Source organism: Salmo trutta, chromosome 21 (assembly GCF_901001165.1).
Source record: "Salmo trutta chromosome 21, fSalTru1.1, whole genome shotgun sequence".
NCBI lineage: Eukaryota > Metazoa > Chordata > Actinopteri > Salmoniformes > Salmonidae > Salmo > Salmo trutta.
In genome coordinates this window covers 8135731-8279909 of record NC_042977.1, presented here as the reverse complement: position 1 = coordinate 8279909, position 144179 = coordinate 8135731, and the positions used below count along the sequence as shown (strand labels likewise).

Below are 144179 nucleotides of genomic sequence, written 5' to 3'. Positions count from 1 at the left end.
CTTTGAGGCAAGCAACACTGAAGCATGTGTAACAGTTTAGCTTCCGTCCCTCTCCTCGCCTTGAACCAGGGACCCTCTGCACACAGACAACAGTCACCCTCGAAGCATCGTTACCCATCGCGCTACAAAAGCCACGGCCCTTGCCGAGCAAGGGGAACAACTACTTCAGGTCTCAGAGTGAGTGATGTTACCCGATTGAAACGCTATTAGCGCGCACCACCGCTAACTAACTAGCCATTTCACATCGGTTACACATGTACGAGAGCACCAGCTGTTCTGGATAACTGTGTGATAACGGTCTCGGTAGCCGATGTGAGCAAGACCTTTAACAGGTCAACATTCACAAAGCCGTGGGGCCAGACCGATTACCAGACGTGTACTCAAAGCATGCGTGGACCAACTGGGGCAAGTGTCTTCACTGACTTTTTCAACCTCTCCCTGACTGAGTCTGTAATATCTACAATGTTTCAAGCAGACCACCCTGTGCAATAGGAAGCGAATGTAACCTGCATAAATGATTACCACCCCGTAGCACTCACGTCGGTAGCCATGAAGTGCTTTGAAGGCTGGTCATGGCTCCCGTCAACAGCATCTGCTACCCTAGACCCACTCCAATTTGCATACCGCCCCAACAGATCTTACAGATGACGCAATCTCAATCGCACTCCACACTGCCCTTTCCCACCTGGACAAAAGGAACACCTATGTGAGAATGCTGTTCATTGACTACAGCTCAGCATTCAACACTAGAGTGCCCATGAAGCTCATCACTAAGCTAAGGAACCTGGGACTAAACACCTCCCTCTGCAACTGGATCCTGGACTTCCTGACAGGCCGCCCCCAGGTGGTAAGGGTAGGCAACAACACATCTGCCACGCTGATCCTCAACACTGGGGCCCCTCAGGGGTGTGTACTTTGTCCCCTCCTGTCCTCCCTGTTCACCCAGCTAAACACAACTCCAACATGATCATTAAGTTTGCTGTTGACACAACAGTGGAAGGTCTGATCATCGACAACAATGAGACAGCCTATAGGCGGAGGTCAGAGAACTGAAAGTGTGGTGCCAGGATAACACCCTCTCACCTCAATGTGAGCAAGACAAAGGAGCTGATCGTAGACGGGCCGAACAGGCCCCCATTAACATCAACGGGGCTGTAGTGGAGCGGGTCGAGAGTTTTAATTTCCTTGGTGGCCACATCACAAACTATCATGGTCCAAACACACCAAGACAGTCGTGAAGAAGGCATGACAAAACATTTTCCCCCTCAGGTGACTGAAAAGATTTGGCATGGGTCCTGAGATCCTCAAAAGGTTCTACAGCTGCACCATCGAGAGCATCCTGACCAGTTGCATCACCGCCTGGTATGGCAACTGCTCAGCATCTGACAGTAAGGCGCTACAGAGGGTAGTGCATACAGCCCAGTACATCACTGGGGCCAAGCTTCCTGCCATCCAAGACCTAAATAATATGCGGTGTCAGAGGAAATCCCATAAAATTGTCAGGGACTCCAGTCACCCAAGTCATAGACTGTTCTCTCTGCTACCTCGCGGCAAGCGTAACCTCCTGTATATAGCCTCGTTATTTATTGTGTTACTTTTTATTATTTTTTACTTTAGTTTATTTGGTAAATATTTTCTTAACTCTTCTTGAACTGCACTGTTGGTTAAGGGCTTGTAAGTAAACATTTTACTGTAAGGTCTACACTTGTTGTATTCGGCGCATGTGACAAATAATGTTTGATTTGAACTTAATAATTTTGACACACCCCTCACTATTGTCATTGATTGCACTAATTGCATTGTTTGTCTATATAACCTGGTTCAAGCATTCATGACATTACCCTGAAGAATGCACAATGATGCCAAAACGTTGGCGATTTACTCAATAAGTTACTGGGAGTTATATATGGAGTGTGTGACTCTCTTTATTTTATAGCTTATAGCTTGCTTGGTCATGACATAAAATATTTAGAGAGACCTACGATTTTTTGCTATGTACTGTACTTTGTCTATGTAAATTAGGATAGCGTTCATCTAAAAGCCAGAGACTCAGTAAATCTAACTGTGCATATTACTGTGTGTCTCAACATTAGACAAACTTTTGACAAACTTTTAAGGTCTGAGAACATCTGACAAACTAACTTCAATCTCAGTATCTGAGAATAACAAGTATGGAAAGTATATGTTTAAGCTATTGTAATGTCAGTTATATAATTAACAAAGTTACCACATAAAGCAGAATTTGCTGAAATATTCAATGTGTATGTTGTGTATTTGCCACTATACAGGTTTGGTTTACCTGAAGCATAATCTTGAAACAATGACAGAGGACGAGACAGAACAAGAGACGCAATATTCATCTGATAAAGTCATCACTGATGCCCAAAAGGTCACAAGGTAAAGGGGAGCTGGATGGGTACCTTGCCTGTGTGTCAGACAAGATAGACTTGCTTCATTCCTTTCCATCCATAAAGAAGCTGTCTCTCAAACTGAACACAGGCCTGCCTGCCTCTGCCACCTGTGAGAATCTTTTTAGCTGTGCTGGACAGCTCAGAAAGTATTCATACCCCTTGACTTATTCCACATTTACAGCCTCAATTCAAAATGGATAAACATTTATTTATCTTCTGACCCATTTACACACAATATCCCATAATGACAAACATTTATTTATCTTCTGACCCATTTACACACAATATCCCATAATGACAAAATGAAAATGTGTTCTTAGAAATTTTAGCAAATTTATTGAAAATGAAATACAGAAATATCTAATGTATATAAGTATTGACACCCCTGAGTCAATACTTTATCAAATCAAATCAAATCAAATTTTATTGGTCACATACACATGGTTAGCAGATGTTAATGCGAGTGTAGCGAAATGCTTGTGCTTCTAGTTCCGACCATTCAGTAATATCTAACAAGTAATCTAACTATTTCACAACAACTACCTTTTACACACAAGTGTAAAGGAATGAATAAGAATATGTACATATAAATATATGGACAAGCAATGGCTGAACGGCATAGGCAAGATGCTGTATACGGTATAGAGTACAGTATATACATATGAGATGAGTATTGTAGGGTATGACAACATTATATGAAGTGGCATTGTTTAAAGTGACTAGTGATACATTTATTACATCCACATTTTTATTATTGAAGTGGCTAGAGATTTGAATCAGTATGTTGGCAGCAGCCACTCAATGTTAGTAATGGCTGTTTAACAGTCTGATGGCCTTGAGATAGAAGCTGTTTTTCAGTCTCTCAGTCCTAGTTTTGATGCACCTGTACTGACCTCGCCTTCTGGATATTAGCGGGGTGAACAGGCAGTGGCTCAGGTGGTTGTTGTCCCTTGATGATCTTTTTGGCCTTCCTGTGACATCGGGTAGTGTAGGTGTCCTGGAGGGTAGACCTCATTACCCTCTGGAGAGCCTTACGGTTGTGGACGGAGCAGTTGCCGTACAAGGCGGTGATACAGCCCGACAGGATGCTCTCGATTGTGCATCTGTAAAAGTTTGTGAGTGTTTTTGGTGACAAGCCAAATTTCTTCAGCCTCCTGAGGTTGAAGAGGTGCTGTTGCACCTTCTTCACCACACTGTCTGTGTGGGTGGACCATTTCAGTTTGTCCGTGATGTGTACACCGAGGAACTTAAAGCTTTCCACCTTCTCCACTACTGTCCCGTCGATGTGGATAGGGGGGTGCTCCCTCTGCTGTTTCCTGAAGTCGTTGTTTTGTTGACGTTGAGTGTGAGGTTATTTTCCTGACACCACACTCCGAGGGCCCTCACCTCCTCCCTGTAGGCCATCTCGTCGTTGTTGGTAATCAAGCCTACCAATGTAGTGTTGTCTGCAAACTTGATGATTGAGTTGGAGGCGTGCATGGCCACGCAGTCGTAGGTGAACAGGGAGTACAGGACAGGGCTGAGAACGCACCCTTGTGGGGCCCCAGTGTTGAGGATCAGCGGGGGTGGAGATGTTGTTTCCTCCCCTCACCACCTGGGGGCGTCCCGTAAGAAAGTCCAGGACCCAGTTGCACAGGTCAGGGTTGAGACCCAGGGTCTCGAGCTTAATGACGAGATTGGAGGGTACTATGGTGTTAAATGCTGAGCTGTAGTTGATAAATATTTAACTTTCATGAATCACAAGTGTAATACATCAAAATAAGCTTAACTTGTTTTTAATCCAGCCGCCGTGTCAGATTTCAAAAAGGCTTCCATCCATGTAGATTAGTCACGAAAGTCAGAAATAGCAATACAATTAATCACTTACCTTTGATGATCTTCATATGGTTGCACTCACAAGATTCCATGTTACACCATAAATGTTCGTTTTGTTTGATAAAGTCCCTCTTTATGTCCAAAAACCTCCGTTATGTTGGCACGTTTTGTTCAGTAATCCATTGGCTCAAATGCGGTCAAAACAGGCAGACGAAAAAATCCAAATTGTACCAGTAAAGTTGGTAGAAACATGTCAAACGATGTTTATAATCAATCCTCAGGTTGTTTTAGCCTAAATAATTGATAATATTTCAACCGGACAATAGCGTTGTCAATATAAAAGAAAAGAGGTTGTTTAGTTTGTCTGGGAGCAAGACATCGGGGTCCGCGACGGGGCTGGTTTTCTTTTTGTAGTCCATGATTGACTGTAGACCCACATACCTCTCGTGTCTGAGCCGTTGAATTGCGACTCTACTTTGTCTCTATACTGACGCTTAGCTTGTTTGATTGCCTTGCGGAGGGAATAGCTACACTGTTTGTATTCGGTCATGTTTCCGGTCGCCTTGCCCTGATTAAAAGCAGTGGTTCACGCTTTCAGTTTTGCACGAATGCTGCCATCAATCCACGGTTTCTGGTTGGGGAAGGTTTTAATTGTCGCCGTGGGTACAACATCACCAATGCACTTGCTAATAAACTCGCTCACCGAATCAGCGTATACATCAATGTTGTTGTTCGACTCTATCCGGAACATATCCCAGTCCACGTGATCGAAGGAATCTTGAAGCATGGAATCAGATTAGTCGGACCAGTGTTGAACAGACCTGAGCATGGGCGTTTCCTGTTTTAGTTTCTGTCTATAGGCAGGGAGCACAAAATGGAGTCGTGGTCAGATTTGCCGAAAGGAGGGGCGAGGGAGGGGCTTTGTATATGTCGCGGAAGTTAGAGTAACAATAATCCAGAATTTTGCCAGCCCGGGTCGTGCATTCGATATGCTGATAAAATTTAGGGAGCCTTGTTTTCAGATTAGCCTTGTTAAAATCCCCAGCTACAATAAATGCAGCCTCAGGATATGTGGTTTCCAGTTTACATAGAGTCCAATGAAGTTCTTTCAGGGCCGTCAAGGTGTGTGCTTGGGGGAGGATATACACAACTGTGATTATAATCAAAGAGAATTCTCTTGGTAGATAATGCGGTCGGCATTTGATTGTAAGGAATTCTAGGTCAGGTGAACAAAAGGACTTGAGTTCCTGTATGTTGTTATGATCACACCACGTCTCGTTAATCATAAGGCATACACCCCCGCCCTTCTTCTTACCAGAGAGATGAATTTGAGCCAATCAGTTGTATTGTGACAAGGTAGGGGTGGTATACAGAAGATAGCCCTATTTGACCAAGTCCATATTATGGCAAGAACAGCTCAAATAAGCAAAGAGAAATGTCAGTCCATCATTTCTTCAAGCGCAGTCGCAAAAAAATCAAGTGCTATGATGAAACTGGCTCTCATGAGGACCACCACAGGAAAGGAAGACCTAGAGTTACCTCTGCTGCAGAGGATAAGTTCATTAGAGATAACTAGACATCAGATTGCAGCCCAAATAAATGCTTCACAGAGTTCAAGTAACTGACACATCTCAACATCAACTGTTCAGAGGAGTCTGCGTGAATCAGGCCTTCATGGTGGATATCTGTCCTTTGGTCTAATGAGTCCAAATTTTAGATTTTTCGTTCCAACCGCTGTGTCTTTGTGAGATGTAGAGTAGGTGAACGGATGATCTCTGCATGTGTGGTTCCTACCATGAAGCATGGAGGAGGTGTGATGGTGTGGAGGTGCTTTGCTGGTGACACTGTCTGTGATTTATTTAGAATTCAAGGCACCCTTAACCAGCATGGCTACCACAGCATTCTGCAGTGATCCGTCATCCCATCTGGTTTGCGCTTAGTGGGACTATGATTTGTTTTTCATCAGGACAATGACCCAAAACACACCTCCAGGCTGTGTAAGGGCTATTTGACCAAGAAGGAGAGCAATGGAGTGCTGCATCAGATGACCTGGCCTCCACAACCCAATTGAGATGGTTTGGGATGAGATGGACCGAAGAGTGAAGGAAAAGCAGCCATCAAGTGCTCAGCATATGTGGGAACTCCTTCAAGACCATTGGAAAAGCATTCCTCATGAAGCTGGTTGAGAGAATGCCAAGAGTGTGCAAAGCTGCCATCAAGGCAAAGGGTGGCTAATATAAAATATAAAATGTATTTTGCTTTGTTAAACACTTTTTTGGTTACTACATTATTCCATATGTGTTATTTCATAGTTTTGATGTCTTCACTATTATTCAACAAAGTAGAAAATAGTAAAAACAAAGAAAATGAATGAGTGAGTAGATGTGTCCAAACTTTTGACTGGCACTGTAGCTCAGACCATGCATGGACATTTTTATGACATGGTGCATAGAGCTAAGATATTGAAGGTACCAGCTGAAGAAATCGTTTACCTATTGCCAGAGGCACGGCTGCATCAGATGCTGGAATGTGGCAGGGGCATTACACAGAGCGACGGGCATCCGTTCGATCTTATAGAGATCAAGAGGCGTGGTGAAGGCTGTCTTCTCTTGGTCTCTCAGATCCACCCGGACCTACCAATATCCACTGGCCAAGTCCAGCGTCGAGTTCCGCAGGGATTCTTTCAGGCAGGGCAAGGGCTCCTCTATCCTGGGTAGAGGGAAGGCATTCTTGTGAGTCAAAGCATTCAGTTTGCGATAGTCTTTCTTACCAGGGCTGCCCAGGGGCTGGCACTTTCCTTCACCACCTGTCCAGCATACCTTGTACTGTAGTAGAGCACGGAGCTCCGCATAGAGGCTGGGAGTAATGGGTCTGTACCGTTCTCGTACTGGCGGGGCATCACCAGTCGGGATCTGGTGCAACACTTTTTGCAACCGCCAATTCCAACCATTAGCCTGTGCAATTGACGCGGGGCTGAACTACAGCAGTTTTTGTGAGACAAGGGCGGATCCCGAAAACGGTTCTTCTCACAAAAACGTCTGTAAAGTCGGAACGGTTTGAGCTACAAACTAGTCGCACAAAAATAGTTAGGAGGTAAGGGGATCTTCTACATAGAAGATCATAGGAAATCCCAGGACATGGTGTCTATAATACTGTAATAAGCTCACATAGTTGCTGTCACAAACTCCAATCTCCACACAGTTGTCACTGACTAGTTGGATATTCATTTCACACTTAGAAAACAATTTCTGTACCTACAGCATTCTTATAAATGCTTGTTTTGCTGTTGGAAGCCTCGAGGGCATTTTCATCACATCAGTGTCTAGGTGTCAAAGACAGACACTGTTTTAATTATAAAGCTTACTTTGTTAATTGATAAGTTATAGGGCTGTCAACACATCACACAGCTAGCTTTTAAAGCAAATGAGACGTCATACTGAACATGATGTGCATCTACATGATCACGTCTTGGAGATGTTACCCCACATCTAGTTTATAGCTATATCGTAATTACAATCAACATACATCTTTTTTTAATTCCTTTTTGATATTCATCGACACAGCAGTGAAGAATAAAGAAGATCTGATACTTAAGTTGACAATTGGTTAATCAGCCATATTAAGGTTAATCAGCCATAATCATGCCCTATTAAGTAATTGTTTGTTAGCTGTGCTTTTATGGGGACATGATTATGATTTGATTACTTTATGATTTTATTTCAATATTAGGTTCAATATTCATGTCTGCCATTTTTATTTTACCAGGCAAGTCAGGCAAGTCAGTTAAGAACAAATTCTTATTTATAATGACGGCCTAGGAACAGTGGGTTAACCGCCTTGTTCAGGGGTAGAATGACAGATTTTTACCTTGTCAGCTCGGGGATTTTATCTAGCAACCTTTCGGTTACTGGCCCAACGCTCTAACCACTAGCCTACCTGCCGCCCCATTTTAAATCTAGTCTAATTTCTTATTTAATCAACTGTTCAGAATACATAAGCATTTCACAGTTTAACAGTAGGAAGGCAGATACACAAATAGGGATATTTTGTTCAAAGTAGTAAACATTCTCACACATTAATTTTGGTGGGTTCAAGGCAGGCCCCCAAAGTGATCAATCACAATGCCACACTGGTAAATGTCACCTTTCTCCCCGATAGTCCAGCTGCAGGGGCTTGATTAAAAGAGCTGCCGATATTGCAGGGGCTTGACTAAAAGTGTGTGTGCCGATATTATTTACTGACAGAAATGTCTATAGAGTGGGTATCAACAAACCTTTCCATCGGTTATTTAGACAAGAGATCAAGAATAGTTTTTTTTTTTGGACCAACTTTTTATTTACTTTTTTTCAGAAGACTGTTATAGATATAGATATAACATTAAGTCATATTAATTCAGATATATTCAAATATTCAGTTATCATATTTGCATTTCATATTTTGACATATATTCTTGTACCTGTGGTAAAAATAAAATATCAGAGAAATGCATACTAAACATTATAAGGGACACCTTCCTATTACTGAGTTGTAGCTAGGGCTGGGGTGAACATGACATTTTGTCAGCCGGTGATTGTCAAATAAATAACTGCTGGTCTCTTGGTAATTGACCATTAATTAACATAAACACATTTATCATCTCCTGGCTTCCACACATAGCCTACAAGCCACTGATGCATACCTTTGGAACATTACATTTTAAAAAGTCTATTAAATCCATTTAATATAGCCTACACCATCACAATGAATCCATTTTTTTTTGACAGGTCTAAAGAAACATGATATGAAGAAAAATGTAGTCTATTTCAGAAGAACAGAATAGCATACTCTGAGTTGTCCTTATGTTAGGCCCTGATCTGGCTATGCCATATGCCTGTGGGCTACACTAGTTCATTTAGCAGACATAATTTGCTTAGAATTCCATGGCATTATTTATATTATTTATAGTATGAAGAATACAATTGAAAATAGCTGAACAAAATAAGAATGATATATTATCCAAAATATTTGATATGCGGCTCTTCTGTGTTGAGTGGTTAACAAAGAAACAAGTACTCCTATACAGTATGCTTAATTTACAGTTATTTATGTAACTGTCGTTGTGATACAAATGTTGGGCTATATGTTTAGATTTTCAATACATTCTAAGTCTCCATGATGCGACTCTAATGACGATTTGAAAAAAGTTGCATGAAAGGCATGAGCTCTGCTTAGTTTTTTTTGCACAGGCTGTACACACTTCATCAGTCTCTCATTCACAATTTGACAAGCACTTGATAATGCCTTGAATTTTCCGGCTACATCCCCTTTGTGTGGCCGTAATGCCACCTAAAAAAAATCCATGCCTTTTGCAGCCATTGTGCCCTTAAGTTGAATATAATAATTTTAATTCCTTTCTCCTGGCTGTGTGCCGAAGCACCTCTCACTCACATGGCTCTCAGTCACGTGATCGGGTATTTCTCACAGGCTACAAGTTACGAGGAGCATATTCCGAGGAGCATATTGATGATATTGGAATAACTGTCCACATTTACTTTTGTCAGCCAACAAGATAAGTAGGCCTAACGAACGGCAAAAGCACTAGCCTATGTCAATCTACTATCCCCCATAGTACAAAAGTTTACCTATTCTGTGCGAGAAATACATTTTCCAAACATAGTCTGGGACAGTTGTGGGATGCGATAGATCCCAGATGAATACAACCACTAGCATCAAAAAACATGTTTTAAGCGATGAACCTGATGCAACAGATGTGAACGTTTAGCTTAAAATGTTGATAAACTATTAGGCTATTTCTTCACATTATAAGCACAACAATGCCCACACGGCAGTAGGCTATACGCGCAAATGTTCCATTAGCAGGAAAACACCATTCTCAAAAGGGACCACAAATGCGATTATTATAAAAAATAATTTTTATGGTGAAAATTATCTTCCCCAAACTTGAAACTCACAAGCCGCGTATGCATGCCAATTAGCCTCTACACCCGTTGTAAAGCGGATTAATGTTATTTACCACTTTAGTTGATACAAACCTTATCAAAATATATCGGCGTTTTGTTCGATAAAGTCGCAAAAAACAGCATGTGAAGTTTGCCTTAAACTGGGCATCATTCACAAGTGATAATATATAATTCATAAGTGATAGGCTAATATCACACTATTATTGATTTTATCTTGTCTTTACATATACTGTGGGAGAGTTAAAAAGGTTATTCCATCAAACTTCAAGTTATTAGAATAGTACACAACGCAGAACAGAACAACCAGGTTAAGGGTCAGTGGCCAAAGCCCGCGAACAGGAATATTCCAAGTTCAGACAGAAGGGGGAGTCAGATCGCTATGATCGCCAGGAACTTTACTTTTGGTGTCTATTTTTAATTGTCGCGCTACTGGTGCTGCCTGTTGATGTTAGGTAGGCAGCTACAGTAGCTGAATGATGTTAACATCTTCGGGTTTTGTTTCATTAAATGCATTTTATTTCATCTGGGTGCTTGCGTTACCTACTAACACCCTGGTACCCGTAGCTCCCGTTCTCCTCAGTCCGAGAAAACACTGAGCGAAAGGTATGTGTTGCAGATTACTCCTTTGTAGAAGTCCATAACGTGAAATAAATAAAACATCCCAAGATTAATGCTGTATATATTGTTATAAGGGAGTGTGAGACTATTGAAACAGATGCAGATGGTTAGCTGAACTGTCGACTGGTGCTTGCGTTGTATTGTGGGAGATGTAGTTTTGGCCCTCTAAGGTCTGAATGGGAAAGAGACGATTTCACGTTTTACTTGTTTGTGTTGCAGTGTTTTTGTACATGAGTTGTTGTATTTTGGTACTGTATTTTGGTACTGTCAACACTGAAAGCACCTAGCAATGTATTGGGGATGTGTTTTACCTTTCTTCATGCTCCTGTATAGAACAACTTGTCAGACGGTGCATTGGAGACTGATGTGTTCCTGTCCTGTCTTTTCACAATACTATTGCTGGTATGGTTCCATTGTCTAAGAATTAAGATTATACATTCGTTGTATTAAGGACTGGTTATTATTTTATACTATACATTATGGCTTTATGTATGAATGTGATTTGTGTGAGTCCGAGAAAACACTGAGAGAGAATGAACAACTTGTCAGATGGTGCACTGATGTGTTCCTGTCCTGTCTTTTCACAATACTATTGCAGATTGACATAAAAGCCAAAAAGACAGCCGTGGTGTTGCTCTTCATTTCTTGGTTCTCCTGTGGTACATATAAGACCCGCTACAATACTAAATAATATATGTGTGAAATTTCTTATGATTTAAAATGGACCATTATCATGCACCTGTCTCGAAACAGGGGCAGCGGAAAAAATACATGTCATCTATGCACTTAATTAAATAGCAAATTGGAGGACGCTTTTCCCGTGGCTCATTTTCATGCCAGCCAGGTAGGCTATACTCCTGTTGTAAAGAGAAGCAATGTGCTTAATATTAGGAAAGTTGAGAAATAAATATAGTAGTCCTAGCCTATAGAAAGCTGACGGCCTATAGAAATGTTGCGCAACATGAGCTCATGGGCTCTCATGAAGTGTTTGATTAGATTTTCAATTACATTTGCATTGATGTCAGAGTGATTAGAGGGACAATAGAGTGCGGAATACCAGTCAGTTAGCAAGTTTGGTAGGCTACATATGACCATCAGCAGCATTAGAGCTTGGATAAGCCTAATTACTGTTACTAAACCGTGGAATTTGACCTGTGGAATTTGTGTGGCGGTAATATGGTCTTAACAGCCATAGTTGCACCCCCTTTATGCCCTCAGAACAGCCTCAGTTTGCGGCATGGACTCTATAAGGTCTCGAAAGCGTTCCATAGGGATGCTTGCCCATGTTGACTCCAACTCTGTAACTGTTTTAAAATCACCATTTGCCTCATGGTGAAATCCCTGAGGTTTCCTTCCTCTCCGCAACTGAGTTAGGAAGGACGCCTGTATCTTTGTAGTTACTGGGTTTATTGAGAAACCATCCAAAGTGTAATTAATAACTTCATGCTCAAAGGGATATTCAGTGTCTGCTTTTTTTGATTTTTACCCATCTACGAGGTGTATGACTTCTTTGCGAGGCATTGGAAAACCTCCCTGGTCTTTGTGGTTGAATCTGTGCTTGAAATTCACTACTCGACTGAGGGACCTTACAGATAATTGTATGTGTGTGGTACAGAGATGGGGTTATCGTTCAAAAAATAATGTTAACCACAATTATTGCACACAGAGTCCGTGCAACTTATTAAGCAAATGTTTACTCCTGAACGTATTTAGGCTATCCATAACAAAGGGGTTGAATACTTATTGACTCAAGACATTTAAATGTGACATTTTTTTAATTAATTTGTAAAAATGAATATTAAAAAAATCCACTTTACGTTGTGGGGTATTGTGTATAGATCAGTGGCACAAAATCTTGATTCAATCAATTTTAAATTCAGGCTGTAACACAACAAAATGTGGGAAAAGTCAAGGGGTGTGACTACTTTATGAAGGTGCTGTAACATAATGGTTGAAGACCATTGAATATTTAAATGTATGCTCTTTAAAATGTATTTTGTAACTTTGTCCCAAAAGCATTTAACTGCAGGGAGTCATGTAAAAATCTTCCCAGCTTGAAATAGTTTCCAATCGTTCTGATTGTGTTGTGATTGTGACGTCATGTTGTAAAACATATCACAGCTTAAAAATGCTCCCAGTCAATAATTACAAGCGCGTCTCTTTGTGTCTCAGCCACTGTGTTCTTGGGGACCTGCAATCCTGCAGAAATGTTTTGGTACCCTTCCCCAGATCTGTGCCTCGCCACAATCCTCTCTCGGAGCTCTACGTACAATTCCGTTGATCTCACTGCTTGGTTTTTGCTCTGACATGCACCGTCAACTGTGGGACCTTATGTAGACAAGTGTGTGCCTTTCCAAATCATGTTCTATCAATTGAATTTACCACAGGTGAACTCCAATCAAGTTGTAGAAACATCTCAAGGATGACCAATGGAAACAGGATGCACCTGAGCTCAATTTCAAGTCTCATAGCAAAGGGTCTGAACAAGGTACTTCAGGTTTTTTTTTTTTGCCAACATTTCTAAAAACCTGTTTTCGTTTTGTCATTATGGGGTATTATGTGTAAATTGATGAGGATTTAGTTTTATTTAAACAATTTTAGAATAAGGCTGTAATGTAACAAAATGTGGGAAAAGTCAAGGGGTCTGAATACTTTCCGAATGCACTGTGTCATACTCTGCTTCCACCGGGCATTCCACTGATTTTAAAACTCTGTCCTTCAGCAACACTTATGCAGTTCTTCGTAATTTGTTTCAAAATAGCATAGTTAGAAAGGATTACCTACACATCCTGAGCAGCTCATGTTATAGACAGAAGCCTGCTACATGGGTTCCTTTCTTCCTGTCTTTTTCAGTGTCTAAACCAACTAGGCTCGTATTAACAATTTTATTAGTATTTACAGATGGCATACACGTTTGTTGTTGAGGCACATGAAAGTTCACATTTTCCAGAAGGCATTTCTGCCAAAAAATGCATTATGCAAAATAAAATATTGTTTACATTCAAATGCCTCTCCTGTAGAGTAGCGACGCAAGACATACGCTTAGTTTCCTGAAATGAGTAACAGTTGGCAAAAGTACAGAGATGTGATCAATGTATTCGTTCATACAAGCACAAATGACTCCATCAGGTCAGATCTAATCATGCTTGCCCAGTTCTGGGCAAGGGGGAAATTTGCCAGGAGTCCATGGTTTGGAGGGATGGAGTCACACGTCACACATTCTGTGGCATGTCACAGATCACATCAGGCCCCATTAATTGTTAGTCTTTTCTCAACATCCTATATACAATTGTAGGTTAATGATTTCTTAACAGATTATTTGGGCCTGACATTTATAGCATGCTAAATGGGGTTTAGTATATGACTAACAATCAAATGTAAAGACACAGATATGCAATTTGGTTGTATTATCCCTGTATCATTGTTGAGAACAGAGCATTTATTTATTAATGTGATCAGCAGATTCTTTTAACTCTTCTGCAAGCTGCTCTGTGGATGTTGTTGGTTCATCAGATTCTGATGACACTGTTACTCTGACACAAAGTCCTAGCAGAAACAGGAGAGCAGAGGAAGATAGTGCAGCCAAAGTAAGCCTTTCATTATTTGCTTTGATTGTCTTTTTTATCATTCAAAACTGTATTGATCTTCCTGAGGTTCCATCTTTGTGATGTTGGGTTGGCCTACTCCCGGTGAGTTACTTAGTATGTAGGCTTTTTTCAGTCCTGCTCTTATCGACTTAAATCATCTTGAAAGATCCTAATGTGCAGCTTAGTGATATAGCCACGTGTTGGAGCAGGGCTGAAACCAATGCTTGCACAGTAGCTCTCCAGGAGGATGGCTGGCTAACACTGAGCTCTTTCTCAATTTGTCTATCCTTGTCTCCTTGTGTCCTTGTCTCATCCTTCTGAAAACCAACTACGGAACAATGAATTAGGAGATGAACATTGGGTCTTATTATCAAATGTGATTTGAGAAGCAGGCGAGGAATCACAAAAACATATTTTGAGAAAGAACCCTGGTGTACTAGGATCTGTTTCTGTTGTGCCTTTTGTTAGATGATTGAGGACATTCTCCAGTGAAAAGCTGGAGGGGAAAGTATCATGAACGAGTGTGTTCGGACAAAAAGCTTGACTGACCGCACCAGACGTAATACGATCAATCTAGTCATTATTATTATTTTTGGTTCATAGCAAGTCCCGCACGACATGTGAAGGAAGCATATGCAAGAGGAATAGTTTCCTTCTTTCCGTACCTGGCCGACCCCAAAAGCAAGACTGACTATGTGAGTACAAAATAAATCTGGGTCCCAATTCACTCCCTACCACAGGGAGAAGAATTGTAGGATTGTGGTTGAAAGGGAAGTGGGTTAAATGTTAACCCACAACAGCACTGGCAGACATGTTCTGAAAGTTTTCTAATGTCAGAATTAAAATGTGTGTTTCTAGGCTGTGACAGTGACATGTCGTCCATTCTTCTTATGATCCATCTTCTGCCTCCCTCCTCTCAAGGCCGCAACAAGCCTGGAAAGATGTCAGCAAGACACGCAGCTGAACATCTTGTGAAGTTCATGAAGGTCAGGCTACAATTCAACACAAATTTGCTGTAGACAAACTGTGTTGCGCTATACTGATCCCCGACCCCCCCCCCCTTTCCTTCACCCTCTTCCCCTTCACCCCTCTCTCCCTATAATACCTATGTGGCATTATAACACCGTAATACATATTAGAATCACTACTGTCTGGCTTGGGAGACTATTAGTCGATGTTGTGGCATGCATAAATTGGGTTCAATTGACTTTACTTTAAGAACTGTCTCTCCAAATTGGAATTTCTCTGCTCAATATTCACCTGGTTTCTCTATTTCATGCTCAAGACATAAAAACCTATGGGTTTCACTCACTACTTGACCCAATTGTACGAGATATAAACATTTTGGAAAGTGAGTTACTGTAAGGTTCCCTTGTACGATCACCAAATTCATGGTGTATCACAACCGGGTTTGGCCGGTGTAGGCCGTCATTTTCTATAAGAATTTGTTCTTAATGTGCACTGTCCCTGTAAAAACAAACTCAAATTCAGGTAGATAAATAGACTGTAATACTATCTGAGAACACTGGAGAAAATACAATGTTAACTATTTGAAGCAACAAAAGCAGCAAATGCCAGTGTTGATCATTTGGAGACACCAAGTCACCAAAAGTAAATGGTAGATTGCATAGTAGACGCCAAGACTGAATGGCATTTAAGCCCAAATCATTGGAACCCTCAAGTAACTTCACTGCAGGAGGTCTGTTGTTTCTTTCCATATAACCATAGTTGAAGCTCTAAATTCTCATGTAAATTTCTTTTGAGGTTAAATGCTCATTTTGCATGTGTTGTAGTAGCAATTTCACCTCATATTGCCCAACATCCTCCTTGATGTCATGCATGATATCAACTGAAAAATTCTCACTTATATGAAAGTACTGTAATGAATTTAGCAGGCAAGATTATTTTATCACCCATCCCATAGGGCAGAGTGGGATTTCTCTCCATTGTTTGGCACTGTTCCACATGCATCTCTTTAGTTTGCAACACTATCTTGGGACTGTCGTCACTAAACTCTGTCTGAAAGTCGTCTTTCTCAGCAAGACAGAAATGGAAGCAATATCTTGCACTAAAATATTACACAAAACCAAATAAACCATGAATACCAAGGTTGTCACCTGTTACTTGGACAATTTTTATTTTATTTAACCTTTATTTAACTAGGCAAGACAGTTAATCAACGTTTCAATAAAAGTGACCGTTTTAACCAGCCGGCTAATTTTCAACCGCAGTCCCTGTGCAGGTTATTAAAAACCATTACAAAAACAATACAAACAAACAATGAGCAGTGAGCACATGCAGAGCAACATAGGACAAGCTGCATGCAGACAGAGCAACAACACAAAATCCATAACAGCAACAAAGTGTTTCCACACCTCATGTGCTACAGTACAGACAACAGAGTTTATTTCTGTTTAACTTTTATTTAGCTAGGCAAGTCAATTAAGAACAAATTGTTATTTACAATGACAGCCTGTCCCGGCCAAACCCTGACGACGCTGGGCCAATTGTGTGCCGCCCTATGGGGCTCCCAATCCTGGCTAGTTGTGATACAGCCTGGAAGCTGTAGCGATGCCTCTAGCACTGAGATGCAGTGCCTTAGACCGCTGCATCACTCGGGAGCCCCAATAACATGGCGCAGATAACATGGAGAGCAGCAATACACAGCTAGGGATTATTTTCACAAGTCTGATTGGCCTTTAGCCATGTCTTTATGTTTTTGTGAAAGTGTGATAGGTGGTGCAGTTGTGTGTGTCTGATGGTAATGTGTTCCAGACATGGGAAGCTCTCACAGAGAATGCAGATTTAACTATACAGTCACCTCTCATGGCAGACCTTTTGGATCTGCTGCCATGGGTTTGGGTTCTCTCTTTTAGTAAAAGTACTAAGTGGAGGGGAAGCCAGGCCATTTAGGATCTTGAACACAAGACATGTGACGGTGTCAGTGGCGATCTGTGCCGTTTATGATGAGGAAGGACAATTTATTTTTCATAAGCATGGCCTTATTTCTATTACAGCATGTTGGATGACTGTCATTCATATTCCATTCACACAGTTCAATGTAACATTGATAGGTTTAGGCCCCTACATGATACTCACATTTTCCCTATACACATCATGAGGTTGCTACAACCTAGCCTTTGAATGAAAGTTTACAACGTAGGTGCACACAGGTCGAGAGAAACATTTGAGATGACAGACAGTGACACATGGACAGACAGTGACACATTCAATACCGCTTGGCACACTCTTTCCTGCATCTAGCTTATCTAGGGTGCAAACGAGAGTTTCTATTGGACAAATTCAGGTATTTTTATCCCCGTTTCGCTTGCTTCCGTTTAAGAAACATTTTTCAACAGAATCAGCGGAACAGAGTTCACTTTCATAGCAGCCACGTTGTATTAATTCTAGCCTCTATGCACTCTCCCCCTCTTCCCTTCGTTTGTGGACTTGAACAACACATCAGCTGTATGTGACCAGACAAAAAACCTTTCGAAGCCCAACCATGTCATAACCACTACACACAGCCTACATCATTGTGCCCATATTAGCTAAAATAACGTCCTAGTCAACATAGCTAATATAACTAATGCGTTAGTAAACCCGCTACAATCATGCAGTAACGTTAGTGTATAGTCAGTAAGCAGTTAGACAGGCGGGCCCCGGTGGTAATAACTTAATAAAACCAAAAGCTTACCTTGACATGGAAGAGTTCCAGCTAGCTAAATTAGCATCCCTATGTTTGAGCCATGTTGTTTGAGTAACTAAACTAGCCAGCTGCATTTTCTAGCTATGTAGGTGAAACTGGGGAAAAAAATTACGAAATGTCTCTCTCTCTAGCTCTCTCTCTCTCTTGCTTCTCCAACTTGACAGAGCTTAAATCATTTAAAAAAGAATAATGGGCAAATATTGTACCGTCCAGGTGTGCAAAGCTCTGAGATTTACCCAGAGAGATTCTAACATGTATTGACTCGGGGGTGTGAATACTTTTATAAATGAGAAACAATCAATTTAATAAACTATGAATTCAGGCTGTAACACAACAAAATGTGGAATGAGTCAAGGAGTATGACTTTTTTCTGAAGGCACTGTATATCAATCACAGTGGTGTATTAACTAATTGGTTATAGAGCAAACAATGCAATTATCACAATACGTAGGTTGTAATGTGCCTTTTTTTCCAGGCTTGGCTTCCCCAGTCATTTTACCCACACACCGCTACTTTTTTACAGTCTATGAACTAAGTAGACCGGACCGAGCTGCTACCGCATTGGCGTCTATGGAAAAGACACCATGTTAAGAAGACCAGAACTGACAATTATTTTCAGTGGTTAACCTGTCTGGGCTAGGGGGCAGTATTTTCACGGCCGGATGAAAAACGTACCCAATTTAAACAGGTTACTACTCTGGCCCAGAAACTACAATATGCATATTATTAGTAGATTTGGATAGAAAACGCTCTGAAGTTTCTAAAACTGTTTGAATGGTGTCTGTGAGTATAACAGAACTCATATGATAGGCAAAAACCTGAGACAATTCCAAGCAGGAAGTGGAAAGTCTGAGAATTGTAGTTCTTCTTTTGATTCTCTATCGAAGCTACAGTGTCTGTGGGGGATGTTGCACTTCCTAAGGCTTCCATTGGCTGTCTAAGGCCTTCAGAAAGTGGTTTGAGCATTTTCCTGTCACTGGGCAGATAATAGGAGCTCAGTTACTGAGTGGTCTGCCTGGCAACAAAGGGATCGGATATGCTCGGACCCGCGAGCGCGCCCCTCCTTCTTTTTCTTCTTGAATGAATATGCTATTGTCCGGTTGGAATATTATCGCAATTCTACGTTAAAAATACCATAAAGATTGATTTTAAACAGCGTTTGACATGCTTCTAAGTACAGTAATGGAACATTTTGACTTTTCGTCTCTCGTTCCGCGCTCGCGCGTTATGCCATTGGATAAGTGATCTGTACGCACGAACAAAACGGAGGTATTTGTACATAAATATGGATTATTTCGAACAAAAACAACATTTCTTGTGGAAGTAGCAGTCCTGGGAGTGGATTCTGACGAAGATCAGCAAAGGTAAGAGAATATTTCTAATACTAATTCTGAGTTTAGGTTGTCCCGAACTTGGCAGGTGTCTGAATAGCTCACCGTGATGGCTGAGCTATGTACTCAGAATATTGAAAAATGTGCTTTCTCCGTAAAGCTATTTTTAAAATCTGACACAGCGGTTGCATCCAGGAGTAGTCTATCTATAATTCTTAAAATAATTGTTATATATTTTGTCAACGTTTATGATGAGTATTTTTGTAAATTGATGTGCACATTCACTGGACATTTTGGTGGGAATACATTTTCTGAACATCATGCGCCAATGTAAAATGCTGCTTTTGGATATAAATATGAACTTTATCGAACAAAACATACATGTATTGTGTAACATAATGTCCTAGGAGTGTCATCTGATGAAGATCATCAAAGGTTAGTGCTTCATTTAGCTGTGTTTTGGGTTTTATTGAGACATGTCCTTGCTTGGAAAATGGCTGTGTGATTATTTTTGTCTATGTACTCTCCTAACATAATCTAATGTTTTGCTTTCGCTGTAAAGCCTTTTTGAAATCGAACAATGTGGTTAGATTAACGAGAAGTTTATCTTTAAAGTGGTGTAAAATAGTTGTATGTTTGAGAAAGTTGAATTATGACATTTTGTTGTTTTTGAATTTGCCACCCTGATATTTTACTGGCTGTGTCCCGCAGGTGGGTAATGTTCAGAAATGTTTTCCCTCCAAACCGTCCGGTGAATGAGCACAATGAGCACACATATTACAGAAATACTCATCATAAACTTTGATCAATATACAAGTGTTATGCACAGAATTATAGATACCCTTCTCCTAAATGCAACCGCTTTGTCAGATTTCAAAAAAGGTTCACGGCGAAAGCACAATTTGCAATAATCTGATTACAGCCCAGAAGACACCAACAACAAGCAAACAGAAACCCGCCATCTTGGCGTCAATAAAACTAAGAAATTACAGTATAAATATTCACTTACCTTTGATTATCTTCATCAGAATTCACTCCCAGGAATCCCAGCTCCACAATAAATGTTCGATAAAGTTTATCTTTATGTCCAAATACATCCATTTTGTTTGCGCGTTAGGTTCACTATCCAAATCCACAATGCGCGTGCTTACTTAGTCCAGACGAAAAGTCAAAAAAGTTATACTACAGTTTGTAGAAACATGTCAAACGATGTATAGAATCAATCTTTAGGTTGTTTTTAACATATATCTTCAATGAAATTCCAACCGGACCTATCCGTTCTCTTTAGGAATGACTATGAACTCAGCTCACTCCCAAAGGCGACGTGCGTGACTGAACCCATGCCATATAATGGGACAGCTACTTCCTTGGGCTGTTTTCCCCTTCAAATTAACCATAGAATCCTCAAACAAGGTTCTAAAGACTGTTGACGTCTATTGGAAGCTTTAGGAAGTGCAATATGACCCCTAAGTCACTGTAAAGGCAATCACTTGAAAAAACTACAACCTCAGATTTCCCACTTCCTGGTTGGATTTTCCCAGGTTTTTGCCTGCCATATGAGTTCTGTTATACTCACAGACATCATTCAAACAGTTTTAGAAACTTCAGAGTGTTTTCTATCCAAATCTACTAATAATATGCATATCCTACCCCCTGGGCCCAAGTAGCAGGCAGTTTAATTTGGGTACATTTTTCATCCGGCCGTGAAAATACTGCCCCCTATCCCTATTAATGCCCTGAGTGAACTATCTTCCTTCATTCACCATCTTTGGAGGCACCTCCACCACAGTACAAATGCATGCAAACACACAGTACGTACAAACGTACCCATTTGCACACACACAAACACACAGTCCGCATGGTCCAGGAACACCTTTCTTAATTAAGCCCTTCTATATCACTGTCAATCAAATTACTCAAAGAATGTGTTACTTTTGTGAGGAGTATAACAGGAAAAATACCAGTCAGTTAAGCATAGCGGCCAGTCTTCCCACAGATGGGCTGAAATGTGTGATGGAGTGTTGAGAGGTGTGGTAGTGAAGTGAGCAGTCTGGCTCGACTAAAGTGTGAACTTGGAGGTGTTAACACAACAGCACAACCCACCCGCTTCCACAGCTGTGACAGAGCACCTGCACACAAACACACACAGACAAACAGACAGACAAAGACGCACACACTCACTCTCTCATATGTTGTAGGTTTAAATAGGATTTGCCAGTGTCATATACCTCCACAACCTGTATAGTAACAGCCAAGCATTTGCTGCTCTCTAGTGGTGGTTCAGTCTCCACTATGAAGGTCAATGTGTTTCCATTTGAAAGGTATCTTATGAAATACCTTTATTTAACTGATTATATTTTGGACCATGGAATTTGTCAATATAAAATCATTGTAATGATGTGTTGTTAAGCATTAACATCACAAGGGAGGATGCCAACAGGTTGAACAAAATCATAAAGAAAGCTGGTTCTTCCATCAACACCCACATGTACAATCTAGAGCCCATTCGGAATAAGCCAATCCTCAAGCAGCTCAAGAGCATAGAGACCAACACTAGCCACCCCCTCCACAGTATCTGTTTGGACCATTGCAGTGTAATGGTAGACAGATTTATTTTACCTAGGAGCCAAACAGAATGTTTCCACAGATCTTTTTTACCTTATCCTATGAGGGTTTTTAACATGAACACTTACAGTACCGGCCAAAAGTTTGGACACACCTACTCTTTCCAAGGTTTTTCTTTATTTTTTACTATTTTCTACATTGTAGAATAATAGTGAAGACATCAAAACTATGAAATGACACAAGGAATCATGTAGTAACCAAAAAAGTGTAAAACAAATCAAAATATATTTTCTTTTTGATATTCTTCAAAGTAGCAAACCTTTGCCTTGATGGCAGCTTTGCACACTCTTGGCCTTCTCTCAACCAGCTTCATGAGGTAGTCGCCTGGAATGCATTTCAATTAACATGTGTGCCTTGTTAAAAGTTAATTTGTGGAATTTCTTTCCTTAATGCGTTTGAGCCAATCAGTTGTGTTGTGACAAGGTAGGGGTGGTATACAGAAGATAGACATATTTGGTAAAAAACCAAGTCCATATTATGGCAAGAACATCTCAAGTCAGCAAAGAGAAACGGCAGTCTATCATTACTTTAAGACATGAAGGTCAGTCTGAAAAAACCAACAAGCGTTATGATGAAACTGGCTCTCATGAGGACCGCCATAGGAAAGGAAGACCCAGAGTTACTTCTGCTGCAGAGGATAAATTCATTAGAGTTAACTGCATCTCAGATTGCAGCCCAAATAAATGCTTTACAGAGTTCTGGTAACAGACACATCTCAACATCAACTGTTCAGAGGAGACTGCGTGAATCAGGCCTTCATGGTCGAATCGCTGCAAACAAACCACTACTAAAGGACACCAATAAGAAGAATAGACTTGCTTGGGCCAAGAAACACGAGCAATGGACATTAGACCAGTGGGCATCTGTCCTTTGGTCGGATGACTCCAAATTTTTGATTTTTGGTTCCAACCGCCGTGTCTTTGTGAGACACAGAGTAGGTAAACGGATTATCTCTGCATGTGTGGCTCCCACAGTGAAGCATGGAGGAGAAGGTATTATGGTGTGGGGATGCTTGCTGGTGACAGTGTCAGTGATTTATTTAGAGTTCAAGGCACACTTAACCAACATAGCTACCACAGCATTCTGCAGCGATCCGCCATCCCATCTGATTTGCGCTTAGTGGGACTATGATTTGTTTTTCAATAGGACAATGACCCAAAACACACCTCCAGGATGTGTAAGGGCTATTTGACCAAGAAGGAGAGTGATGCAGTGCTGCATCAGATGACCTGGCCTATATATAACACTTTTTCTGTTACTACATGATTCCATGTGTTATTTTATAGTTTGTAAAAATAGTAAAAATAAAGAAAAATCCTTGAATGAGTAGGTGTGTCCAAACTTTTGACTGGTACTGTATGTGCTGCTTTTAGTGTGTTTTTAGTTGTGTTTTATTGTGTATTTATTGGCGTTCTCTGTATTGGCTGGTGCAATCAAAATTTCCCTTCTGGGGGATTAATAAAGTACTATCTTATCTGTAATGACCCTATAGGTGCCTTACGATCTCTCATCATACAATAAAGTATCTACAGCAACAATGGTTAATCACCCAACAACAATATTCTTATAATACATGTTTTGTTTCCCTTGTAACACAAGATTTGGTCAAGTAATCATGGATTTTGCGAACTGATGTTTTTATTTTTAACACTATCTTATGTGATGAAACAAAGCACTTGCACTCCTTTACATTCATACCCAAAGTCAGAGCAAACATTTTGTCTTTTAACAGGAAGTGAACTTCAAGATTATAGGCCTATGGCAGACGATTTGCCTCAGTAACTACAATCTACATTTAATACATCTTACTATCTGATTCCATTTAATATAGTAAAACCATATGCAATAAAATTAAGAATGGTAATGAGAAGAGAATCCAAGGTATTAGTTTTTTCTGCTCAATGAACAACTTTCAAATAGATAACAAACGTGGATGCTATAGTATTATTCTATCACATATTGCAATAGTCAGTCCGCAGGATACTGTAGAGAGAGAGAGATACAGTTTGGCCCCTCAAAGGGGGGGAAGGGCTGTTTTAGGGCAAATTGCCATGCAGCCCCAGGTGACAGAGAGCACATAAGTTTGAGGCAGGGCCTACACTACCACTCTGCTGAAGTCATCTGTCCCTTCATCTGGACGTTCAATAGAAGACAGGAGGTTGAGCATGCCTCTATTTCTGGTGTCATTTTCTGCATGGTCCATTTCTGGCCACTTCAAATGCTCTGTCCAAGTCACTGTCCTCAGCAGCATCTTTAAGCGACTGCATCACAAGGGCATTTCTCCTCCTTGTATCCTCCATTCTCACTGGGTTAGCTTCAGGGAAATGTTTAATTAATTCCTTCTTCCTTTCTTTTCCTGGGGAAATCACTGAAAACATTGCATATCCAACACCTAGTGCACCGACCAGCGCTGTGGATGCCAGGATAGTGACTCTGCTCATAGTGTTACTTGGTCCGCTCGGTTTTGCATATAACACAACTACTTAGATTTTTTTTCTTCTATGTTTTGTTTTCTATGTTATCAATCACTGTTGTGTTTTTCCTTCAGCAGTGCACAATGTCCACCCAGAGGTTTTGTAAGTGGTTTTATTTTGGTCTGTTGACAGTTACAATGCATTCTGGGACGGGAACAGAACGGAAGCTGCCTGGCACAAAAAGCATCCACTGTCAGCTGTGTGATCCAAGCAAGAGTAAGAAGAACTAGCAAGAACAAGAATGTGATCGCTGTGATTCCCTATCAAAATAAAAGTCCTGCGATGAAACTGGTACAAAATGTTACAAATTGTCAAAATTCGTACCAAAGATGTAGTAGTAAATTACATATGCTTAACAGAGTTGTAATATTCTTATTCAACAAAGTAATTATTTAATTAATTTTACAATTATTATTATGGTATTGGTTCTCCATGTTCCATATGCATATCAGTGAGTAATAAACATAATAGGATCTAAAATATGTAGATGTTTTTCAATCTGTAGAGAGGTTAAATGCCGGTAATGTAATTAAAGAGATTCTCCAGTACTTTTGCATACTTTTTAGCCAGTAGTTCTGAAAGTAGTGCTCACGAGCCAAAAGTGGCCCCCGAAAATCGCGTACTATGTCACATGCAGATATGTGCACCATGTCATTGGTCTCTCTCACTCTGCTGTGTGTGCATCTTGCTAGCTGTCGCTCTAATGTTGAGGAGCTAAGCTCATTGGCTATGAACACGAATTGCTAGTGGGGGAAGAATGTTTGGAAAATGGCGCAGCACTGCTTCCAGAAAAATAGTCGCTTTCAAAAGAGAGATTCTGTGGCTAATTGAGGTAATACAATAATTCTGCTCATAGATTATGCATATATGAACTGCACATTGACACATCCAGCCCAAAGCGGAACTGAACCAGCTCTTTCCATGACATAGACTGACCAGGTGAAAGCTTTGATCCCTGTTAAATCCACTTCAATCAGTGTAGGTGAAGGGGAGGAGACGGGTTAAAGAAGGATTTTTAAGCCTTGAGACAATTGAGACATGGATTGTGTATGTGTGCCATTCAAAGGGTGAATAGGCAAGACAAAAGATTTAAGTGCCTTTGAACGGGGTATGGTAGTAGGTGCCAGGCGCACAAGTTTGAGTGAATCAAGAACTGCAACACTGCAGGGTTTTTCGTGCTCAACAATTTCCCGTGTGTATCAAGAATGGTCCACCACCCGAAGGACATCCAGCCAACTTGACACAGCTGTGGGAAGCATTTGCGTCAACATTAGGCCAGTATCCCTGTGGAATGCGTTCAACACCTTGTAGAGTCCATGCCCCGACGAATTGAAGCTGTTCAGAGCACAAAAGGTGCAACTCAATATTAGGAATTGCTAATGTTTTGTACACTTAGTGTACATAGAGTATACAACACATAAGATGTAAATGATACATCTGATGAGTCTGTGGACTGTAGAAAGAAGTTCAAGGTATGCTTGATCTATACTTTTCTGGCACATTGTTTCAGGGGAAAAACATATTTTTTAAATTGTGATTATTTTTCTCTGGTGAGAAATCATTGGATTGGTGAGCCTTAAAGAGTGGTTCTGGCAGCCGTCCTTGAGCGTTATTCCTGTTTAATTTTAGGCTGGGTTTCTGTACAGCACTTTGTGACATCAGCTGATGTAAAAAGGGCTTTATAAATACATTTGATTGATTGATTGATTGATTGATTGATTGATTGATTTAATGGGTGTAGACAAAGAGAGCTCTCCAGTAGGTACCAAAACTTTCAAAGGCCCTTTTCTCAAAAGTGAGTTCACAAGTTTATCAACTTTCAAAGCAGAATTACTTTCCCATTGTTCCTAAAAAAATGTAGTGTATGATATACCATTTTGTAGCTCTGAGTCTCTACTTTTATCCAATGTAAAAAACCCAATTTCAAATTTTGCTACATAAGACCGATTTGAGCTGGTCAATCACATATTGTCACGGGTGTTGTTAGGCCTGGTCAATAGTCGACTGTGCCAATATACCCTCCAGACACTGGCTTCGAGGGCATTATCACTTGGATTTCATGGATTTCACCATGAGACCAATGGTGACTTTAAAACAGAGTTTAATGGCTGTTATAGGAAAAATCTGAGGATGGATCAACAACATTGTTACTCCACACTACTAACCTAAATGAAAGAGTGAAAAGAAGCAAGCCTTTAGAATGACAATATTCCAAAACATGCATCCTGTTTGCAACAAGGCACTAAAGTAAAACTTTATGTCCTCAATACAAAGTGTTATGTTTGGGCCAATTCCAACACAAAACATCACTTAGTACCACTCCTCATATTTTCAATCATGGTGGTGGTTGCATCATGTTATGGGTATGCTTGTCATCGGCAAGGACTAGGGAGTTTTTTAGGATAAAAAGAAAAGGAATATAGCTAAGTACAGGCAAAATCCTAGAGGAAAACCTGTTCATCTACTTTCCAACAGACACTGGGAGACAAATTCACCTTTCAGCAGGACAATAACCTAAAACACAAGGCCAAATATTCACTGTTATTGCTTACCAAGACGACAATGAATGTTCATGAGTGGCCTAGTTATAGTTTTGACTTAAATCGGCTTGAAAATTTATGGCCAGACTTGAAAATGGCTGTCTAGCAATGATCAACAACCAACTTGACAGAGCTTGAAGAAGACATGAAATAGTTGATCAATAGTGCTGTAGCAGTGTTGTTTAATAATGTGCTATTGAAATCATCAAGAGTGATGGAGTGCTGCATCAGATGACTTGGCCTCCACAATCCCCCGACCTCAACCAAATTAAGATGGTTTGGGATGAGTCGAACCGCAGAGTGAAGGAAAAGTAGCCAACAAGTGCTCAGCATATGTGGGAACTCCTTCAAGACTGTTGGAAAAACATTGTAAAGCTGGTTGAGAGAATGCCAAGAGTGTGCAAAGCTGTCATCAATGTAAAAGGTTTTCTAATTGAAGAATCTCAAATATAACATATTTTGACTTGTTTAACACTTTTTTGGTTACTACATGATTCCATATGTGTTATTTCATAGTTTTGATGTCTTCACTATTATTCTACAATGTAGAAAATAGTAAAAATAAAGAAAAACCCTTGAATTAGTAGGTGTTCTAAAACTTTTGACCGGTAGTGTATGTCCACAAGCCTACCTCAACATTCAAGACGGAGAACACACTTCTCAAGATGTCACCAAAGCAGGTTCCCGCCTTTCTAGGGAGTTTTTCCTAGACGCCGTCATTCTACATCTGCATTGCTTGCTGTTTGGGGTTTTAGGCTGGGTTTCTGTATAGCACTTTGTAACATCGACTGATGTAAAAAGGGCTTTATAAATACATTTGATTGATTGATTGATTGAGAAAGGGACCAGTGGAAAATACTACTAAGCTATGTTTTAGGGAATCGCCTCAGAGCCCAATGTATGATTATGTGCTTATGTTCAGTGTCAGGAGAATTTTCCCAAATAGAACACGATAAGTCCACTCTGTCAGATGTCAAAGGCTTCCCATGTCCTTCATCCAGCCAATACTAGCAGATGTTATAATATTGTGCAGCCTTAAAACTCATTCTATAAGACCAAGACACAAGTGGTTTCTGAGCAAAGAACAAAATGCATGTTTCATCATTTTTTGTGACGTATAGTAGGAAAGGATTAACAAGAGTTAAGTTAAGTATTTATTCAAATAGCTGCAGTTCATTCAAAGTATTTCCACCTCTACGTTGTGATAATAATTTTGCCTCAGATACAAATCCAGTCTCCTAAAGTTAATATAAATTAAGTCATTGAGAAAAATAGTAAATGGTTATACAGTATAAACAATATATAGTGAAAAATATAGTTCTCATGTAATCAAACAAATATCATGGTTACAATAGAAAAATACACACATTGACCCAAAAAATGTCACCATCTACCAGCTGATAGAAATACTGACTCAGAGGAATACTGTTAGGCATAGCGTGGTTAATGGAAAGAACTATGATCTTTTTGGCAGGTTAAATATATGTTTTCTTGTAGGCTTCATGTAGGTTATCTTGAAGGTTTCTGGTTTCTGGAGGAATAATCCCTAGCCAGCAGCATTCTAAAGAAACAAGAATCAACACTGTGTCTACTGCACTTTTAATCAGATTTAAAGCTATCTGGTTACTTGGACATTGTTTACTGCGAGAAACTAAGCAAAACAGTGTTACCCAGACCATGAGGTGAGTCTACCAAAGGATAGGTTTCCAAAACGGGTATTTAGTGTTATAAAATCCTCAGTTCAGTTTTTACTCTGAAATGTGTTGCTATATTCTTTCATGATTTCAATAACACATTATTATGCATTAATCCTACAGCACTATTGATCTAATATTTACATTTACATCATGGTAACCATTTGTCCTTTCTGATTTTTCTTTCACAACAATATCGAAAGTGGTAAATCAACTCTAAAATTATTAAAATTAACACTGTCTATTGCCCCACAATACATGTTTATACCTTCGAAAGTGTAAGCTTTTTAAAACTGCAATATGTAACTTTTTGGGCGACTCAACCTAATTCACATAAAAATGGGAGTTACTGTATCTGTAATTTCATTGAAAGCAAGTCTAAGAAGCAGTATATCTGTTGTATATGCACTATTTCTATGCTTCCGGTTAAGTTTAGCTTTTGCATCTTTTACTTTCAGTTTTGTACAAACTTCAAACATCTGAAAATACAATATTTTTGGATATGGAAAATATATTTCACAGCGGTTTAGTTGGTACAATGATTCAATATACTATAATTGCTTGTTTTGTCACAAACTGAAATTAGGTGAAGTATTAGAATGTTAACAACCAGAAAATGGCATAGTGCTCTTTTAACATTTTCACAGAGTTTATGTAACTCTGTAAAGTTGGCCAACACTGGTTATTATTGCCTTCACTCTACATTGGTGTTAAGTGTTAAATCGATTCCATCTTAGTAATTTTTTTTTTTTACTTACAACCATTTAACATTAGGGTGTAAACACTTCTTATATAAATTATATGTAATTCAAGGGACCAGAGTGGCCCTGGTCCAGACGGTGAAGGGTAAAGTTGTCCCTAGACGCTGATCTTGGGTCAGTTTTGCGTTTTCCCCACTAATGGTTAAGGTTATGATTGGCGGAGGGGAAGCCTAGATCAAGAGAAACTTCACCCCGGAGTGATCTAGACATTGTTTGGCAGGGACACTTTGACAGTCTTTATTTCTGAGATATGGGAGGACTTTTGGATGATGCAGCTGGTGGTGGTAGTCCATGTGGTGCAGCACTGCCCCTGGGCCAGTTTAGTCAGAGCCATGGCAGCATGGATCTCTCGCCACTCTGCCTCCTCCCTCCTCTGGCCTCTCTCACTTTTCACCTCACTGCGAACAACATAAAGGAGAGATTTAGAGCCTTGACCGTATCATTAATGCAAACTCCCCAAGATGAAATCATCATTCACAACAGGGAGACTTCCTACTAACAGACAACAGCATGTATCAATAGAAATGCATCTGCCTAGACTGCCATTATTTGCTCATCCCAATGTGGGTGTGCCACAACGAAATGTTGCATTATTACATGTTTATGAATAATACTAAATCTTTATGCTGGACTGTGAAGTGAATATGTGTTCTTTCTTATGCATCTAGACCACTTATATTCGATATAAAGAATGGTATGCTGTATAGAAGGGGTCCATAAACAGACAAATAAACATACTCTTACCTGTCACATCTAGTTGATGCATAGTTCACTGTGTCTGAAAACATGGATAGAAAAAAGCCAGAATTACATTTATTGTACAGGAAAGGCCCAAAATAATTTAAGTATGGAGTTTTCTGGAATCTATATTTATTTACATACAGTACCAGTCAAAGGTTTGCACACATTGTAGAATAATGAAGACATCATAACTATGAAATAACACATATTGAATGATGTAGTAACCAATGAGTAGGTGTGTCCAAATGTTTGACTGGCACTGTATGTATGAGTGTTTGTTGGCATTGTGTTTTCTATTGGCATTGTGTTTTCAGTTTCTGTGTGCATTACAGTATTTGTGTGTGTGTGTGTGTGTGTGTGTGTGTGTGTGTGTGTGTGTGTGTGTGTGTGTGTGTGTGTGTGTGCGCACATGTGCACATGTGCACTTTAACTGTGCCAGAGGGCCTTAACTCACTGAAGTACTCCAGTCGGGCTGCTCATAAGCACTCCGGCCAAAACAAATGCAATTATATTTCTCCTGTGCCTTTTCAGATGGAAAAATACAATATCTGTGCAGTGTCATGAACGCAGACACTCTGTTTCCAGGTCTCCAGAACTCGTTTGCATCCATAAAGTTATTTCACTGTTTTCCAATCCACCCTCTGCCCTCTCCCTTAATGTTTGGCTGACTACTGCAGATCATCATACATCATAGAAATGTGTATGGGAGTATTGTGTGAATGAGCGACATGTACTCCCTCTATAGATCTTTAGTGGCAGTGTCTCACCTTCTGGGTGTCTTTGGTTCCACTAAACATATTGATTTGAGCTCAAATGTTGGTTTATCAATCTACAAAATGCACTTTGTTTACAGTTTGGGTGTTATCATCATTCTTTAAGATTCGGTTTATAAATGAGTAAGAAATAGTGTGTTGATTTGCATGTTTTTCATGTGAACACAGCAGGAGGGCTATCTGTTTTGTTGAGTCAAGTCAGACGGACCAAAATATATTTCTCTTCAGGGAGCTATGAGCAGGAAAATTAGAGGCCAATTGCGAGCGTACAAAATGCCGCTTTCAATATTCGCTGCCTGAAACATCTCAGACTCCTATTTCTATAACAAGGCCGAGGCCAAGAGCAACTACAGGTAGACAATAAATCATTTGACGCCTCTCACATTTTGCTACTGAATGTCTACTCTTTTTTGGTGGTTCTGACATTCATGTTTTAAAAAATAAAACAGTACTTTCTGGAAACCTAACACTAAATAAAAACGCACATGTAAGTCATTATGGGGAAATTGGACTGTGTTTGTCTCTGCGTCATTTATGTTTTACAAGAATTCTCCATTAATTTCACTGAAATAGTGTTTTGTACAAGACCTTAAAAATCATGTTAGCTTCTCTCAGACCAAGTCTGACCTAGGACATCAACTACAACAAATATTAAATTCCTTGGCTTACTCTGAAAATAACATTTCCATTCTGATCATAGAAGTCATGAACTCATAAAGTAGTGTTGCACAACCCTGGACTTCAAGGGGATGCAGTGGCAGATAGTTTTCACTTGCCCTCAAAAGTTAGTCAGAGCTGCATTGGCACTACAGATCGAAATCAGTTGCTAATTGAGAGACAGATTGAAACCAAGCTACCAAGAATTATAACTGTTCATCTAGGGTATCAGAAAACGAGGAACTTCTGTCTCAGCATGAATGTTTTCATTTTGCAACAAACTAGGTAAAAAAGTGTGCAGTGTCCTCACTCCATATAAAACATGAATCCAGTAAGATTTATTAGTCTCTGGCTCCTTGAAGGGAAAGACCACTTGTTATAGTTTAACAGTATATTTCAACGTCAAGTTCCCCAGTGTGTAGACACTTTCTGAAGACTTTCACTTGGCAGGCAGATTTAGTGTTTGATGACCTGTCGTTATATTGGACATCCAAGAAACAACACTAATTAGCATGTCCCAGATAGGCGTAGTGACTCTTTTACCACTCCCTAGTGCAGTGTAAAAAAGCGTTAACGTTCTGAGTTCTTTCGAGACTGCATCAAGGTTCAGCACTGCTCTCCACTCCCATTCCAGAGAAGCTCTAAGCACCCTCTAAATACTCCAGGGACACACCAAAAAAATTGGTGTGCCTGTATAGAAATCTGAAATGTTTCTTGATATCTGAATGTAATGTTCTGTTCTACCAATGTTCTGTTGGTAGCCTACCCTAAAACGAGGTATTTTGTGACATAGGCTAATGAGGTAAGAAATTGATGTGATATATACTGTAATGTGTTTATAAACAAATTTGAGAAACTATACTTGCAACTTTGAGTGTGGATATAGTTATTTGAACTTCCAGAAGCAAGTCTGTGGTGCTTCAGTAACAGGGTCTAAGCAAAAATCCACATTGAAACGCCATTTATACCAGAAAGGTCCTTATGTCTCACCTTGGGGACAATAAAATCTCAGACATTCTGTAATTGACCCTGAGATCTGCTATTTTCCACCATGGCAAGGAAACAACGCACTCTAGAATATGGATCATGGAAATCATAGGACCAATGAAGTAGTCTACTACTTCGTCTTTGGCTAAACAAGATCAAGGATTTTATAAGCAATGGATTTAGATGTCAGCACAAGTTCCCATTAGCTGTTGCTTTGGTTCCAGGACCTTTCTGGAGTTTAGAGTTGTCAACCTGATTTAGGGCAGTGCTCCTAACTTCAGGTCCTGAAGTGCACCCAAGTGTCAAACATATCTCCCTCTAACCTAGTTGTGTCTTGTTAAAGCTTTCAACATTGACAGATAAGACCAACTGAATGAACAGAAGTTCTGCAAACCTAAAGCGGCAAATCTTAAAGCTGCAATATAACTTTTTGGGCGACACGACCAAATTCACATAGAAATGTGAGTTATAGATCTGTCATGTTCGTTGAAAGCACCTCTATGAAGCGGTAGATCTGTTCTATGTATGCTATATCTATGCTTTTTGTTTCTCAAAATAATTTTAACTTGGTTAATAATACAAATCGGAATAAAAATGATAAACATCTAGAAGCTAAAATGCCACCAATGCAAGAGCACCAACCTCTGCCATATGGACACATTGGTTCACCATGAGCCATTGGCAGCTAAATAAATGACACAGCCTAGGCCAATGTAGCAGTAGGCCTATAACTTCTATTGTCAACTAAGTAAAAATGCATAAACCTGACAAATAAAAACTTAAAATATCCTGATGAAAATGCAGGTTCTTTTATCTCTCTATACTCCGCCTGTCTGTCACCCTTTCTATCTGTCTTACTAGGCCCAGCCCAATGACTGTATATGAAGGTCCAGCCCTAAGCTTGCAAACTTGCAACATTGTATCAACTAGCCTATTCCGGGCCCTAAGAGTTTCCACACCAGTGAGCTCCAGACAGACACAGCTGTTTTTGCGCAAAAGGAAACGTGTTCAGGTAGGCTAATTTATGAAGTTTCCACTGGATATATGGGATCCTCGGAGCATGACATTTTGCTCTTTCACACCGAAGCCTGGTGATTATCGAGGGGGAGAGTGTTGGAAAGATTTTTCAAATACTGTGAGGAAATATTGTTCACAATGGATACATTTTTTTTAAACTAACTTTATTGAAAAAATGACTGAGAACCTCAGCTTATTAGTGGTGGTGAGTTAAGACAATCAGAAATCAGACATCCAGTTAGCCTATGTGTGCTAATGCTCGCACGCTCCATCAACATTAAGAGGACAGAAAAACCAGACACTTGCTCATTGCTCACATGGAGCGCTTCAAACAAAATACAATGAAAACATTGACAAAACTCGTAAATGATGGTATGAAATAAACCAAAACTTGTTTCTCACAAGTGTAGCAGGTTGTGACATTTTCACTCCAACTTCACAGTAAATGACTATAGGCCTAATTAATCCATGCATTAACAGAAATGAATGTAACCAAATGATGGGGATTAACGATAAATTTACTGGTGACGTGTAATGGCGAATTTATGAAAATAAACAATCAAAGGGCAAACAATTAACACAAAACAATAATGTGCAAGAACTGGCAGGAGACAGCTGAGCCATTCTGGAGAGAGACTTGCCTATATCTTTGCCACACACACCCCTCTCCTTCTTCTTGTCTCAACATTTCAAATTATACTGAAGACACATTATCTTCACATATTTTAGATGCATTGCGTTTAACTGACAGCCACATCTTAATAATCAGCTAGGCCTATTGCCACTCGCGCTGCCCAAATTGAGGGCCTCCCAACTAGGCATAGGCCTACACGCTTGTGGTTTGAAACAATGCAGCTTTAAAATAAGCTAATGAAGTCATGCTCTCTGGTGAAGTATTTTGAATAATTTTATTTCTGTATACAGTAGACAGGAGTAATTATATATTTTTGGCAAATGTATTTCCATTTACTTTAGGCTGCAGCGATACGGTTGCCAAATCTTTTCCTATGCTTAGGCTGCTCCTCACAGCACCCTCCTATGCAAAATATCTTCCCATGGCTATGCCTGCGCCTCATGGCAAAATTTGCAAAGTTGCATGAAATTTGTTATAAAATTGCAAAATCTTCTCCCCGCCTCATAGCAAAATGTGTAGAAATGCAGCAAACTTACTGTAAAACAGCAAAACGTTCTCTAAACGCCAAGGCAAATTGTGCAGAATTGCACAAAATTAACTCTAAAATGTAACATTGTGGCCCCCACCCCCATCAGAGTTGCCCATCCCTGGTTTAGACGATACAACGATTCTCTACATAATGACTGCTTGTTTGGTCACGTAAACTAAAATTAGGCAAACTATTCGAATTTTAGCAACCAGGAAATGGTGGAGCTATTTCTGCATATTCTACCGTTAACCCTTGAAGTAAGCTAGTTGGTTAGCGTTACGCCAAGTCACTGAGCCACAACCGAGTCCAGTCGTTGTAAAGCTACAGTACGTTAGCAATGTCTGCATATGACATCTCTTATATCCTGCGTATGGCAGCGTTCTGTAGATTTTGTTTAGCGTTTCAAGTAAAGTGTCTCCAAAGAATAAGACATCTCTTACCCATATGGTAGAGAGAGTTTGCCTCTGCCTCAGAGGAAGAAGGCGAGACGAGGTCGTCGTCACACTCGTTGGAGCTGAACGACCCTGAGTGGTTCCTCGGGTGGGACTTTGTGACGTCATCAGGGGTTGCCATCACGTGTCGTAGGGTGTCGTTAAGGTACCGGTTCAGCAAGCTGCTCTTGTACTTGGGGGGTGGAGAGACATAGTCGTCACTGAAGGCAGGATGAGTCCCGTTCTCCTGTTTGATGGCACTCTTAAGTGAGGGCCTGGAGAGCTCTGATTGGCTAGCTGGAGTTTGTAAGTGACACTCATCATCTGCAAAAAAATTTAATAATAATGTTGGTCCTCCGTCAACTGCCTTTGTTCTCCAAAAGAGGCTGAATATCTGAATATAACATACATTTTTAAGTTTCAACTGCAGTGTTAAAAGGTCAACAACTCTATTAGTAAAAAAAATACACAGAGAGTTGATTTTGCATAACATAAATTCAGTGGTGTAAAGTACTTAAGTAAAAAATACTTTAAAGTACTACTTAAGTATTTTTGGGGGTATCTGTACTTTACTTTACTATTTATATTTCTGGCAACTTTTACTTTTACTTCACTACATTCCGAAAGAAAATAATGTACTTTTTACTCCATACATTTTCCCTGACACCCAAAAGTACTCATTACATTTTGAAAGGAAAATTGTCCAATTCACACACTTATCAACAGAATGTCCCTGGTCATCCCTACTGCATCTGATCTGGCAGACTCACTAAACACAAATGCTTAGTTTGTAAAATATGTCTGAGTGAGTGTGCCATGGCTATCCATCAATGGAAAAAATTAACATTGTGCTATCTGGTTTGCTTAATATAAGGAATTTGAAATCATTTATACTTTTACTTTTGATACTTAAGTACATCTTAGCAATTCCATTTACTTTTGAGACTTAAGTATTTTTAAAACCAAACACTTTTAGACTTTTACTAAAGTAGTATTTTACTGGGTGACTTTTACTTTTACTTGAGTCATTTTCTATTAAGGTATCTATACTTTTACTCAAGTTTGACAATTTAGTACTTTTTCCACCACTGCATAAATTCACACCCTACAGTGTTATTGTAGCGTGAATTTTTTGTTAATGGCTGGTGTTCATTTTCTACTTTTTACAGAGTTACAGAAATTTAAAAAGTGTAACATTAACTCTGTGTGGAATGGGACACTATAGACACTTGGGTAGTGTTAAAATGAACACCTAGAATTGTTGCGATTACATCCCCAGCTATAACCCTGCTTAGCCTACCCCCAGTCTCTCTTACCCTCAGAGTTGGTGTCTTCACTGCTGACACTCATTCTCTCAGCGTTGCCCTGGATGTATTTATTGTAGAGTTTGATCCGTAGAGCCCAACTCAAGTCTGGCTGACTCACTGTGTTCTTCAACCTCCGCCGGGCATTGGCAAACCAGTTTGAGACCTGCAACATAAGCATAAAGAAATTAAAAAAGGAACATTAATTTGATGAATTTCAGAACTTCAACTTGTCAGCTAAAAAAATGTCTGACTGGCTTCTGCTTTTACTTCCATAGTAGTATCCATATGACCAAACCCAAACCTTGCTTTGAGGGGTGTGTGGTTTGCCTCAGCTCACCTGTACTAAAGTCATGCGGGACCCCAGGGCAAGCAGGACCTTCTCTGTCTTGGTGGGGTAGGGGTTGTCCTTGTGTTTGTACAGCCACTGCTTAAGAGGCCTTGCCATGTCCTGAAGCGCCTGGCGCTTGTGGCAAACTTTGACCCCGCCCAGACAAGACCTGTGTGTAAGGTGATATATGATAGAACTACGCTTAATCTTCTGATGGGAGAGGAGTTGTCATCATTTCATGGTTTATTACAAGGATAAGGTTGCAATACCTGATATATCAGGAACGGACTAGGACCAAAAATCAGCCCACGCATAGCACTAACTTCGCTGATAACTTCGTTGAAAAATGTACTTTCTACGAATGTGATATGTATAGTTGTCTCTTAGCAATCTTAAGATTCATGCACTAGCTGTAAGTCGCTCTGGATAAAAGTGTCTGCTAAATTACTAAAATGTAAACGTTATGTAAATGTATTTTTGGTGGGAATCCATAGATGTCACTGTTGGGCTGTGTAAGCAAAAGTTTGCTCTCATGTTTGCTCTCTAAAGTTTGCTCTCAGTGATGGGTCAGGTTCCTTAAATAAACAGATATAACCTGGTTCTCCCAATTATTTCGAACATGCTTTTTGATCATGATCATATCTGTCATCTCCTTGCAATTTGAGTAAGTAATGTCTAACATACACAACACTTACAATTTATTTTCCATATGACAAGATTTTTGCAGCATTACAGACAATGTTCAATATATTTAATAAAATATAAAGTGTTTTTTGTGTGAAAAAAAATTATAAATGCAAATATGGGGCTGCACTGAAGATATTTAAGCTGTGTAAAAATACATCGGATCAATTACCACGTTTCCATCCAAAGTTTTTATGAGAGTAAAGTCATATGGTATATAACAAATCACGACAGCTGTGATGGAAACAGGAGATGTCGGTACAATTTTATAAACGCCGACAGAGAATTTGTTTGTTCGACATGATGGGATCTTTTTGTGTCTGTAAAATGAGTTAATGTGGGAAATGGTGGTGGAAGCGCCTTTATGCGCAAATATTGATATAATAACCAGAAGTAAACTTGGAGTCACTCGATGATATGGTGTGTGTTCCACTACGACTCGGGAAACCGTGCAGTTTATTAGGCTACAGATTAAATCAATTATGAGGAACTTCACAGGGTGTTGAAAGTGCATGGTGATGGAGCTTGATGCTCCTTTACAATAAATATTGATTGAGGGTCTTATTCTGGTGACATGACGATCGATACTTGACTACCATTTGACAAATAGAAATATTCTCGCTCTTATCCATAATAATCTCATCAGTATCTGTATCCGTGAACTGTTGGCTAGAGCGCACGTGCCAAGACCGGTCTTGGCCATTTGCTATATAACTCGAACAGTTTTTGTGACAAAACTTTCATTAGAGTTGAACATGCACGGGAAACATGTTGAACTTTATATTTTTATTCGGTACATGAAAACTTAAGCGAAAAAGTACATTTTGTGTGCACTACATTTAGAGGAAACCCACCACTGGTGGGAAAATGTGCATAATTGGACGGAAACCTAGCTACAGGGTTTTTTTATTTTGCCGTTTGTAAATTGCGATGTATATGACAAAAAAATAGAAATTGTGCTTACCCATACCTGCTATATTTAACAACAGGGTTGTCTTCTATTGCTTCTTGACATGGATGTAAGTCTGTATGCTGTCTATCGGTTACCAGACAGTCAACACCATTTCTCCTGCGCTCCTCCAAAATATTTTGTTGATTTGACCTCTTCACAACAATGTTGTTCATCTTTTGATTGCTCGTTTTATCCAAACGTCAGACGCAACTGCAGAAGTTCAAATCCGAATACATGTAGTAGCTTTCCATCCTCACTGAGACATACAAGCAGAGAAGTAACCCAGAGGTCTCGTTGCGCTCAGGACTTAAGCCACCTGTCCAAAAGACAGCTCATCTGGAGGAGCCCCTTGGAACCAAACCATTACAAACCAGACACTGATGCCAGTCTTGCCTTTACCAATGAGAGAGTGTTGTCTGGGTAGTTCAAGTAACCTGCTCTCCTGTGTCTAACTGGCTGGCTATGGCTCTTTCAACATCCAATTAAAGTCAACCGATTTCTCTGCTCTGTGGAGGTAGCTGTTCACTGTATGTTGTACCAAGACTTGGGATGAATACCATGCAACAAGAACACCAATAGATGAACTAGCGTGTATGGATTGTGACAGGGATCAGCACATCTTGGGCACTTTACTGAGATTTTTTGAAGTTTGTAAGCATTAAGAATGTAGGCTATCATACATTATTAAGTCATCTGACACATGCTCCCGATATTTGCTTCATAAGGATCATGAAACCTTGTGTTTTTCCTCAACTCCCATGTCTGCAGATAATATACGTTTTACGAAGGGATTCTGGAAATGTATAGGTGTAATGACACGGTTTCTAATGTCCACTGAAACCCCTCAGCTGTGTTTTGCATTAGCTCAACTGGGTCTATAACTGGAGATCAACATAAATCATCATAAGAGTGAGAGGTAGTTATGTTAGGCGCTCACAATGAAGACAGTAGAAAAGGAACCATTTTACGGAACACTTTACATTAAGTTGCCCTTACACCTGTGTAGTAACACTGTAATTGCACTAGAAGCAATTTGTAACATGTTGTTAGATAGTACCAAAGTAATTACATAGTAATAGAGTTGAGCGGTTGTTGTAAGAGTAATAGGGTATGGTTCCTAATTTCACAGGTAACTAAAGTACTATGTAAGATCAGTGTTACTGTAATAACAGCATTACTACACAGGGGTAAGAGTAACTTAATGTAGTGTTACCAGACATTTGAAAAATATATATACTTTATTTTACAACATCGGTGCGCCGACCCCACCCCAAGCAACAGTGTGTGTGCATTAGTGAGAGTGAGTGAGATAGAGAAGAGGGAGTGTAAATATAGTGGTGAGCACACTTATGTGTAAAAAAAATGAAGCAGCACTATAATTGATAGTCAGCTGTGCGGTGATGAAAACTCGCTCTAACAGAGACATTTGACTGTTCATAAGTTACTTTATGACAACCTTCAGGCTCTGTGCCCAGCACAATGTTGGGCACTTAACTTTTACAGTAATCCCTCAAATGAAAAAGAGTCAAATAAAAGCCTCCAAATACTCCCAACACAAGCAGAAAATGTGTTTTTCTCAATCTCAAATCTGTATTGCAGACAGCGCATACCTTCCACTGCAGTTTGACGCTAAAATAAAGTTTTATACCCTATTGAACACCAGATTACCAAAACACTACACAGTCCCTGTCTCTGCACTAGGCTACTTATCACACACACTTGGAATGATACGGCAGCTTGTACCAAAGTACAGGTAGACTTCCCATGACACTCAACCACACACATAATTCAGCAACAACAGGGAAGGTTCGGTTTAAACATCTCAAAGCTGAAAAACACATGCAGCATCTCCCATCGGGTACCATACATTTCACCCATGCATTCCTTAGCGGTAGTCCGAGAATATTACATGGCATCACAGCTCATAAAGTCCTGTCCCTTAGCGATACATTAGGCTGTGTAACGCCCTGGCCATAGAGAGGGGTTTTTTGTTCTTTATTTTGGTTAGGCCAGGGTGTTACATTGGGTGGGCGTTCTATGTTCTTTTTCTATGTTTTTGTATTTCTTTGTTTTGGGCCGTGTGTGGCTCCCAATCAGGCACAGCTGAAGTTCATTGTTGTTGATTGGGAGTCACACATAAGTGCATGTTTTTCCGTTGGGGTTTTGTGGGTAATTGTTTCTGTTAGTGTTTGCACCTGACAGGACTGTTGGCTGTCGGTTTTCTCTTTTCTTGTTTTTGTATAGTGTTTACGTTGTTCAATTAAATATTAAATGATGAACACTAACTCCGCTGCACCTTGGTCTTCTCTCCAGTACGACAGCCGTTACAGGCTGCTCTTTCTTCATTCAGTAGCTTGGAGACCTGTGGAATAAACACATTGGGAATTGACTTTGTCTCATTTAGGTAGCTTGGAGCTGTTATGTTCCACAATAAAACGGAGAAGATTGGTTACCTTACTTTTTTTAAACTGTTTGTATGCTTTGAGAGCTTTAAGGACCTATCCTGCTCGGACACGGTTACATTATTGTGTCTACAAGGGTCAGAGTCAATTTCATTTCAACTCGTTCAATTATGAAAATGTAACTAAATGTAACATGTCCAATTGCCCTCTATTCTTAGTTAGGATCCTTAAAGAAGCATGACATCGTACACTTTTAGCTTGTGAAATATTGCACGTTTACAAAATAGGAATCGATCATATCACTGTGTATATTTAACTGTACTGAAATCAATGGTTCTAATGACCAGTTTACTTTATAGAGGCATTATAAAGGCTCATACACACTTATAACAAGTTATAAAGCATTATACCTGGATGCTAAAAGTAAAGTATTGCCCTGGCCATTCCTTTGTTCTCTAAAATAGATCATAGGTGAACTGCAAGCCACTGTAAACAAAGAATAGAAGGATTTTCATTGGATCATTACACTCTTTTTAATAGGATTGGTATGATGTCAGAGGGTGCCTGTGGATGCTCAATGCGGTTATAAAATTATATTGCCATGCTCAGATGGATCCATGGCTAGTGTCTAGCAGCAAGGCTGCCACGGACAATGTCCAAAAGTCTGGTATTAGACGGTCGGCAAGATTAGGAACCATAAACCACTATTTCCTCATCAAATAATTTAGCCGTTGAAAACATCCAACAGTAAGCCTGTATCTTTAACTTAGCAATATTTGCATTAAATCACATGATTTCCATTGTAATAGTTGCCTTGTAATAGTTGACTTGAGGGCAAGACAACACATTTTTTTCTTAGCATTTTTATTTCAATGCTTCTGGACGATTCAGCCATATTTTCATCAAACAATCAACAATCTTATACAATTACTAAATTCCGAACTCCTAAGTGAGCAGAACCAATTACAGTAAGGTCCGTGATTTGGTAATCTCAGTCTAATTCTACTTGTCGAGACTACACATCCAATAAAGTGTGGCTTTTTATGTTCCTAATAACTCTTACAAGTTGACCACCCAGCTAGCGTTGCAAAGTACATGCTATTAAGTCATGGCACCAACACAAGTCAATGAGCGTCTGCGTAGCCAGGCGCTAAAATAGAACTTGGTTATATTTGTGACGCTTGACGCACTGGAAGTCCCACCTCTCCAATCTCCTCATTGGTTTTTAGGAGCATATACCCACCTGGGTGATTGAAAGACGAACTGAAGTCCACACTCCAGTCCAGTTGGTGGTTGTAATGCACCTTAAAGTTGGTTGCCAACCATCATATAAAGTCCAAAGAAGAAGAAGCCTGGAGGAGAGATTACTAAACTCAGCAAAAAAAGAAACGTCCCATTTTCAGGACCCTGTCTTTCAAAGATAATTAATAAAAATCAAAATAACTTCACAAATCTTCATTGTAAAGGGTTTAAACACTGTTTCCCATGCTTGTTCAGTAAACCATAAACAATTAATGAACATGCACCTGTGGAACGGTCGTTAAGACACTAACAGCTTACAGACGGTAGGCAATTAAGCTCACAGTTATTAAACTTAGGACACTAAAGAGGCCTTTCTACTGACTCTGAAAAACAGCAGAAGAAATATGCCCAGGGTCCCTGCTCATCTGCGTGAACGTGCCTTAGGCATGCTGCCAGGAGGCATGAGGACTGCAGATGTGGCCAGGGCAATAAATTGCAATGTCCGTATTGTGAGATGCCTAAGACAGCGCTACAGGGAGACAGGATGGACAGCTGATCGTCCTCGCAGTGGCAGACAATGTGTACAACACCTGCACAGGATTGGTACATCCGAACATCACACCTGCGGGACAGGTACAGGATGGCAACAACAACTGCCCAAGTTACACCAGGAACGCAAAATCCCTCCATCAATTATTAGACTGTAGGCTGAGAGAGGCTGGACTGAAGGCTTATAGGCCTGTTGTAAGGCAGGTTCTTACCAGACATCACCGGCAACAACGTCACCTATGGGCACAAACCCACCGTCGCTGAACCAGACAGGACTGGCAAAAAGTGCTCTTCATTGACGAGTCGCGGTTTTGTCTCACCAGAGGTGATGGTCGGATTCGCGTTTATCGTTGAAGGAATGAGCGTTACACTGAGGCCTGTACTCTGGAGCGGGATCGATTTGGAGGTGGAGGGTCCGTCATGGTCTGGGGCGATGTGTAACAGCATCATCGGACTGAGCTTGTTGTCATTGCAGGCAATCTCAATGCTGTGAGTTACAGGGAAGACATCCTCCTCCCTCATGTGGTACCCTTCCTGCAGGCTCATCCTGACATGACCCTCCAGCATGACAATGCCACCAGCCATACTGCTCGTTCTGTGCGTGATTTCCTGCAAGACAGGAATGTCAGTGTTCTGCCATGGCCAGCGAAGAGCCCGGATCTCAATCCCATTGAGCAAGTCTGGGATCTGTTGGATCGGAGGGTGAGGGCTAGGGCCATTCCCCCCAGGAATGTCCGGGAACTTGCAGGTGCCTTGGTGGAAGACTGGGGTAACATCTCACAGCAAGAACTGGCAAATCTGGTGCAGTCCATGGGGAGATGCACTGCAGTACTTAATGCAGCTGGTGGTGACACCAGATACTGACTGTTACTTTTGATTTTGACCCCTCCTTTGTTCAGGGACACATTATTCCATTTCTGTTAGTCACGTCTGTGGAACTTGTTCAGCTTATGTCTCAGATGTTGAACCTTGTTATGTTCATACAAATATTTACACATGTTAAGTTTGCTGAAAATAAATGCAGTTAACAGTGAGAGGACGTTTCTTTTTTTGCTGCATTTAGAAACAAACTCGGTTTACCCTTTTATCTGTGGATTAATTGTCAGAGTACAGGACCATTTCTGGTAAAATAACAACCCAATGTTTATATGCCAGGACAAATTAGCTAACAACAGCAAGCTAGCTAGCTAATATTAGTGTCCTGATCGCGTCTGGTGTGGGTGGACAAAATCAAAATGCTTGCAATGGTGCACGCAGACGCAAGTGCGCACGAGTGGTGTGGTCAGGCGGCTCGAGAGCCTAAATCCCCGGGAAACACATAACTGACTTCACATGACGGCGGTTTCATCTTAAGACACGATGGACACATTTACACTCTTTCACACCCAATTGACAGCATGATCCAAAAGAGGAAGGAAATCCCTCTGTACTCACAGGAATGCATCCATTAAATGGAATTACTGAAAGATTTACTGGGCGTGTTGTGTGCTGTATGTCATTCTCCTCATTAACCGTGAAATATGTAATTGTTGAATGGAAATGTTTGTCAATGGTATGTCACTTATGACAATTTTCTGACATTGTTTGTAATCATGAACTCTTGACAAGTGCACACTTCACAACTTTGAAATCATACGCTTGCTTATTAACTTTACACATGAATACAAATTCTAATTAGTTATCTTACAACGTAATCCTTTCACATTCAACCACTCCTCCCACAATGTCTGTACAATTCAATTTTTATTACCATTCCAGCAACAAAAGCAATGAATCTGCTTCATCTTGTCCATGTTCCCTTGTTAACCTTTCCCCGTCAAATTATCTTCTATTAATTTAGTTTCACCAACACTTTTTTCATATATTTTGTTAAGGGTTGACTATGCTTGTGTGCACTGTTTCCTTGTTCTATATGCAGCATGCTGTTAGTGTTGGTGAGTGTCTGGGCCGGGTAATATTTGCTCTGGGATACATTACAGTTAATTGAGGTATTGCAGCTGTCAAAGTAATTACATGCTCGTGTTTGTAACTTGGCAGGGGGAAGGTCTGTGTGACCACAAGCTTTTGGAGGTTTTTTATGTTTCAACCCTAATTGCCAATGTAGAAATGCGAACTCGAAGAAAAGAAAAGCTGGCACGTAGGCGGCAGGGACCAATAACACTGTTTTGGACATGTAAGTACTATGGTCAGACAGGAGGCGTAGGGATTTGGATTCCTATAGTTCTTTAAGAGCCGTGCTCTGTGACTAACTTGAAGTTGGGACTAGTTATTTGTCATGAAGGCTGTCTAGACTCTGTCTACATATTACAGATATAAATAATGATTATAGTATTTTAGATTTAGTCGAATGAATCTGAGTTTGTACATTATTTTCTCTGCCTTGAGTGCTTCCCCTTACACTTCTGTATTCCCTTCAGGGGTGTGACCATGTTCCTTGACATTTCCTGTTTTGGCAGAAGAGTCCTTTTCCAGTTTAAAAGAGGAAATCTAGGATTCAAACAACAACGAAGTGGTCACCCCACAGGTAAGGGATAGGACTTGAGAAATGTAACCACTCTCAATGTTGACTAAAAACTGTTGACGGCCATGTGTAATCTATCCGTTTTTTTTTTATGTGCGTCAAAAGATGAAGTGAGTTGAACTTATGAAGGAAAAATGGATGTGCAATTCTCTCTCCCTACGTTTCTTCAGTCTCTGTTGCCTGAATCACACTATAGGGCCAAGCCTAGCTATACTAGGTTGGCCTGGTTATGCATCCATGAAAGTGGCTGGAACTGTGCTGTAAAGGACAATGTGAAAACCAAATATCTGACCCCACACAGTACGGTTTGACACTATAGTGTGAACACAGGTGGCCGGTGGCACCTTAATTGGGGAGGACCGGCTCATAGTAATGGCTGGAACGGAATAAATGGAATGGTATCGAACACATCAAACACATGGTTTCCATGTATTTGATATCATTCCATTAATTCCATTCCAGCCATTATTATGAGCCATCCTCCCCTCAGCAGCCTGCTGTGAGTATGAATGAGACATGAATGACCAGGCTCTTAGTGTGTTCAGCACAGGCTCTCTGTGTTCTGTTTGGTGTGACTGGTCCACTCCACAGGAATCCACTGAGGCGCCGCCGTCTCAAGCTTTTCCAGCTCCGCCCTCAGTTTGTTGAATGCCATGGCGAAATCGCCATTGACGACGACCATCTCAAACAGGTGGCCGTAATGGCTATCCATGGCTTCTGCTGAGCTAATCATATCTTCAAAGTCCTCTTCCTGTGAGAAACAAGAAGTACATGTGTGAATTCTGAGTTCATAAATTCTACAGCTGAATTCTCACCTGTAGGCCAATTGTAGGTCATGCTTTGGAAGGATGGTAGTACGGGTATTTCCATCCAAAAACATGACCTTTATCACTCATTGTCAGGTGATCCTGCCTTTAGATGCAAAGGGGTTTATGTTGAAAACATCACATGACGTGGCCAATAAAGACCAGCATCACATAAGGCAGGGATGGGCAACTTTGATGGGGGTGGGGACCACAGAAAACAGAACTCATCATGAGGGACCACAGTCTGTGTACCCACATTTCATGCAATTCTACTCATTTTGCCTTGGGGCGGAGAGAAAAATGAGCAGTGTTACAGTTAATTTCCTGCAATTCAACACATTTTGCCATAGGGTTGAGACAAATGTTTGCAGTTTTTAATATGATAACTTATGATCAAATGGGCCCTACCTCAGTCGATAATTCAACCATGCTTACTTCAAGTTTAGATAGCTGGCCGCTAGACTAACTTACAAATCAAAAGAAAATTAGCTGACATGGGATAATTGAGTGACTGCTGATGAACAACCACATTTTGAAATTACATCTTCTAAGTTGTAAATTAATGATATGTATGCATTTATTCTTCAAAAATATAACTTATTGCCTCATGAGCTTATTTCAACTGTCGTACCCCATCAGAACCCAAAATAAAAGCTTTTTTTACTAAATGAAAACAAACACTATATAGCCTCAAAAATGGTTTGCGTCCATAGCTCTGTCTATGAATTTGAGCGTGGTTACATTACTCCAGCCCCATCCCTCATATTTTTACAGAAACAGGGGCGGGGAGTAGCTTTGTTTCAACTGCTGATTGACACTTTAAGGTTGGAGGCATACAATATGCTTAAATCATGTTAGGCCCTGATGCTTGACATTGGGCAACCTTAGACCATGGTGCAACCCAGATGTGTGACCCTATGTTTTCATAGAGGTGGTTGTGACCATAAACTGAATGAGAATACAGATGTGAGTTTTGAGAGTGACCTGACAACACCTGCCAAGGCCCTCTGTCCCATCCAGAGACACACACACACACACACACACACACACACACACACACACACACACACACACACACACACACACACACACACACACAGGCAAACAGGTATGTTCTTTTGGAACATACAGTGGGGTCCAGACTGTATAAAATAATACAAATACTGAGCTATAATGTATGCTCCAAACAATTGGGAAATTATATTATTTTATACAAATGCATTTATGCACCCTTGTTTTCAGTACTCCAGCACTCTCCCCTTGCGAAGATAACAAAATAGCCTTTTTCTAAACTGTTTTATGAGATTGGAGAACACATTGGGAGGGACCTTAGACCATTCCTCCATACAGAATCATTCCAGATCCTTGATATCCTTCGTCTGTGCTTATGCACTGTCTTTTTCAATTCAAACCACAGGTATTTAATGGGGTTCAAGTCAGGAGACTGAGATGGCCAATGCAAAATGTTGATTTTGTGGTCAATTAACCATTTCTTTGTGGATTATGGTGTGTCCTTGGGGTTATTGTCTTGTAGGCAAACAGAGGCAAACAGGTTTTTGGCTAAAATGTCCTACAATATACAGTCTTTTTTGCTCATCTTTATCAAGGATTCCAATCATTTTGGACTCCACTGTATATGCAGCCCACCCCGCAGCCATTTTATTTGTGACCTTTTGGCCACTGGCTACTCTTATAAGTCAGAGCGTCAACCATGTTTAAACTAAGTTGTGTGTAACCTCACACCACCTCATGCTGCCATGTTACAAGACCTGGGACACAAACATGTTTGATCATGTGTGTGTACAAGAAGTGAGAACAGATAAATATTTTTCAGTGTTCCCCTGCACCTCAATGATGACGTGTATGAAAACTACATTGCAGCAAAAACATAAAGAACGGTTTCCATTCAAACATACGTAATCAAAAAATAAAATAAAATAACTGGGTAAAACATTTAATATGCATTAAAACAATTTGAGCACCATTTATTAATCATTGTAAATGTTAGTAAGCTAGTTATTTACAACGTATAATGATTAGGAAAATGATTTATAAGGATCTATATTAAACATCTTATGAATGATCTTAGGAATTATTAATACATGTGTGAATAACTAGCTTTCAAAGTAAAGAGAAATCCGTACATTTACAAATGTAGGAGTAATGATTAATAAATGATGTAAACTATTTATAAATGTCTTATAAATGGTTTGTTACTGAAAGTTATTATAAACTGTTACCAAAAACAGTTTCACCCAGCCTTGACATTACCGAAAATGTCTTTGTCAGTTTCGTCATATCTTGGGTGGAAATGAATGTAGCTTTCCTTCGGCTAAAACGTAGCTCCTGAATCGATGGTGGCTTCACAAAAACAACACATGGTTTGAACTCGGTTGTGTGTAAGCGCTGTACAGTCTGTGGTATTGAAAAGAGGGAGAAAAAGCCAGGCAGAGGGATAGAGAGAGACAAAGAGAGATTTGAATTCAATTAGAGTTAAGAAGCACACAAATTAGGCCCCATGTCACAATTTTCATGATGTGATCATAAGAAGACCAATAAATTGAATCAATCAAATCATTGGCTCCTTGACCTGTCATTTACTGGTCTGGGATTGTGATTGGCCTGCTGGCCTGTCACTCACATGAGGCTGCACATCCAGTAGGCACACCTTGTCCTCCCCTATGACCTTGTGCACCGACTGCAGACTGGTCCCGTAGTAGTTCCCTCTGTGCTCCCCATACTCTAAAAACCTGAGACACAAAACCGTACAGAAACACTAGTTAAAATTGAGCCAAACAAATATGAAATTAATGGAATACTTTCATACAGTTGAAGTTGGAAGTTTACATACACCTTCGCCAAATACATTTAATACAATTCCTGACATTTTATCCTAGTAAAAATTCCCTGTTTTAGCTCAGTTAGGATCGCCACTTTATTTTAAGAATGTGAAATGTCAGAATAATAATAGAGAGAGTTATTTATTTCAGCTTTTATTTCACATTCCAAGTGGGTCAGAAGTTTACATACACTCAATTAGTATTTGGTAGCATTACTTTTAAATTGTTTAACTTGGGTCAAATGTTTTGGGTAGCCTTCCACAAGCTTCCCTCAATAAGTTTGGTGAATTTTGGCTCATTCCTCCTGACAGAGCTGTTGTAACAGTCAAGTTTGTAGGCCTCCTTGCTCGCACACACTTTTTCAGTTCTGCCTTCAAACTTTCTATAGGATTGAGGTCCGGGATTTGTGATGGCCACTCCAATACCTTGACTTTGTTGTCCTTAAAGGAAAGAATGAATGGGGCCATGTATCGTGAGATTTTGAGTGAAAACCTCCTTCCATCAGCAAGGGCATTGAAGATGAAACGTGGTTGGGTCTTTCAGCATGACAATGATCCCAAACACAACGCCCGGGCAACGAAGGAGTGGCTTCGTAAGAAGCATTTCAAGGTCCTGGAGTGGCCTAGCCAGTCTCCAGATCTCAACCCCATAGAAAATCTTTGGAGGTAGTTGAAAGTCCGTGTTGCCCAGCGACAGCCCCAAAACATCACTGCTCTAGAGATCTGCATGGAGGAATGGGCCAAAATACCAGCAACAGTGTGTGAAAACCTTGTGAAGACTTACAGAAAACGTTTGACCTGTGTCATTGCCAACAAAGGGTATATAACAAAGTATTGAGATAAACTTTTGTTATTGACCAAATACTTATTTTCCACCATAATTTGCAAATAAATTCATAAAAAATCCTACAATGTGATTTTCTGGATTTTTTTTCTCATTTTGTCTGTCATAGTTGAAGTGTACCTATGATGAAAATTACAGGCCTCTCTCATCTTTTTAAGTGGGAGAACTTGCACAATTGGTGGCTGACTAAATACTTTTTTGCCCCACTGTAAGTGTATGTAAACTTCTGACTTCAAATGTACATGCTAAACGGAGGAGACTTACATGGGGAATTGATCCAAAATGCTAATGTCCTTCTTTGTTCATAGACAGCTTTCAAAATAAACCAAATATGTTAAATCACTATCCATTTAAGTATTGGAATTTTCCTTAATAAACATGTCATTCCTGATTAAGAAAAAATCCCAAATTATCTCGTTCCTTGTCGCTTGCTACCAGTTTTGGTTGTAATGAACTATCAACCCTTATACTTGCCTTATACTTGCCTACATTGATGTCTTCGCATTAAAAGACACATAAAAGAAGGATGAGAAAATGGGAATTTGTCACGTCCTGACCAGTAAAGGGGTCTATTTGTTATTGTAGTTTGGTCAGGACGTGGCAGAGGGTATTTGTTTTCATGGTTTTATCTATGTGTTTAGATAGAGGGATATTTTGTGTAGAGTGTTTCTGGGGTTTATTGGTGTAAGTGTCGATGTAGAGGGGGTAGTTGATTTAGGTGGTTTGGGGTGTGTGTGTATTGTAGAGGGGTATTTGATTTATGTGTTCCGGGGTGTTGGTTAGGTTCTTGTGTTTGTATTCCTAAGGGGCTGTTCTAGTTTTGTATTTCTGTGTTGGCCTGTTATGATTCTCAATCAGGAACAGCTGTACATCGTTGTTGCTGATTGAGAGTCATACTTAGGTCGCCTGTTTTCACCTGTTAGTTTGTGGGAGATTGTGCTGTGTATAGCTTTGTGCCTTACCGGCCTGTTATTCGTCATCTGTGTTGTGTTGTGTTGTGTTGTGTTGTGTTGTGTTGTGTTGTGTTGTGTTGTGTTGTGTTGTGTTGTGTTGTGTTGTGTTTACGTGTTTGTTTGGGGTTTTTCCTTCTTTGTCCCAATAAAAGAAGATGAGTGTACATATTCCCGCTGCGTTTTGGTCCTCTCCTTACGACTACCGTGACAGGAATCCATCCCAGGGCATTACTGGAATGCCACGTCTTACCTCCTTTCTTCATCCCCTGTCCTGGTTCAGCATTAGAGATAGTAAATGCCATGAAAACATTGGAATATCAGGCTCACTAGTTCTCTTTGAGCAATGGCCTAAACTCACCAAAGGCGAGCATACGAGGCGTGTGTGTGATTTATTTTAGAACACGTTGTTTTGAATTATAATGACCTAACCGGAACAAGGTGGGCGGGATGTCCGCTTTGACGCATCCCTCAATTAGAACGTGTCTCTATTTTTGCTTTTTTATCGCTATACAAATGATGAAGGTAGGTAAGGGTTGAGGCTTTACCATACATGCTAAATTAGAACAATTCATCCAGTTGAGGAAACACAACATCGCTACCAGCAAAGATGATTGGAGATATTGACTATCCTGCTAGCATACAGTCACTGCTCTGCCTGTCCAGTCCTTTCCATCCACCTCACTCTGCTTGCTCCGCCAACCCGCTTGTGGTGAGTTTTTCGCTTAAGATATAGCATTTTGCAGACCCTGACTGTTCCAAATATCTTAGAATGTTTGCGTTACAGCTGATCTCCCTTGTTGCATATTAAATGGGAACCACCTGCTTGTTTTATTGTTCAATGACTAGATGCCTGGATGTGTCTTATCCAAGGCTCTAGTGAAATGGAATGCCAACAAATGAAATGCTTGTGTGGTAGCACTGCACTCAACATGCAAATATGCATCGTTGGTTAACACCTTACTCAAAAGGGTATAACTGGGGCCCCTCCGAGTGGCGCATCGGTCTCAGGCACTGCATCACAATGCTAGAGGCGTGACAACAGATCCGGGTTCCATCCTGGGCCCAGCGTTGTCCGGGTTAGGGGAGGGTTTGGCCAGCTGGGATGTTCTTGTCCCAGCACGCTCTAGCGACTCCTTGTGGCGGCCGGGCACATTCACAGCTGTACGGTGTTTCCTCCGACACATTGGTGCGGCTGGCTTCCGGGTTAAGCGAGCAGTGAGTCAAGAAGCAGCGCAGCTTGGCGGAGTCGTGTTTTCGGAGGACGTATCGCTCACGACCTTCGCCTCTATCATGTCCGTATGGGAGTTTCAGTGATGAGACAAGACTAACTACCAATTGGATATCATGAGATTGGGGAGAAAAAAAGGGATAAAAAGTACCACCATTTTTTATTGAAAAAGGTTGTAACTTACTAACAAAGTACTAATTTAGTAACTGCCTTTAACCATATGGTGATCACTGCCTATTGAACAGCATAATCAGTAAAGGTCACTGGCTACTTTCTCTCCCATCAAGAAATACGTACTTGTGGTTGACGATGTCCATTTCAAACGTCTGCCTTGAGACAAAGTGGTACTCTACCCCATCTTTCTCTTGCTTCCTCTTCTCTCTGGTGGTGTCTAAAAAGGGAGTAGTTTGTCATTTACATTGTGGAGTAATGTTGTGAAAAAACATCACTGTGGGGAAGAAATAGAGCTGAATTTAAAATACAGTAATTACAGTTCTAGAATCAGCTCTCCATACCCCAATTCACTGTGACCATTAGGAGAGCAAAAACAACCCTGACCCTAGATCCTGGCCTTAGGAGCAGTAGAGTGAAACATGGTTTAGGATCCAGAGTTTTTACAGATCAAAAGGTCAGGAAAATGTCTGGGCCCTAACGTGGTTTAATAAATCCCCCCTAGAGTTGATGTCCGCGCCTGCAGTGGAAAGTGGCAGACCAGGAGACATCCCAAAAATCAGTCTTTTCATGAAAACGTCTGTAGCGTCCGAACCGTTTGGGCTACAAACTAATATGATCCCTCTATGGAACTCTCACGATGGTGTTCTCCGTTTTGCTCTACGACCCCCACAAGCATCATGGGACTCATCTGAAGTCAGTACCACCGGTCTACCAACTTCTGTCTGTAGCGTACAGAAAGTTTGTGCTACACAGTAATATGACCCCACCAGCGAAATGTGAGACTCTCACGAACACATACAGTACCAGTCTAAAGTTTGCACTAACCTATTCATTCTAGGGTTTTTCTTTATTTTTACTATTTTCTACATTGTAGAATAATAGTGAAGACATTAGAACTATGAAATTACACATATGGAATCATGTACTCAGCAAAAAAGTACATTTTAGATTTCAGATTCTGCAAAGTAGCCACCCTTTGTTTCAGGACAGCTTTCCACACTCCTGGCATTCTCTCAACCAGATTCACCTGCAATGCTTTTCCAACAGTCTTGGTGTTCAAATAGCCCTTCCATAGCCTGGAGGTGTGTTTTGGGTCATTGTCCTGTTGAAAAACAAACGATAGTGGGACTAAGCACAAACCAGATGGGATGGTGTATCGCTGCAGAATGCTGTGGTAGTCATGCTGGTTAAATGTGCCTGGAATTCTAAATAAATTACTGACAGTGTCACCAGCATAGCACCCCCACACCGTCACACCTCCTCCTCCATGCTTCACAGTGGGAACTACACATGCGGAGATCATCCGTTCACCTACTCTGCGTCTCACCAAAGGACAGATATCCACCGGTCTAATGTCCACTGCTCGTGTTTCTTGGGCCAAGCAAGTCTCTTCTTATTGGTGTCCTTTAGTAGTGGTTTGTTTGCAGAAATTCAACCATGAAGGCCTGATTCATGCAGTTTCCTCTGAACAGTTGATGTTGACGTGTCTGTTACTTGAGCTCTGTGAAGCATTTATTTGGGCTGCAATCGGAGTTGCAGTTTATTCTAATGAACTTATCCTCTGCAGCAGAGGTAACTCTGGGTCATCATAGCGCTTGATGGTTTTTGCGACTGCACTTGAAGAACCAGATTGACTGACCTTCATGTCTTAAAGTAATGATGGACTGTTGTTTCTCTTTGCTGACTTGAGATGTTCTTGCCATAATATGCACTTGGTCTTTTACCAAATAGGGCTATCTTCTGTATACCACACCTACCTTGTCACAACACAACTAATTGGCTCAAACGCATTAAGAAGGAAAGAAATTCCACTAATTAACTTTTAACAAGGCACACCTGTTAATTGAAATACATTCCAGGTTACTTGGTGTTGCTGGTTGAGAGAATGCCAAAAGTGTGCAAAGCTGTCATCAAGGCAAAGGGTGGCTACTTTTAAGAATCTCAAATATAAAATAGATTTTGATTGTTTAACACTTTTTTGGTTACTACATGATTCCATCTGTTATTTCATAGTTTTGATGTCTTCACTAGTATTCTACAATGTAGAAAATAGTAAAAATAGAGAAAAACCCTTGAATGAGTAGGTGTGTCCAAACTTTTGGCTGGTACTGTACATGTCGGCTGTTTTGATCTAGGACGCCAACATGACTCACAAGACTCGTCTGAAGGTAGCCCAGTACCAGTTAATGGAAATTAATGGAAGTACAGTATATGGAAATAGTTTAGTTCTAGAAAAATGTGTTAAATATGGGTAAAAAAATAACATTATAATTATTTGCTGCTCTTTCTTATATCGCTCAGATATAGAGTTGGACAGACACTTCAAAACAAACTTCCTTTTGACTATCTGTTTTGCCATGTATGAATGTTATTCAATGTGTTTCTACGGGCTAATACCAATAAAGCCAAAAAAATAAAAAATAATGGATATTTCTTCATGCCTACAGAGGTCCAAAAATTCTAAATCAAATAGCAAAATGATGCACGGTATTATCATCTTAAAATAATTCCATATGTTAGCTTAGTATAACCCTCCCCCGAAATCCAAAATGCTCAGACTTTTAGGTGTTTTAACTCACGTGGAACAGGGACACCATAGTGGTCAGGGTCAGAGAGCAGGAGTCTTCTCTTCATCTCACTCAGCCCAACTCCACTGGGACCTAAAGGGTTAACCACAACACATTATAGGTCAGCAGCTTCATTGGGCCATAATAAAGTGTTAATTACCACAACACATTATATCAACAGCACAGTCAACATATTCTGTAAAAAAACGCTCTCAAATCTCTACCTTTCATATTGTCAACCTGCACTTTTCCTCCATAATACCACCCTCTTAAATTACAAAGTGATCTTTCATTCACATAAAACATCAGAATGAACAACCCTCGAGATGAAATAAGTCCCTTATCCTAGTGATACAGCTGTGATTCAAATCACTGAGAGGATAAGTGTGTGTGTGTGCATGCGTGTCTGTGTATGTGTGTGTCTGTGCTTCTGTACGTGCGTGAAAGAGAGAGGTTGATGCTATTTTGATTTTAGACTGTGACTATACTGCTCCTAAGACCCTGCTTCTCTATCCAGGTGGTTCAGTATCTGTCCACAGATGCTCTGGAAAAGCAATATCGCCCCATCTAGATGAACTGATGCGATTCCTTCAATGACTCCACATAATATCAATGTAATGGCACGTCTTTGGACAGGATTACATACACGTACACTCAGCATCTGGGAAGATCTTTAGGGATCTGGGTTGCGCTCAGGAATGTAGTAGAGTGCAACGTACTGAACATTTCTGTCACAGATCCCCCAGGTACCGCTGCTCATTCTGTTCACCAGTTCGACATCACCGGCCTTCTAGGCTGCCCTGAACTGTGTCATTACGCACACCTGGTTCCAATTCCTCACTGATTGTGTTGGTATAAATGTGCCCTTTGTTTCCCCATAGGGCTGTCGATTATTGTTCCCATGTTCGTTTGTCGTGTGAGTACCTATGCGTGGTCTCAGCCTGTGCTGCGTGTTTTGTGCATTGTGTATTACGGGTCTCGTCCCATGTCGTTCTATGAGGTTAACCCTCTGTAACAATGCCTCCTAGTAGGAGGGGGTGGGGGGTGGGGGGGTAGGAATCAGGAGCAGGAGAGCAAAGAAGTTCCAGTGGCACACAACGTTTAATAAGGCGGTCCTGAACTCACAAATACAAACAAGTGGGAAAAAAACACGCACAAACGTAGTCGTCACCCACAGGGAATAAATCGCACACACGGAGGAGAAACCTCAACTCCAAAACAAAGTCACGAAAGCACACGGTAACATTTACCGAAAATAAATCGAAACCCCGTGGTGCAGGCACGCACCCCTAACATGCAATACACACAAATAATCCTGCACAAAGCCTAGCATGCAGCGGGGTGTATATAAACCCACCGAAATCAACTTAACTGAACACAGGTGTGAAAAAACAGACAGACACAAACGAAAAGGAAAATGGGATCAGTGGCAGTTAGTAGGCCGGCGACGATGACCGCCGAGCACCGCCCGAACAGGGAGAGGAGCCACCTTCGGTGGAAGTCGTGACAGTACCCCCCACTGACGCGCGGCTCCCACAGCGCGCCGACGCCGGCCTCGAGGACGACCCAGAGGACGAGGTGCAGGGCGATCCGGATGGAGGCGGTGAAACTCACTCAGCAGAGATGGGTCCAAGACGTCCTCCACCGGCACCCAGCATCTCTCCTCCGGACCGTACCCCTCCCAATCCACGAGGTACTGCAGGCCCCCCACCCGACGCATGGAATCCAGTATGGATCGTACTGTGTACGCCGGGGCCCCCTCAATGTCCAGGGGGGGCGGACGGACCTCCTGCACCTCAGCTTCTTGAAGCGGACCAGCTATCACCGGCCAAAGAAGAGACACATGAAACGAGGGGTTAATACGGTAATAACGGGGGAGCTGTAACCTATAACACACCTCGTTTATTCTCCTCAGGACTTTAAATGGCCCCACAAACCGTGGACCCAGCTTCCGGCAGGGCAGGCAGAGGGGCAGGTTTCGGGTCGAGAGCCAGACCCGATCCCCTGGCGTGAACACTGGGGCCCCACTGCGGTGGCGGTCAGCGCTCGTTTTCTGCCGGCCTTCGGCCTGTTTTAGGTGCCCCTGGACAGCCTCCCAGGTCTCCCTTGAGCGCTGTACCCAATCCTCCACCACAGGAGCCTCGGTCTGACTCTGATGCCATGGTACCAGGACCGGCTGATACCCCAACATGCACTGAAAGGGCGAAATGTTCATTGAGGAGTGGCGGAGCAAGTTCTGGGCCATCTCTGCCCATGTAACATACCTCGCCCACTCCCCTGGCCGGTCCTGGCAATACGACCGCAGAAACCTACCCACATCCTGGTTTACTCTCTCCACCTGCCCATGGAAACCAGAGGTCAGGCTGACCGAGACCCCCAGATGCTCCATGAACGCCTTCCACACCCGGGACGTGAACTGGGGACCCCGATCAGAAACTATGTCCTCAGGCACCCCGTAGTGCCGGAAGACGTGTGTAAATAGGGCCTCCACAGTCTGTATGGCTGTAAGGAGACCGGGCAAAGGGAGGAGATGACAGGACTTAGAAAACCGATCCACAACGACCAGGATCGTGGTGTTCCCCTGGGATGGAGGGAGATCGGTCAGGAAGTCTACCGCGTTGGCCCACTCCAGACCTTTGCCTGACAGGCAGGAGACGAGGGCGTTCACGCTCTCACCTCCCGAAGGAGCCGGGTGAACGGTTGCCAGGTACAGCTCCAGCTGGAGCAGGAAACCCTTGCACCCGGCAGCCATCCCATCGTACTCCCTCGGGAGCGCGAGCCGAATACCGCTGGACCCGGATGACGCCGGAGAAGGTGGTGGTATAGGTTGGAACGTGGCGGGTGCAGGGGTAGGCAGGCCACTCCTCACCCATCTCTCCATCGTTGCCATCACCTGATCCATGGCGGTCCCGAGACGGTGGAGAACGGTGGTGTGGTGTTGAACACGCTCCTCCATGGAAGTGGAGAGCGCGTCAGCTCCTGCTGACTCCATTGGTGGTGCGGGATTCTGTAACAATGCCTCCTAGTAGGAGAGGGGGGGGGGGCACCAAAATCAACTTAACTGAACACAGGTGTGAAAAAACAGACAGACACAAACGAAAAGGAAAATGGGATCAGTGGCAGCTAGTAGGCCGGCGACGACGACCGCCGAGCACCGCCGGAACAGGGAGAGGAGCCACCTTCGGTGGAAGTCGTGACACCCTCACTCTTTTGTTTGGGTACATCCCAGTGTTTTGTATACGTGTTTGTTTTGGGTGTATTAAAAACCCACATGATGTATTCCTGCGCCTGTCTCCAAATCCTTTATACCAGTGTGACAATTTCAGATAGAAATACCATGAATTTACAGTAACTGCCATGATAACCTACCTCAACAATGTCGGAGAGGCATGACTGTTTTGTGTAACGTATTTCTATCTGATTGTTCCACAACGCTGTGCACTACTGAACATTGCAGATAGAAAAACCATGAATAAAGCTGCCATGATTTCTTACTGTACATGTTTGAGAGGCATGTCTGTTCTATGTAAATATTTATATCTCAGCTCTCCACAACACTGTGCCCTACTGAATGCTACCCAGGTCGACGTCACCGAGTGTTGTCTCAAAGTAAGATTCCAGAAATACATGCCATCTCGATCACCCGTTGCATGACTTCAGCACATGCAGTCTTAAGTTTGCAGATCAGTTTAAGGTTTTTATTATGCTTTTCACAACCGCTTAAAAGGTGGATGTGGAACCACGAGCATGAAAAATATACTTTACTCCCCCCTCACATATCTGATTCATAGTAACATGATCTTGTCTGTTATGAAAAACTATAGCACCAAGCAATGAGGGAACTAAATCATTTGGCCCAGGTTTCCCGTGTGGGAGGAGTTTGCACCAGGTGCATTAATTTACAAAGGGCGCTCCTCCCTCTACACTTTTGCCCGTTCACATCATGGGCCATAGACCAGAGCATCGCGGTTCAGCTTAATCGAACGCTGCCATTTACTTTTGAATCTAGAAAGATTGAGAAAGAGAGAGCATGCTTGTGTATGCGCGTGTATGCACGTGTGCATGTGTCTGTATCCGCTCATAAAAATCTAAATGAAACAAATGGCAAAACGTCCACCTAATTAGCAAACCTGATCCATCAATAAATGTGTCACTTATGGATTAGTGCCCAGGCAAGGTCTTCCCACTCATAAGAGATATATATATATGGCGCATATATCTCCCTCCCCACTGATGACTTCTGGCAATGGTGGATGGAGTCTACATGACATCAAACAGAAACCGGCGGTGGAGTTGGTCCAACTCAATTACAGGGTGAAATCTGGATTAACATTTTTTGATTTTCATTACATCCCTTACTGTATGTCTGGATGATGACCTTGCCTGTCATTATCTGTGATCCTATTCACAGTCCAGCCCAGACCTGGGTTCAAATAGCATTTGTTTTCTTGCAGAAACGGAGCTCGATTGAGCTTATCTGGCACAATGGAACCAATGGAATAGTCCCAAAAGTGGCGCTCCAGACATGCTCAAAGTAAATTATTCTGTATGTGACGCAAAATAATATTCCCTCTTCAGTTACGACCAGAGGTTACCAATAGAGATTACATTACAAAGAGCTCTCAGCAAAGCCTATGCCTGAACCCCATAGAGAGAGACATAGTAAAAGATACATACACCAGACTAGATTCCCTGGCCGTAGGAAAGCCCTGAAGGTGATTTCCAAATATAATCTGTCTGAGAATATTTACATTAGTATGAAAGGAGAGAATTGGAGTACTTTCCGACAAAGACCATGCATTTGGTTACCTAGGTTTCATTGATTGAGTCATTAATTAAATAGACATTAAATAAACATCTGATCAGAGCCAGAACTATATATGCGAGTGTAATTTAAGAATGATGACAGCCATGGATCAGACAGGAAACAGTTATCCACACCAAGATTATGGCAAGGCCAATGCGTGACTAAAAACCAAGGATGACCGTAGAGGCATTCTAAATAAGTGAAAACATTAAGTAACGTCCCTCAACATTTCCTTATAGTTTACATTTTGTACGTTTTTTTATTTAACATTTATTTAACTTCTTGGTACTTGGTCTGGATTGCTTAGCTACACCAACACATTTAGCAAACCTAGCACTCTCCAAATTTGGAGAGTTGCCCTATTGTTTAATTGTGGTCTTACACAGAACCAGCAACCCATTCTTTAGACCAGGGTTTTCAAACATACGGCCCGTGAGTTTTAACAAAAAAATATCTATCTATATATGTGACTAAACTTTTTTTTTAATCAAATTGCGTTTTTTGGCAGAAATGCCTTCTGGAACATGTGAGCTTTCATGTGCCTTAATAACAAACTTGTACGCCATCTGTAAATACAAATACAATTCTTCAATTACGAGCCTAGTTGGTTTAGCCACGGAAAAAGAAAGAAACATTACCCCTAGCCATGAGCTATAACATGAGCTGGTCAGTATGTGCAGGTAATCCTTTCTAACGCTGATTTTCTTAAAGATTTCACGTAGTAGAACTGCATAAGTGTTGCTCTCCACTTTCTGGAGGACCACGTTTTTAAATCAGTGGAATTAGAGTATGATAGCTAAGAGATGGAGAAAATTCTGCCATTTGATTGCAAATATGCAGACGGAGTCGAAAAGAGGACACACAGAAGGCTGTTGTATAAAACGCCTGTCTACGGATTACATATTCATATTCAAACTATGGGCAACCATGGCATCTGTGACAGAGGGAGAAGCGTCCATCTATGTATAAGGATAGTCTAGCTAGCTACATTTTCAGATATTATACATTTCTAATTTTGTCAGAAAATGATCAGAGTGAGCTGTTCTCTCATTTGTGCCTGGAAGTAGCTAGCAAGCTATCCAACCTTAGCCAGTTAGCTTGGGTAACTGCTGTTGTTAGGTCAGAACACTCGGATCAACTCTACTCCTCGGTCAGAGCATTCAGTGTGCGCTCTGAACGCTCCAAGAGTGTTACATCTACTCCTGCTCCTCCCATCCGGCGTTCAACGTCATCAGTATACTAACCACCGGTCTTGGGATCCATCATTACGCACACCAGGCAATCAATCATTACGCACGCCTGCATGTCATCCATTACCTCACTTATTACCTCCCCTATATCTGGCACTCCCTTAGGTTCTTTCCCCAGTCAGTATTGTTCCTGTGTTTATGTGTAGACGATACTGTTATGTTGTCTCATTCCATGTTTGTTGTTTTATTAAACATTGCACCTGCTTCTCGACTCTCAGCGTCTCCGTTACAGAATACTGACTCCAACAATGGAAGCAGCAGCAAAACAGAATATCTCCCAGACGGTCGACGAGCAGGGATACCTTCTAAGTCAACACCATGACCAGCTGGCACAACTGGGGACGGCTATGGAAGAGGTTCTTCGCAGTGTGCAATGTCCCAAACATACCCGGGAGGCGTTGTCGTCAACTAGCGGAGGATACACTACAACCAGTCGAACCAGCGAGCCAGCACAACAGCCCATTCAGCAACCCACTCAGGTCAGCGATGCCTGTTTGTCTCTCCTGGAAAAATATGACAGCACCCCATCTAATTGCTGTGGCTTCCTACTTCAGTGCTCCCTCTTCTTTATGCACCAGATGGGAGCCCCCACCATGAGAGGTCCAATTGGAATGGGCCACGGCCATCTGGGAGAGAGGAGAGGAGGAGCTAGATTCATATGAGGGGTTCATGGCTCTGATCAAATACATCTTCGATCATCCCCCAGAGGGCAGAGAGGGGGGTGAGCACCTACTCTAATTACGGCAGTGGGACTAGACAGCTGCCGAGTTCGCACTCACCTTCCGGACAGTAGCAGCATCCAGTGGTTGGAACGAGAGGTCTGTGCGAGGAGGTCCAGACGGAACTGGCCAGTCAAGACGACAACCTCTCCTTGGATGCACTCATTGTGATGGCCATCCATCTGGATAACCTACTTTGGGAGCGTCAGTACTCTCATCACATCTCTCCCTCCCTCAGTGAACACTCTGGATCAGAGCCTGAACCCATGGAGGTAGGGATCACATGCCTCCCCGCTGTCGTGTCTTTGGCTATGCCGGATTAAGTGATATGACATGCTAACCTATAAAATTCTTTCTCTGTAATTAATATTACCTGATTAAGCTAATCATGTAAATGTAATTAACTAGAAAGTCGGGGCACCACGGAAGAACGTTTATAGAGCCGTTATCTTTCCGAATAAACTCTTAAAATACTTAGTAATATTTTACATTGATAGCAGTCAATATTAACCCTTATCTTATTTTCAGTCTCATAATGAAAGTTATAAATTCTTGGCTATCTTCACGAACCCTGGCTAACAAGTTGAATCAGCAATACAAAATTGGGTTTAATTATTTATTTACTAAATACCTAAACTAATCACACAGAATTACAAATACACAGAATACAAATGATGTCATACAGAAAACGTCCCGGTGGACGGAACAGATATGACGGCTGGTTACACAAAGGAAAGGGGGTTGGGCTTGAATGAAAGAGCGGGAAGACTTAGGAACAAACAAACAGCAGCTATGCTATCGTAAATACAGTATCTTATGCATTCTAAATTACCGCCCATTTGGAAAAGGAAAATGCAATAAATATTTACTATGAGCTGCGCTTCGGTAGATTGGTCGTAGATGCTGGCGGGGTTGGCCAACAGATCTTCCTGTCCTCGGAAGAATGTCTCTGGTGGTAAATTGAATACGTGGTGGTATCTTCGTCTGTTTGTTAGACTGGATCCGTCGTCCGTCCTTTCCTAGCCCACGTCTACAGCGGCCGCTGCTAACTCAACGGCTAGGAAGTATCACTTCTGTAGTGAATAAGCTCAAAGTTCATACCATTCGCCACCAAAGCTCACGCCGAGGTTGGCTTAGTTCTGTACTTGACGTGTGTCCTTCTAACGTAGAGGCTGCAGACCTCACGTACTGGAACAACCTGGTTATCTTTTCGTCAAAGGCTTATATAGTGGAGAGGGGGAAGGATGTGTTTCATCATTTATAACCCCTCCTCTTCACAGGGGTGGGCCACTGATCAAGCAGGGCACTTTCCTTATGAAAACCCAAATCTCTCATTTGGAAGCTAAAATTACATTTAATCTCCTAACAAACAATTTCAATATCAAACATTTCAATTGCATAACAATTCCATGTTACTCTGATAACTAGAGGGTGTATACTTTCTCAGGTACAGTTTATGTCGTCCTGTCATCAGTCATAATGTCTCAGATGACAACCGAACTGACATACATACTCATTACGTTCCCAAGCATATTTCCAACTGGTTTTATTACCAAAATATGGTTCCTTTTCCCCATTTGTTTGATGTTCCCAGACTCTCTATATTTAACACAGGCTATTCAGTAGGGTCAGAGAGGGGAAGGGAGAAAGGTATTTATGGGGGGGGGTCATAAACCTTACCCACAGGCCAACGTCATGACACCGCGGTGGAGCAACACAGATGGAGTCAGCTGGGGCTCTGTCTGTATTGTGGTCAAGGAGGGCACCAGCTCCAGCGGTGTATGGCACTTCCTAATCCGGGATCCACAAGAGCAAAGGGATGTTCACGTGATCTTCCACCTCCTGGGGCAGGAGTGAGTATTCCATCTTCATCCCTTTCCGCTAAATTCTTTTTGATGTCCATCAGACTAGTTTACTGTTCCTCATGTACTGTGTCTACAGCGTTAGTGGATTCCGGTTTCGCAGGGAACTTTATTGACCAGACCCTTGCCTCCTCTCTTAACATCATCTCATACCCGCTCTCCTCTCCCGGTTCAAGCCCTCGATAGTCGGCCATTAGGATCCAGAACCATCACACACATCACCCAACCACTCACCCTGACCGTGGAGTCCATTCATCAGGAGAGCATCCCTTTCTTCATCACCAGTGCACCAGTTCACAAGATCATCCTCGGCCTCCCTTGGCTTCCACGCCTAACCCCACCACCTCATGGTCGAGAATGAGAATCACAGACTGGTCACCCAAATGCCAGAGTACCTGCTTCCCCATCCCATGTGGTTCCACGTCGGTTGAGAGTCTTGTGGTTGCCCTTCAGCCCAACATCCCGGAGGAATACCAAGAACTGCAGGAGGTATTCTCCAAGACCCACGCCACCTGTCTTACTCATCATCACCCTTAGGACTGTGCCATCGACCTACTGGCAGGGTCTTGCGCTTCAGCTCAGACGCATCTACCCTCTGTCGGTGGCTGAGACCCAGGCCATGGAGGATTAGAGAAGAGAAGCTCCAACAAGGTTTCATCCGCACTTCCACTTCTCCTGCATCGACTGGTTTCTTCTTCGTAGCCAAGAAGAATGGAGGGTTACGTCCATGTATTGATTACAGAGGACTCAATGAAATCACCACGAAGTACCATTACCCTCTCCCGAACAGCTACGACGGGCCCGGTTCTTTACCAAACTGGACCTGTGGAGTGCATACAATCTCATCCGCATCCGGGAGGGGGACGAGTGGAAGACTGCATTTAGCACGATGTCTGGCCTCTACGAGTACTTGGTGATGCCATTTGGCATAGCCAATGCTCCATCAGTGTTCCAGACATTCATTAATGAGGTGTTCAGGGACATGCTCGGACACCAAGTGGTCATCTATATCAATGACATCCTGGTCTACTCGGCTACCCTGGATGATCACATCACTCAAGTTTGAGCAGTCCTGGAACGCCTCCTGTCTAACCACCTGTTATCAAGGCTGAAAATTGCCAATTTCAGAAGGCTGTCTCCTTCTTAAGCTACCGAATCAGCCCGCAGGGAGTGATGATGAACGACAAGAAGGTAGATGTGGTCAGGTCATGGCCAGTCCCAAACACCATAAAGGGGTTACAATGGTTTTTGGGGTTTGCCAACTTCTATCTCCATTTCATCAGGAACTTCAGCTCCGTCGCCGCCCCTCTCACCTCAAGGGTGGCCCCCATAGGTTAGTGTGGAGCCCAGCCGACAAGGCCTTCCATCTACTCAAGGGACATTTTACCTCCACCCCATTGCTCAAACACCCAGATCCCACAATATCCTTTGTGGTAGAGGTGAATGCTCCAGAGGTGGGTGTGGGGACAGTTCTGTCTAAACGACAGTGTAATCTACAGTAATTGTATCCGTGTGCATATTACTCTAACTTCTTTGGGCTAGGGGGCAGTATTTTCACATCCGGATAAAAAACATACCCGATTTACTGGTTACGACTCCTGCACAGTAACTAGAATATGCATATAATTATTGGCTTTGGATAGAAAACACCCTAAAGTTTCTAAAACTGTTTGAATGGTGTCTGTGAGTATAACAGCACTCCTATGGCAGGCAAAAACCTGAGAAGATTTCATGCAGGAAGTGGCCTGTCTGACAAGGTGTTGTTGTTCTTGCTTCTGTTTATTGAAGAGTCAGGATCTTAGCTGTAACGTGACACTTCCTACGGCTCCAATAGGCTCTCAGAGCCCGGGAAAAACCTGAACGATGACGAGGCAGCCTCAGGCTGAAACACATTATCGCCTTTTCCAAGTGGCCCATCAGAGGACAATGGAATTAGGCGCGTGCCCGATTCGACCCCGTGCAGTATTTTCCTTCGGCTGTTTAGCTAATTGCAGATTCCCGGTCGGAATATTATCGCTTTTTTACGAGAATAATGGCATAAAAATTGATTTTAAACAGCGGTTGACATGCTTCGAAGTACGGTAATGAAATATTTAGAAATCTTTTGTCACGTTATGCGCTGTGCGCACGACCGTTATTTACCATTGGGATAGTGTCTAGAATGCACGAACAAAACGTCGCTGATGGAACATAACTATGGATTATTTGGGACCAAACCTACATTTGTTATTGAAGTAGAAGTCCTGGGAGTGCATTCTGACGAAGAACAGGAAAGGTAAGACCATTTTTGTTATAGTAAATGTGATTTTGGTGAAGGCTAAACTTGCCGGGTGTCTAAATAGCTAGCCCTGTGATGCCGGGCTATCTACTCAGAATATTGCAAAATGTGCTTCATCCGAAAAGCTATTTTAAAATCGGACATATCGAGTGCATAGAGGAGTAATGTATCTATAATTCTTAAAATAATTGTTATGCTTTTTGTGAACGTTTATCGTGAGTAATTTAGTAAATTGTTAGTAAATTCCCCGGAAGTTTGCGGGGTGTATGCTTTTTCTGAACGTCACATGCTAATGTAAAAAGCTGGTGTTTGATATAAATATGAACTTGATTGAACAAAACATGCATGTATTGTATAACATAATGTCCTAGGTGTGTCATCTGATGAAGATCATCAAAGGTTAGTGCTGCATTTAGCTGTCTTCTGGGTTTTTGTGACATTATATGCTAGCTTGAAAAATGGGTGTCTGATTATTTCTGGCTGTGTACTCTGCTGACATAATCTAATGTTTTGCTTTCGTTGTAAAGCCTTTTTGAAATCGGACAGTGTGGTTAGATTAACGAGAGTCTTGTCTTTAAATAGCTGTAAAATAGTCATATGTTTGAGAAATTGAAGTAATAGCATTTCAAAGGTTTTGAAAATTGCGCCACAGGATTCAACTGGCTGTTACGTAGGTGGGACGAATTCGTCCCGCCGGTCCTATAGAGGCTAAGAAACTTTCCCTTGCAGAGAGGAATTACGACGTCGGTGATCGAGAGCTCCTGGCGGTGAAGTTGGCATTAGAGTGAAGACACTGGCTGGAGGGCGCCAAGGAACCATTTGTCATCCTCACCAACCATCAGAACCTGGAGTACATACGGACAGCGAGGAGGCTGAATCTGCACCAAGCAAGGTGGGCCCTTTCCTTCACAAGTTTTGACTTCACACTGACCTATCGCCCAGGTTAAAAAAACACGAAGGCCGATGCCCTGTCCCATCTCTACGATTCGAGAGAGGGTCCTGTCCAGAATACATCTATAAACCCATCCTCCCGAGTCGTAGCTCCTGTGGTCTGGGACGTAGATGTGGACATTCACCAGGCTCTGGAGATGGAGCTCACACCCACTAACTGTCTTCCCGAACGCATCGACGTTCCCACGGGGATAAGGGATCGGCTGCTTACCTGGGCACACACAGGGGTCGTCGCTGGACATCCAGGTATTTCTCGCACTACCCAATCCATCTCTTAGAGGTACTGGTGGTCCACCTTGGCGCAGGACGTCACTCACTACATCAAGTCCTGTTCCGTATGTGCCCAAACCAAATCCCCCCGGAACGCTCCAGCAGGGAAACTCCTTCCCCTTCCCGTGCCTCAGTGTCCCTGGTCCCATCTATCCATTGACTTTGGTACTGATCTCCCCTCTGACAGTTTTACCATCATTTTGGTGGTTGTGGATAGATTTTCAAAATCCTGTCATTTAATCCCTCTTTCTGGTCTCCCTACTGCTCTCCAGGTCGCTGGGGCACTATTCCAGCATTATGGCCTTCTGGAGGACATCGTCTCCAACCGTGGCCCCCAATTCACATCACGGGTCTGAAGAGCCTTTATGGAGAAGCTCGGTGTCACGGTTAGCCTCACGTCCGGGTATAGCCTCAGTCCAACGGGCAGGTGGAGAGGAGGAACCAGGAGCTGGGGAGGTTCCTGAGGAGTCACTGTCAGGACCGGCAGGGAGCGTGGGCTCGATTCCTTCCATGGGCCGGGGAGTATGCCCAGAACTCGCTACGTCACTCCTCTACTGGGTTAACCCAGAACACACTGGAAGAGGGTCTTCAGCCAGCCCTGGCTCCATGGACCCTGGGCCAGACCGGGTGGTTCAGGCACGCAGAAGAAGTGTGGAGTGACGCTCACGTGCGACTCCAGTGTGCCATCCACCGTCAAAAGGAGCAGGCAGACCGCCACTGTTGTGCGACCCCCGTGTACCACCCTGGGGATCGTGTCTGCATCTCTACCAGGAACCTCCCACTCCGCCTGCCCTGCAAGAAGCTGAGCCCCCGATTTGTGGGGCCGTTCAAGGTTTTCAGATTCAGAAAACTTTAATGTCCTCAAAGAGGCAATTCATCTTGCAGCAGTCATAAAACATATAACATCTAAAAATATAAAATAAATAGCAAAGGATATTTACAAACAAATAGGAGGGGTAAATGCAATTTCATAGTGCAAGTGCTAAGTGCAATTAGTCCAACATTTGTTAAGTTGCAGAATTGCATTCTGAATAACAGAGTACTTGGCCCTATTTTTTTTAACCTTAGGTAGTCTGTGGAATTCAGGGTGGAGTGGATGGGAAGAGTCAACCTCTATTTTATTGGCTCTGCCCAGGTAGAGATAATGACAGTTCTTGGTGTTGCTGTCCCATGATTTTTCCACAAGTCCTGACTATCTTTCCCAACCAATATTTCTGTGCAAACTTGATATTCCCAAACCAGCAGGTCAAGCAGTAGGACAGAATGCTCTCAATGAATAATTTATAAAAGATAACCATGATGGTTAGATCAACGTTAAAAAAGTGGAGCTTCTGTAGGAAATACAGTCTCTGTTGGCCTTTCTTAAAAATAGCGTCAGTACACTGATCCCTGGACAGCTTGTTATCAATGTCTATCCCAAGGTATTTGTACTACTCCACTATTTCAATGGGCTCACCTTTTACCAGTGATGGTTTACTTAACTTTCAAAGCAGAATTACTTTCCCATTGTTCCTCAACTCTAGTGTATGATATACCATTTTCTAGCTCTGAATCTCTACTTTTATCCAATTTAAAAAACGGCATTTCAAATTTTGCTACATTAGACCGAATAGAGCCGGTCGGTCACTGAAATCGGTCTTATGTAGCAATTTATTTTTTTTACAATGGATACAAGTAGACTCAGAGCTACAAAATGGTATATCATACACTACAGTTGAACAATGGGAATGTAACTCTACTTTGAAAGTTGGTAGACTTTAAGAAAATGGCCTTTGAATGTTTTGGTACTACTACTGGAGAGTCCTTTGTCTACACCCATTCTGCATCGTTCACACCCTCTTAAGCTTTAACCCCACTCATCCCTTTAAGGGTTGATCCGAATGTACTAACAGCAGTCAAGCACCCAAGCTAACTTGCTAGCTACTTCCAGACATCTAAGTGAGAGAGAACAGCTCACTGAACATTACTCGTCCTAGCAGAGCTGGTTAGGCTGTTATGTTATCCAGAGCGTTGGTGACTGCAACTGTGCTGTCAGATTGTCCGTTCGTAAATTCACTGGACGCTCTGGCCGATGAGTAGGGTTGATCCGAATGTTCTGACCTCACAACGGCAGTCAAGCACCCAAGTTAACCGGCTAACACTGGCTTGCTTGCTAGCTAATTCCAGACACATTATGAGAGAACTTCCCACTCAGATCATTTTAGTCACCCTAGCAGAGCTGGTTTGGCTGTTTTCATGTTATCCAGAGCGTTGGTTACTGTAACTGTGCTGCTGGCAACAATTTAACATTCACTGACACTCGCCATATTCAAGGGGTGTTGAGCGTTCGTAAATTCAGTTATTCTGCGCTCTCTTGCACACTCAGACGAGAGTGCTCTGAAATTGGAGTAGGCGGCCAGACTGAATTTACGAACGCACCCAAAATGGTTACGTGCATAGTGGTGTCTTTTGTTAAGACATGTAGCTAGCTAGCTAACAATTAAGCATAATCCCAACTCATGACGTTACTACCCTGCATGAATATGCAGGTAGCTAACCAACCAGGTGCAATGTTAGCTAGCTAACATTAGGCTATAGCTAGCTAAGCAAATGGCTCTGAGATACGTTTAATAAGGTCAGACATGTAATGTTAGCTAGCGAGCCAGCCAGCTAATGTTAGCTAGCTAGCTAGGAAAACAATGAAGCATAATCACAACTCATGACGTTACTACCCTGCATGTACCTAACCAACCAGGTTCAATGTTAGCTAGCTAACATTAGGCTATAGCTAGCTAAGCAAATGGCTATGAAATACGAATAAGGTCATACATGTAACGTTAGCTAGCAAGCCATAATCACAACTCATGACATTACTACCCTGCATGAATCTGTAGGTAGCTAACCAACCAGGTTCAATGTTAGCTAGCTAACATTAGGCTATAGCTAGCCAAGCAAATGGCTCTTTCTGTCAAAATTAGTTTTCTCCATCTCCTTAGCTATCATACTCGAATTCAACTAATTTCAAAACTCAGTCCTCCAGAAAGTGGAGAGCAACACTTAAGTTTTAATACACAATACGATAAAAAAAGCAGCATTAGACAGGATTACCCAGACATACTGACCAGCTCAAATAGACAGAAGCATGCTACAGTGGCAAGAAAAAGTATGTGAACCCTTTGGAATTACCTTGATTTCTGCATAAATTGGTCATACAATTTGATCTGATATTAATCTAAGTCATAACAATAGACAAACATAGTGTGCTTAAAACCTCTTGGGGATCTTATCCCGTTAATGGGATTCATTGTCAAGTGACCATGGCGGGAAATTAAAAACTGCAAGAATCTAATAATTTCAATTTCTCAAACAATCAACTATTTCTCACCATTTGAAAGATAAACATCTCCTAAATCCAACCACATTGTCCGATTTCAAAGAGGCTTTACGGCGAAAGCATAAAGTTAGGTTATGTTAGGAGAGTACATTGAAAATAGCTGTGTGTAATGTTTTGTCAATTCAAAGACAGGCGTCAAAACAGATAACCAGCTAAAATGATGCACTAACCTTTGACAATCTTCCTCAGATGACACTCCTAGGACATTATGTTACACAATACATGCATTTTTTGTTCCATCAAGTTCATATTTATATCCAAAAACAGCATTTTACAGTAGCGGTGAAATTCAGATTTTTTTCTTCTCTGAAATGCTTCCGGTGAACAACGTTACAATTTACAAAATTACTATTCGAAAACATTGGTAAATTATAATATTGTCATTCAAATAATTATAGTTTAACATTTCGTAAATGCTACTGTCTTGCCAGATTTCAAAATAACTTTACTGGGAAATCACAAGTTGCAATAAACCGGGTGCTGTGCTAAGAACAATAGGCTAGGCTATATAGGTTAGCATCATCTTGTAACCATGTAATATCAATAATACTATTGTCAATAATCCATTACCTTTGATTATCTTCATCCATTGGCACTTCCAGGAATCCCAGGTCCACAACAAATGTGGTTTCTTTTGACAAAGTTCATAATTGATGTCCAAATAACTCCAAGTTGTTAGGCTTCGGTGGCTACTAAAAAGTAGCGCGGGGGGGTGGGAAGTCACGGCGAAAAGTTTAAAAAGTTGAAAAATTAATCTATTTACGTTCGTTCAAACATGTCAAACGTTGTTTAGCATCAATCTTTAGAGCCATTTTTAACGTGAAACATCAGTAATGTTTCAACCCGACCTCTCCTGTGTCTAGAAAAACGTTTTTGAAAAATGTCTCGCGTCACATGATTGCGCAGGTGCGGCCAATAATGAAGTGACGACATCCCAGGGAGGTCAACTTCTCTTCCTTGTCATCCGGTCTCTGTTCATCATAGACGCTTCAAACAACTTTATAAAGATCGCTGACATCTAGTGGAAGCTGTAGGAGTTGCGAAATGAATCCTTTCTCACTGTGTTATCTATTAAACAATGACTCAAAAAAATAGTACAGCCACAAAATTCTTTTTTTTTTCTCAGGTTTTTGCCTGCCATATGAGTTTTGTTATACTTACAGACACCATTCAAACAGTTTTAGAAAATTCAGAGTGTGTTCTATCCAAATCTGGTAATAATATGCATATCCTAGCTTCTGAGTTGGTGTAGGTGGCAGTTAAAAATGGGCACATATTTTTTTCAAAATTCTCAATACTGCCCCCTAGCCCCAACACACAAATTATTGTATTTTACTTGCCTATATTGAATACATCATTTAAACATTCACAGTGTAGGTTGGAAAAAGTATGTGAACCCCTACGCTAATGACTTCTCCAAAAGCTAATTGGAGTCAAGAGTCAACTAACCTGGAGTCCAATCAATGAGACTAGATTGTGAATGTTTTTTATAGGGCAGGGCAGCTCTAACCAACATCTCCAATTGGAGTTTGCTATTCACAAGAAGCATTGACTGATGTGAACCATGGCTCGAACAAAAGAGCTCTCAGAAGACTTAAGATTAAGAATTGTTGACTTGCATAAAGCTGGAAAGGGTTACAAAAGTATCTCTAAAAGCCTTGATGTTCATCAGTCCACGTAAGACAAATTGTCTATAAATGGAGAAAGTTCAGCACTGTTGCTACACTCCATAGGGGTGGCCGTCCTGCAAAGATGACTGCAAGAGCACAGCGCAGCATGCTCAAAGAGGTTAAGAAGAATCCTAGAGTGTCAGCTAAAGACTTACATAAGCCTTTGGAACATGCTAACATCTCTGTTGACGAGTCAACGACACGTAAAACACTAAACAAGAGTGGTGTTCATGGGAGGACACCACGAAAGAAGCCACTTCTGTCCCCCAAAAAATCATTGCTGCATGTCTGAAGTTTGCAAAAGTGCACCTGGATGTTACACAGCGCGACTGGCAAAATATTCTGTGGACAGATGAAACTACAGTTGAATTGTTTGGAAGGAACACAAAGCACTATGTGTGGAGAAAAAAAGGCACAGCACACCAACATCAAAACCTCATCCCAACTGTAAAATTATGGTTTGGGGCTGCTTTGCTGCCTCAGGGCCTGGACAGCTTGCTATCATCGACGGAAAAAAGAATTCCCAAGTTTATCAAGACATTGTGCAGGAGAATGTTAGGCGATCTGTCCGCCAATTGAAGCTCAACAGAAGTTGGGTGATGCAACATGACGACGACCCAAAACACAGAAGTAAATCAACAGAATGGCTTCAACAGAAGAAAATACGCCTTCCCAGTCAGAGTCCTGATCTCAACCCGATTGAGATGATGTGGCATGACCTCAAGGGAGCAGTTCACACCAGATATCCCAAGAATATTGCCTAACTGAAACAGTTTTGTAAAGAGGAATGGTCCAAACTTCCTCCTGACCACTGTGCAGGTCTGACCCGCAACTACAGAAAATGTTTGGTCGAGGTTATTGCTGCCAAAGGAGGGTCAACCAGTTATTAAATCCAGGGGTTCACATACTTTTTCCACCCTGCACTGTGAATGTTTACACGGTGTGTTCAATAAAGACATGAAAACGTATAAATGTTTGTGTGTTATTAGTTTAAGCAGACTGTGTTTGTCTACAGCAAACCCACCTTTGGAAATAAGACGGACCTTTAGATATTTTGTCTCAAATTCGCCCTGTTTTAAGAACAACCATCCTGCCCACCGGCACAGTAAGCTGAAATGTAATTTAACTTCTTACCTGGACTGTTCAGTTTTTTTCAACCCAATAAGGAGCAACACTACTGTATTTTTATTTTAACCTTTTATTTAGCTAGGCAAGTCAGTTAAGAACAAATTCTTATTTACAATGACGGCCTACACCAGCCAAACCCGGACGACGCTGGGGCAATTTTGCACCGCCCTATGGGACTCCCAATCATGGCCAGTTGTGATACAGCCTGGATTCGAACCGCTTAGACCGCTGTGCCACTCGGAGTTGCTAAAAGCAGCCAGGAAAGTTTGCATTTGGAAAGTTTTCAGACCCCTTGACTTTCTCCACATTTTGGTACGTTAAGCCTTATTCTAAAATGGATAAAATTATTTTTTTCCCGTATCAATGGAAGGTTTCTAAAAACCTGTTTTGTTTTTTCATTATGGGGTATTGTGTGTAGATTGAGGAGGAACACAATTAATTTAATCCATTTTAGAATAAGGCTGTAACGTAACAAAATGTGGAAAAACGGAAGGGGTCTGAATACTTTCTGAATGCACTGTATACCCAAGCATGAACAAGCTTTATATGGCTGTGTTGGTCTTCATATGGCTGTGTTGGTCTTCATATGGCTGTGGTGGTCTTCATATGGCTGTGGTGGTCTTCATATGGCTGTATTTCTTGGTATATGCTTGTTACGGATACAGGTATCCTGTGTATGTATCCGGTGTGTGCTTCTTTTCTCTCCTTCTCCTCCTCACAGGTGACAATCATCACTCCCCAATCAGTCATCAATCAGTCCCCAATCAGAAGACACCTGTTCCTTTTCCCTCAACCTATCACAGCCCCTTTCCCTTGGTTTAAAAACCCAGTCAGTTGTTTTCTCCCCAGATCAATCTTTGTGTTCATTCACTCAATCGCTCTCTGTGTCACCCGCTCTATCGCTGTATTGATCTCTTTTGTTTTTTCAACTACATGTCACATTTGTCCGGTAATCCTGTGAGTATTGTTTTGTTGTTTGACTGTTTGTTTGTTTGGTGGGAAAAGGGGGTACCAAGACAAGTCGCCCATGGGCATACATTACCCGTAGACACAGTATTCCTAAGTATCCTAGTTAGAACTGGGCGGACCACCCACTGTATTTTTGGTTAGTTAGCTAACTGTTCTTGAAATAGGCTAGTCTAGCTTAAGGGTGTTTTTGGCTTATTGTTTCTTTGCTTGGGTCCAGCTCAGCCCCTTTTCTCACACCCCTTTACCGTGTGTTTAAAATAAACCTTTTGAGTTTGACGGTAGATTTCAGTTGTCTGTGGTTTTTGGTTCTCACTATTCTTTATCACTATTATAATTTGCATGATTTATTTTACGGGTCTCGTATCCATCCCCCCTAGACCGCTGGGCCAAAGGGATTCGTAACAATGCTTGTCTCCTACTCACCAACCAGCAGGACCAGCCGACGTCCCTCTTTGGGGTCCCTGCAGTACGGGGCCACCTCCAGGTAGGTGGGTGTCTGTGTGGCTCCTCCCATCTCCTGGCTCTTCCTTTTAGACTCAACACTCCCACTCCTACCGCCTCTCCTGCCCAGCTGGAAACTCCTTCTCAGACCAGCTGCAGGGAAAGAGATACCTGTCACAAACCTGTCACTGTGTGCATGTGTGTGGGGGTGGGTGTGTGTGAATGTTAATTTCAATGTCTGTGTGTTCGACAAGTCAAATGTCTCACCAGAGGCAGCACATGCAACAGAGCAAAATAACACAATATTAGATGTTACGCAGTTGGCAGCTACAGTACTAGTCAAAAGTTGACACACATACTCAAATCAAAATATATTTTACATTTTTAGATTCTTCATAGTAGCCACCCTTTGCCTTGATGACAGCTTTGCACACGCTTGGCATTCTCTCATCCACCTTCATGAGGTAGTCACCTGGAATGTATTTCAATTAACAGGTATGCCTTATTAAAAGTTTGTGAATTTTCTTTACTTCTTAATGTGTTTGAGCCAATCAGTTGTGTTTTGACAAGGTAAGGGTGGTATACAGAAGACAGACCTATTTGGTAAAATACTAAGTCCATATTAAGTCAAGAACAGCTCAAATAAGCAAAGAGAAATGACAGCCCATCATTACTTTAAGACATGAAGGTCAGTCAATACGGAACGTTTCAAGAACTTTGAACATTTCTTCAAGTGCAGTCGCAAAACCCATCAAGTGCTGGGATGAAACTGGCTCTCATGAGGACTGACACAGGAAAGGAAGACCCAGAGTTACCTCTGCTGCAGAGGATACGTTCATTAGAGATACCAGCTTCAGAAATTGCAGCCCAAATAAATGCTTCACAGACTTCATGTAACTCATCAACTGTTCAGAGGAGACTGCATGTATCAGGCCTCGTGGTCAAATTTCTGCAAACAAACCACTACTAAAGGACACATAAGAAGAAGAGACTTGCTTGGGCCAAGAAACAGCAATGGACATTAGACCAGTGGAAATCTGTCCTTTGGTCTGAGTCCAAATGTAAATTTTTGGGTTCCAACTGCTATGTTCTTGTAAGATGCAGAGTAGGTGAAGGGATGATCTCTGCATGTGTGGTTCCCACTGTGATGCATGGAGGTGTGATGGTGCTTTGCTTGTGACACTTGGTGATTTATTTAGAATTCAAGGCACACTTAACCAGCATGGCTACCACAGCATTCTGCAGCGATACGACATCCCATCTGGTTTGTGCTTAGTGGGACTATCACTTGTTTTTCAACAGGACAATGACCCAAAAACACACCTCTAGGCTGTGTAAGGGCTATTTGACCAAGGAGAGTGATGGAGTGCTGCATCAGATGACCTGGCCTCCACAATCACCCAACCTCAACACATTTGAGATGGTTTAGGTGAGTTGGACCGCAGAGTGAAGGAAAAACAGCCAACAAGTGCTAAGCATATGTGGGAACTCATTCAAGACTGTTGGAAAAGCATTCCTCATGAAGCTGGTTGAGAGAATGCAAAGAGTGTGCAAAGCTGTCATCAAGGCAAAGGGTGACTACTTTGAAGAATCTCAAATATAAAATCTATTTTGGTTTGTTTAGCACTTTTTTTGGATACTACATGATTCCATATGTTATTTCATAGTTTTGATGTCTTTACTATTATTCTACAATGTAGAAAATAGTAAATAAAAATAAAAACCCTTGAATGAGTAGGTTTGTCCAAACTTTTGACTGGTACTGTACATGTCATACACGAATCCTACTGCATATAGTCACCATATTTAATGTAAGATGAGCAGACTAGTGAATGTCTGCAATTACACAAACAGGGAGCAAAATAAAAGCGGCTCTCGAGTGCTGGGTATGATGACATACAGCAATGACGATGAGGAGAAGGAAGAACTGCAGACAGGCAAATGTGTATGAGATTTAAAAGAGCATCACACAGAATTGTCACCAGTCTCACCACCAAACCTGTTGACAAGCACTGTCGACCATCTCAACAGCTCGACTCCACCACTCTGAGGAGACTAAGGAGAGGACATCATACGATTGAATGTTCTTTCATGCATTGGCTTGAATGAAAACAGAGCCTATGCCATGTGTATGTGGTCTGGCCCGGATTGGCATGTCCTCCATGGTCTAACTGCCTGCTATAGATGTGGGTCTTACATTGCTATGACATCAGTTGCAGGTTAAATCAGTAAGCATAACAGGAATTTGGGCCTGTTTTCCTTGTTGAATGCTACAATTACTGTCATTTCGTCTGTGTTGACTTCACTTTGAAAGAATGAGTTTTACCGACTTTATCAATCAGCACAGTTGGAAGAGGGTGGCAGAGATCGAATTAAACCAATATCAGATTCGATTCATTTGATTACAGTAACAGGATATTCATGTAGTTTAAGGAAATAGGATATTGAGCATGCTGAGCATCTCCAAGAAGACGCTGTCACCAAGAGTCAGTCTGAAATTATCAACAGAATCTAAAATAGGAAAAATAATGATGTTTTTCTCTTCTAGCTGCACTGCAAACACCCTCCATATAGTACTGTACTGAACATACTAAAACCTATGCAGTCAGTGCGTGTATTATTTTTCTTCACTTTCAAATTCAAACTTCCTCCTTCAGGACTAAACTACTATGAAGTGCACACTACATCCTCCTACACTCTGAAGTTTACCTATGTTCCTTTTCCCTCTAAATAATCTAGAGTACTTCAGTGCACTTCACATGCATGTCATACCCCACCAGTTGCTCCTCTCCAGTATCTCCTCTTCCAAATTCTGCTGTTTTCGAGTCTCTCTCTCTCTCGACCTCCCTCGACCTCTGAATGCTCAGCTATGAAAAGCCAACTAACATTTACTCCTGAGGTACTGACCTGTTGCATCCTCTACAACCACTGTGATTATTATTTGACCCTGCTGGTCATCTATGAACATTTGAACATCTTGAAGAACAATCTTAATGGCCACGTATTCTTATAATCTCCACCCGGCACAGCCAGAAGAGGACAGGCCGCCCCTCAGAGCCTGGTTCCTCTCTAGGTTTCTTCCTAGGTTCCTGCCTTTCTAGGGAGTTTTCCCTTGCCACCGTGATTCTACATCTGCATTGCTTGCTGTTTGGGGTTTTAGGCTGGGTTTCTTAATTTTTAAGTCATTTAGCAGACGCTCTTATCCAGAGCGACTTACAAAACAGCTGCTGATATAAAAAGGGCTTTATAAATACATTTGATTGATAGCTAGCGTGCTGTCAGTCGTGTGGCATCCATTAAACAATCAATAGCACTTTGGAGCTGAGACTCAGAGAAAGTACAGAGCGCTACCACATCCTGTTCTGGAATCTGGACAGACACTACACATGCGCAGCACAAAGATATGACATGCTGTAACTTCAGTAGCCAATAATAAACAACACCTGACACTTAACTCAGTCAAGCCTGAAGCAGGAGTGCAAAATGATACATGAGGATTCCATTGACATCAAATATGCGGGTATCTATTCAAATATGCAGGTTTTTATTCAAATATGTGGGTTTCTTCTCATGATCTTGCTGCTTGAAACCTAATAATGCACCGGTGACCATGAACAAGGATCAGACAGCTACCCATTGTTTCTATTATTCTGTCTGGGAAACGCATTTTAAGTTTCGATAAAGCAAAACACACACACACACACATTCTCTCTCTCTCTCTCTCACACACACAAACGCACTGACAAACACACTATTGCTAAACCGACATCAAACACATCCAAGGGATCTGAAGAAATGGGGAAAATGATCTGGCTTTTGAAAACTCATTATCTTTCCTTGGCTTCCCCTATAGCTCTGGGGAGCACATACTGATTGAATAATCTGGTTTGTACACAGAGCTTTTTTTCAAACCAGAAACGGACTGGCCATATGGCAGTTCGGGAAAATGCCAGATGGGCTGGTCCATCTTTAACCTAATGGGTATGTCTAAAAACGGGCAGGTATGTTAGAAATGCCCGGGTCGATTTCTGGTTCTAGTCCGTCTCAAGTTCAACCCCTGCTTGGTTTTTCATTCCGTGTCTGGATCTTATTGGTAGTAAGGAGGTGATACATTTTCCTCATCCCTATCCCTCATTCCTCATCCCTAACATCTCACCGATGTGGATTCCAGTAATAGCTCCATAGTCTGCATCCTCCACCACTGTAGAGAGAGAGCAGAACACGGGAGAGAGGAAGAGAGAAGGATGGATCAAGGAACAGAACACAATTTTAATTCCTAATCAAATCAGTACATTACTTTTTATATATTATTATTTTTAACACAGGTGTAAATAGTTTTTTTTACATTGTTCGATAGAACAATAAAGTGAAAGAAGACCAACTATGACAAGCAAGCAGTACCTTCCTCCTTTTCTGAGAAGCATGGATACAAAACAAGACAAATGAATCATGGATACAGTAGTTAGTTATGTCTCTACACAGATGAAGGAAGGAATACTTATAAAACAGTGGTTCATAAATAGGCCCATAAAGCAGTGGTTGGCATCAGGCAGCCTGCAGGCCAAAATCAGCCCACGAGTGATGTTTTGGGGGGGCCCCAAAGTTTTTAGCAAAAAAAATAAGAATACAAATGTTTTGGATAAAAAAAGACTGTAAAATCACCAGGAATTCAGCTAAAAATGTGTTTAATTTAGGGAATCTATTCCCACAAAATAAAAAAGACGTGATCGTGTCTCAATCAAGCTATAAAATTGTTGTTATTTCAAATACAATCTCATTTGGGCTTAGTTATGTTCAATTTGCAGTGTTGAAATTATTATATTTATTTTCCTGGCCCCCAACCATTCGTTCTGGCATTTTGAACCATTTAATGTGTCTGAAGGTACAAACTCTGCCTTCTCTGCGTGCCCGGAGAGCAAATCAAGTGCACCTATAGACCTACCACTAACCAATCGGATTGCTTAGATCACAGTGTCAAAATAAATTGATAATGTGATTTAAAAACGTCTTAAACCTTGACTATAGACAGACTGTCAAGGAATACAGCAAAAAGCTGCTGTTTTTGTGAGTGAGTTCATGTTAAAGTTTTTATTCAGCACTGTCAACACTTTTATAAGCAATGAAATGTGCTCCTCCACTCATGCTGCATCCAGCATTGCAGCTTCAACGAATGAGCAGCAAAGTGTATCGATAGGCTTGCGTTATTATTATTAGCGGCTATGTGTTTTTAATATCAAGTGATATTTTACTTTCTCTGGTCAAAGAAGGAACAACATACATTTGTGCAAGCGCCCGCATGCTTCCCATCTGAAACAGTTCGGAACAGTTCATGCAAACTATATTGTGGTGACAAAATGTCATGTGTTTGTTCGTTTTGGTCTTTGGCAAGAGATTCTTTTGGTTGTTCGTGCACACAAAATATTTTCTCGAGGCAAGCTGAAGTTCGGGAGCTGAAGGCTATGCCCCTTCGTCGGTCATTGGTCAACAGTAAGGATTCTTCAATTAAGTATTTGTTGTCATTCAACGATAGACGACTTGTTTCCATACACATTTTCTCACTTGAGAAATACTGCACCAAACATTGTAGCTAGATGCAAAATTGTGTGACTAAGATCTCCTTAACAAAAACGTCAAAATTAATGACAGATTTCTTGCGTTATCTTAGAATAATTCTGACTACTTTGAGGAAGCGTATACTGGCTATGGCATCTCAAGGTTGACAAACAGTACTATTGCCACTTTTAATTATTTTTCAAGTGAAGCTCTTTTAAGGGAGTATGCAAGCGCATTTGTTCGGTTCGCCTAGCCGCCTTCACTATTAATGGAGAGGAGAGAGCTGAGGGACGGTCCGACAGTGAGAGGCGGACCCTCTGATGCTCTCCCACCGCTGAGACTGGCAATCAGATGCAGGCACAATCAGTCCAGTAAAATAAAGAAAGCACATCATTTAAATGTATGCTCACTCAGCTTTGCCTCACAAGTAACACAACAAATGATGATCTATCTATTACCGGTATGATCATATACCTCAAGTTTTGAAATATAATTTTTAAATAGTATAAGAACAACATTGGCAGGGCAATTCAAGCATATCCAATATGCAGTGTTAATGTACTGGGCATATAGCATACTACAAACATCATTGCTACAGAACTGTTTTTAAGTCATGTTAAAAAAAATCTGAGCGGCAGATCTCAGCCTTCATTTTGACTCAAAGTGATCTCGGCTAAGAAAAGTTTGGGGACCACTGCCCTAGATTAACTATTCAAGACCCATCAGTTGCTACCATTTGGGAAACACTGACGTAGTACATAGTGCTTGAGTATGTTAACTGATTAACTGAGCTACTCCTTGTGAAAATCTGATAAGTAATATGGTATTGCAGTATAGTATTTGAAAGTATTGTGCATTTAACTCAGATCTGGACCTGTATCCAAACAGAATAGAACATTGGTTGTAAGTGCTGAGAATACTCTTATGGGTAAAAATAAAAGCTATGTCTTAACACAGGTTTTAACAGGATTCCTAGGACCTTTTCTGAGATTCTTTATGGATTGACCTTGGTGCGATCCTAAGGGATTCCCTTCCACATGTGGCATTGCCCTGACGTGTGACTTTCACCTTGACCTTCAGGTATGACCTTAGACCTTCAGCCTTTGTCCTGGGAGAGTGCTAAATGACTGTTTACTCAATGCAGGTGGGGGTTTATTGGAGAGATCATCACCTGTCACTTTTTTGGGGACTCTCTGAGGTTTAAATAAGGCTTTGGGCCGCTGGAGAGCGACTCTCCTAAAGGAAAGAAAAAGAGAACAGTTATGCCATTGTATAGAGTACCATTTACCTGAGTGAACAATTTTGGTGCCATAATGGATCAGACTAGGGATAATGTTCCTCAAACCTCAATTTAGCTGCCGGGGCGGCAGGGTAACCTAGTGGTTAGAGCGTTGGGCTAATAACTGAAAGGTTGCAAGTTCGAATCCCCGAGCTGATAAGGTACAGATCTGTCGTTCTGCCCCTGAACAAGGCAGTTAACCCACTGTTCCTAGGCCGTCATTGAAAATAAGAATTTGTTCTTCACTGACTTGCCTAGTAAAATAAAAATAGTTTCAATTTATCAAAAGGTTCAGAACTCCAGGTTGACCACCCTTCAACACTGAATTATTTTTTTTACTGTTGTTAAAACCTTTCTGGAGCATCATGCTTGAGTGAAAACATTCAAATTTAAAAGACCATAGAAACTGGGGACTTTACTGTGTTCTCATCTTCTAATTGAACATTCATGTACTGTTCTAGTGTTTGAGATGTCATCTCAAAGTGATATAGACATACAATAGCGGTTTGTATTGCTGTCAAATAACTTTATCGAGTTAAGAAAACGGTTAAGATTGGAGTTAAGAAAACTACATAACAAGTCAAACTAACACAAAGCTGATGTGAGGGTAGTTATGAATGGTTGTGCATAGATTGACCATGGACATGGAGGCCCACCTCTCCTGAAGTTGCCTGGAGGGGATGAGTCCTGCTCGGGAGTTGCTGTCACCATGACGACAGGCTTGCCACCAGGTGTCGTCCTCCTGGTTAACAATCTGAAGGATGTCCCCACTCTTGAAGCCCAGCCCTGCCTGTCTACAGGGAATGGCAGGGTCCTCCTCAGGATTGTAGTCAAAGAGCGACCGCACAAATAACTGAGAACCGCAACAAAAAACACAAGAGCTTTACTTCATAATTTTTTTACCAGATACGTGCAATGAAATATGTTAATTTACATGGTCAGCAATAATAGTGCGGCGCCCCTGGATCAAATTAGGGTTAGGTGCTTTGATCAAGGGCACATCGGCAGATTTTTCACCTTGTCTCGGGCTCAGGTATTGCAACCAGCAACGTTCGGGTACTGGCCCAATGCTCTAACTGCTGGGCTACCTGCCACCAGTGATTCAACAATAGCGTCTTGAACATCCTAGGAGAAAGTGCTGTGGTGGTGGTGTATGGTTTTCATGTTGCTATCTCATACTCTGATGCTGTTATTTGTCTGAAATGCCAAAGAACCAATATAAGCAGAGCACGATAGCTTTACCATAGTCTCATTGGCTGACAGCTCTTCCTTGATGCCAGGCACCGGTATCACTTTAAACGTCACCTCTCCCTGCGATTGAGCCTGGCACAAAAATAATCACAGAATGTAGACTTGACTGACACACAGACAGGTACACATTAGACCACACAAACACATCAGGGATGTGTGATGCAAGCAAATACATACAATGATCCAAGTTTACAAGCAGCTAGCCTCTTAAATGTAAAGATCCCATATTTGGGGACCCTTTTTGATTTATTTTATTCAATTCAGTCTGGTGTGAGAACGGTAGCTCCTATCTGCAAAAGCAGGGTGTCTGCAGAAAGCTGAGAATCTTGGCTATTGCTTTGTGCCTTAAAATATTTGTTGTCTTACTACCATATATAGGCATACGAATGTATAAGGGCAGGCCAAGCCAATGACCTAATTTCAAGATGGCTGCTACCTACATTCCGGTTAGCGTTGTAAAGCATAAACAAAATAAATACGGAATACTTTGATTCACACCGAAAGCCGGGCCTCCACAGATCATGAGGATGTCTTATTTGTCTGCCTGTGACCTACCGTTATTGATCACCAGCCCTGAGAGTCAAAAGGTTTATTTTACATAACGTTTTCACCAAACAACAAATATCTTACAAGGTAAGCTTCAATTTGGTCTGTGTTGGAGCTATAGCTCAGAACAATTCTAGCCTATTGCCAATGTTATCTGATGATGTATGACTTAATGGCAACATCCAATGTCCACCGAGTGACTATATCTTTGCGCATGACAAATGTGATGAAAAACACTTGGATATCCCCTGTATGTCCCCTGACATCACCACAATGTTTAAGAGAGGTTGGTGTTGTAGAAATGTAGTTTTTATAGTGAACAATAACTTTTAGGTACATCCAGTGTGCAATTATCACATGCAGACACTTTGGAGAGGTTGAAAGGACACTTGAATATACCCTGGATACCCCATAACACCACCACAATGTTTGAGTGAGGTTGTATTGGTAGAAATTGTGTTTTTATACTGAACAAATAGCATTTAGGGATTGTAAATGTGTAATAGCACTGGAATTAATAGCACTGACGCCACTTACATATCTGCCCGTTTCTAGTTGTTAGGTCTATCAATCCCAGTTTTTTTCTGATATTGTTCACATGTTGTGGAAGCCATCTGATGTGTTTCCAGCTCTGGGCATCAATAATTCACTTATAGCTTGTCAATGAAAGATTACTTTAAAAAATAAAAAAAACTGTTATTTTGTGTGTGCTTGATCTTATGTATTCTGAACTATGTAACTTCTATCTATCTTCTGATCATTTCCTCATAATCTCCCAGATGTCTTCTTTACAAATATACCAAGTTTGGGCATGTCAGAATCATGTATTTACACATGAAGAGCAGTTACTTTTGGGTATGTCTATTTAGGCGGAAATCTAAATGTGGACATTACATCTAAGCTAGACACTAGCCACACTTGGCCAGACTTACAGACTTGAAACAGACCACACACACTCACACCATAATAGGAATGATTTCCTCCGGTGTCTTATCCTCCATTTGGACTCCATTGACTTCCCTTAGCTCATCGCCCTCATGAATCAGACCTGCAAAATATCTTTGATTAAAGAGCACTAATTTCTCTGAAACGTTTTATAAATGTATGATTACACTGCTATTACATTGTATGTATGTAAAGGACATCACTCTGCTTGCCTAGTGAGTACCATTTCCTCCTGATTCGGCCCATACCTGGCAAGAACTCTGCCTTGCAAGCACACGTGACCACCCTCCTGAAGTGTCTTACCAATTGGCCCCACTCAAATAGCTAGCTATTTGCTGGCACAAGTGGGGACACTTCAGGCTGGGGAGTAAGCTTCACACATCCCAATGTAATATATTATTGATACAATTTCATTGTTCATCAATTCACATTTTAAATTATTTTTACCACTTTTGTCTGCAGCACCCCCTCTCATGATCCTTGCTACAACTATAGCTCCAGTGGATTCATCTCTCTTTATGGTGGCCCCCTGAAAGAGAGAGAGAGAAAACAGCTGGATTAACAAAGGGAGCATGAAGAAAAAAAGGAGGGATGAGAAAGTGAGTGAGGGCCAAAAAGATAGACGGAATGGTACAACAAGGTCTTCATTGATGTTAATAACAGAGAAAACAATCATGTCTGCTCACCGTTTGCTGCTCCCAATAAGCAATCTTCTAATAAAGCCATGAACATTGATGCTGTTACCCCAGGCCTTAAATGTCACTTAAATTGCCACTGCAATTTGTTTAGAGACAGAACCATTTTGGGAGTGGGTAATGGACATAATCACATAGCTGGAGAGGTTATCGCACTTTTTATTTTTTTTACCAGATGTTATCAATGGGGGGAAAAACACATTGGAAACACAGCATCTCATGCCATTACCAACAATCAGGTCACGTCAGGGTGGAGAACTTTGCATTACGGCTCAGAAAAATGGCGGCATATTGCATCAATAAAACAGATCCAGTCTTAAAAAGGTCAGCACTAAACTTCCATATGTGTAAGTTTGGTAATACTTATCAGTCTGCATAACAGTATGTTTTCTATTATTGGCCGGAAATACCATCCAACCACGATTGTTCACACACACATACATACACACATACAGAGAGAGAGTCCCAGACACAACAATGCTCAAACTCTGCAATGTGTCACTGTAGATATATGGCAGCAAAGATATGGAAGAATTTACTCTCCAAAGCTTTAGTATGGAAAGACTTTGCAGCCCCCAGGTTTTTCTGTAACCCTGCTCCTTATGTTGTCTTTCCAACTTGAGGCTTTTGTCCTGGTTACACCTTCACATGTGTGGCTTCCATGGACTAGGTTGTGTGACTACAATTTACCTTAGCACCCAGAAACATTCAGCTACTTAGGCTATGACTAGACTACAATAAAATGACAATAGGAATGTTCTTAAAAGCTATTTTCTATGGCTTTAACCCTCAGCACATGTCCCATATTGTTGCAGCATGAGCCAACCTGGTGTCACGTCCTGACCCTAGTAAGATGTCATTTTCTATAGTAGAGTAGGGCAGGGCGTGACGGGGTGTTTTGGGTTGTTCTATGTTTAAGTTCTAGTTTGTCCATTTCTATGTTGGAATTGTTTGGGGTTGATCTCTAATTGGAGGCAGCTGATCCTCATTGCCTCTGATTAGAGATCAGTAGGTTTTTCTATTCCTGTTTGTGGGTTATTATCTTTTGAGTAGTGTGTTTTCCTCTCTGTGTCACGGTTTGTTGTTTTTGTATATTCAAGTATTTAAGTGTATTGCATTCAGTTTCACGATTAATAAATATGTGGAACTACGAACACGCTGCATTTTGGTCCGATCCTTCGAACAGCCGTGACACCTGGCCTCAGGGCAATTCGTATGATTTAGTTTGCTTATTTTACCCCTTTTATATGTAGACAAAAACCTGCAATCTTTACCATACAAACTTCTTTATATCTGAAAGGTGTAGGGGGTAAATATCGCGGTACAGTAAAACACGCCAAGGGACGTAGACATGATCGCAGTATTTTCTTGAAAGCGATAATCGAGAAGTAGCATTGGCACACACTAGGCTCTTATGTGCTGCGACTCTGACGTCCTGACGCACAATGATCACTTGGGTGTACCATTCCTGCCCATGTTTCCAACCCCTCCCACCCTCAGTGCCGGTTACACACCGGGATGTATATAAGGGGGTATACTGGCAAGAAAGTGGTAAAGATGGGACTGTTTGAAAAGGGGTCATATAAACATTGGCAGATTTTTTTACAGGTAACACACCGTGAATTCTGTCTGAAATACTGTAGGTATTTGTGTCCTTCCATTAAGTATGATATGATAGGTTACGTTACATTAGGTAACGTTACGAATGGACTAGCGGTCGTACAAGAGCATACAAATTGGAGACGTATAGACGGGTGCAACAAAACCGATGCATGCGCAACTTTGAGGCAAAACAACTCAACACCAAAGGATTATTGACAACGTGAACTATATTTCGTCGCCAAAGATTTATTGAAAACGTATATACATTTACACAATAAGCACTTGAATTGGAGGCCAGGTTGCTTGTGGCTTCAAATCAAATCAAAGTTTATTTGTCATGTGCGCCAAATAAAACAGATGTAGACCTTAAAATGAAATGCTTACTTACAGGCTCTAACCAATAGTGCAAAAAAAGGTATTAGGTGAACAATAGGTAAGTAAAGAATTAAAACAACAGTAAAAAGACAGTATATAGGCTCACTACTATATATAGCCTGTCAGTCAGTCCCTGTCCTTGTTCGGGCGGCATTTGGCGGTCGACGTCACCGGCCTTCTAGCCATCGCCGATCCCCTTCTAATTTTCCATTAGTTTTATCCTTGTCTTACACACCTGCTTTCAATTCCCCAATTACTTGTTCATTATTTAACCCACTGTTCCCCCATGTTTGTTTGTGAGGGATTGTTTATTGTATTGCGGTCCGTAATTGTGGCCTTGTATTTAGTGACGTGTATGTTGATTATTTGTTTGAGTAAAATTGCAACATAACTCATATCTGCTGTCCTGCGTCTGACTCATCCACACCAGCTGCACACAGATGCATTACATATACAGTAGCGAGGCTACATACAGACACCGGTTAGTCAGGCTGATTGAGGTAGTATGTACATGTAGTATGTACATGTAGATATGGTTAAAGTGACTATGCATATATGATGAACAGAGAGTAGCAGTAGCGTAAAAGAGTGGTTGGCAGGTGGTGGGTGGCACACAATGCAAATAGTCCGGGTAGCCATTTGATTACCTGTTCAGGAGTCTTATGGCTTGGGCATAAAAACTGTTGAGAAGCCTTTTTGTCCTAGACTTGGCACTCCGGTACCGCTTGCCATGCGGTAGTAGAGAGAACAGTCTATGACTGGGGTCTTTGACAATTTTTAGGGCCTTCCTCTGACACCACCTGGTGTAGAGGTCCTGGATGGCAGGCAGCATAGCCCCAGTAATGTACTGGGCCGTATGCACTACCCTCTGTAGTGCCTTGCGGTCAGAGGCCGAGCAATTGCCGTACCAGGCAGTAATGCAACCAGTCAGGATGCTCTCGATGTTGCAGCTGTAGAACCTTTTGAGGATCTCAGGACCCATGCCAAATCTTTTTAGTTTCCTGAGGGGGAATAGGCTTTGTCATGCCCTCTTCACAACTGTCTTGGTGTGTTTGGACCATTCTAGTTGGTTGTTGATGTGGACACCAAGGAACTTGAAGCTCTCAACCTGCTCCACTACAGCCCCGTCGATGAGAATGGGTGCGTGCTCGGTCCTCCTTTTCCTGTAGTCCACAATCATCTCCTTAGTCTTGGTTACGTTGAGGGATAGGTTGTTATTCTGGCACCACCCGGCCAGGTCTCTGACCTCCTCCCTATAGGCTGTCTCATCGTTGCCGTCTGCAAACTTAATGATGGTGTTGGAGTCGTGCCTGGCCATGCAGTCGTGGGTGAACAGGAAGTATAGGAGGGAGGGGACAGAGCACGCACCCTTGGGGAGCTCCAGTGTTGAGGATCAGTGTGGCAGATGTGTTGCTACCTACCCTCACCACCTGGGTGACGGCCCGTCAGGAAGTCCAGGATCCAGTTGCAGAGGGAGGTGTTTAGTCCCAGGATCCTTAGCTTAGTGATGAGCTTGAACACATCATCCCCGACCAACATCCTTTTATTTAATTTGTAACGTAACAAAAATGTTATACATCATACAAAATGGAGGTGCACAAATATCCTACATATGGCACTGATTTCAGGCTGCATGAGCACAATCCTAACTAGAGATCTCCATTAAGGATTCATCCCTACGACCATGATCCACTCACCAGTGGCTCCTGGCTTTTGAACAGGCTTATAATCTTCACAGAGTCCTCATCTTCTTCTTCGATGTTATCAGGTAGGGGTGGCAGCTCGGGGTCATAACCTTTCTGTGCTACTATGTCGTGAACAGAGAGAAGGCCCTGGACAGAGGATGTTAGAAAACAGCGTGAGTAGCTTTTCATATACAGTGAGGTCTGAATTTATTGACACCGTTGATAAAGATGAGCAAAAAGGACTATATAAAATAAAGAATTCAAATATTGAGCTATAATGTATGTTAAAAAAATTGGAAATTCATATTATTTTATACTAATACAGTTGCTCAGAGAAATAGATTTTGTTTAACAAGTAATATTTGTATTTCTCAAAAATGTAGGGGTCAAAATTATTGACACCCTTGTTTTCAATACCTCACCATGCGAGGTTAACGGCACTGAGCCTTTTTCTATAATGCATTCTTATTTTGACGTCAAACCCACCACTGGTGTGCGTGGCCAAAGAGCTCTATCTTCATGTCATCTGACCAAAGCACCGGTTGGGCGCCGAAGACGTGGATGTCGATTAAAGCAGCCCTCTGCACCTCTCTGATTCAGAAGGGGTTGGGTTAAATGCAGAACACACATTTCAGTTGAATGCATTCAGTTGTACAACTGACTAGGTATCCCTCTTTACCTTTCCCTTTATAATCCAAGTGCCAATGCCGTTTAGCAAACTTCAGCCGTTTACATTTGTTGGATGACATGAAAATAAAGCTCTTTGGTCACGCACACCAGTGGTGGATTTTGTGTGGAAATGAGAATGCATGAGCAGAAAAGAACCCCATACCTACTGTAAAATATGGTGATGGATCTTTGATGTTATTGGGCTATTTCACTTCCACTGTTCCTGGGGCCCTTGTTAAGGTCAACGGCATCAACGGCAAGAACTTTACATAGTACCAAGATATTTTAGCCAAAAATCTGGTTGCTTCTGCCAGAAGGCTGAAACTTGGCCGCAAGTGAATCTTCCAGTAAGACAATAACCCTAAGCACACGTCAATTATTTGAATGATTTATTTTATACTTTTAATTTTTGCTCATCTTTATCAAGGGTGTCAATCATTTTGCACCCTGTGTCTATAAGTGGCGGTTGGTCCAGGTAGGAAGGAGAGAATACAAACATCTATCTATCCCTCTGTCTGTCTCTTTGTGATACGTCTGTCCATAGTGATGAGAATAAAAAGGCCAATACAATACTGGTCAGTTTATAACAGGTTTTAAAAAAAACAACATCCAGTAACGTTAACAGTAACAAGCATACGTGTGCCACCAAGTGAGAGCCAGGAACAAACAGGTCGTTAAAACTATCCAAATAAATCTGCAGTGAAGTCCTGGGTTGTCCCAAATGACACCTTTTTGCCCTATATAGTGCACTACTTTGATCAGGGCCCATAAGGGAGTAGGGTGCTATTTGGGACGCATCCCTGGGCTGCCAACAATCCCTTGTTAATAAAGGAGCTCCACTGCAGCCCTGGAAAACCAGGCACTCTGTGTGTCTGCTTTTTAATTAGACTGAACAGTTCCAGAATATTAGTGCTTCTGAGATGCTGTCAATAGGATTGAATAGAAACACATGCATTAAAGGGCAATATGGGATTCAAACAGGTTGTTATTTTTCAAGAATCAATTGGTATATATAATAACTTAAGTCCAAAAAATTGCTGCACCAATCCTAGATTGCCCCTTAATTCACTCAGTTTCTTTCTCTGCCCGATGCAGACTGGCTGCAGTTGTAATGACAATAATGAACATGATTGGTTATGTTTCCTTTGCTGCTAATGATGCTAATTTGAAGATGCTAATAGCTTTGTGTAAAAGGAAGATGAAGGGAGGGGGAAACAAAACTACATTTCACACCTGGATACATTTTTTCCCCAACTAAATGGGGCGCGTTAGTAGTAATTATAGGCTATACTGAAACAGCACCTGCTGATTAGTCAGCAGAGGTTGTGTGTGTGTGTGTGTGTGGGTGGGTGCGTCCATGTTTGTGTTTACATGCATGCAATAACATTGGCAGGAGGAACAGATTACTTTAAGGCCAGGCACCACAGACTAAAATTACATTTTTGCATCTACTTATTCTTTGTATTTTGGTCCATTAAAATGAGTATTTTCAAAAAGTTAAAATATTTGATAAATTTATACTTTCGTTAGTTTATCATATTACATCAAAATGTCATGAATTGTAACCACTTAAATGGACATACAGTGGGGAGAACAAGTATTTGATACACTGCCGATTTTGCAGGTTTTCCTACTTACAAAGCATGTAGAGGTCTGTAATTTTTATCATATGTACATTTCAACTGTGAGAGACGGAATCTAAAACAAAAATCCAGAAAATCACATTGTATGATTTTTAAGTAATTAATTTGCATTTTATTGCATGACATAAGTATTTGATCACCTACCAACCAGTAAGAATTCCGGCTCTCACAGACCTGTTAGTTTTTCATTAAGAAGCCCTCCTGTTCTCCACTCATTACCTGTATTAACTGCACCTGTTTGAACTCGTTACCTGTATAAAAGACACCTGTCCACACACTCAATCAAACAGACTCCAAACTCTCCACAATGGCCAAGACCAGAGAGCTGTGTAAGGACATCAGGGATAAAATTGTAGACCTTTACAAGGCCGGAATGGGCTACAGGACAATAGGCAAGCAGCTTGGTGAGAAGGCAACAACTGTTGGCGCAATTATTCGAAAATGGAAGAAGTTCAAGATGACGGTCAATCACCCTCAGTCTGGGGCTCCATGCAAGATCTCACCTCGTGGGGCATCAATGATCATGAGGAAGGTGAGGGATCAGCCCAGAACTACACGGCAGGACCTGGTCAATGACCTGAAGAGAGCTGGGACCACAGTCTCAAAGAAAACCATTAGTAACACACTACGCCGTCATGGATTAAAATCCTGCAGCGCACGCAAGGTCCCCCTGCTCAAGCCAGCGCATGTCCAGGCCCGTCTGAAGTTTGCCAATGACCATCTGGAAGATCCAGAGGAGGAATGGGAGAAGGTCATGTGGTGTGATGAGACAAAAATAGAGCTTTTTGGTCTAAACTCCACTCGCCGTGTTTGGAGGAAGAAGAAGGATGAGTACAACCCCAAGAACACCATCCCAACCGTGAAGCATGGTGGTGGAAACATCATTCTTTGGGGATGCTTTTCTGCAAAGGGGACAGTACGACTGCACCGTATTGAGGGGAGGATGGATGGGGCCATGTATCGCGAGATCTTGGCCAACAACCTTCTTCCCTCAGTAAGAGCATTGAAGATGGGTCGTGGCTGGGTCTTCCAGCATGACAACGACCCGAAACACACAGCCAGGGCAACTAAGGATTGGCTCCGTAAGAAGCATCAAGGTCCTGGAGTGGCCTAGCCAGTCTCCAGACCTGAACCCAATAGAAAATCTTTGGAAGGAGCTGAAAGTCCGTATTGCCCAGCGACAGCCCCGAAACCTGAAGGATCTGGAGAAGGTCTGTATGGAGGAGTGGGCCAAAATCCCTGCTGCAGTGTGTGCAAACCTGGTCAAGAACTACAGGAAACGTATGATCTCTGTACCAAATATTAAGTTCTGCTTTTCTGATGTATCAAATACTTATGTCATGCAATAAAATGCAAATTAATTACTTAATCATACAATGTGATTTTCTGGATTTTTGTTTTAGATTCCGTCTCTCACAGTTGAAGTGTACCTATGATAAAAATTACAGACCTATCCATGCTTTGTAAGTAGGAAAACCTACAAAATCGGCAGTGTATCAAATACTTGTTCTCCCCACTGTACATCCATAATTTCAAAGCTCGCTATATTGAATCACACATAATTTAAAAGCTAATTTTCATGCCAACTCATTTTTCTCAGCCTCAGAAGAATCTGCATTCCCCACAATTTGTGTGGTTATCAAACGTTTTATTTTTTACAGATAGAAAGTTGAAAAAAGTAGGCCTATTTATCCACAATCGGCTATGTGTAAGTTCAGTCCTGGAGTGTCTTAACATGAAACCCAACATTTTCATCTAGTCTCCAGAAAAAGGTATTTGCGTAATGTGCAAATACAGTATATACAGATATCACCAAATTTGCACATTTTAATACAATATTTCAGAAGAATTGCAAACCCCAAAATTATTATATTTGTGTCCACATTCTGGTAAAAGTTGATTGTGAAATGATTAAGGGGGAAAAATAATACCTTATTAGGGTTTGGTGCCTGGCCTTAATGTGTGTCTCTAAAATAAATGGAATGAGGCGTGTGTTTGACTGAATGAGAGTCTGACATTATTTACTTTCATATCCTTTATGGGAGACTCACCTTGATGTGTGGGTTGGACAGCAGGCTGATCAACTCTGAACATTCAGCACTAGCCACTTGAGTCCACAGCTCCTCAGCCAACTATGACACACAGACACACGCACACAGTATGCAGCCTCTGATATAACAATGAGGAGGGTGTGTTTTGTGGTAAGATGTCTAGGGGATACTGTTGTAACTTATTGCTTCAAGACAGTTGCAATGTTTCCCCATAGATGCATCCAAGGCAGATAAGAAAAAAAGGTTTATCTAGAACCCAAAAGGGTTCTTCGGCTGTCCCCATAGGGTAACCCTTTGAAGAACCCTTTTTGGTTCCAGGTAGAAACCGTTTTGGTTCCAAGTAGAAGCCTTTTGAGTTCCATGTTGAACCCTTTACACAGAGGGTTCTACCTGGAACCAAAAAGGGTTCTCCTATAGCAGTGGTTCCTAAACTTTTTATAGTCCCGTACCCCTTCAAACATTCAACCTCCAGCTGCGTACCCCCTCTAGCACCAGGGTCAGCGCACTCTCAAATGTTGTTTTTTGCCATCATTGTAAGCCTGCCACACATGTATATGATACATTTATTAAACATAAGAATGAGTGTGAGTTTGTCACTTCCCACGAGCCGGGTTGTGACAAAGACCTCTTATAGGACCAGGGCACAAATAATAATAATCAATAATTTTGCTCTTTATTCAGCCATCTTACATATAAAAGCTTATTTGTTCATCAAATATTGTGAATAACTCACCACAGGTTAATGATAAGGGTGTGCTTGAAAGGATGCTCATAACTCTACAATGTCGGGTTGTATTGGAAAGAGTCTCAGTCTTAAATCATTTTCCACACAGTCTGTGCCTATATTTAGATTTCATGCTAGTGAGGGCCGAGAACCCACTCTCACACAGGTACATGGTTGCAAAGGGCATCAGTGTCTTAACAGCGCGATTTTCCAAGGTAAGAAACTCTGAGCGCAGCCCTATCCAGAAATCTGGCAGGGCTTCTGATTAAATAACATTTTTACAGAACCGCTTGTTGCAATTTCGATGAGGCTCTCTTGATCAGATATCGGTAAGTGGACTGGAGGCAGGGCATGAAAGGGATAACAAATCCAGATGTTTGTGTCATCCGTTTCGGGAAAGTGCCTGTGTAATTGCGCACCCAGCTCACTCAGGTGCTTCGCTATATAACTTGACATTTTCCGTTAGTTTGAGTTCATTTGCACAAAAAAAAAATCATACAATGATGGAAAGACCTGTGTGTTGTCCTTGTTAATGCAGACAGAAAAGAGCGCCAACTTCTTAATCATAGCCTCAATTTTGTCCCGCACATTGAATATAGTTGCGGAGAGTCCCTGTAATCCTAGATTCAGATCATTCAGGTGAGAAAAAACATCACCCAGATAGGACAGTCGTGTGAGAAACTCGTCATCATGCAAGCGGTCAGACAAGTGAAAATTATGGTCAGTAAAGAAAACTTTAAGCTAGACTCTTCATTTAAAAAAACGTGTCAATACTTTCCCCCTTGATAACCAGCGCACTTCTGTATGTTGTAAAAGCGTTACATGGTTGCTGCCCATATCATTGTATAGTGCAGAAAATACACGAGTGCAGGGGCCTTGCTTTAACAAAGTTAACCATTTTAACTGTAGTGTCCAAAACATCTTTCAAGCTGTCAGGCATTCCTTGGCATCAAGAGCCTCTCAGTGGATGCTGTAGTGTACCCAAGTGGCGTCGGGAGCAACTGCTTGCACACGCGTTACCACTCCACTATGTCTCCCTGTCATGGCTTTTGCGCCATCAGTACAGATACCAACACATCTTGACCACCAAAGTCTATTTGATGCCACAAAGCTATCCAGTACTTTAAAAATATCCTCTCATATTGTCCTGGTTTCCAGTGGTTTGCAATAGAGGGGTCAACTGTGCAACAACTTGCACAGTTGACCCCCCATAAACGTAACGGACATATACCAGGAGCTGTGCCAGGCCTGCCACGTCTGTTGACTCATCCAGCTGTAACATATAGAATTCACTTGCTTGTATGCGAAGCAGTAATTGCTTCAAAACATTTCCTGCCATGTCATTGATGCATCGTGAAACAGTGTTGTTTGATGAAGACATTGTATAGTTTTTTAGGCCTTTTCCCCCCAGCATTGTCCCAGCCATATCCTCGGCCGCAGGAACAAATAAGTCCTCCACAAAGTATGGGGCTTGCCTGTCCTAGCCACTCGGTAGCTCACGATAGACGCTTCTAGCCCCTTATTAAATGGTATCTGTTGCTTTCATACATGTCTTACTACTCGAAAGTCATCTTAATTCTTGCTCAAAAAAACTCCTTTGGCTTATTTTTCAAATTGTCATGTTTCGTTTCTAAATGTCTGTGCAAGAGTGAAGTTTTCCCGCGAGAGAGTAACAGTTAATGTGATTGGATGTTAATTATTTGACTAGACTACCTGTATTTGACATTGTGTTATTTCGCTGAACACTAGATGGTTTAATTTTATTTTTGGCAGTGAAACGAGGCAGCTCAGGCGAGGAAAGAAAATCCCACCCAAATGTATAGCCAGTTGGAAAATATAAATGTACTGTTTGAAAATGTGAAGAATTATTTATTTTTTCCAAATGTGAATTACATTTTTAAGTTGGCATACCCCCGACGGCATTTCGCGTATCCCAGTTTGGGAATGACTGTCCTATAGGGACAACCGAAGAACCCTTTGGTTTTGGAACCCTTTTTCTAAGAATGTGCTTCAAGATGTTATGTGCACACACCAAAGAATCCATAAGTCTGCCTGAAGGTCATTACTTTCCGCTGTGAGCAAACAGAAGCCATTTTGAAGAAAAACAGCTCTTTGGTTTGGCCTATTCAGTAGACATTGATGATTTAAACCAGGCCTGGAGTGGCTGTCAAACAGGACATTGAGTAAGGGGACTGTGAGGTAGAACAAGGATAGGGCATAAGGAAAGAGGAAAAGGGGCGTGGGGGTATTGGACCTATAGTGAAATTAAATGAGGAGTCACTGACTGCAACTGTATCTTTTCCACCGGTTTACTAAACTCTGCATGTTAGACACAAGTAAGGATGCCCACATTGGACATACTACAGAACAGTGGGGTACGGGAGTGAGATAAGGAAAGGTACTTAAAGGGGAGGGGTGAAGTAGAGGATTATGGGAGAGTGGGAATTCTCAGTGTCACTTTATAGAGTTGACATTAATGGTAGTTCTCAAGGCTGAAACATTTCACTTGGGGTGAAATTATTTTAGCACCTTAATGCTGAAGACTGTCCCATGATGTCACTCTGTATAAAGGAGAAATGTAAAATAATAGTACTCTAAAACAAGGCTTTGCCTCAGTTGCATAGTCAATGGATGTCATGAAAAATATTCACGTTATTGTTACAAAGTGTGATTGTTGACCAGAAAAAAGACAATTCAATTTCAATCTATACAAAATACTCTAATGTCAAAGTGCCAGAACAATTCACACACAAAAAAGAACACAAAATTCATAACTACAATATAGTGTCAGTCCCTTTGTTGAGGCAAGCCTAAAATAATTCAGGAATAAAATGTGGCTTAACAAATCATACAATAAGTTACATGAATTCATAAATAGGGGTTGATATGATTTTTGAATGACTAACCCTTCCTCTGTCCCCCATACATACAACATCTGTAAGGTCCCTCAGTCAAGTACTGAATTTCAAGCACAGATTCAACTACAAAGACCAGGGAGGTTTTTGAAAGCCTCATAAAGAAGGGTGGTGATTGCTAGATGGGTAACAATAGCAAATCAGACACTGAATATCTCTAAGCACGGTCAAGTTAATAATTATGCTGCGGATTATGTACTAAACCACCCAGACACATCAAAGATAGTCATCCTTCTGAACTGAGCTGCAGGACAGGAAAGAAACTGCTCAGGGATGTTACCATGAGGCCATTGGTGATTTTACAACAGCTACAGAGTTCAATGGCTGTAATGGGAGAAAACTGAGGATGGATCAACAACATTGTAGTGACTCCACAATGACAGAGTGAAAATACAAACATACAGAATAAAAAAATATTCCAAAACATGCATCTTGTATGATACAAGGCATTAAAGTAATACTGCAAGAAAATGCTAAATGGCCTGAATGCTAAATCTTATGTTTGGGGAAAATCACGTCACTGAGTAACTGCCTCCTTATTTTCAAGCATGGTGGCGGCTGCATCATGGTATGGGCATGCTTTACGTCGGCAAATACCGGCGAGGTTTTCAGGATAAAAAGAAACGGGACGGAGCTAAGCACAGGCAAAATCCTAGAGGAAAACCTGCTTTACACCAGAGATTGGGAGAGGAATTTACCATAGGACAATAACCTACAACTCAAGGCCAAATCTACACTGGAGTGGCTTACCAAGAAGACAGTGAATGTTCCTGAGTGGCCAAATTACAGTCTAAATGGCAAGAAATTAACATTTCTGTCTAGCCATGATCCCCAACATCTTGGCAGAGCTTGAAGAATTTTTTAAAAATCATTATGGGCAAATATTGCACAATCCAGGTGTGCAAAGCACTTAGACCTACCCAAGAAGACTTACAGCTGTATTTGATGCCAAAAGGTGTTTCTAACATGTATTAACTCAAGGAGCTGAATACGTATGCAACAACTATGTTTTAGTAATTCCTTTGTTATTAACCTTAAATACAATTTGACATTACAGAGTTTGTGTAGTTGACAATTAAATACACTTTAATCGCACTTTGTAACACAATAAAATGTGAATAAATTCAAGGGGTCTGAATACTTTTGCAAGGCACTCTATGTAGGGACACTTGTGCAAAATATCTCTTCCTTTATCTATCTATATTGTATCCAGCCATCCATCCATCCATCCATCTGAAGGAAGAGTGCAAAGAGAAAGACTTACGTTACAGGCCAGACTCTTTGCATTATCCCGGACCGGGACAGGATTCCTTGATCCAAACCGCCTCAACCTCGCGTGAATCTGAGAAAGAGAACGAGTCAGGCTATGACACTGGTGGTTACTATTACAGTACATCACGGATGATGTACATCTGTTGTATTCATTAGTGCACACCACAGCCAAACGTTCTGCAAGGGAAAATGAGGAAACAAGGCGACTATAATTTGGCCACTCAGGAACATTCACTAGGCAGCTTCCACACGATTACGTAACCCTGCACCTTAGAGGCTGCTGCCCCATATACATAGACTTGAAATCACTGGCCACTTTAATAATGGAACACTAGTCACTTTAATAATGTTTACATACTGCTTTACTCAACTCATATGTACATACTGTATTCTATTCTACTGTATTTTAGTCTATGCCACTCTGACATTGCTCATCCTAATATTTATATTCCTTAATTCCATTATTTTACTTTTAGGTTGTGTGTATTGTTAGATATTACTGCACTGTTGGAGCTAGAGACAAACGCATTTCGCTACACCCGCAATAACATCTGCTAAACATGTGTATGTGTAAAATAAAATTTGATTTAGAAAAGTTCAGGTAGTCCCTCCCTGTTTCAGACCGTTTGCTTCCGGTTAGTTCCTAGTGAATACTACCCAGTACATCCCTCTTGCATTTCCATAGGGACACACTATGACATACTGTAATTGTACATGATAAACTCTCAGATATCATTACTATAACATAACCGTAGCATTGCCATTACATCACAGTAGTTAAAGCCAGTTTCACCTTGACTAGTAGATGGAATCTCCTTTCCATGATCATGCTTTTAAGAAACGTAAAGTCCTCATTTTTGTCCATTATAGATTTCATCCCAGAGATCACCAAGGACAGCAGTTCAAACATACCTTAAGTAGAGGAGAAAGGAGTTAACAAACATGCGCACGACACACAGTCAAAAGTTTGGACACACCTACTCATTCGAGGGTTTTTATTTTTTAAATTGTAGAATAATAGTGAAGACATCAAAACTATGAAAAAACACATGGAATCATACAGTAACCAAAAAAAGTGTGAAACAAATAAAAAAATACGTTATATTTTAGATTATTCAAAGTAGCCACCCTTTGCCTTGATGCCAGCTTTGCACACTCTTGGCGTTCTCTCACCCAGCTTCATGAGGAATTCTTTTCTAACAGTCTTAAAAGGAGTTCCCACATATGCTTAGCACTTGTTGGCTGCTTTTCCATCACTCTGTGATCCAACTCATCCCAAACCATCTCAAATGGGTTGAGGTCAGGTGATTGTGAAGGCCAGGTCATCTGATGCAGCACTCCATCACTCTCCTCCTTGGTCAAACTCATTCCAACGCCCTCCCAGTCAGCAGAGAAATAACTGTGGCAACCTTGGACCTCTCGGTGGTGGGGGCTCCCATCTTGTGCGTAAAGTAGAGGGAGCACTGAAGTAGAAAGCCACAGCATTTAGATGGGGTACCATCATATTTATCCGGGAGGGACAAGCAGGCGTCGCTGACCTGAGCGGGTTGCTGAATGGGCTGTTGTGCTGACACTCTACAACCAGTCGACCTAGTGTATGTTCTTTGAGATGATGCACACTGCGAAGAACCTCTTCCATAGCCGTCCCCAGTTGTACTAGCTGGTCATGGTGTTGACTTAGAAGGTTTCCCTGCTCGTCGACTGTCTGGGAGATATTCTGTTTTCCTGCTCCTTCTGTTGTCAGTCAGTACTCTGTAACGGAGACACTGAGAGTCGAGAAGCAGGGGAAACATTTAATAAAACAACAAACATGAACCGAGACAACATAACAGTAGCGTCTAAGCATAAAAACAGGAACAATACTGACTGAGGAAAGAACCAAAAGGGAGTGACAGATATAGGGGAGGTAATCAGGAATGTGATGGAGTCCAGGTGAGTATCATGATGACGTGCAGGTGCGTGTAATGATTGATGCCAGGTGTGCGTAATGATGAATCCCAGGACCGGTGGTTAGTATACCGGCGACGTCGAACGCCGGAGGGGAGGAGCGGGAGTAGACGTGACACACACACAGACGCAGTCCACCTATTGTTCTCCCTCCATTTACAAGAGGGTCAGTGGGAGGGTCATAAATAGCCAGTCAGAGGACAAGGTCAGGGGTCATGTGGGATGAGTCAGAGGTGTCAAAGGTCAAACCAAGGGTGTGGTGAAAACATCAAATAGGAGAGCCCATATAAGGTATTCCCAAACAGACTCTCTTCCACATCTACATTTCAGTATGCCCAAATAGTCTTCAATGTCTTCCTTTCCTTTATTCCATTTCCTTCACAAACACTGATCTGGCCTGACTTTTTGGGAGAATACTCATAATGTGCAGGTCGCTCCATCAGACAAACACACCTCCAAACTCCAATAGAAAGACCCAGCAAACTCCTTGTCTGTGGAAACGCATATCGAAAAGAATCATGAAAAAAGTAATCTAATAAGGATCTGGTATGTTTTTCCTTATATGCCAGTTGTGTATTTGTATATATTTGTGTTAACCCTATACACTGAATTGCCCTACAGAGCATTCAGAAAGTATTCAGACCCCTTGACTTTTTCCACATTTTGTTACACTACAGTCTTCTTCTAAAATGGATGTAATAGTTTTTTCCCCCTAATCAATCTATACCCAATACCCCATAATGACAAAGCAAACACAGGTTTTTATACATTTGTGCAAATGTATAAAAAAAATGTAAAACTGAAATATCACATTGTCATAAGTATTCAGACCCTTTACTCAGTACTTTGTTGAAGCACCTTTGGCAGTGATCACAGCCTCAAGTCTTCCTGGGTATGACACTACAAGCTTGGCACACCTGTATTTGGGGAGTTTCTCCCATTCTTCTCTGCAGATCCTCTCAAGCTCTGTCAGGTTGGATGGGGAACGTCGCTGCACAGCTATTTTCAGCTTTCTCCAGAGATGCTCGATCGGGTTCAAGTCCGGGCTCTGGCTGGGCCACTTAAGGACATTCAGAGACTTGTCCCAAAGCCACTCCTGCATTGTCTAGGCTGTGTGCTTAGGGCCATTGTCCTGTTGGAAGATGAACCTTCACCCCAGTCTGAGGTCCTGTGTGCTCTGGAGCAGGTTTTTCCATAAAGGATCTCTGTACTTTGCTCCGTTCATCTTTCCTTCGAACCTGACTAGTGTCCCAGTCCCTGCAGCTGAAAAATATCTCCACAGCATTTTGCTGCCACCACCATGCTTCACTGTAGGGATGGTGCCAGGTTTCCTCCAGAAGTGTCTCTTGGTTTTCAGGCTGGCCACTCTACCGTAAAGGCCTGATTGGTGGAATGCTGCAGAGATGGTTGTTGTCCTTTGTGAAGGTTCTCCCATCTCCACAGAGGAACTCTGGAGCCCTGTCAGAGTGACCATAGGGTTCTTGGTCACCTCCCTGACCAAGGCCCTTCTCCCCCGATTGCTCAGTTTGGCCAGGCGGCCAGCTCTAGGAAGAGTCTTGGTGGTTTCAAACTTCTTCCATTTAGGAATGATGGAGGCCACTGTGTTCTTGGAGACCTTCAATGCTGCAGAAATTCTTTGGTACCCTTCCCCAGATCTGTGCCTAGTTACAATCCTGTCTCGGAGCTCTATGGACAATTCCTTCGACCTCATGTTTTGGTTTTTACTCTGACATGCACTGTCAACTGTGGGACCTTGTATAGACAGGTGTGTGCCTTACAAATGATGTCCAATCAATTGAATTTACCACAGGTGGACTCCAATGAAGTTGTAGAAACATCTCAATGATGATCAATGGAAACAGGATGCACCTGAGCTCAATTTCGAGTCTCATAGCAAAGGCTCTGAATTTTTTTTATTTTTATACGCTTGCAAAAATGTATAGAAACCTGTTTTTGCTTTGTCATTTTAGAGTATTGTGTGTAGAAATGTTTTTAATAAGGCTGTAATGTAACAAAATGTGGCAAAAGTCTAGGGGTCTGAATTCTTTCCGAATGCACTGTATATGGATAGGGCTAAATTAAATAAATTCTTACTGAAGAAATATGAAAACCATATGCGTAACCATGGTAGCAATTGAAAGGGAACAGTTTGGAGACAATGGGAAAAATATTAGACCAAAGGTGAGTACACAACAGTTCACCTGACAAGACTGAATCCAAAAATTACACTGTTGATTTATGTGCATTTTATATTTACTGTACTTTGACGCATTTGTTGATAACGAAATCTGAAAAATATACTCTGCATACATTCAGTAACATGATGACTATTCCTGGAAAATGTGGGGTAGTCACAACATAAGAGACTAACTGGTATCTCCAAGTGGCCACAGATCTCTGCAAAATACGACATTACGGTGTTAGGCTTTCACAAGGCAATTCAGGGAAACAGATCGTAATTGGGGTTCGCATAGAAAGGAGTCATGAGTGCATTCAAGTGTGTGTGCCGCAGCAAATTTTCGACACAATAAACAAACATATGCTCATTCTATTCAGAACAACCCAGGGTATGATGACATGTAATCTTGCAACTGTACATCAAACATAGTGTCAGAAATGTTGACACTGTATATGACACAAGTTTTATGATTTGGAAATGTGAAGAGCACATTTGGACTGTGGACATTTAGATGTTTGCCTTTCTTTTATGACATCCAAGCAGTATTTATTATAATCCTCAGCGTATCATCTTTCAAAATATATTGAGCCATCTTAATTTACAGCATTTCCCTCACTCAGACAACATAACATTTGCAAAAGTTGCCTTATTACCGGGAGGGATCGAGGCAACTTCTTGTCGCTCAGTGCTCAAGTTCAGATCAGCTGTCAGTCAAAACCCACACAGTGCTGTGAAGCGCAGAGCCAGAGCTCTGACGTCATGTATAGTATATTGTACAGCCACTGCATAGGAGCTTATTAGTGCCCAAATCTGCCATTTTCAGTAGGTACACTGTATACGTGTTTAAATGTAAAGGGATACCTTATATACCTTATATGACATACACAATTGAATGATTGTGGTGCAATTCCTACAGAGATATGATATGACATATTTGAGACAAAATATATTAATTAAATGAGTCATTTGTGAATATTATAAGAAGGTGGGGGTACTCACAACTTACTATTGAGAGTAGGAATAGTAGAATACACCAGTGAAATTTGGTTGTTCATCAGCTGTTTTTCTCTGTTGTCACAGTCACTCAATTAGCCATGTCAGGTAACAATATTTTGCGTTATAATCTGACATATATTTACAAAAACTATACTGTATATGGGGGATTAGAAATGATGCAGACAATTACTTTGATGGAAGCTACAATCTATCTGCAATATTAAAGCTGATCTACCCCCAAAAATAAAAACATGTTTTGCTTTAAAAGTGCAAAAAATGATCTCTGCCCCATGGAAAATGAGTAGAATTGCATGAAATTTGTTATAATATTGCTAAATGTTCTCTTCGCCCCATTACAAAATTTGTAGAATTGTAGAAAACGTGCTTTAAAACTGCAATAATTTCTCTCCACCTCATGGCAAAATGTGTGGAATTGCAGGATATTAACTTTAAAATGTTTCTCTCCACCGTTTTGTCACAAGGTGGGGGGCCCCCCAACCAAATCTCGCATAGGGCACCAAAAGGCTATATTATAAGAAAAGTTGATGTACTGAGTACGTTCTGGGAATGCATTCCTTACATGTTTCACGGTGTTTTTTATAAATCAACACATAAAAAGAAACATGACAATATCGCTAAGAAAAATAAATTATTTGTATATACATTTTCATTTTTAGGTATGTTTTGGTGGGAAGGAGTTTTGGCCTGACTTATGACATCACCAGGCAGTAAATTAGCTAAGAGACCAATAAAAAAGAGAGCTTCAAACCAGCTAGTTTTCAGTTTCCCCTCCCCACTCAGACCACTCCCAGACAGTCCTAAAAAAATAATTGTTCGAGAAATTTCGCTTGCTAAGAAGCTATTTTGTTTCTTTTTTAACATTTTGATTGAAAACAATCACAGTAAGGTGCCCAGAAATTCTTTGATATTGAGATAAAAATGGCTGCATTGGGCCTTTAATGGAGTAGAAAAAGAAAAGAAAACCGCTATGGTCCGAAAACATGTTCTGTTATATGGTATTACTGCCACCAAGTGGATAAGATAGGTTAAATGTTTGCAATTTAGCAGATTTGACATGTCCTTTTTTGAATATCTATTATGTAGTTCAGTGTTGGACCTGACTGATTTCAGATAGAAATGTGAGTTATAGATCTGTGACTCTCATTGAAACAAATCTTTCAATAGTCCACATTCTTTCTACACTCCACCTAGTGCCATGTTATTGAAGTGTAAGTTCTCTCAACCAATTATACAAGTATATGCTCTCTCACCACTGAATCATAGCTTTTCTGTACTTCATGTGACATCATTGATTGATGTACACAGATTGAAAGTACACTGAAACCGATCAATCAAATGCATCTGTGGGATACCTGAAAGCAAGTATATGGCTGCGATCTATATTCCTAAGCAGTTGACTAACAAGCAACTGAGTCAGTTTGTGACTTTTGTTGACAATAAAAATATGAATATTGTACTGTGTGAGTGGAAAATGACTCAATACTTTAAAGAGAATGGAAACAACTAAAAATGGTGCTTGATAAATCAGATGAACTGTGTTGAATTTAAAGAAGTCTGCACACTGTTTGTAACCAAAAGTGCTGAATTTATTCTTAATGAAAAGAACAGATGGCTTTTCCATCCCTAACAGTTTGTTTATTTGTTTTACAAACCATCCTCTACAGCTATTGGATCAAAATAATGTAAATAATGATGGTGCCAATATGCAATTCAGCAAGCTCAGCACAGTACAAATTAGGTAACACTCACCAGAGAGAAAATGACTCCATGGACGTTTCTCCTTCTAAAACGTGAGATGTTGGGTTCATTTGAACATCCATACGTGAACAAAATAAGAGACAAACATACAGTAAAAGCAATAAGAGCCAGTCCGATCCAGACAGTATTGGTCCATGTGACCTGTCACCAGCGCTGACCCAAATTTACCAGGCAAGCGTAAAGGTTCAATAAAACTTTGGTGCAAATGTCCCCCTCACCCTACACGTTTCCCCATCAGTTCTATATCACGAGGTTGGTTAATTTGGATTTGAGTGGACCAGAACAGGCATTGGAAAGCAGAGGCCAAACAAAGGCATGGTCTGATGTCTCCTTGCCATTATATAGATGAACAGACATACTAGACAGACAAGACAGACAGCGATACATAAAAACAGCATTGGTCCTGATTGGTAGGCTATCGAGACCAGGGTCAATCCCCCCAAAATATGGGAAGTGTTCTTACTGGTCCCGAGTCTATTTAGGCTTTTGTCTCAGCCTAGTGCTGTGAAATTCAACAAACTATTGCTTTGATAAAATTGGGTAATGCTTTGCAAAGCCCATGGATGAACAAAGAACACTAGGGGAAGGGGATAGTGGTTGATTTATAATTTAATGTTGCATTGGGCACTGTGAGTTTGTTAGACGATCGAAATAGGCTACTGGGGTAGGGGAAAGTGCATATACCTACCACTTTTATAATTACTTTTGTGAACCTTGCTTTCATCATCTCCTTTTCTTAGCCATGTGCATTAGCAGTTAGGTGGGCTGTGTTGTTATTTCAACCACTGTATTTCCTCTGTGTCCACCTTTCTTGGTGAGAAAGTTATTTGTAAGACTGCGTTTCAAATCATCATTTATAAAGGGTTTGCGACTCTTTTCCGACATGGGAGTATCCCGGAAATAGCTAAGACATTGGAGGCGGGGCAGTTCGCATTGCTTCGTCTGTTTCCTTGCACTGCACCGGATAGATTGTGCAGTTTAGGCGAGCAAATAATGTACCAAAGGCCGTTTTCAACATAGCGTAGCTAGCCACTGTTCAAATTTAGTTGCTAGCGTCCCTAGCTGGCTAACTAAATACAGAGATATCGCCAAGATCAAGTTACCAAAGACCAGAATACTATTTTGTTGTCCATAGTTCACCCCTTGCGCGCACACACACATCAACACGGCATTGATGGTAATGCATGCAAGGAAACAACCGAGACTCAGCGATGGGTAAAAGACAATACATTTTATTGCCAGTTCACATTGACGGCTCCACCACTCCTTTCAAATAATGCTGCCAACTAGCATGTCTAGCTAGTTACTGCTAACTCGCTTTTCGCTAGCTAGCTACTTGTAGCATATTTTGCAGCGCGAGCAGAGACGGCATCAACATTTTAGATGTGTGCCCTATAACTTGGCTAACTTTATTTTCCTATATTTCAGGTGCAACGACCGAAGGGATTCCCAACCCTATCAGGTAAATAGTGAATACGGGCTAATTAGCTAGCTGCCTGGTTAACAAGTATGTTATCTAGCTAACTTAGTTAGCTACTATAACTGGTTAAAATAGCCACCGAACTAACGTTAGCTAACTTAACTCGTAAACCAGGCAGGCCTCAGCCTGGCTTTGCAACTCCCAAGCCATGGCTCAGTTTTGTGCAAAATTACGTTACTGAAGATACGTTGGCTATTTAACGTTAGCTATTTACACTAGGTAGCTAACTACGTTAATGTGTTTAGAAACAACTGATGGTTAACTAGCCAGCTAACTTAACTAACTGCTGACTGTTTTCCCGTGATGTAGCTAGCTAACGTTAGCCAACGCTAACTATGTTTACCTTTACGAGATAGCTTGAAATTGCAGGCCTTGATAGCCAGCAGGATAACGAATGTAGCATAACCATATCGTATATAACTAACTAAATAGCCAATTTGCTAGCTAGTGTAGCTGGATAATTATCTTCTGCTAGGTAACGTTATCTGGCTAACGTTAGTAAGAGCTAACTATAGCTAGGTCTTTATCAATAAAACGTCACAAGGTGCAGAGCGCTGAAACCATTGACAACTACATGACGTTTTCAAGGGATTGTTAAATAAATGTTAACTATTTGGTTGTAAAAATGTGAAATACACATTTCCGATTATTCCATGCAAATCAAGTGCGGCCATTTAGCGCGAATCCGAGTTATACAGCAAGTAACCGCATGTTTTAAACGATCAGCAAGCATCAATTGATCATGTAATTTTAGATACGTGAGGGTAGCCTCACGATATCTCTCATATTGGCCACCATTAATTTGAGATATGTGAACGATAGCTACCTGACAAGCCTTTGTGCTTTGCCTGTCAAGCAGCAGCAGGGCGCATTTGCCGAAGTAGGCCCTACTGTTGGCTGATAATGTTTATTGTGGAAGCTACCGGTAGAAACGTTGTACAGTTGGCTAAACAGTGTGGTAAGTAGACCTAGTAACGTGAGTGTACTTTTTTCTCTCCAACCAACGTAGATCTGTTACCTAGCGAAGTTAGATAACGCTATCCCATTTTCAACATTGTTTTAGAGTGTTTAATCACAATTGCTGACAGACACGATGGACCACCTCAAATTGGCTAGCTAATCACATATCACGTTCAATATGGCTAGTTTAACAAGCTAACTTTGAGGGGGATAAACATGATGGCGATATCCAAATACTGTTTGATCTATGGTGGTGATGACAGTAGTCAGACTGACAACTTTTTACCAGGATGAGGCGTTGCAGATGTCAAGTTCTTTCCAAAATCCCAATCGCTGATGAAGCAAGCGAAATGACACGTTGGTTGTTTAGCTAGCGACATGACAAATGGATAGGCTACACTCACGTATTTGAAAATACATTATGCATTGATGTTTAGCTACTGACCATGAAAAGCATGAAGTTACTTGCAGTATAACTCTTACAGAGCTAAATGTGGAAATGTGTAGTTCTGACTATGTTCTTCAAGAGGTAACGATATTAAAACCGTAGCTGTCAATGGTTTTTGCAGAGCTCGGGGTCTCTCCCCCCCCCCCCCAGCAGCCAAATCGAACGCACTTCACCATGTTGTGGCGTTTTATTGATAACGACCTATACCGAAAGTTAGCTAGCCAACTACATAGCTTGCTAGTCTGAATACTGCACAAGGATTTACCCACTGTAAGATGCTTTATAAAAGTGCAACAATTACAGAACCGTAATGACAAATGCAGGCAAAAATAATTGGGTTAAGGTTAGGGAATAAAAAAAACATTACAAATGGTTGTGCATACATAGGCAGGAATGAGAATTACAGCACAATGTCAAGAGTTGGAAATAGGCCTACAGTATGTCAGTGGTTGGAAAGGTGTTTATCAAACACAAGAGGTGGCTGTGTATTGATATGTTGACTAACACAAATCTATTTGTATTGCAGACTCACAAATCCCAGCCAAAGAGTCAATCTACCACCCTTCACGGTCACGATAAAATGCGAGATGGGTTATCAGATCCTACACCGCCCTACAAAATGCTCCGGCGCTCTGATGAAAGTCCGGTCAATAAGTACAGCGACGGGCACAGCAAAACAAAAACATTTCACACTCTCCGAGGCAAAGATGGTGGTAAGCCCAAAGAGAACCGAGCTACACACAAATGCAGATGTTCCCTTCTCTGTATGTTTGTCAACAGTACTGTGTGCACAGAGAAGCTTGTACGTTTGTTCAGCCCGATGAGAGCTTAGCCTGGTCCTAGATATGTTTGTGCTGTTTAGCCAATTCCTGTGGTCAATTCTGTTATCTTACTGTTCTGCTGCTTAAAATGTATATACACTGTTGATTGGGCCATTAAAGTCACTTTGACTTCTTCTGCCCACTTCACCTGCTCAAAACATGCATAGATACTCGTGTACAACAAGACATTGACCACTGGAAATATTTAAATCACTGAAGTCTAGTCTAAGGCCCAATTCCTGACTGAAGGTATACATACAACTGTTGGTCAAGACTATACACAGACATCAATACAACATTAACACAAGAAGTTATGTAGCTGATGTTCCACAAGTGCTAGTATATGGTAGCCTGGGCACCAGTTTTTAGCTAATTAACTTGTTACTGTCTTGCCAAATGAGCAAGCGCTGTAGAATGCTAAAACTGACATGCACCTAGGCGATATTAGTATTATTCTCTTGTGCACTAAAGTATACATTTTCGACATACTGTACCCGGGTACTTCATAAAATGGATAGCTGCACAAATATTTTGTTCAATGGATGGGTAGCCTAACTTGTCATGTTTATCATAGCTAATTCTGTTTTATTTCTCATAAGTGTTCTCATCATATTATTTATTTTATAGGTACCAGCTGCTCTCCGCAAGAGAATTTGCACAACCACAGCTCCAACTCCCACTCAAATCAAAGCAAGGCGTCAGACACAGTAAGATACTTCTTTCTTCTTGAACAAATTATTTCTGAAAGTAGGCATTCACCAGACTATGGTTATAATAATACATCATGGGCCCCTGAGCCACATGACATGAGATGTTAATGCGAGTGTAGCGAAATGCTTGTGCTTCTAGTTCCGACATTACTGCACTATCTAACAAGTAATCTAACAATTTCACAACTACCTTATACACACAAGTGTAAAGGGATGAATAAGAATATGTACATATAACTATATGGATGAGCGATGGCCGTGCGGCATAGGCAAGATGCTGTAGATGGTATAGAGTACAGTATATGAGATGAGTCATGTAAGGTATGTAAACATTATAAAGTGGCATTGTTTGAAGTGACTAGTGATACATTTATTACATCAATTATTAAAGTGTCTAGAGATTTGAGTCAGTATGTAGGCAGCAGCCACTCAATCTTAGTGATGGCTGTTTAACAGTCTGATGGCCTTGAGATAGAAGCTGTTTTTCAGTCTCTCGGTCCCAGCTTTGATGCACCTGTACTGACCTCACCTTCTGGATGATAGCGGGCTGAACAGGCAGTGGCTCGGGTGGTTGTTATCCTTGATGATCTTTTTGGCCTTCCTGTGACATTGGGTGATGTAGGCGTCCTGGAGGGCAGGTAGTTTTCCCCCGGTGATGCGTTGTGCAGACCGCACTACCCTCTGGAGAGCCTTACGGTTGTGGGCGGAGCAGTTGCTGTACAAGGCGGTGATACAGCCCGACAGGATGCTCTCGATTGTGCATCTGTAAAAGTTTGAGTGTTTTTGGTGACAAGCCGAATTTCTTCAGTCTCCTGAGGTTGAAGAGGCGCTGTTGCGCCTTCTTCACCACACTGTCTGTGTGGGTGGACCATTTTAGTTTGTCTGTGATGTGTACGCCGAGGAACGTAAAACTTTCCACCTTCTCCACTACTGTCCCGTGGATGGGTGGTGCTCCCTCTGCTGTTACCTGAAGTCCACGATCATCTCCTTTGTTTTGTTGAGTGTGAGGTTATTTTCCTGACACCACACTCCGAGGGCCCTCACCTCCTCCCTGTAGGCCATCTCGCCGTTGTTGGTAATCAAGCCTACCACTGTAGTGTCGTCTGCAAACTTGATGATTGAGTTGGAGGCGTGCATGGCCACGCAGTCATGGGTGAACAGGAAGTACAGGAGAGTGCTGCGAACGCACCCTTGTGGGGCCCCAGTGTTGAGGATCAGTGGGGTGGCTATTTTGTTTCTTACCCTCACCACCTGGGGGCGGCCCGTCAAAGTCCAGGACCCAGTTCCACAGGGCAGGGTCGAGACCCAATGGCTCAAGCTTAATGGTGAGTTTGGAGGGTACTATGGTGTTAAATGCTGAGCTACTGCATGCGCTACTGCTTATTATCTATCCTGTTGCCTATTCATTTTACCCCTTCCAATATGCACATCGACTTGGTACTGGTACCCCATGGATATAGCCAAGTTATCGTAACTCATTGTGTATTTATTCCTTATTATCGTTCTATTTTTATTTTTTTTCTCTCTGCATTGTTGGGAAGGACCAATAAGTAGGCATTTCACTGTTAGTCTACACCTGTTTACAAAGTCACAAGTAAAATTTGATTTAATTTTACGTAGACATTTGAATGTGTGGTCCAGTTTCGTGTGACAAATGACCTCAATTGGCTCTGTCGTCACACGAAACTGGACCTCACATTCAAATGTCTATGTAAAATCGAATCAAATTATGAGATTTTGGTTGGTTATTCTCTGGTGTTCATCTCCATCAAGAAGTTGATGGTGATGATAATCAGTTGTTCAAGAGGAAATTCTTTCCACAGCTCACCACAGTTATACATACATACATACATGCATGCATGCATGCATACATACATACATACATACATACATACATACATACATACACAACCAAAAACAAACCCCCTCCCTTCTGCAGAGAAACAATGGGGTAGAGTTACTTTTGCATCGAGATATCAGCCTCTCGAACCGACGGGTTAGCTCAGCATGCATTTCAAGTCTTTCAACACTCAAGAAAACACCTGTAAATTACCTAAATTAATGCCTCGGAGTCTGGCCCAGTAGCCGAGTATTACTGCTAGCCTTGTTGAGTATGTTCTCTGTCCTCTGTGTAGACAGGATAGGCAGTGTAACGGGGATAAGCAGAGTTTCAGCATATAGGCATACACCCAGACAACCACATTTGACTGAGGCAGACTAGCCTAAATAGTGTGCTGGTTTAGGTAACTTGCTCTTATCAACAGTGCAAAGTCTAGGCCTATATGCTCACATCCTGTATTTATTTACTGTATTGTATTTACTTGATGTCTTCTAACATTGCTTTTTGTATGTTGTTAAAGAAAAATGTATTGACCCATCTCCAAATTAGACTAAAATGTGTTTTTCCAGATAAACCACATTGTTTCTTACTTTTGAATTGGTTGCTTCTTATAGAATGGTTATAAGCATAGAACGAACGTTAGGCCCAATACTTTAAGCAAGGATCCCCACACAGGATTTTACATGTGAATCTGATCACTAGCCACTAGCCTTTCCCCTGATTTTCCATGTAGTGCTGATCACATCCCTTAATGTAGGCCTACTTGATCTTAAAGCTAGAATCCTTAGTTGGTGAAACTGCCACGTCCGTTTGGGATATTACAACAACAAAGAAGTTACTGCAAACAATGAACACTGATTTTCTTCCATTGCATGCACGTTAGATCTGTACTGCAAAAAAAAGATTCCCACTGCCTGACACCCCTCTCCTCAGTTTCATCAACAAAATCAAAACAATTAGAAAAGTGCTAGGGAGAACAGTAGTGCTGTTTCTCCAAATGCTGATTCGAACTTTGTTTGCACTCTGCAAAACCTACCCTAGAGTGTTAGTTAACTATTTGTCGTGCCTTCTTCCCTCAGCCTCATGAGCCTGCAGACGACTGGTCCGAGCACATCAGCTCCTCCGGCAAGAAGTACTACTACAACTGCAGGACTGAGGTCTCTCAATGGGAGAAGCCCAAAGACTGGCTGGAGAGGTAAGGCCTTGAATCATGGAAAAAGTGTCACTCCTAAGCGCCTTACTCTTTTCCCTAAACTCGTACGTTTCTACCTTAAAACTCAATACCGAATCCACAGCCGCGTGGCTGCCGTAGTCCGGCGGCCCATTATAACATATTTATGAGCCTAATTTCATTGATTGAATTATTGTAGGGCCATATAACATCCCTGATGCAGAAAACACAGACGGAATCGCTGAATCCAGACATTAAAACGGAATTTAACAATATTAAATGTATTCAATTTGCCCAAAGTTTTCACAAGACAAGAATCAAAATGCATCTGTATTTGTGCGTGCATCTGTCTACTTTGTGTATGCCTAGCCGTTAGCGATGATGCTAATGACAACGGTCAACGATGGAAAGGCTTTCTCAACACCCTCCTCAATTACATTTTCACTACAAAGTATCCTATGCCTACCTGGCAGAATGATATCATAATTATTGTAATCAATCCAGTGGCAATTTGTTTAGCAAACTATGCAATCACATGTGTACTACAGAAACACCGCTAACCTAACAGTCTCTTGCGAACTTGATTTAAAGGGTTTTTCCAGATCTCAAAAGTGGTCTCCTGATGTGGTTTAACTTCTTGCAGATCAGTGGGACGGTAGCGTCCCACCTGGCCAACATCTGGGGAAATTGCAGAGTGCCAAATTAAATTAAATTACTATAAATACTAAACTTTCATGAAATCACAAGTGCAATACATCAAAATAAACTTTAACTTGTTGTTAATCCAGCCAAGGTGTCAGATTTCAAAAAGACTTTACGGCGAAAGCAGACCATACGATTATCTGAGGACAGCGTCCAGCACACAAATGCATAACAAATCATTTTCAACCAGGGAGTTGCGACACAAAAGTCAGAAATAGCCATATAATATATGCCTTACCTTTGAAGATCTTTTTTTGTTGGCACTCCAAAATGTCCCAGAAACATCACAAATGGTCCTTTTGTTCGATAATGTCCTTTTTTATGTCCCATAAATGTCCATTTATTTGGCGCGTTTGATTCAGAAATACACCGGTTTCAACTCGCCCAACATGCCTACAAAGTATCTAAGTTGCCTGTAAACTTGGTTCAAACATTTCAAACAACGTTCCTAATCCTTCCTCAGCTATCCTAAAACGTAAATAATCGATACAATTTAAGACGGGATAATCTGTTTTCAATACCGAAGAAAGATACCACAGAGCGCACTCCTGTGTACGCGCAATAAAGGACTTCAGCCCTTCACAGTGACACGAACAATTTACAGCTGTACTTCTTCATTCCTCAAAAGAAAAACATCAACCAATTTCTAAAGATTGACATCTAGTGGAAGCCATAGGAACTGCAACCAGGGCCCTTATAAGTCAGGATTCCCAATGAAAACTAGTGGAAAACACAAGCTACATTTTTTTCCCCCCCCTGGATGGATTGTGCTCGGGGTTTCGCCTGCCAAAGCAGTTATTTTATACTCAGACATTATTCTAACAGTTTTAGAAACTTCAGAGTGTTTTCTATCCAAATCTACTAATTATATGCATATCCTAGCTTCTGGGTCTGAGAAACGGGCAGTTTACTTTGGGCACGCTTTTCATCAGGACGTGAAAATACTGCCCCCTATCCCGAAGAAGTTTTCAGCATTGTTGTGGCCTTGGAACACCCAATTTTGTTTTTCTATTAAAGTGATTTTGGGAGCAAAAACCTGGAATAAAAACAACCATTCTAAATGTGAAAAACCAAACGGGCAACAAATAAAACTGAGTTGTTGGGCCCTACTATAGCATGCTAAAATGTCCCAAAATGGAGATTGGTAGATTACACATTCTGACAGAAGTCTGAACATGAAATTACATTCACAATCTGTATTCAACCAGCAATTACACTCAGTTTAATTGAACTTAAACCTGACAATGACCTTGCGTTTGTGTTTCATTGTGTCCAGAGAGCAGAGGCAGAAAGACCCATCTAAGAGGGAGTCCAACACTTTCCCCAAAGACCGGGACTACAGACGAGAGTCTGTCGACACAGCCACCACAAGTGAGTATGAAAACTACAGCGGTAGAGCATATGGGAGGTGTAGTCTAGGTTTCAGATGCAGCAGTAACATCTGGATTTTGACTTGCCTGCCTTTTTAAAGAGTACCTTTTTGTTGTGATATTATGACTATACCTGTATATGAAATCATCTACAGTCTTACAATATGGCCATGTGTCAATAGTGAGAAGTGACTTATTTTCCTTGTGTCCTCTAATTCCTCTGCACTGATCTGAAAAGACTTGACAATTCTATATATTATCACCTTTTCAATGTGTGAAAAAAGTTGAGGAGGAAAGGAAGTCAACTATAGAGGCGCATCCTATGTGTGTCAAGCCAGTGTCCGCAGTCCTAACTTGTTGTTCTTTTTGCCCTACAGAGAGCACTTCAGGGGACAAGTCCTCCAACTCTGCACCTTCTCAGTCCTCTTCCTCCACCAATCCGGGCCTGAACCAAGCCTCTGGCTCGAACCCCACCCCTTCATCTTCCTCCTCCTCCACGGTCCCGGTGTCCCCCTCTGTCCAAACCCAGGCCTCGGGCCTGCTCCAAGACCCCGCCCTCCTGCGGCAGCTCCTCCCAGCGCTGCAAGCCACCCTGCAGATGAACAACGGCTGCATGGACATGGCCAAGATCAATGAGGGTGAGTTGGCCAATTCCACATTTCTCCTGCTTGATCTTTAGTGTACCCGAGTTCAAATGGCTCACCGGTTGAAAAAGGCTTAATTGCCACGAGCCCCAAGTCACAAAATATGACTTGGGGCTCATAGGGCAAATCTGAGTCATGTTTTCTATGTAAATGTTCATGGAGCATAAGTATTGTAAAAAATGGGAGTTACCCCCCTTCCCCCCCATCGCTGTACTGAAATGTGAAACACGCATTTGGATTTTCTGATATCTGGAGTTGTTACATGACCACAAAACCAACGTGGATTTGATCTTCAGTCTGATCCCATTTGGTTTCTAGTTTCTCTTACTCCGACCAGATATTGAATAGGCTTAATTCACGATATAGGGAGTAGCTTAATCGAGGCGAAGGGTTGGTGGGTTCTATTGTTGTGGATGAGTGATCCTGAGAAAATGGATTCTTGCCTACCAAATGGGTTGTAAATATAAAATCATGAAATTAAACCACCCATTCAATGACAGTTTTGTATAGCCTATCTCATGTCTGCTCACCTCTTTTCACTGTCACTCAACAACCCCTCTCCACTCTTGCTCTTTAAGGTATGTGTATGGACCCATCTGTGTATGTGTTACATGCATGCATACACAAGTTTGTTGCCTTATATCTGTGTGTTTGTTTGTGTGTACTTATCTGTATTTTTCTCATTGTCATGTGTGTTTTCCCTCCAGTCCTTGCGGCTGCTGTCACCCAAGCTTCCTTGCAGTCTATGCTTCATAAACTCCTCACTGCTGGACCGTCTGCTTTCAACATCACTTCTCTGCTTTCCCAAGCTGCTCAACAGTCCTCCAACCAAGGTATGGCCGCTGTTATGTCACCTTTCTGGTGATCTTTTTGATGCCTTTCTCTTTGTTAGCTAGACTGGTTTTACAGATATTTCAGTGTCTTGTGGTTGGTAAATAGAGCTATGCTTACATTGCACTCTGACATGTTATTCAGAAAGAAATACATTGTAAGCATTCTCCTATTTAAATGTTTTCATGGAAGCTGTTATTGTTAAAAGCTGTAACTGGAAATGTTACTTATCTCTCAAGAAGGTGTATGGGCGTCCTTCAGTTCAGGGCAACATCTGATTTGGTTTTCTGTTGAATAATCTAGAAAACTTTGCTATTGACGTATTTAACCAGGGTAGTCCTCAAAGCAACAATAGCCACTGAGTTTCAAAGTTTTGGATGCATAAGAAAAATAAAACCTTTAAAATGACGGTCCTTATAAGTCATATTTATAATTTATATACTGAACAAAAATACAAACGCAACATTTAAAGTGTTGGTCTCATGTTTCATGATCTGAAATAAAGTATCCTACAAATTTTCCATTCGCACAAAAAGCTTGTTTCTCTCAAATTGTGTGCACAAATTTGTTTGCATCCCTGTTAGTGAGCATTTCTCCTTTGCCAAGATAATCCATCCACCTGACAGGTGTGGCGTATCAAGAAGCTGATTAAACAGCATGATCATTACACAGGTGCACCTTGTGCTGGGGGCAATAAAAGGCCACTTTAAAATGTGCAGTTTTGTCACACTACGCCACAGACGTCTCAAGTTTTGAGGGAGCGTGCCATTGGTATGCTGACTGCAAGAATGTCCACCAGAGCGGTTGCCAGAGAATTGAATGTTAGTTTCTCTACCATAAGCTGCTCCAACGTCATTTTAGCGAATTTGGCACTACGTCCAACCGATCTCACAACCGCAGACCAGCCCAGAACCTCCACATCCGGCTTCTTCACCTGATCATCTGGGGGGGGGGTATTTCTGTCTGTAATAAAGCCCTTTTGTGGGGGAAAAACTCATTCTGATTGGCTGGGCCTGACTCCCCAGTGGGTGGCTCTATGCCCACCCATGGCTGCACCCCTGCCCACTCGTGAAGTCCATAGCTTAGGGCCTAATGAATGTATTTAAATTAAATGATTTCCTTATATGAACTGTAAAATCTTTGAAATTGTTGCATGTTGCGTTTATATTTTTGTTCCGTATAGTAATAACCTTTGTATGTGAGATTAAGGTTGCTATCATTAAAAATATTTCCTCCTTTGTCCTATTCCCCTCCTGGACATGAACCAATAGCGGCCCAGCAGGCAAGTCAGTCACCCATATCGCTAATGTCGGACACCACCTCACCCCGCTCATATGTGTCACCCAGGAACGGCACGCCCCAGACCAACCTCCTTAACCAGAAACCCCCACTCAGCATGCCTCCTGCCTCCTCCCAACCAAAGGTCAGCACCTCCACGGAAACTCTAAACTTGTCAAATAATATTGTTATGATTGGGGGTTGTAGTGTTTTTTTTCTTTTGTTTTTTCATTTCAACCCTGTGATCTGTTTCTTTCTCCCCACGTCACCATTCTTTTATCTCCATTCACCTCTGCTCTCTTCTCTCCTTCCCTGTTTCTTGCTTTAACTTTCTTAATTGTTTCCTTATCTCTTACACACTCCCTTTTTAATGGCTTACTCTCTCCATCCCTCCCTCTCCCCTCTGTGCCTCTGTAGGTTACCCCAGTGAAACCAGGACCAGTTTCTCAACAGGCTTCAGCAGAGAAACATCCAGAGGACCCCCGAACTCTCCGACAGCGGAGGTAGTTTGAAATGTAGAGGCACTTGTGTATATCTGGAAGGATTGAAAGTATAAAAGCTCTTTTGTAGTAGCCACCTATCTAAACCTTTCCAATCAACACAAGTGTGTAGGTGGTAGACTGGAGGTTGTTTCTGGATGGAGCCTTACGCTCCTTATAACTACTCTGCTTTCTCTCTTGTCCAGCAGTCAGGGGAGTCCGCCATCAGGACCTAATGGCAACGCCACCGGCGGCAATTCGGTTCTCAACGTCGCCTCAGCCCAGTCCAGCACTCCCGGCTCCTTCACTCCCTCGCTGGCCTCTCACTTTGATGAGAACCTCATCAGGCACGTCCAGAACTGGCCCGCCGAGCACATCGAGAAGCAGGTAGGAGCTCCACTGTTAAGTGCGATAACGGGATGATCAACATATGGGAACACTGAGTTAGTTTGTGCAGTGGGGGAAAAAAGTATTTGATCCCCTGCTGGTTTTGTACGTTTGCCCACTTACAAAGAAATGATCAGTCTATAATTTAAATGGTAGGTTTATTTGAACAACATCTTGGGTGAGAACCTCCTTCCCTCAGCCAGGGCATTGAAAATGGGTCGTGGATGGGCATTCCAGCATGACAATGACCCAAAACACACGGCCAAGGCAACAAAGGAGTGGCTCAAGAAGAAGCACATTAAGGTCCTGGAGTGGCCTAGCCAGTCTCCAGACCTTAATCCCATAGAAAATATGTGGAGGGAGCTGAAGGTTTGAGTTGCCAAACGTCAGCCTCGAAACCATAATGACTTGGAGAAGATCTGCAAAGAGGAGTGGGACAAAATCCCTCCTGAGATGTGTGCAAACCTGGTGGCCAACTACAAGAAACGTCTGACCTCTGTGATTGCCAGCAAGGGTTTTGCCACCAAGTACTAAGTCATGTTTTGCAAAGGGGTCAAATACTTATTTCCCTCATTAAAATGCAAATCATTTTATAACATTTTTGACATGCGTTTTTCTGGATATTTTTGTTGTTATTCTGTCTCTCGCTGTTCAAAAAAACCTACCATTAAAATTATAGACTGATCATTTCTTTGTAAGTGGGCAAACGTACAAAATCAGCAGGGGATCAAATACTTTTCCCCCCCACTGTGTTAATATCACATTTCGTACCTACAGTTGAAGTCGGAAGTTTACATACACTTAGGTTGGAGTCATTAAAACTCGTTTTTCAACCACTCCACAAATGTCTTGTTAACAAACTATAGTTTTGGCAAGTCGGTTAGGACGTCTACTTTATGCATGACACAAGTCATTTTTCCAACAATTGTTTACAGAAAGATTATTTCACTTATAATTCACTATCACAATTCCAGTGGGTCAGAAGTTTACGTACACTAAGTTCACTGTGCCTTTAAACAGCTTGGAAAATTCCAGAAAATGATGTCATGGCTTTAGAAGCTTCTGATTGACTCAAATGATGTCAATTAGCCTATTGGAGGTGTACCTGTGGATGTGTTTCAAGGCCTGCCTTCAAACTCAGTGCCTCTTTGCTTAACATCATGGGAAAATCAAGAGAAATCAGCCAAGACCTCAGGAGAAAATTGTAGACTTCCACAAGTCTGGTTCATCCTTGGGAGCAATTTCCAAATGCCTGAAGGTACCACGTTCATCTGTACAAACAATAGTACGCAAGTATAAACACCATGGAACCACACAGCCCTCATTCTGCTCAGGAAGGAAACGCGTTCTGTCTCCTAGAGATGAACATACTTTGGTGCGTGAAGTGCAAATCAATCCCAAAACAATAGCAATGGACCTTGTGAATATGCTGCAGGAAACGGGTACAAAAGTATTTATATCCACAGTAAAACGAGTCCTATATCGAAATAACCTGAAAGGCCCTCAGCAAAGAAGAAGCCACTGCTCCAAAACCTCCATTAAAAAAAAACAGACTACGGTTTGCAACTGCACATGGGACAAAGATCGTACTTTTTGGAGAAATGTCCTCTGGTCTGATGAAACAAAAATAGAACTCTTTGGCCATAATGACCATAATGACCAACATATGTTTGGAGGAAAAAGGGGGAGGCTTGCAAGCCGAAAACACCATCCCAACCGTGAAGCACGGGGGTGGCAGCATCATGTTGTGGGGGTGCTTTTCTGCAGGAGGGGCTGGTGTACTTCACAAAATAGATTGCTTCATGAGGAAGGAAATTGATGTAGATATATTGAAGCAACATCTCATGACATCAGTCAGGAAGTTAAAGCTTGGTCGCAAATGGGTCTTCCAAATGGACAATGACCCCAAGCATACTTCCAAAGTTGTGGCAAAATGGCTTAAGGACAACAAAGTCAAGGTATTGGAGTGGCCATCACAAAGTCCTGACCTCAATCCCATAGAACATTTTTGGGCAGAACTGAAAAATTGTGTGAGCAAGGAGGCTTACAAACCTGACTCAGTTGCACCAGCTCTGTCAGGAAGAATGGGCCAAAATTCACCCGACTTATTCTGGGAAACTTGTGGAAGGCTACCCAAAACGTTTGACCCAAGTTAAACAATTTAATGGCAATGCTACCAAATACACTCAATTAGTATGTAAACTTCTGACCCACTGGGAATAATTCTCTACTATTATTCTGACATTTCACATTCTTAAAATAAAGTGGTGATCCTAACTGACCTAAGACGGGGAATTTTTACTAGGATTAAATGTCAGGAATTGTGAAAAACTGAGTTTAAATGTATTTGGCTAAGGTGTATGTAGATGGCAGTAGCTATACTCAAGGCCACACACCTATTTGGAGTTGATTGAATACAAAAAAGCCAAACTCTCGCTTTTCAATGATCAAACATTTCGGTTACACCTGCTCATGGATACTTGATGGATAGAAAAGGGACACAAATTCCTTTCGACTTTTTTTAAAATTATAGTATATATTTAGCCATCACTTCAACTACAAAGAGTTGAACTACCAAAAAATGCTTGAGCTGGCCAGTCAGAAGCAGCAGATAAGCTGCCTGCCTTAGGGTTCACAGACAATAAGGGTTCACTTTCATTTATTTTGCACACATTGATAGCAGGTTATGGAACCAATAGGCAGGCCTACGACCCTATACATAGTGAGTGTAGGCTTTTCGGTAGTCTGACTAACCGGTACTGAAACACATTTCTGATTGGGGATTTCTTTCTGAAGAAGCTTATTTTTACTTCCTGATATTTGCTCTCCACGCTAAAGGTTCATTTGTGTTTTGGTGCACTCTCTCAACCAGCTCCGCCTTTCTCTTTCAGGCAGCACGGTTACGGGAAGATGCCCACAACATGGGCAGTCTCTACATGTCTGAGATCTGCACTGAACTCAAAAACCTCAGATCATTAGTCAGAGTGTGTGAGATCCAGGCCACGCTGAGGGAACAGAGGTGAGAACAGGACAAGTGAACAGGACAAGCGAGCACACACAAACGCATCATAATTGTCTTGTCTAGGATTTGTCTATATGTCACACGATAAATTGCTTATTTTCTTAACTGTGTCCTTTTCTTTCTCCCAGAATACTGTTCCTTAGACAGCAGAGCAAAGAACTGGACAAGCTGAAGAACCAGAACTCTTACATGGTCTGAGAACCTGTGTGGGAGACGAAGGACGGTGAACTGCTTAAGACTGCAGTCGAAGCCCTCAACGAGGTCCTCTGTGCCCTGGTCTGAACACTTCTGTAATGTCATGAACCAAAGGGCAAATGAGGAATACGGAAAAGAGTCTGGGCCTGTTGAAGACGTCATGGGCCAAGCAATGAAGCGTACCGTTGCCGAAGCCCCTGAAAGTGTATATTTTATTAGGCATCCAAGCATTAAATTGTCTATGAAACTGCAGGCTAAAAGAATACGAAGCCTAGTTGAGCGTTTCATGGACACCCAAACCAGTCGAGTCTGAGGAACCTACAGGTCATAACTTTTTCTTACCTGAGAAACGGCTGCCACCTTTTGGAATCGTGGACTGTTTGTTGCACTGGAGAAACTGAGAATCTCTGGCTTTTCCTCTGGAATAGCCAGTTTTGGTTGGGAATGCATACTTTTCTCCACTGACTTGTGGCTTAACTGAAGTTTCTAGTGTGAACTCGGATTGGCTTGAGATGTATGAATCACCAACTGATTCCAGGAATACTCAATCATGAACACTTCTTCAGCATAGACTTGAAGGAGTGCAAAGAAGATTCTTGAATGAGCCAACTTTGATTCCTTCCAGACTCATAGTTAGGAATCATGAATTTAGCAGTCCCGGGATCATGGGTTCATTATTAGCGGAGTACTTTTTTTTAATGTGATCTGACAAAGATGCATAGCTGCTTGATGGAAGTTGTATGTCTGTCCATGCTCTCTCCCCACTTTCCTGCTGGATGGAAATAGTCTGTAGACTTCCTAACTTCTCACCCCAAAGTGACTATGACCCCCTCTAATGTTGGGCCAGGAGACTTCTTAGAACATGGAGTAACCTTCTGGTAACCTCCCAGTCCCTATCACCAACCCCTCAACAGAATCCTACAATAAAGGGCAACGTTCTCGTTCTCCACACCCTCTGAATACCCTTCGACGCGCACCTGCATCTAAACCCCCATTTGATCTGTACTTGATTATTTTCCCAGTTTCCCCTGAACTTTGATGTTTTGTAAGCTTGTCTGTTTTGTCTAGCTTGAGTCTGCAAAATAATTCATTCCTTATCATGTGCAGTTTCTTGCGAAATTGTGAAAGGGTCTTTAGTTTCATGTGGTTATGTAAACCTAAATTATTGCACATTATTAATTTTGTCCTTGTGAACAGGATGGGATCATTTTTTCATGGGACTCACCTTTCTCTTGACTATACTAGCTAAGCCAGTACAGCAGTAGTTAAATGAACTCCGTAGTTAACGTTTGCAACCTTTTTGTTTTACCGGAGTTCAACTTTTTTAGGCCTCACTAAATAAAGTAACTATTTTACAATGAAACGTTCACACGACAACGCTGTCTCACTCTTCCACATCCACAAACTTAGCTTTGCCTTCCTTCTCCTAAGACCCCTCTGATCGATCGGTGGCATGCTGAAATCGGGAAGGCACCGGCCAAAGCGTTGGTCTGTAGAACTGGAGTGACGTGCGCACTTATCAGATAGTGGGGGACCAGAGGTTTTTGTGAGGATGGGGCGAAAATAGCTTTGTATATTATTTCTTTGAAAGTATATCAGAATAAAATAAATTATTCTACCACAAATCTCTTGATATTCTCATAATTTATTTATCACTGTCATACTGATGTTTGCAAGAAGGCATATGCATTATTCCAGAGATGTGGTTAAAAACAAAATGGTACCTTGCTGCAAAAAACGGCAAAACCTGCCGAAGATAACACAAAACACCCCAATCCTTTAAACCAGTGCCCTCCATGACAAAGCAGAATCTTTCTTCTTTCTGTATGTTGTAAACATGCTCGCCATTTAGTGATTGCTGCATGAATTCAGAAATGTTGGTCGTACTTAACCTGCAAACATAAAAGTACAGTTGTGCTAATTCAAATGTAATGCTCAGTTGCTCCCGTCATGCAACACTAGATGGCGATATACAGCTGGAAATGGCAATGATCATTCTGTTCTGTGGCTTCTTTCACATTTGTCTTCTAGATTCCCTTGTAGGCATTTAACATTTTGCATATTTCTCAACAATGGTTGCTGAATAGACTTCCCTGTCATTACCTCTCTTTCACTGCTGATTGCTATCTGTTCAAGCTGTCTGAGCTCATCAAGTTTTGCATTGTGATATTCCTCAATTTTGATGGGTGGTTTTAATCTAGGTTGAAGATATCTTCAACCTACGTTTCAATCAGGAAAAATGAATCCAATCAGTGGACCTCAGCCACTGGATACATGCATGAATAGTTGCCCTTATTAATGATTTGATGGTGCCTAAAGCAATGAATCAGAGATTCTTTTTTTTAAGCATTTACATTTTTCACTAGCAATTGTGTATTTGTTTACTATTTATGGTATGGAGCTATTTTTAGAGCACCATGATTTGAAGGTTGAGGTATAAAATACATATTTACATTTCTACTGTCTCTCATCGTCATAGTTTTGTTCAAGAGCCTTAGCAACATTAGGAAGTGGGTCGTAACATTGAACAGGAGATGGGTAGGTATTCATTTTCCATTGGGGCCTTCATAGGCAGGTGTTATGGCCAGCATTCTGTCATTGACTTGGTCTTTTTTTCTTCTCAACCAATAAGTGTTTGTTAACTAGCAAACCAACACATATGCAACCCTCATGCCTGTCATGTGACACTTATTGTATCAAGTCCCTGAACAAGGCACTTGTCTACTCAGGAAATTCCTCAGCACACATCTATTGTGGTTCCCTGACCATTTCAGTGGCCAAGAGCAGCATGATACTATTTCATTACTATTTAGTCTTAGCACTATAGACCCTCCAGAATGAAGAGCTTAGTTATAATTGGTCCATGAGCAAGTGACGCAATGTACATGGAGGTCACCCATTGGCTCTGGAGGTGGGTTCCCTGAGTCACATCTAGAAGCCACTGCTCACATTACAACAATTTGCACTGATCTCCAGTTTTTATTTAAACCTCAATGTTGGCATAGAGACAAGCACAGTGAAACCTCTGAGCAAGTTTTTACTAGAATACAGATTTATTCAGTTTGGGGATTGCATCCACCAAGTAACTTTGTCCAATGATAAAGATAAAAGCCCTAGTCATCAAACCAGAAGTAGGCTATACTACTGACAAACCCTAACTGACTGTTTGGCTAAATGGGAGCCAACAAATGTCCAAAGGGTGACTAGCCTGCCACACTCCTGAAGTGTTTTGGACACATTTGCTCAAACCTACCCACGTCCCTATCGTAGCAGCAAAGCAAAACTCACTTGCTGATCTTGTTTACAAACCACTGCTATGTGAAATGGCTATCTGACAAAGAAAGCATATCTGATGACATTTTACATTTGCTATAACACATTTTATTATTTCACAGACATTGCCCAAACACTGCCATAAAGCCATCTAGGCAATACGCTTTTTGTCTGTGCACAACTTTTTACATTGAATACTAATGTCTCTAATGCTAGAATCCACCTAACAATTGAAACGGAACATGTTATAGATTATAGAACTGACAAGTTTAAAACATTTGGTGCACCCTTTTAAAAACGTACTAATTTAAGAAGCTACTTATTACCCCCCCCCCCCCCCCCCCCCCCCCCCACAGTCCCCAGCCAGAGGGCAATGCATGCCTATAGAGCAGTCAGGAAAAAGTCGCTACAGCCCACCCAACTCTATATATCACCCTCCAGGTCCTGCACGACCTCAGTGTCTATTAACTCCAACAGAGCGACGTCTCCTTTCCTCCATCTCTCCCATGTCGGGGTACAAAAGAAACCCGGAGAAGGTGGAGTCGTTGGTGTTGTCAGCATACACCCCCCCAAAATCCTCATCTCCGTAGATCTGCAGCCAAACCTCGTCCCCAGACTGCAGCCTCAGTATGAGGGCCCCCGAGGCCTGGTCCACGTTGCCCTCGTGGTACTGGTCGTAGGTGAACATGACGGGCTTGTCGTTCTTGAACAGGCTCACCCGAGCATCTTTGGTGTAGACTGTGAGGTGGTATGTGAAGAAGTAGACCCCGGGGAGGAGGCAATGGAACTTTCCGCTCACGTCGTCGTAGTGGTGCTGCTCGTTGTGGAAGAATTTGTTGAAACGGATGGGCACGTTGGTGGCGGGGACGGGATCTGTCAGGCCCATGCTGAAGGAGGAGTGATACAACAGGGCGCTCTCGCCCTGTGCCCCCTTCAGACCGGGGTTGCCTGGGAAACCGCGAGGTCCCGGAGCGCCGTTGTCGCCCTTTTCGCCGGGCTCTCCCTTCTCACCTGGTTCACCTGTACACACAAAGACATCACCAGAGTCGGGGCGAACTTAGAGTCCTGTACTGGTGTTCGTTGACTGTGCCTCATGCGGGTTACTGTGATTAGATTTACTGTGAACTTTGGATGATGTAGCAACAGCAGAGTACAGTTGGTCTTCTTACCTGTATCTCCTTTCTCACCACGAGGGCCATCGTGCCCGTCTCTCCCGTCTCTCCCTAGGTGCCCACTGTGCCCTGGAGTGCCTGGCACTCCTCCCATCCACATGGCACAAGGCTGCCGGTCGTCAGTCAGGCCGGCTTCTGTCCCAGGACCCTCAGGCTGTGCCACCTCCACCGCTGCCTCTTCATTGTCTGCAGCTGCCTCTTCATCTTCTATAGCTGCCTCCTTGACTGGTTCCTCTGCCTCTTCTCCATCTTCCTCCTGAGCCACGCTAAAGCTCCCAGCCAGCAACAGGCCCAGCAGCAGCAGGCTCCACAGTAGCTTCATGGCACTTTCTAACCCCTCAACCTGTAAAACCTTTGACACTGATGGAACAATAAACACACATCAGTATCACACAGGTTAGTGCTATCAAGGCTGTATCACAACCGCCCGTGATTGGGAGTCCCATAGGGAGGTGCACAATTGGTCCAGCGTTGTCCGGGTTTGGCCGGTGTAGGGCCGTCATTGTAAATAAGAATTTGTTCATAAATTACTCGCCTAGTTAAATAAAGGTTAAATAAAGCAAGCGTTCCCTCACTTTGGGTCAAGGCTAGGCCCCATGCTCAAGGCATGCAATGTCCCTGAGAATGAGTGCTTGTAAATGGATATTGGATAAGAGAAACCTCTGACAAGTTCCACCTTTAGTATTTAGTAAAAACTGTATGACATATTGAGGTCCCTTGGTGGTGAGTCCATCTGCAAAGTGCTTGCTTTGAGCAAAGGACATGTATAGTGTTGAAGAAGCTTTACTGGATCTTTTTTGGCAATATTACTGTAATCTGACCCATATTTGACCTCTGACCATTTTTTGACTGGCATTATTATGACAACATGGAATACTTCTAAGGCATGGTAAGACCCCAAAACTTTTTTTATGTACGCTAGAAAAAATAAATTCCAGAGCGCCCGGCAGCTATTGATTGTAAAGCACACGCTGTACAGCCATGACTGGTTTTGTGACAGGTACTTAACGTCTAAATGAAATACGCTATTGCAGTTAAGAGGCTAATGAACAAAAAACTATACATATAATGCTCTTGGCCAAAAGCATTGCCATCTACCAGCAAAGATACAATACAACTTCAAAGAAAATAACTCAAAAGTTGTATGAAATAGGATTCAATTCCAAAATAGGGTAATATCAATTTGGATCCAAAATGTTTACAGTGAATAGGTCAACAGTGTTCCCCTGGACAGTTGACCCCCTCTCCCTACCGATAACATCATCTGATCACATGCTTTGCCAATACCTGTAAACCTGCCACAAAGGTCAGAGGTTACAGTCCCTTACCTTGTCTGTGTTTTCCCCCTCGGAGAGGCGAGTGTTCAGTGGCGTCCTCTAAGAAAACTACCCTCACTCAGCGCAGCAGTGTGTCACAGTCCAGTTGTCCTGTGGCCAGTGTCCTTGGGGGACATGTGTAACTTATTACTGATTGCCTGTCACACTATATTTATCTCTGTCCTACTTTATTTATGGGCCTGCTGATCCAAAAGGGCAGTGGGGATTAGAGTGCCCCCTCCTTCCCTCCCCCCTAACCCTGGCTGTCCACTCTGACTCTCTGCCAGTCTGGTCACAGTGTCACTTGGGGGAGGGGGGGGGGGGGGAGGGGGGGGGGGGCTTAAGGTGACTGATTTCTCTCCAGAAACAGCATAATCTCTTTCTTTTTTTACCTGTGAAAACATTTGATCAACGGGGGCTAATGTTTATTTGCCGTTCCAAATATGTGTGGCAAAAAACTCCCTGATGTGAATCATCTCGTTCCCAAGACAACTGATCCACCAAGCTATCTTTGCTTGTTTGACTTGTCATGTAGACATGGTGTTGTCAGACACACTTAACACATTTGTGGTGGAAATTGTCTTCTGAAAACATTTGTATCATTGTCCGCTATCAACTGGACATGTTAACGCCAGTTATTTGAAAAACCTGAAATGTCAGTTTATTTGTTCTCTGTGACATCAATGTATTAGTAACTGAAAACTGTGAGTGTGTGGGGCTTTATAATAATGTGGATACAAATCTCAAATTTACGACAGTCATGAGAACCTTAGAACTGATTACTCAGTCATCTGATTCACACCTAGAAGAAGAAGCTTCAACAAATACAAGTTAGAGAAATGTTATTTTGCCCCTTACAGCCACCGTATCAGATACATTTGTAGGGGAGTGTATATGAACAGTGAAGCTAAAACTTTTAATTTGGCTCTATAATTTGTGCAGAATGTCACCTTTTATATGAGGTTATTTCCATACATGTCTGTTTTAACATTTAGAAAGGAATGCACTATGAATCTAGTCCCCCCATAGAGTGCCACGATATGAATCATAATGCCCATAAAACCTAGCGGTCAAACAAGGAAATATTTGCAATCATTTTTCCACTATTCATTTTTCCCATAGGGGATTTTAAAAACACTTAAAATAAGGGCTGTGTTTTGTGTAGGCCTACCCTGGTGTAACGTTTTGATAACCGTGTAAATCTCTCTAGGACAGGGTGACTTTTATCAATATATTCACTTGTATTTACCCCCCCAAAATGAAATGCTAATTTTAAGTGTTCTAAAATTCCCTATGGAGAAAAATGAATGATGGAAAAACGATTGGAATCATTTCCTAGTTTGACCACGAGGTTTTATGGATATTATGACACCACCACTGTGGGGCTCTATTTGAAGGTGTCATAAGTATTTGGACAAATTCACTTAGTGTTTTACATTTAGTCAAGTATTTTCTGCCATGTTCCTACAGTAGCAAGCAATAACTATAAATCTTGTGACTCTACAAACTTGTTGGATGCATTTGCAGTTTGTTTTGGTTGTGTTTCGGATGTGCCCAATAGAAATAAATGCTAAATAATGTATGGTGTCATTTTGGAGTCACCTTTATTGTAAATAAGAATGTAATATGTTTCTGAACACTTATACATTAATGTGGATGCTACTATGATTACGGATAATCATGAATGAATTGTGAATAATGAGTGAGAAACTTAGATGCACAAAGAACATGCTAACCTCTCACCATTACAAATAACACTAGAGGATGGCATTTCTTTATTCACGATTCATTCAGGACTATCTGTAATCATGGTAGCATGATTACCAGAAACATTTATATTCTTATTTACAATCAAAATGACTCCAAAATGACACTACATTATGACACACTACATTATTTACCATTCACCTTCTGTACTGTCGCCTCATAAAACATTTGGCGCTTTATTTTTGGCTGGCGCTAAGGAGGCGCAAGTGTCAAACGCAAGTTAGTTTGCAATTTCGTAACGTAAAAACTGGTATTTTCCAGCCCTAACGCCAGGTTCGGCAATTTACCTGTATCATCAGCTCACTTGTGCTGAGGTAAATGCATGGATTTTGAGAGCGGAAGCACAGCCTATCCTGCCATGACGCACATCTCTCTCATGGAAAAAAAGAGATGTGCCTTTTATGCCGTTGAATCTCATATTTAGAAAATTATTGGTTACCCCCCATTCTGTTTAATTTGATTAAAAACCAACCATAGCCTACCCTCCCCTTAATCAAGGCTGGTTTAGCAGTATTGCATAAGGTGCTTCTTTTTACCCTGGCCATTAGCCAAGTAGCCTATGAATAAAGGGGTTTTAAATGGTCTACTGAGAGTGCCTTGAAATATTTGAGGTTTTTGCCCTCATGCTTTTTCATTATTCACAATTCAAATTACTGCTATCCGTCCCCATTTTCAAAGAGTGCCCCTTGTCCGATTACCAAAGGCTCCCCCAAACTATTCAGTCTGCCCTCTAATGGCATATCAACTGCAGATTTTTAAAAATCTGCCAAGCACATAAGCAACAATACAATTATCAGAAGCCTACTATCCGGGTTCCTAGGGATGCCCTCACCCCATTTGAAGCTGACATTTAAAATGGCTAGGATTTAGGGTGGGGACGTCCCAAAGTTCCGGGTGTTGCACTAGCCCAGCCGAATAAGAGTTGATGACAACACAAAGACCGTCAATAACCTACAGAACTTGAGACAAACGCATTCAGTATTAAGTCATGGAGCTCATTAATTGGCCAGTGAATGGCCAAGCCTTCATCAGACCTACAACTTGTTTATTCATCAAAACCCAGTCCTTTTGCGGCACTGCCAGCTACTGCACTTATAATTCCGGCTGTGAAAATAGCTAAAATAATTCCGGACCTATAGCGCCAGTGCTTAGATCTACCATTCCGTTAGGTTTGTTAAAATAGAGCCCTTGATCTCAAATCCAAAATGCTGGACTATAGTTCTAAATAAAATAAATAAATACATAGGGGAGTGTAGATGACCCTCCAGGACAAAGACTATGAAGCACCGTCATAAACCTTATCTGCCAATTATAATCAGAGAACTCTCATATTTGACATTCATCCAACACAAATATTCTCTCATACACCATTCAAATCACAACCTCTCCACTGTGGGTAAGGAGCTGCTCCAATTGCAAATAAATGCACCCTCACCGTCTGAATCCTTAATTTTTTCTATTAATTTCCCAAACCAACCATAGCCTCAGTAGAAAATAAGTCTATGAACATGTTGATTGCTCCTTTTCTAACTAACTGTTCATAAATAAGCAAAACTTTTACTTTCCTCTGAATTTTGACTCGCTAAAAATAATAGCTCAGCACAATTCACTGAGGAGCACTAAAGAATTGGTTAAAAACAGGTTTCACTCGAAGTTTTATCTTAATCATGAATCTAAAACATCACCATCATGGTTTATATACTGGAAAGTTTGAAAACCAATTGACAATTCCCTTTGTACAGAGATGGGTGGGATTGATTACTATTTCATTTTAATAGTCCCCCAAGTAGGCCATGTATGTGAATTTAAATAATACAATAAGCAATTTACTGATGTAGAGGAGGGGGGTGCTGAGGAGTATTTCTGTCTGTAATCAAGCATTTTTGTTGAGAAAAACTCATTCTGATTGGCTGGGCCTGACTCCCCAGTAGGAGGACCTGGCTCCCAAGTGGATGGGCCTATGCCCTCCAAGGCCCACCCATGGCTGTGCTCCTGCCCAGTCATGTGAAATTCCATATATTAGGGCCTAATGAATTTATTTAAATTGACTGATTCCTTCTATGAACTGTAACTCAGTAAAATCTTTGAAATTGTTGCATGTTACGTTTATATTGTTCCGTATATATATATATATATATATATATATATATATATATATAATATATTACTGCTCAAAAAAATAAAGGGAACACTTAAACAACACATCCTAGATCTGAATGAAAGAATTAATCTTATTAAATACTTTTTTCTTTACATAGTTGAATGTGCTGACAACAAAATCACACAAAAATAATAAATGGAAATCCAATTTATCAACCCATGGAGGTCTGGATTTGGAGTCACACTCAAAATGAAAGTGGAAAACCACACTACAGGCTGATCCAACTTTGATGTAATGTCCTTAAAACCTGTCAAAATGAGGCTCAGTAGTGTGTGTGGCCTCCACGTGCCTGTATGGACTCCCTACAATGCCTGGGCATGCTCCTGATGAGGTGGCGGATGGTCTCCTGAGGGATCTCCTCCCAGACCTGGACTAAAGCATCCGCCATCTCCTGGACAGTCTGTGGTGCAACGTGGCATTGGTGGATGGAGCGAGACATGATGTCCCAGATGTGCTCAATTGGATTCAGGTCTGGGGAACGGGCGGGACAGTCCATAGCATCAATGCCTTCCTCTTGCAGGAACTGCTGACACACTCCAGCCACATGAGGTCTAGCATTGTCTTGCATTAGGAGGAACCCAGGTCCAACCGCACCAGCATATGGTCTCACAAGGGGTCTGAGGATCTCATCTCGGTACCTAATAGCAGTCAGGCTACCTCTGGCGAGCACATGGAGGGCTGTGCGGCCCCCCAAAGAAATGCCACCCCACACCATGACTGACCCACCGCCAAACCGGTCATCCTGGAGGATGTTGCAGGCAGCCGAACATTCTCCACAGCGTCTCCAGTCTCTGTCACGTCTGTCACGTGCTCAGTGTGAACCTGCTTTCATCTGTGAAGAGCACAGGGCGCCAGTGGCGAATTTGCCAATCATGGTGTTCTCTGGCAAATGCCAAACGTCCTGCACGGTGTTGGGCTGTAAGCACAACCCCCACCTGTGGACGTCGGGCCCTCATACCACCCTCATGGAGTTTGTTTCTGACCGTTTGAGCAGACACATGCACATTTGTGGCCTGCTGGAGGTCATTTTGCAGGGCTCTGGCAGTGCTTCTCCTGCTCCTCCTTGCACAAAGGCGGAGGTAGCGGTCCTGCTGCTGCGTTGTTGCCCTCCTACGGCCTCCTCCACGTCTCCTGATGTACTGGCCTGTCTCCTGGTAGCGCCTCCATGCTCTGGACACTACGCTGACAGACACAGCAAACCTTCTTGCCACAGCTCGCATTGATGTGCCATCCTGGATGAGCTGCACTACCTGAGCCACTTGTGTGCGTTGTAGACTCCGTCTCATGCTACCACTAGAGTGAAAGCACCGCCAGCATTCAAAAGTGACCAAAACATCAGCCAGGAAGCATAGGAACTGAGAAGTGGTCTGTGGTCCCCACCTGCAGAACTGCTCCTTTATTGGGGGTGTCTTGCTAATTGCCTATAATTTCCACCTGTTGTCTATTCCATTTGCACAACAGCATGTGACATTTATTGTCAATCAGTGTTGCTTCCTAAGTGGACAGTTTGATTTCACAGAAGTGTGATTGACTTGGAGTTACATTGTGTTGTTTAAGTGTTCCCTTTATTTTTTGGAGCAGTGTATATATATATATATATATATATATATATGCTAACCATAGTAAAATTGCACTAACACAAAACCACCACAGGGGTGTGATCTCTGCTAACGTGAGAGTCATGATTTCATAACCTGGAAAACTCCCAAAGAAATAGTTTTATTCAGGTCTACAGTTCAAACGAATAAAACAACTAGTTCCTAAAGATAAAGCACAGGATCAAAGTAATTTTTTCCAAAGCAAATGAAATGTTTTATTGTAGAGACAGTCCTCAAATGCTTGCAGATCATAAGACATTTTGGTAAATTGTTGGAGACCTTTTTATTCTAATCCCATATTGACAAGTTAGACATACCCAAGTCTCCCATCATGTTACAATTCACAATAAAACAATTACTCAAACAAGAATAAATAAGGTGGATAAAGACGGTATACACACATCACTTGTAAATGTGATGCCACTCTAAAAATAGCAAAGAATCTGCAGAAATAAATACCCTTTGCACACTTGTTGCAGTATTTTAAATTCTCAAAGTCTCTTACTCACTCCTTTCACTGGTCCTGGCCAACAGGTGGATGGAGGCCAAGGCATTTCCACATAGGTGGCAAAGCAGTTCTGAGAAATGCTATTTGCATACGTTATCAACAAAAGGCCAAGATGAAAGAGTGGCGAGGCTTTTATAAAGATGTAAAACCTGTCTGTCTGTAATTGCATTTATTAAGGCGAGGTTGTGTACGGCTGAGTCAGAAAGTGAATATGGGCAAGTAAATAAAACAGGCACCCAGAAACATTTACTGACCCGGGGAGTCTGTAAGATTGTTCTGTCCTCTTCTAATGAAGGTCACCTGTGAAAACTTCCAGACAATATTACGAATGTGATTAATCGCAGGTGGTATACGTGGCATTTTTATAACCTTTCCAAGGGAGTCATTAGCCAGCTTACAATTGGCTCATTCATCCCCCTCCTCTCCCCTGAAACTATTCCCCAGGTCGTTGCTGTAAATGAGAATGTGTTCTCAGTCAACTTACCTGGTAAAATAAAATAAAAAAATTAGAGGCCACATAGTTTATGTAAAACATAAGGCGATTTATTGGCCAATGAACTGGGGTGCCAATGAACTGGGGTGACCCTCTCTATATTACAAGCTCAACACATGAGACGTAGGCTTTTCTTTTGTCATTTATTCTGCGATTTGTATTAACATGTTAGTTATATATTATAGTAATTGCATAGCATAGGAGTTGAGCGATTTGTGTAATTACACAAGAGAAATAGGTAAAACCCTTATCCCATTACTATGTAATTACAACCAAAAAAAAGAACTTTAACAGGGATGTAAACTAGTCACCTTTCGAAGAAATGTGCCGTTTTGAATCCAAATTATGGGACCTACGTGATTCGTGTAGATCCGACGAGAAACGTTTTTGGATCACTACTGTCTGTAAGCGAACGAGTGATGCGCGTTTTGAGAAACGTTGGGCTGTATCCAAGGCTCAGCCAATCGTTTACATGACAGAATGCAGCTCAGCGCGAGACTGAAGAAAGAAGAGACAACCAATTTACTAGTTACAGCATCAGCTAGCGCGCTGGAAAGGCCGTTATCCAGTTACAGCAGCGCGTCCCCTGAACGATAACGAAGAGGTAACGTTAGGCGAGAAGCCTGACCACGGACACGGGGTGAGAAGGTGATGAAGTGTACTTCATGAGCTGGAACCGAAAAACTACTGGCGTTTGGAAAGTTTGAGGTGAGGGAGAAAGTGTGGTGGAACAAGTATTAGCGTTAAGTATCTTGCTAGCTGGATCGAATTCACAGTTAGCTAGCCAGAGAAATGTTGAGCAACATTAGCCAACTTATCTGATCAAATAATTGAGTTTATGGTGTGAAAATCAGCTTGCTAATAAAGTCAGACAGCTAACGTTAACGTTACAACATCAGATGAGCTAACATTAGTAACATAACCAATTCGCTATAGCTGGTATACGACTCCTTGCCGTTCCTCCTTGCGTTAGTTGCTTACTGGACCCTGGCGATCTATGAAATGTTAACTAGTTCATTAGCTAACGAACTAACCACTATCTGTTATGCAATGTTTCCCTCTACAGTATGTGGTTAATTTTTAGAATGAGAGAATTAAGTGAAAATGAGGCGTTGCTTGCTAAACAAGTGGATTCAGGGATCAAGTGTAGCTGGAGCTGGGCCTGGCTTTAGCTGGATGCCACTATAGAGGTGAATGGAACACCACACACTTTCCCTCTTTCTCACTTTTGCTGGCACATTGTAGAACACATGTCCACAGGCAGAAAGTGTACAATGTAATAATGTGCAGTGTAGCCCAAATATATTGTTTTTGTTGTGTTGAACTTGACTTTTTCTCAAGACTTGAGTGTCATTTGCAGTAAAGTCTAGGCAACAAATAACACTGGATTGCTTTCTTTACATTTCTTAGCTGTGAGTTAGGTTCACATTAACCACTTGTTATTTTACACCCAGAGACTGATCATGTAGATCATATTCTTTGTTGTTTAGTTAGTTAAAACCTGCATTTCCCCCTAGCAGGGATTTTTTTGTATGTTTCAGTGCCCTCAGCAGTTTGCATCCCTGATTGTAAGGTTTTACCGCTACTAACAACAAATAATAGCGAAGTCCTCATCTTATATGACCACAAATACACTTGAACTATTATTGTGATCTTCATTAACCGGGAAATCCCAAGAGATCAAATATCTTAACTGAGACTTGCAAATACATATTGGCATAACATTAGAAGGGGTGAAGCAATGTCTGTTTTCATTAACTTCTGGTGTAAAACCGTGGTGGAATTACACTTCTTGCCTTGGGCAGGAGTGTGTGTAAAAGTCATTTAGAAAACCCTGAGCTGCCAACATTCAACAGAGGTGTGTTAACCTCTCTGGGCTATTCCGGTCCTGTTTACATTCAACGAGAGAGAAAGTAAAAGCATGCTATCCCCTCATGCACGAGCCTCAGTCTAAAGGCCCTCTGATAGAGCACTTGCCAAACGCGCTAGTGTGTTTCAGCCTGGGCCTTGAATTACATCATTCAGCTTTTTCCCGGGTTCTGAGAGCCTATGGGAGCCGTAGGAAGTGTCACGTTACAGCAAAGATCCTCAGTCTTCAATAAAAAGAGCCAAGATGGACAACAACTTGTCAGACAGGCCACTTCCTGGTCAGAATCTTCTCAGGTTTTTGCCTGCCATATGAGTTCTGTTATACTCACAGACACCATTCAAACAGTTTTAGAAACTTTAGGGTGTTTTCTATCAAAAGCCAATAATTATATGCATATTCTAGTTACTGGGCAGGAGTAGTAACCAGATTAAATCAGGTACGTTTTTTATCCGGCCGTGTAAATACTGCCCCCTATCCCCAACAGGTTAATGAAATTGGAAATGCCATGACGTTGCGCCCTACAGTCAGAACTTGCAGTGCCTTCAGTGTTCATACCCCTTCACTTATTCCACATTTTGTTGTGTTACAGCCTGAATTGAAAATGTATAAAATATTATTTTTTTCTCACCCATCTATGCACAATACCCCATAATGACAAAGTGAAAACATGTTTTTAGAAATGTACTGTACATAAGAATTCACACCCTTTTGCTATGACACTCCAAATTGAGCTCAGGTGCATCCAATTTCCTTTGATCATCCTCGTCACTACAACTCGATTGGAGTCCACCTGTGGCCAATTCAATTGTTTGGACATGATTTAGAAAGAAACACACCTGTTTATCTAAGGTCCCACAGTTGACAGTCAGAGCAGAGCAGAATCTATACCATGAAGTTCAAGAAACTGTCTGTAGATCTCTGAGATAGAATTGTGGTGAGGCATGTATCTGGGGAAGGGTGTAAAACAATTTCTAGAGTGTTGAAAGTTTCCAAGAGCACAGGTCTTCATCATTAGGAAATTGAAGACCTGTGCATACAACTGGCCATCCGACCAATCTGAGCAACCGGTTAAGAAGAACCTTGATCAGTGAGGTGACCACTGACAGAACTACAGAGTTCCTTGGCTGAGATAGGAGAACGTGCCAGAAGGACAACGGTCTACATCACTTCACTAATCTGAGCTTTATAGGAGAGTGGCAAGACGGATGCCATTACTGAGAAAAAGGCACATGACAGCACGCCTGGAATTTGCTAAAAGGCATGTGACTGATTCTGTGGTCTGATGAGACAAAAATGTAACTATTTGGCCTGAATGCAAAGTGCTTTGTCTGGAGAAAATCAGTCACAGCTCATCACCTGTCTTAACACCATCCCTACTGTGAAGAATGGTGGTGGCAGCATCATATTATGGGGATGCATTTCAGCGGCAGGGGCTGGGAGACGGGTAATGATAGATGGAGCAATGAATGGAGCCAAATACAAGCAAGTCTTTGATGAGAACCTGCTTCAGAGTGCAAACATCCTTAGACTGGGGCGAAGACTTACATTCCAACAGGACAATGACCCTATGCATACAGCCAAAGCAACGCTGGAATGGCTTCAGAACAAGAATGTGAAAGTCCTTGAGATGTCCAGCCAAAGCCCAGGCTTGAATCCCATTGAAAATCTGTGGAAAGACATGAAAATTGCTGTCCAGGATAGGTGGGTTGGGAAGGGAAGGTGGCTGCCGTCAACGACGGAACTGAGCTACACCCTCCCTCCCCAACCCACCTATCCTGGAGGTGGCTCAGGTGCAGGACGTGGACCTTGCTCCACCCTCGGCGTCGCCCACTTTGGTGGCGCCGATAGCTGCGCCGGGCAGACGGGCCACTCAGGCTGGACCGGAGGACAGGAGGGCCCCTCGGGCTGGGCCGGAGGACAGGAGGGCCACTCGGGCTGGGCCGGAGGACAGGAGGGCCACTCGGGCTGGGCCGGAGGACAGGAGGGCCACTCGGGCTGGGCCGGAGGCCAGGAGGGCCTCTCGGGCTGGGCGGGAGGCCAGGAGGGCCCCTCGGGCTGGGCCGGAGGCCAGGAGGGCCACTCGGGCTGGGCCGGAGGACAGGAGGGCCACTTGGGCTGGGCCGGAGGACAGGAGGGCCACTCGGGCTGGGCCGGAGGACAGGAGGGCCACTCGGGCTGGGCCGGAGGCCAGGAGGGCCCCTCGGGCTGGGCCGGAAGCCAGGAGGGCCCCTCGGGCTGGGCCGGAGGCCAGGAGGGCCTCTCGGGCTGGGCCGGAGGACAGGAGGGCCCCTCGGGCTGGGCCGGAGGACAGGAGGGCCACTCGGGCTGGGCCGGAGGACAGGAGGGCCACTCTGGCAGCTCCGGGCAGTCTGGCAGCTACGGGCAGTCTGGCCACTCTGGCAGCTCCGGGCAGTCTGGCCACTCTGGCAGCTCCGGGCAGTCTGGCCACTCTGGCAGCTCCGGGCAGTCTGGCCACTCTGGCAGCTCCGGGCAGTCTGGCCACTCTGGCAGCTCCGGGCAGTCTGGCCACTCTGGCATCTCCTGACTAGCAGGCGGCTCTGGCGGCTCCTGACTGGCGGGCGGCTCTGGCGGCTCCTGACTGGCGGGCGGTTCTGGCGACTTACGACTGGCGGGCGGCTCTGGCGACTCTTGACTGGCGGGCGGCTCTGGCGACTCTTGACTGGCGGGCGGCTCCGGCGACTCTTGACTGGCGGGCGGCTCCGGCGACTCTTTACTGGCGGGATGCTCTGGCGACTTACGACTGGCGGGCGGCTCTGGCGACTCTTGACTGGCGGGCGGCTCTGGCGACTCTTGACTGGCGGGCGGCTCCGGCGACTCTTGACTGGCGGGCGGCTCCGGCGACTCTTTACTGGCGGGCTGCTCCCGCGACTCTTGACTGGCGGGCGGCTCTGGCGACTTACGACTGGCGGGCGGCTCTGGCGACTGGCGGGCGGCTCTGGCGACTCTTGACTGGCGTTCGTCCGCTGCTTGGTCCTTTGGTGGTGGGTAGTTCTGTCACAAAAAAATGTCGTACTCGTCACGGAAAATGTCGTACTGGAGAGATGAGGACCAAGGCGCAGCGAGAATGTGAATACTCATATTTAATTACCAAAAAAAGGAGTAAAGTATCCACTGACAAAACAATAAAGATGACAACAGCAACAGTTTTACAGGCTCTACAAACGCAGTGCAAAAACAACTACCCACAACCCCAAAGAAAAACACACACCTATATAGGACTTCCAATCAAAGGCAACTCAACACACCTGCCTTCAATTGGAAGTCCCAATCACCAACAAACATTCACACACACAAAACTGCCACGTCCTGACCCCAAAACTAATACAATAGCTCCATCTGCTGGTCAGGACGTGACAGATATAATGTCCTTACTACAAAATCCTACTTTCTGTGAACAGTTGTTGGAATTGAATTAATTCATAATGATTAACAAAAATCCAGTCGATGATCCTCTGATTTTATGGGAAGCCATTAAATGTTTTATAATAAACAATGCAACTGCATTTTTATCTGTGCTGAATATATCACAATTGAAGAAGATATCAGAATTTGAAAAGTTGTTAATGATGTTAGAGCGTTCTCAACAAACACTTTTTTCAGACCAGGTAGTGACTATTCTTCAAATTCAAGACAAAACTAAATCTATTAGTAAAACCGAAAGCAGAATTTGCCATCCGACAAGTTAGACTCGACCATTACTTCCATGGTAATCGACCCAGTTGTTTACTGGCTAATAAGCTTTGTAGTAATGATCACTTAGCGGTTTTTGCAACTATTGAATCTGAATCAGGTGAATTACTAACATATCCCAAATTAATCAACCAAAGAATCTCCCATTTTTATAAAGAATTGTACACTTCTGATTGTAAATCCACATCAAGTCAGATCAACCCAAATCTCTCTCCATGAACTCAAAAGGGCATTGGATAACATGAATAAAGGTAAATCACCTGGTTTGGACGGTATTCCTCCTGAGGTCTATTTATGATTTTGGAACCAATTTGGCCCACTGTTACTTGAAATGATTAACAAAGCCAATCACAAAAGTTCATTTGGAAAGGATGTTTATACAGCACTAATTTCACTTTTATAAAAAAAAGGTAAGGATGCCACGCAGTGCTCTCACTATGGCCCCCTATCCTTAATAAACACAGATATTAAACAATTTTCTCAAATTCTGTCACCCCATCTCGAAAGTTACTTACTCAAATTGGTACATCCGGACCAAAGCGGGTTTGTAAAAAATGTTTTAGCCTACGATAACCTCCATCTATTAAATATCTTGTGCTTAATCAGAAACCAAAGCTCCTTAGTCAGTTCTATCTCTCGACGCAGAAAAAGCTTTTGATATGGGACTTAGCTCCAATTTCATTAATATGATTAAAATACTATATGCCAATCCCCCTAGCCCAAAGAGACTAACTCTTAAAGCTAACAGACAGGCCCCAATTCAATCAGATAGAATCAGATAAAAGAATACCACAGTGCGTTTACTCAAAGGTCGGAGGCCAAGTTAAAGCCAACACACCCTGCAAGCTGTGCCTTTCGCAACCTCCTTAAAATATTTTGTTTACGTCTTGTGTCTGGGTTCCTATGAAGTTACACTGGTGCTTGTGACTCAGGGTGGCTGCTGTAGTGGAGGTCAAAGGAGAGTGATGTGCGATGCGTGTTTCTGAGCTATTTTCTAACCTTGAAAGATCATATGCAACATTTACTCAAATGAAAAGCTTATTGCCATCAATAACATAATTATTAAGAGTAATTATTAAGAATAAGGCATCCACTAATTTGGTGCATTAAGAGAGCACGCAGCACTCAGTCTGCTGCAGGCTCACGTACTATGGTTACTTAAAGGTTCATTGCAGCCATTTTTATCTCAATATGAAATAATTTCTGGGTAACAATTGGGTAACTTACTGAGATTGTTTTCCATTAAAATGGTCAAAAAGAAACAAAAATAGCTTTCTCCAACAAGAATTTAGCTAGGACTGTCTGGAAATTGTCTGAATGGGGAGAGGGAAAACTGAAAACTAGCTGTCATTGGCAGACAGGTTTTGGAACTCTATTTCTTATTTGTCTATTAAGTCATTTACCACCTGGTGATGTCACCAGGCAGGCCAAAACTCCAAAACGTTTGAAATGTCTCTCACAGTAAAAGGGAATTTTCACAATTTCACAGTATTTTTCCAAACTTGTAGTGTGGCAATATATATAAAACACAGGAAAATGTTTTTGACTGCACTGGGCCTTTTAATATAGAAATCAAACAACTTTTAAACTCATTAAAAAATTGATATGCAACACATCGTCGTAGTGCACTTCTGGCCCCTACAAGTAAAAACAAATGGAATTACCTAAATGTCTCTTTACTCCATTTACTTTTGCAAATGAGGAGCCAAAGACACCAGTAACAGACATATCGAAATGAAGAGGCAATCAAGCAACGTACAACTGCACAAACTAAAGCAGCAATTGCAAATGAGGCCCACGTTGCTCAAGGAATTGAAATGTAGTTTGTACTCTTAAAAGTTGTTTCAATGCTAGAATTAATTAAGTATTGATCTCCCTAGACTCTGAGAGATGAAGAAGAGAAAGTGCAATGTAGGAGAGTGCAATGTAACATCAATGTTCCCGTCACTTGTAAAGGCAGTTAGCGTACATTTTGTCGTATTTATGGCCCCAGGCCACCTGCGGTGAGATTTAATTTCGTACTTATCTCACGAGGGGAAGGGGAAATAATGCGGCTGTCCCTGGTGCGCTCACTTCTCCTGTTTTCCCTTGTTTCCCTCTGTATCCGAACCTCTCCAATCCACTTCAACACCCTCCTGATAGAAACTGAGCAGCAGGAATGATGCTCCGCAGCTCAGAAAACAGCTGAATAGGAATTTCTTTCCGGTGTAATTTTCTCGATAATCTATTTTGATGACATGGCCAAACATCAATGTTCCCGTCACTTGTAAAGGCAGTTAGCGTACATTTTGTCGTATTTATGGCCCCAGGCCACCTGCGGTGAGATTTCATTTCGTACTTATCTCACGAGGGGAAGGGGAAATAATTGATTAGGAACTGAAGGTAAACCCTGGACAGGTAAATCAACACGGCCAAGAGTATGTGTGAAAAATGAACTCCCCATTTTTTTATTTAATTATGGATCCCCATTATTCTTCTTGGGGTCCAAGCATGTTAACATCGACGGGACTGAAGTGGTGGAACAGGCCTGAACTGGAGCGGGTCGAGAGTTCCAAGTTCCTTGGTGTCCACATCACCAACAAAATATCATGGTCCAAACACACCAAGACAGTTGTGAAGAGGGCACGACAACACATTTTCCCCTTCAGGAGACTGAAAAGATTTGGCATGGGTCCCCAAATCCTCAAAAAGTTCTCCAGAGAGCAACCTGACCAGTTGCATAACCACCTGGTATGGCAACTGCTCAGCATCTGACCGGAAGGTGCTTCAGTGGTTAGTGTGTTTAGCCCTGTGCATCACTGGGGCCAAGCTTCCTGACATCCCAAGACCTATATACTAGGCGGTGTCAGAGGAATACCCCCCAAAAAAGACCCAGTCACCCAAGTCATAGACTGTTCTCTCTGCTACCACACAGAAAGTCTACGACCAAAAGGCTCCTTAACCTCTTGACGGTCGCCTAGGATAGGGGGCGCTACAGCGATTTTAGAAAAAAAATTGTGCCCATTTTAAACGGCCTCCTACTCAAACTCAGAAGCTAGGATATGCATATAATTAATACTTGTGGATAGAAAACACCCTAAAGTTTCTAAAACTGTTTGAATGGTGTCTGTGAGTATAACATAACTCATATGGCAGTCAAAACCCCGAGACAGATCGTAACAGGATGTGGAATTCTGAATTGCGGACTCAACTTCATCACTTTGCCTATAAATCACACCGTGAGCTATGGTTCATTGAGGACTTCCTATTGCTTCCACTAGATGTCCCCAGTCTTTACAAAGTGGTTTGAGCCTTCTACTGTGAAAACTGACAGAATGAGAGTCTGTGGAAAGTGGTCACATGGAGAGGGCCATCACCATTATGACGCCGGCGCCCCTGGCTACCCTCTCCTTTCGAAAAATTTAGAAAGACAATGCAATCGTCCCCCTTGAATCTTATTGGAGCTCTGGTTGAAAAAGGCCCTAAAGATTTATGTTATACAACGTTTGACATGTTTGAACGAACCTAAATTTAAAAAAAATGCATTTTGTTGAGAGAGAAGTCCCGCGAACGACGGTACTTTTGGAGCAGCCTTCAGAATGCGCTAACAACAACAAGCTATTGGGACATAAAGGATTAACTTTTTCGAACGAAAATACATTTGTTGTGGACCTGGGATTCCTGGAAGTGCCTTCTGATGAAGATAATCAAAGGTAAGGGATTATTGACAATAGTATACAAGACTAGATTTGATATGCGATTGTTCCAAGATGGCGCTGACCTGTAACGGTAGCCTATTTTTCTGAGTATCGCATCGCAAAGTGTGATTACCCAGTAAAGTTATTTTTAAATCTGGCATTGCAGGTGCTTTCAAGAGATGCTAATCTATAAATCTTAGAATGACAATATTTCATTATAAAAATGTTTTCGAATAGTAATTTAGTAAATTGTAGCGCTGTCTCACCGGACGCATTTGAGGGAAAATAGTTAGTCAACGTCACCCGCCGATGTAAAATGCTGTTTTTATATATAAATATGAACTTTATCGAACAAAAGAATGCATGTATTGTGTAACATGATGTCCTAGGAGTGTCATCTGATGAAGACTGTCAAAGGTTAGTGCTGCATTTAGCTGTTTTTTTGGTTATTTGTGATGCATGTGGTTGGTCGGAACATGGTTATGTGGCTACTTTTACGATATACTCCTCTAACATAATCTAATGTTTTGCTTTTGCTGTAAAGCCTTTTTGAAATCGGACAACGTGGTTCGATTCAGGAGAGGTGTATCTATAAAACGATATAAAATAGTCCTATATTTGAAAAAAAAAAACATTACATTTTGTTATGCAAATAGCGATAGGATTTTGGACGGAGCCCGTCCAGAGGTTAACAGTTTCTACCCCAAGCCATAAGACTGCTGAACAACTAAATAATGAAATGGCCATACGGACTATTTCCATACATTGTTTTTACACTGCTGCTACTCGCTGTTTATTATCTATGCATAGTCACTTTACAAATTACTTTGATTAACCTGTACCCCTGCACATTGATTTGGTACCCGTACCCCCCGTATATAGCCTCGTTATTGTTATGTACATTTCTTGTGTTACCTATTGATTGATTAGATTTTTTAAAACTTTCATTTTAGTAAATATTTTTCTTGAACTGAATTGTTGGTTAAGGGCTTGTAAGTAAGCATTTGACGGTAATGTCTACACCTGTTGTATTACAGTAAAATAGCATTGTATCTGGTCAAACACAATTATTTCCCAAAGTTTACTAAGGGTTGGAAACAGGCTGATTGGTTGGCTATTTGAGCCAGTAAAGAAGGCTTTACTATTCTAGAGCTAGGTCTTTTTGTCCACACTCAACAAAGGTGCATGAATTTAGATGGCAGTGTTTACAGTCAGCCCAATTCTGATATTTTTTTGGGACCAATCATATCAACTCTGAAAAAAATCTGATGTGAAAAGATCTGATATCAAAAAAACAATTAGTGGAAAAAAAGATCAGAAGTAGGTTATAAGTGGCCACATTAGGCTATAAGTGCAAATGTTCCTTTGGCAGGGAAACACCATTCTCCAAAGTGAGCACAAATGCGGTTAAGCATGTAATGCTTTTATTAGAATTTTTATGGCAAAAATGATCTTCCCCAAACTTGAAACTCTTGCACTAGGTATGTATACCAGTTAGGCTCTACACCTGTTATAAAGCGGATTAATGTGCTTAATTTTCAGAAGTTATTTGACCACTTTAGTTGTGATACAAACCTTATCAAAACATATAGGCCTATGGGCTAGGTTACAAGAGGTGTGTGACTATGATTAGAAAATGTTGTGCTGTTTCTTGCCTTAAGCTGGGCATCATTCACAGTTATAATACATCATTGATAAGTGACAGGCTAATATTGTCACCCATCACACTATTCTTGATTTAATCTTGTCTTTACATACAGTACCGGACGAAAGTTTTAGAA

General features: G+C 41.8%; 3 protein-coding genes and 1 pseudogene across 3 annotated transcripts; 1 reads left to right on the top strand and 3 right to left on the bottom strand.

The window, feature by feature from the left end:
• Positions 1 to 35231: 35231 nt before the first annotated feature.
• LOC115156598 (homeobox protein Mohawk-like) lies at positions 35232 to 38971 on the bottom strand. Its single transcript, XM_029704092.1, has 4 exons — positions 38578 to 38971; positions 36939 to 37098; positions 36611 to 36764; positions 35232 to 35618 (listed from the first exon to the last, which is right to left on the bottom strand). The coding sequence occupies exons 1-4, from the start codon at positions 38736 to 38738 to the stop codon at positions 35266 to 35268; spliced, it is 828 nt and encodes a 275-aa protein (XP_029559952.1). The 5' UTR covers positions 38739 to 38971; the 3' UTR covers positions 35232 to 35265.
• Positions 38972 to 45757: 6786 nt separating this feature from the next.
• Positions 45758 to 98555, bottom strand: LOC115156595 (MAGUK p55 subfamily member 7-like). The gene is made up of 16 exons (XM_029704090.1): positions 98407 to 98555; positions 97606 to 97683; positions 92703 to 92783; positions 88352 to 88486; positions 84430 to 84511; positions 84000 to 84085; positions 82483 to 82563; positions 81897 to 82093; positions 81133 to 81197; positions 78565 to 78609; positions 74391 to 74561; positions 54703 to 54783; positions 52247 to 52340; positions 48727 to 48835; positions 48357 to 48500; positions 45758 to 46030 (listed from the first exon to the last, which is right to left on the bottom strand). Exons 1-16 carry the CDS (start codon positions 98521 to 98523, stop codon positions 45821 to 45823), a joined length of 1776 nt encoding a protein of 591 aa, XP_029559950.1. The 5' UTR covers positions 98524 to 98555; the 3' UTR covers positions 45758 to 45820.
• Positions 98556 to 105426: 6871 nt separating this feature from the next.
• Positions 105427 to 122477, top strand: LOC115156596 (WW domain-containing adapter protein with coiled-coil-like; annotated as a pseudogene).
• A 1405-nt stretch (positions 122478 to 123882) lies between these two features.
• Positions 123883 to 126757, bottom strand: adipoqb (adiponectin, C1Q and collagen domain containing, b). The gene is made up of 3 exons (XM_029704091.1): positions 126626 to 126757; positions 125295 to 125657; positions 123883 to 125145 (listed from the first exon to the last, which is right to left on the bottom strand). Exons 2-3 carry the CDS (start codon positions 125617 to 125619, stop codon positions 124580 to 124582), a joined length of 891 nt encoding a protein of 296 aa, XP_029559951.1. The 5' UTR covers positions 125620 to 125657; positions 126626 to 126757; the 3' UTR covers positions 123883 to 124579.
• Positions 126758 to 144179: the final 17422 nt, after the last annotated feature.

Excerpts from the sequence above, each read along its gene's own strand:
- LOC115156595 (XM_029704090.1), bottom strand. The coding sequence starts at position 98,523 with ATGTTTGAACTGCTGTCCTTGGTGATCTCTGGGATGAAATCTATAATG. Across the intron at positions 82,094-82,482 it reads TGTCAGCCAATGAGACTATG|TTATTTGTGCGGTCGCTCTT; the intron begins GTAAAGCTATCG and ends TGCGGTTCTCAG. Across the intron at positions 46,031-48,356 it reads AACTGACAAAGACATTTTCG|GAAGAGGACTTTGAAGATAT; the intron begins GTAATGTCAAGG and ends TGTTTCTCACAG.
- LOC115156598 (XM_029704092.1), bottom strand. The coding sequence starts at position 38,738 with ATGAACAACATTGTTGTGAAGAGGTCAAATCAACAAAATATTTTGGAG. Across the intron at positions 37,099-38,577 it reads GTTAAATATAGCAGGTATGG|GTCTTGTCTGGGCGGGGTCA; the intron begins GTAAGCACAATT and ends CCTTACACACAG. Across the intron at positions 35,619-36,610 it reads TGAAGACACCAACTCTGAGG|ATGATGAGTGTCACTTACAA; the intron begins GTAAGAGAGACT and ends ATTTTTTTGCAG.
- adipoqb (XM_029704091.1), bottom strand. The coding sequence starts at position 125,619 with ATGAAGCTACTGTGGAGCCTGCTGCTGCTGGGCCTGTTGCTGGCTGGG. Across the intron at positions 125,146-125,294 it reads TGGTGAGAAAGGAGATACAG|GTGAACCAGGTGAGAAGGGA; the intron begins GTAAGAAGACCA and ends TTGTGTGTACAG.